We start from the raw sequence: 144,179 nt of genomic DNA on the forward strand, positions 1-144,179 counted from the left end.
TTCCACCAGGATGTCCACATTTCCAGGGCCTGTACTTTGAGAGAAGTCTGTGTCCATGTCCTCATCACTCTTGTCACCATGCTGCCGTTGCCTCCTCGCCTGCTTTTGCAGGTTCTGGTTCTGAACTTACTGCAGGATAATCCACACGGTGTTTACAATGCTCATAACTGCCATGGTGATCTGAGTGGGCTCCATGCTTTCCAGGGTATGGCATCTGCAGGAGAGCAGGAGAGCAGCGTTGCAGCGGAAGTGGTGGCTGACGATGGATGCTACGAGAATAGATATTTATAGAGATGCCACGAGAATAAATATTTATAGAGAACGACGAGAGGACCTGCAAGGTGGATCATGGAGAAATTCACTATCAATCGAGACAAGAGCAGGAGAGCAGAGTGGCAGTGGAAGCGGTGATTGGAAGACCAGGTTTGCAGACCTATTGCACCGTCTGCTGCCAGCAGCACCAGGACAACAGTGGCGGTGTCCATTTGCTGAGCTGAGCGGGATGCACACTTGCCGTGGTATGGAGAGACAAGAGCCGGAGAGCAGAGTTGCAGCGGAAGCGGTGGATGACGATAATCACATAGAGGACCTACGAGGTGGATTCATGGCACGAGGAGAGCAGGAGAGCAGAGTTGCAGCAGAAGTGGTCATTTGATGACGACAGTTAGCAGTCTTACTGCACCGTCTGCTGAAAGCAGTATGGCATCCGAACAGAAAAAAGGCGCGAAACGATTCTCTGCTGTTACTTTCACAGAGGGAGGGGTGACTGACGACATGTACCCAAAACCACTCGCGACAATGTTTTTGCCCCATCAGGCATGGGAGCTTAACCCCGAATTCGAATGGGCGGCGGAGACTGCGGGAACTGTGGGATAGCTTCCCACAGTGCAACGTTCCGTAAGCTGACTCTAGCCACGGTACTGTGGACGCACTCCACCGACTTAATGCACTTAGTGGGGATGCACACAATCGACTGTATAAAATCGCTTCCTAAAAAATCGACTTTTATAAATTCGACCTAATTTCGTAGTTTAGACACACCCTAGGTGTGCTAGAGCAGCATTCAATGCACCTGGGAAACTGGGACATTTAAAAGTGGCCCTGAGGGAGCAAGTACTGGTTTAGCTCCAGAGATAACTTAAAGTAGTACCAGGGCCCTGGTGCCTGGTGGCCATGCCCACTCCTGCACCCTCCCATCCCAGGCACACCCCAATGGTTGTATTTCATACAATTTTAGAATAGAAATATTTTGTGAAAGCTCTTGAACCATTTTATGATGGTTGGTGCTATCTTCTGATTAATACATGAGACTGGTTCAATCTGATTCTATATTATGTTAATCCATCAGCAGACTTTTGTCACTATAATGATGTTATTACTCAGTTAAACACCTACTGATATGACTGTTTTTGGCTGACTTAGACTTTCTTTTAAATAATAATATTAAATTACTATGGATAGTAACTGCATAATCTAGCTATGTGGGCAGAGATGTGAAAACAAACATTGTGCAAGTTTCCAGTGTCTTCTGATATATTGTAATTGAACATTCATTCCCCTCTGATCCCATGCTGCAATTATGGCAGAAACACAGGTTTCATCTTTCTACAATGTAAATTAGCTTTACAGGCAAAAAGTGCTTTTCAGCTGAAGGGAAAAATGGAGGAAATGCTAAATAGAGAAGATAGTTTATATCTTCTTTTTGCAGTAACCGTGAAAAGGCAAAATTTCACATTGGCACTTTGCATGCAGATCCTTTTGCACATGTTTCATGAAAACACTTTTTCTTATCCTTCCCATTCCCTGCTTTTTAAAATAAAACCTTAACGAGTGCCTTTCTTTACTAACTTTCATATGTTATTCTAGACATCCCAAAAGCAAACAAGACAATGTTTTTGAGTGGGGATGGTAGTAGAGATAGGGGTTCATTTTCATTCTTATCTTTGGTTAAAACAAGCTGAAAATATATCATAGATCTTAGATTAAATTTGTCCAAAAGTCATGAAATAGAAATTAAAATATCCCAAATCTGAGTTTATAAAATGTCACTGTGTATTCCACAGAACCCTGATCAACATATCGCTTACCCTTGTTACTACTTTTGCTGGAGTTCCTGAAGTCCAGGTGCTGAATATTGTGTCACCTGTCATTGGGCAGGATCCAATTCCCATTAAAGGGGAACATTCCCATTGACTTTACTGGAAGTTGGATCAAGCAACTGTCACACCCACAATGATGGTAATATAAAGTTTTTGTTATGACATTACACAATGGGGCTGTTAAATATAGTCTTCTGAGTTCTTTTTCTTAGCCTGTAAGCAAATACTCAGTTTGGGGACGACAAATAGTGATGGTGTAAGTTTTAGGCTATGCGAGGCTCCGTGTGAGCTAGCAGTCCCTCAAATGGGAACTGCATGAGCAGCAGGAGTGTTTGCTCTCTGCCTCAGCCCTGCTCTACACTACGAGTTTAGGTCAAATTTAGCAGCATTAGATTGATTTAACCCTGCACCCATCCACATGACAAAGCCATTTTTGTCAACTTAAAGGGCTCTTAAAATCGATTTCTGTACTCCTTCCTGATGAGGGAATTAGCGCTGAAATCGACCTTGCTGGATTGAATTTGGGGTAGCGTGGATGCAATTCGATGGTATTGGACTCCGGGAGCTATCCCAGAGTCCTCCATTGTGACCACTCTGGACAGCACCATGCAGAGCTCATCAGCACAGGTGACCATGGCGTCCCAGAATTGCAAAAGAGCTCCAGCATGGACTGAACGGGGGGTACTGGATCTGATTGCTGTATGGGGAGATGAATCCGTGCTATCAGAACTCCATTCCAAAGGACGAAATGCTGGAATATTTGAAAAAATCTCCAAGGGCATGAAGGACTGAGGCTATAACAGGAACCCACAGCAGTGCCGTGTGAAACTTAAGGAGCTCAGGCAAGGCTACCAAAGAACCAGAGAGGCAAACTGCCGCTCTGGGTCAGAGCCCTAGACATGCCACTTCTATGATGAGCTGCATATCATTCTAGGGGGTGACCCTACAACTACCCCACCCCTCTGCATGGACTCCGTCAATGGATTCTCACGCATCAGGGATGCGGATTTTGGGGACGAGGAAGATGAGGAGGAGGAGGACATTGAAGATAGTGCACAGCATGCAAGTGGAGAAAATGTTTTCCCCAACAGCCAGGAACTGTTTATCACCCTGGACCCAGTACCCTCCCAACCCACCCAAGGCAGGCTCACGGACCTTGAAGGCGGAGAAGGGACCTCTGGTGAGTGTACCTTTGTAAATATTGTACATGGTTTAAAAGCAAGCATGTTTAATGATTAATTTGCCCTGAAGACTTGGGATGCATTCTCGGCCAGTACAGCTACTGAAAAGTATGTTAACATGTATGGGGATAGAGCGTAAATCCTCCAGAGACATCTCAATGAAGCTCTCCTGGATGTACTCCCAAAGCCTTTGCAAAAGGTTTCTGGGGAGGGCACCCTTATTCTATCCTCCATGGTAGGACACTTTACCACACCAGCCCAGTAGCACGTAGTCTGGAATCATTGCATAACAAAGCATGGCAGCATATGGTCCCGGTGTTTGCTGGCATTCAAGCAACATCCCCTCTTTATCTCTCTGTGTTATCCTCAGGAGAGTGATATCATTCATGGTCACCTGGCTGAAATAGGGGAATTTTATTAAGGGGACATTCAGAGGTGGACGTCCCTGCTGGGCTGTTTGCCTGTGGCTGAACAGAAATCATCCCCTATGTGCGCCACTCAGTGGGGGGAGGAGTGAAGCGATCATCCCAGAGAATAGGGTGTGCGGGGGGGGAGGAGGGGGTTAGTTGGGTTTGTGCTGCACGTTAGCCCGAAATCCACAGCCCCTCCTCCTTTTAAATGGCCAACCCATTTTAAATGGCCAACCCAGTGGGTGCTTGGTATGGGAAATGAGGGTGCTGCTGTTTGAAACCATGTAATGTTAACAGCTTGGTTCATCGTGAAAGAGTCTACCCATTGTTCTCTAAAATGTGTCTTTTTAAATACTGCTCTCCCTTTTTTTCCTCCCGCAGCTGCAAATGTTTCAACGCTCCCCGTATCATCTGCATCCCAGGGGCTAGTGAAGATTAGAAGTCAAAAAAAAACACACTTGCGATGCTCATGCAGTCCTCCCTCACTGAAAGAGCCCAGCAGAATGCATGAAGGCAGACACTGTCAGAGTGCAGGAAAGCACTAAATGAACACAAGGACATGTGGCAAGATCAAGTTGATAGGTGGCATCAGCGTGATGAGAAGAGGCAGGTTATGATGCTGAGGCTACTAGAAGATCAAAAAGGAGAAACAAACACAACTTTCACACCATAGCCTGTCCAGTCATGAAACTGGTTTTCAAAGCTTCTCTGATGCTCAGCGCGCCCTGCTGTGCTCTTTTAACCGCCCAGGTGTCTGGCTGCATGTAATCAGCAGCCAGGCAATTTGCCTTGACCTCCCACCCCGCCATAAACATCTCCCCCTTACTCTCACAGATATTGTGGCACACACAGAAAGCAGTAATAACAATGGGAGTTTTGGTTAAGCTGAGGTCTAACCAAGTCCGTAAACTGCGCCAACGCACTTTTAAATGTCCAAAGGCACATTCTACCACCATTCTGCACTTGCTCAGCCTATAGTTGAACAGCTCCTGACTACTGTCTAGGGTGCCTGTGTATGGCTTCATGAGCCATGGCATTAAGGGGTTGGCTGGGTCTGCAAGGAAAACTATAGGCATTTCAACATCCCCAACGGTTATTTTCTGGTCTCGAAAGTAAGTCCCTTTCTGCAGCCGTTCAAACAGACCAGAGTTCCTGAAGATCATGTACCTTTCCTTGCCATCCCACGTTGATGTTGGTGAAACGTCCATTGTGATTCACCAGTGCTTGCAGCACCATTGAAAAATACCCCTTGCGGTTTATTTACTGGTGCTCCGGTCCCAAGATAGTTATATCCGTTCCATCTATCGCCTCACCACAGTTAGGGAATCCCATTGCAGCAAAGCCATCCACTATGACCTGCACATTTCCCAGAGTCACTACCCTTGATAGCAGCAGCTCAGTGATTGCACTGGCTACTTGGATCACAGCAGCCCCCACAGTAGATTTGCCCACTCCAAATTGATTCCTGACTGACCAGTATCTGTCTGGCGTTGCAAGCTTCCAGAGGGCTATCGCCACTCACTTGTGAACTGTGAGGGCTGCTCTCATCTTGGTATTCTTGCGCTTCAGGGCAAGGGAATGCAAGTCACAAGTTCCATGAAAGTGCCCTTATGCATGCGAAAGTTTTGCAGCCACTGTGAATCATCCCAGACCTGCAACACTATGCAGTCCCACCAGTCTGTGCTTGTTTCCTGGGCCCAGAATCGGCGTTCCACGGCATGAACCTGCCCCATTACCACCATGATGTCCAAATTGCCAGGGCCCGTGCTTTGAGAGAACTCTGTGTCCATGTCCTCATCACTCTTGTCACTGTGCTGCCGTCGCCTCATCACCTGCGTTTGCAGGTTCTGATGCTGCATATACTGCAGGATAATGCGTGTGGTGTTTACAGTGCTCATAATTGCCGCAGCGATCTGAGCGGGCTCCATGCTTGCCGTGGTATGGTGTCTGCATGGAAAAAAGCCGCAAAACAATTCTCAGCCACTGTTTTCACTGAGGGGGGGGGGGGCTGATGACATGTACCCAAAACCACCTGTGACAATGTTTTTGCCCCATCAGGCATTGGGAGCTTAACCCAGAATTCCAATGGGCGGTGGAGACTGCGGGAACTGAGGGATAGCTACCACCGTGCAATGCTCTGAAAGTCGACTCTAGCCACTCCAATGACTTAATGCGCTTAGTGGGGACACACACAATCGATTGTATCAGATTGGTTTCTAAAAGATCAACTGCTATTAAATCTACCTAATTTTGTAGTGTAGACATACCCTCAGTCTCTGCTTACTCAATTTCTGAGGCAGAGTTGCTCTCTGGGAACCAGGCATTAGTGTCTGACTGAGATTCCTGAAAGACAGGATTGCCTGTTTGCTGTTTGATCACTGCAGTTTCAGGACTGGTGCATGTGTGTAAATGAAACAAGTTACATTTAGAATATAGCCAGTCTCCATTTCACTGTTTTCTCCTCCACTGGGAAGCTGATCTGCAATATTGCAAGGCCCCAAACAGCTTCCACTGCACAGCATGGGACACCTGTATCACAAATCACTGCTGGATGTCCTTGTGTTGTCTAGTCACTCTACAGTCTCTCCCACTAAGGGAGTTTCTTGTTCTTCCTTTTCTTCTAAGCCTTTAAGTACTTTCCTTATTTCCAGCATAGTTAAATGACTGCTTCTGCATCTACCACAGACAGATTGTTAATTCAGAACCCTGTATAAAATTTTAAATTATACCTCCTCCCCCAACCCACAAAAAACCCACAAAAGGTCAAATTGTTATTAGGAGACTGACTACATCAAATGGACGTGTATTGCTAGTCTGGTTTGATTTTTAATTAGCAATTAGCCCCTTTGCAAGGCAGACTAGATTATGGCTGTCAATAAAAGAACATGGGTCAGGTTGAGTAAGTGGAAGGGAAATAGACATTTAAATCCAGATGAGACCATTGGCATTTCTGCAGTTTTCTCATACAATGAGGGGCATAGTGGACAGAGAACATAAGTATATGAGGTATTTATATACACTACCTCCATCAATACAAAATGGGAAACTCAGAGGTCTAGACTTATATGAACAAAGATAGACAAACCACTTTGCTTAATACAGTATTACCACTAGAAGTGGGTGTACAGAAATATTGCAAGTTTTGTTGTTGTGAGATTTGCAATCGATCTGGAATTTACAAGTAAAAGAAATCTCTTATGGCAATGTTCTTCTGAAGTTACCTGCCCTGTTTCTAGACAAAAGTGGTTTAGGTAAGTTTGGGCGAGCTTCAGTTGGAACTAGAATACTTAAATGCTTACCTGAATCAAACGGTTTAAGGTTCGTACATCAATTATCTGAGTCTGTCATCTTCTGATTGATCAGATTGTTGGACCATATCAGGGAATTTCTGTATTAGAACCATAAAGTGTTTGTGTATAACAAGTCTGAGGCCAAGAGAGACAAGGGGTAAGATTGAATTCCCCACAGCTTAAACTCCAAGATAATGGTAACAGAACAGGCCTCTTGCTTTTTCATTTCTGTGTCTCTCCCTCTCTGTGAGAAACATGCAAGGCCAAACTGCTAATTGAGTTGACACATACTAAGACAGAAAGTCTGTTCTGAAAGAGTGATAAGGCTTTGCAAAAACAACTGTAATTGTTCTTCAAAACAGAACACAGCTTCCCACCCTTCATAGCTTTTAACTTGTTTGTTACGTATGTTAAAGTTTAAGTAGATTTGCAACATCCTGAGCGTTGTTAGAAATTAAAAGAGATAGTAAAGTAATAATAGTGATAAATGTATGTTAACATAGAGGATGTATGTGGATGGATGCTTGATTTAGATAAAGGATGAATGGTCAGGGAAGTGCCAGCCTAAGAATTACAACTTCAGTCTCGATTGACCAAAGAATGCGCAGAGTGGAGATAACCGGATGACCCCTGGAGGGCAAACCGGAATCCACCCAACGATCCCAAGGATGAAAGAATTAAAGAACAAGATGAACACCTGACAGCCATCATGGAGCATCACTGCTGTGCCATCTGGATGATGGACTTATCATTTCAAATGTGAGAACAGTGAGTGTATTAACACTTCAAATGCAGTAAAAACATGATGAAGCAATTCCCATAGACTGGCATAGGAATAAAATCTTATAAAAAACAGACTCTAAAGACTGAAAACTTTCAGTCCGTTTCTGCAACCACCAGGAGCATCGGATGTGCATCTGACAAGGACTTGGCTCCACCCTCATGTGCAGGCTACCTGGCCAGTACTCTGCCACGAGCAATCTCTAGGCTGGTAACTACAACAACTCTGCAGAACTTGTATGAATGAGTGTGTGAATGAAAAAGGAATAGTAGTGAAATAATATTGAACTGCTTATCCTGATTTCTCTCTCTCTCTCTATCTCTGTATTTACAATAAACACGGAATTTTGTTGGTATTATTTCATTAGTGTAACAAGATGAGGTAAAAGTTTGGCAGGAATAAGACAGTCAGTCCCTTTTAGTAGTTAATGGGCAGAATTCTGGCCCTATTCAAGTCAATGCCAAAACTCCAATTGACTTCAATAGGGCATAAAACTTAGCATGTACCATCTCAGCAAACTTCCCTTATTTTCTTTCTTTTGTTTTGAAACACACCAGTTTTTGTCCATTTCACATTATGGCAGGGTAAAAATGCAACACAAAGGTTTATCTTACTGTGTTTCCAAATCAGTATTCATTTTGGTTTTTTTAAATGAAATGTTGAGGGTCATCATTCTGAAATATGAACCAGTGTTTCTATAGGGTAGGGAACATAAAGGGAGATAAGTTATTTAATCAGAAAAAGTGACTAGTTTTATGTGTGCACAGTAACTTTCAATAGGACTTTCATGGGGATACTCGGGAGGTGAATTCACAATAAATGCTGGGCACTGTCTGAAATAATCTGTTAACAGACCAATAGTTCCAACAGCAGACACATTTGAGAGCCATAATGGCATTCATATCAATGATCAGTGACCTAGGAAGGTTATAAATACACCATAATTGTCTATTGTCAAGAATCTGCTTACTAAAGGGTGTCCAAGAACCATAGACTGAGGCAAGGAAGTCCATAAATATGAATTTACGTGATGGACTGTGACTATTTAGAATGAACTGTTATCCCTTATTGGGTCAGCAATCTGGATTTTTAACATTCATGGGAGTCACCCAGCTAAATCCTCTTACATGCCATGTTGAGGATGTATTTCTAAAGCCTTTAACTTGTCCAGTTTCATTTTATGAAGTATTACTAATTTCCCATCATTTGAAAATTTACTGTGGCTTATGCAAATGTATGATATGAAATTTTTAAGTTACATAATCGGAACTGTTTTTCTTTTGCTTTTTAAAAAAATGCTATAAAGAAACAATTATCTATGGGACCGGCCACAAAGTCCAGGTGTTAATTTTGGATGTCTCTTTGCAGCTCACCTAAAATATTCAAGACTCTTAGATCTGCAAAATTGAGCTAGATATCTCCTGAGAATACATTTTAGTAGTTTCTCCTTCTGGTTAAGTAGGACATACTGCAAAAAAGTCTTTTCATGGTATTTTAATATTTCTGCTTTCAAACCCAGCCAGAACCAATACAGAGAAGTAAAAACCAATGAGAAACTCTTTTGTCGAACTGTATTAGCTAAACTTTGAGAACTTTCAACTTGACTAAAAACACATTCAACAATTTAGTATAGGAAACAATCTTGCATTAGAAGGGGATGGACCACGTGGCTTACTATATCTTGTCCATACAGAATTTCTATGATATAGTAATAGAACCTAGCCTTTTCTCTGTATGATTTCGATATTAAGTTTTATTAACACTGTGCTAGATTGTCCCCTCCTGTGGTAAAGCTCAGAGAGTGGGATCAGAGAGAAGAAATCTTTTTGCAAGTTTCCCCTTCTGGATATTCCTTCACATAGTTCCAATGAAGCAGTTGTGTTTGTCTGTGCATGAAACAGACCATGGGCCCTGCTTCCAACACCACAGCTCTCAGAAGATCATCAGGCAATCTTGGGATGCATGATCTATTCTTAGGAATCTTTGGGGATGAAAATCAAGAGTCACCTCAGCCTTCCCACAGCTGTCTCCTCCTCCTGCTCAGTCTCACACTGTGTTGTACCCGCTGTTGGATTGGCAGGGGGAGGAGGAAGTGATGAGAGGAATAGCTATTCCCCTGTCCTCCCAGTATGTTGTTTTAATTCAATATAGTAGGATTATTTTTTTTGAGAAGACAATATTTTAAAGGAAAATGCTTTTGAAAACACTTCCGTAGTGATCTTATGCTTGCCTATCACAGTTTCTCTCTCGCAGAGAGGGAGGAAGAATGTCTTTACAGGGTACCTGTGATTTATTTGTGTGACTAGGTTGGTGGTAACGTAACATTTTCATAATTTAACTCCTATCAATCCAGTATATTTTCACAAACAATTTCTGCCTTGAACTCTATGTAAAGCAAAAGAAAACAACCAGCAGAATAAAGGAGCTAAACTAAAGCTGTATAAAAGCCACTTCATATACTCAGAGTAATCCTCAACTTTAAGAGTATATAAATGTGATTTATGTCTTTATAGGGGGTACATTAAATAACTAACATATCAGCAGGAAATATGACCTTGAGCACCATTACACACTTCATTGATGAAATGAAGCATCCCTCTGTTGCCTTGCTGCTTCTAGCCATCTAATAAATGTCATTTTGACTAATCTTCCTTGATAAAATAATTTATGGAACTTACCTAATGTACTCACTGTGCAGGCCAAAATTAGAGGGTAAGAGCCACTCAACATCAACACTAGGCTTCCTATTTTCAGAGAAAGTTAGCAGAGCTGTGGGACAGATGACTTGAACTAAAATGCCAAGCTCACAGCACTCAGGACAAACATAAATCAGGACAGCTGGAGCTTTCACATGTTAAGAGGCTTTAGGAAAATGGATCTCTTAGTTAGCTGTGGTCATTCTTTCCTGTCCAATTTTTCAGTGTCAGGCATGACCTTTTTCTTCATTGTGAATCCAATAGGCAAACAGTACCAATCCTAAAAACTCAAAGAGGTTTGTTTGCTCATGCCTGAATCTCTAGTGAACATATTCCTGAAGGTCAGGACATGAGTATTTTTAATTTTTCATGAGACGGAAGAGGAATGTTATGCCAACAAGAAAGCAATTTCAAAGGAACTGCTATGGTATTTTCATCATGAAGCGAGTCACAACACTACAAATCTTTTTTTTCTCTCAAACTATCATTATATTCTTTATTCTTATTAGCATTTATTTTGTTCTATTGAATCAAAGGGGATTCAGTTGTGGATGGGCAGGAATGGAACTTGATGCAGCAATGGGTTTTCATTAAATTGAACTTACAGTGGCTTATGGTGACTGCCAACAGGGCAGAAAGGGAGAATTAACTGAGCCCATACTGTCATTGCCAAGTATTACTGGAACTCACTCAGGAGAAAACAAATAATATATTGGACTGATTTCATCCTAGCCTATCAAGCAGAAATAAGCATAGGCATTGAATCTCTGGGAGCCTTAGAGAAAATACAGAAGATAGTAACCTCTATCATAAAGTGTAAGTTTCAGAAAAATTATGGAAGCAGAAGTAATATACTTTAGAAATCAAGGCATGGTACAGTAGCACACTGCCCTTAATAAAGCCTCAGTAAAAGACACACTTGTACACTCAACAATTTAGGGCATTTAGATGAGGTCTAGATTCTTAGCCAATAGTCAGAGCTGCTGAATGTTATTCAAGTTCACATGGTCAACAAAGACCAGAATCTTTAATTTAATTTTTTAAGCTTCCAGGGCTGCACTGTTTTGTTTGTATGTTTGTTAAATGATTCAACTTTTTATATCTCATGTACTGTTCAGTTAGTCTCACTTGTCAATATGGACAGAATAAGTAGTAATTAGTTAAGTATAGGCTAAAAATGTAAAATATGGGAAGGAAGTAGGGGTGGAGGATGAAAATATAATTGAAATATAATTACTAAATTATATTACATTTTCTAGTAAAAGCTTTAATTTAAATATTCTCTGTCGCAAACCTAAGCAACTTGTTTCATGATAACCAGAAAGAGAAACTGATCAGCAGTAGATGTGAAACTGTTAGATTCAGTACCCTTGTTCAATCTGAACAATGAGTGAAATGCAAACAGCAAATAAATGGCTAAACTGGTGAAAAATAAATTCAGTTTAAAACAAATGCTTTCGGTTTAAATGCTTTATGGTGTTATAACTGAGACAGATAGAATACTGAAATATGAATGTTATGCTGATGCTGTCAATTTTAGGTTCAGATGACAAAATATAGGTCAAATGTTACAAAGCTTTGCCTCACTATGATAACAGTTAGGCAATGGAACAAACTGATAAGAGAAGTTGTGCACTCACCATCATTACAAATATGCAAAACTAGACTAGACACCAAATCATGAACTGAAAGGAGAATGGACTAAAAGACCTGACATATAAGAGGCATTCCCAACCAAAACAATTAATATTATTATTATTTATTTTTATTGTTTATTATGGTTGTGCCTAGGGATAAACCAGGAGGTCAGGGGTTCTCAAACTTCATTGCACTGTGACCCGCATCTGACAACAAAAATTACTACACAACCCCGGGGCGGGGGGGGTGAAAGGCCAAGACCAAGTCCCGCTGCCCCAGACATGGGAGTCAGAGCTTCAAACCTTCAGAATTAGAAGCATTACATTTTGTCAGTTCTTAATATGTATTTGTATGACAGCTAGCACAATGTCAAATATCAGAGGGGTAGCCGTGTTAGTCTGGTTCTGTAGAAGCAGCAAAGAATCCTGTGGCACCTTATAGACTAACAGACGTTTTGCAGCATGAGCTTTCGTGGGTGAATACCCACTTCTTTGGATGCAAGGGTTCTTTGCATCCGAAGAAGTGGGTATTCACCCACGAAAGCTCATGCTGCAAAACGTCTGTTAGTCTATAAGGTGCCACAGGATTCTTTGCAGCTAGCACAATGGAGACCCCAATCCTGATTGGGGCTTCTTGACACTATTGTAATACAATAATAAACAATAGTTATTTAAGAATTGAACTATGAAGCAAAAAGGCACACAATAAAATGTGTCAGGCAACATTTGTGCTCTGCTTAAATTATCTAACTGCAAGTGTTAGGTTTGAGAGGTGAAGAACACTTGAAAAGGATAAATTAACAACCCCCCTTCCCAGGGTTACCATATATCCTGGTTTTCTAGTCATAGCTCTTTTTTGAGCCACTGTCCTGGTATTTTTTTCAAGTAACAGGAAATGTTCTGGATTTTTGCAGAGCAGACACTGTAGCTCAGAAAGAGCCCTGATTGATCCTCTTCCCTACTAGTCCCTCCCCTGTATCTGCAGCTGATTGGTTCATTTCCCTGCAGCCACAGATGTTGGATCCCAGGCATCCAGGGCCACTGTGAAAGGGAGCAAAACTGCCCCCCACCTCCAGTGAATATCTCCACTGCAGGTACCATCTCCAGTACCCACAACTGTACCCCCCTCCAGATCCCCTTACCCCCTCCCAATTCCTCCCCCTGCAGTGTTCTCTCTTTGGGAACCTGAAATGTGGTAACCCTACCCAGGGCACCCACCCAGAGCTGTAATAATATTGCAGAGAATTGAAAAATATTTCAAAATGCTGTCTGAATATATTTAGCAGCAATTGGTGCAGAAAAGTGGAAGTGAAGTCATAAATTTTCTGCTTCTTGTAAAAGGCAGAATTAGATGGTTACAATAACTCTAATTTGGAGGAGAAAACGTAAACTTTATAATAATAAATATCTCGTATCCCACATCAAAATGAGATTTCAGTTTCTTCATATGCATTCACCAGGACAGGTAAATAATAGATCAACATGTGACAAAATGAAGAACAAGTAATAAAACCTACCCAGCACAACTATCTGACAGATTCACTAATAAAGGATAGACTCATCCATTGAATTGTAGTGTGTTGGGGTGTTCACACTAACCCCTGAAGGGGTTTAAAAGGCTCAGAAGGGGCTACTTGGCAAGATGGGCTGCACCTGGGTGAGGGGTAGGCAGGATATACAGCCCTAACTGAACCTGAAGGCCAGCTGGGTGGGAAGAGACTGAACTTGTATAAAGCCAGAGAGAGGAGAGCAGGGTTCTAGGCTCCCTGCACTGGAACCCAGTGAAGAGGGCAGGCCTGGGTTCCCCTACATCCTCTGGGGGAGTGGCACCAACAGGACAGTGGACTTTGAAGACTGCCTGAGGCAGTTTGTTTAGAGAGACTTTGATACACCGAAAGCAAGGAAGCTATACTGATCTGGCCGGAGGGCCAAGACACAAAGAGGAAATGCTGCAACACGTGGCATGCAAGAGAGGCCACAGAGTGAGATATTGGGACAAGGACTAAAAAACTCCAAGAGGAGGCATCACACCAGTGGTGGGCTAATCCCCAGATGAGCCACAAGGAGGCCACAGCAGTGACTGGAGCGGAACCCGTGCTATGTCAATAAGATGTTTAGGGAAGGGCTGCTTTATGTACAAGAGCTGACACTAGACAGCACAGTAGAAATTATTAAACATAACAAAAGATAGACACAGATGAAAAGGGGCTATTCTTTCAATAAATAAGGTGTAGAGAAATCATTAGAAAAAGGTAGGAAATTAAAAGAAATAAAAGAAAAAAGATGAGGTTTTATAGAATGCTTTACCCCTTGTGGAACTTCTGCCCACAGCAGGGTCCTATTCCACAGCTAGCATTATATCCCAAACTGACAGACTCGACATGGAAACCTAAGATAGACAGCAATTTTTTTTGTCTCTGATCTCAGTAAATCCTGCCTGTTAAGAGTACAGAGCAGGGAGCTACTTCAGCATTGCAAGTGCTAGGCAGATGCATTGAGAGTCTATAAGGGTTGTCACTCTGTGTGTCACTTGAAAGCCTAGAACGTCTGTAGAGTTGATATGAAGCAATGAAAACAGTTTCAAATATGGTAGATGGTTTTCTTGTCCACAATATCACCACATTAAATCATCATTGGATTTTTAAGCCTGTTTCAGTCCAGTTTGTAAGTTCTCAGACATTTTTGACTCTATGATTTACACCTGTGCATTGTACAGCTACAATAAGGCATGTATCAATGTCATACATTCCAAGGTCAAAAGGGACAACTGTGATAATCTAATCTGACCACCTATATAACACAGGCCATAGAACTTCCCCAAAATCATTCCTAGAGCATATCTTTTAGTAAAACATCTAATCAGGATGTAAAAATTGCTATTGATGGGGAATCCACCACAACCATTGGTAAATTGTCCCAGTGGTTAATTACCCTCACTGTTAAATTCCAGACTTATGTTCAGTCTGAATTTGGAAGCTTCAACTTCCAGCCATTTGATCGTGTAATACCTTTCTCTTTTAGATTGAAGAACCCATCAAATATTTGTTCCCCAGGTCAGTACTTGTACACTATAATCAAGTCACCCCTTACCTTCTCTTTGTTAAGTTAAATTTATTGAGCTCATGGAGTCTGTCACTATAAGGTATGTTATCTGATCCTTTAAGCATTCCCGTGGCTCTTCTCTGAACCCTCTCCTTTTTGAACTGTGGATGCCAGAACTGGACACAGTATTCCTGCAGCATTTGCGCCAGTGCCTAATATAAAGGTAAAATAACCTTGCTACTCCTACTTGAGATTCCCCTATGTATGCATCCAAGGATTGCATTAGCTCCCATTAGCTCCCATTGTGACTGCAGCACACTGTCACAATGGGAGTTTGGGTTTGATCCCAAATCTTTTTCAGAGTCATTGCTTCCCAGGATATATTCCCCTAGCCTGTAAGTATTGCCTACATTATTTATTCCTAGATGTATATTTTTACAGTTATCTGTAGTAAAAAACAACAACCTTGTTTGAACCCAGCTTACTAAATGATCCAGATTGTTCTGTATTAGCGACTTGTCCTTGTAACAGGGTGCTGGCTAGGAGAAACAAGCCAGGCCCCTGTTAGCCCTGTTCCAGAGGAAGAAAGGTATTAGTTAGGCTGGCTGAGGGGCCACGCCCTAATTACCAGAGTGGATCCACCTGCAGGCCTGGGTAGCCAGCCTGCCCTATAAAGCTGGCTAAGAGACAGGAAGCAGGGGGAGACAGGAAAAGGAGGAGTGTGGGCTCTGGATCCCTGCTGGCTGGAAAGTTAGTAGTCTCCCAGAGTGTTGGTCTCTGTAAATAATAGGTGGTGGGAATGGACACAAACAATAAAAGGACACGGGTGCTGCATTTCAGTTGGTCTCTGACTGTGTTTGTGGAGGGGCCGGGAGCAGGCACTGTTACAGTCCTCTATTATTAACCATCTCCCCCAGTTTTTGTGTCATTTGCAAAAATTATCAATTATTATTTTATGTTTTCTTCCAAATCATTGATAAAAATTAGACCTATCAGTTACAGAGTTTTTAATCCATTTAATGTATGCATTGTTAATTTTATATCAGTCTATATATTTGATATATTTATTTCAAAATGCTGTGCTGTATTGAGTGAAAAGTCTTATAGAAGTTAAGTATATTACATCAACACTCTTACTTTTATCAACAAAACTTGCAATCTCTTCAAAAATGTCAAGTTAGTTTGACTGGATCTGTTATTCATAATCCCATCTTGACTGGCATTAATTATATTTCTCTTCTTTAATTCTTTGTTAATTGAGTCCCATATCAATCACTCCATTATCTTGCATTGGGAAGAATGTCAGACTGACAGGCCTATAATTACCTGAGTCATCCCATTTGCCCTTTTTAAAAAATTAGCACAACATTATCTTTCTTCTGGTCTTCTGGAACTTCCCCGGTATTCCAAAACTTATTGAAAAATCAACATTAACGGTCCAACTCTTGGATGAAAGTTATCTGTAATTTAAAAATGTCTAACTTTAGTAGTTGCTGTTTCAATTTCATTAGTATCCTGGGAGGAAGTTAAGTACTTTTGTCATCATATGACATGACTACATCATCTGTCCTGTCCCCCCTCCTCCCCCCAAATATAGAAGGGAAATATTTATTGAACAGCTCTTCCTTTTCTGGTTTATTATTATTGATAATTCTACATTTCCTTCTAGTAATAGACTAATACCGTTGTTAGGATTCTTTTTGTTCCTAATATCCTTAAAAATTCTCCTTATTGTCCTTAACTCTGATGGCCACAGATTTCTCATTGCCAAGAGTCCTAGAGCATTCTGATATTAGAGGTAATTCAATCAGTCATCCCGCTTATGCTATAGCTAATTTGTGTGCAACAATTTCATTGGTTGCATGAGGCAGACTACATAGATGGGGCATTACTTGGCACAATTGTCACGGTTCTTCACCCAGACAACAACACAACAATCACATCTAATAACACCAAACACACACAGCCCCTAACTGCAGCACACATCCCTGATTTGCCACCTGCATAAACCAACACAAAATCTCTCAGTACAGACCCCCCAGACAAAAATCACCACCGCCAACTGTACCACAACACAGCAAGCACACACAAGAACCCTAAACAAAGGCCCTCACCACAGCACACACAGCCACTGTTTCATTCACAAAGAGTGAAGATGAGTGCAGGTTAAGCTGAACAAGTGGAATTTATTAATGTGGCTGAGTTGCTTCCAACCTAACTCCCCATGTTCCTTGTTCTACTCGTGTGCCGTCAACTACAAACCTTCCAGGGAACATGGGCCATCTAACTCCAGTTCCACAGATCATGATACATCTTCTCTAGAACATAAGAACGGCCATACTGGGCAGACCAAAGGTCCATCTAGCCCAGTATCCTGTCTTCTGACAGTGGCCAATGCCAGGTGCCACAGAGGAAATGAATAGAACAGGTAATCATCAAGTGATCCATCCCCTGCCTATTCCCAGCTTCTGGCAAATAGAGGCTAGGGACACCATCCCTGCCCATCCTGGCTAATAGCCATTGATGGACCTATCCTCCATGAATTTATCTAGTTCTTTTTTGAATCCTGTTATAGTCTTGGCCTTCACAACATTCTCTGGCAAAGAGTTGCACAGAGTGACTGTGTGTTGTGTGGAAAAATATTTCCTTTTGTTTGTTTTAAACCTGCTGCCTATTAATTTCATTTGGTGACCCCTAGTTCTTGTGTTATGAGAAGGAGTAAATAACACTTCCTTATTTACTTTCTCCACACCAGTCATAATTTTATAGACCTCAATCATATCCCCCCTTAATCATCTCTTTTCCAAGCTGAAAAGTCCCAGTCTTATTAATCTCTGCACATACGGAAGCCATTCCATATCCATAATCATTCTGTTGCCCTTTTCTGAACCTTTTCCAAGTCCAATATGTCTTTTCTGAGATGGAGCAATCACATCTGCACACAGTATTCAAGATGTGGGTATACCATGGATTTATATAGAGGCAAAATGATATTTTCTGTTTTATCTATCCTTTTCTTAATGATTCCCAACATTCTGTTTGCTTTTTTGACTGCTGCTACACATTGAGTGGATGTTTTCAGAGTACTATCCACAATGACTCCAAGATCTCTTTCTTGAGTGGTAAGAGCTAATTTAGATCCCGTTATTTTATATGTATAGTTAGGATTATGTTTTCCAATGTCAGGGCTGGCTCCAGGGGTTTTGCCGCCCCAAGCAGCCAAAAAAAAAGAAGCTGCAATCGCGATCTGCGGCAATTCAGCGGGAGGTCCTTCGCTTCAAGCGGGAGTGAGGGACCCTCTGCTGAATTGCCGCCGAATACCTGAAAGTGCCGCCCCACCCTGAAGTTGCCGCCCCAAGCACCTGCTTGATAAGCTGGTGCCTGGAGCTGGCCCTGTCCAATGTGCATTACTTTGCATTTATCAACATTGTATTTCGTCTGCCATTTTGTTGCCCAGTCATCCAGTTTTGTGAGATCCTTTTGTAGCTCTTCACAGTCTTCCTGGGACTTAACTATCATGAGTACTTTTGTATTATCTGCAAATTTTGTCACCTCACTGTTTACCCCTTTTTCCAGATCATTTATGAATATATTGAATAAGGCTGGTCCCTATACAGCCACTTGGGGGACACCATTATTTACATCTTTCCATTCTGAAAACTGAACATTTATTCCTATCCTTTGTTTCCTATATTTTAACCAGTTACTGATCCAGTAGAAGACCTTCCCTCTTATCTCTCTAGTTTACAAACACTTTAATATAAACATTAAAAAATATATTGATGCCCAGATTCCACTTTGAGTCCATTCAGCCAGAGCCAGCACACAGCCCATTTGAAATCTTGTCTTTACCTCCGATTCAGCTGGTTACATAATCTTTGAGATAGTTTGGTCTTCTCAACAGGTGACCATACCAGGAGTGACCTATCACTGACTCCCTGTGCCTTCTCTCTGAGAGCTTGGCTACACTTGCGAGTTACAGCGCAATAAAGGAGCCCCAGGCACACTAGCTCACTACCTGTCCACACTGGCAAGGCACGTAGAGAGCTGTGACTTCCTGGCTACAGCGCTGCTGGTACTCCACCTCGGCGAGAGGAATAACATTTGCTGTGCCTTGGCTACAACGCCCGGACGTCAGTGTGAACGAGGTGTTGCGTTACTGCGTTCTGATCGGCCTCCGGAAACGTCCCATAATCCCCTTAAGTCAAGTGGCCACTCTTGTCATTGTTTTGAACTCGTGTAGGAATGCGGAAATGCCCTTTCAAAGCTCCATTTCTGACAGCCGGCATGCAAGCCCTTACTGTGGAATGCTGTGTGAGAGAGAGAGAGGCGGGGCGGGAGAAAGTCTGCTGCTGTCTGAACTTACAAGACAGCATGCTGACATGCTTTCAGCCCCTCAAAAACCCACTCCCTCTCCCCCCACATACACACAACACACTCCCTGTCACACTCCACCCCACCCCCTGCCCATTTGAAAAGCTCGTTGCAGCCTCTTGCATGCTGGGATAGCTGCCCATAATGCACCACTCCCAATGCTGCTGCAAGTGCTGCAAATGTGGCCACGCCAATGCGCTTGAAGCTGGCAGTGTGGACAGATTGCAGCACATTCCCTACTGTGCTTTACAAAGGCTGGTTTAACTCAAAGTGCTCTACATCTGCAAGTGTAGCCATGCTCTGTGTCTAGCAACTCTTTCTCTATGGAGTCTCTTTGCCTCCCTGTGGGGTCAGCCTCTAGCTGTCTCTCTGTCTCTCTGTTCTGTGATGATCTGTGAAGGCTGTCTCTGGGTGTTGTCTACTGGCTCATATTTCCTGTTCCTTTGAATCACTCGTCACTCTTGTGTATTCACCTCATATGACCTGAGTGCCACTGCAATCTGCGTGAATCCTTTAGTCCACTCCTTCTAGTGTCTCTGTAATAGCTAGATCCTCATACGAATGCCTGTCTCCAGGGCTGGTAACATCTGTTACATGGTATATGTATATGGTAACATATGGTAACCTGCCATATGTTAGTGCCTGCTTTCGCTGATTGTTGGCCATCTCCCCTCGGTGGTATTTCCTTGCTGCTGGATGCAACAGGTCTCCCCTCATTGGTAGCAGGGTTTTGTTCCTTCATCCCATCAGTGCCTGCACTGGACTCTTGTGGTATCTCTGTGATGGGATATTCCTTTGTGCCAAAAATGCAAACAAGGGGTCTGAACCAGAAGATACAGCCTTGTGTAACAGTCCCTTACATTATGTCTGCACTATGAGCTATGGATGTGATTCCCAGCTCACATAGACATACTCATGCTAGCTCTCATCTGAGCTCATATGCTAAAACTAGTAGTGTAACCAGGGTAGCACAGGCAATGGCAACATGGGGCTGGCCTTGCTGAATACAAGGCCTCCTAAATCCCATGTGTATGTATTCAGCACAGCTAGCCCTTGATACTGCTGCCCATGCTACCCAGGCTACACTACTAGTTTTTAGCATGCCAGCTCAAGAGAGAGGTAGCATGAGCAAGTCTATATGAGCTGGGAATCACACCTCTAGTTCGAAGTGTGGATGTAGCCTTAGCAGTTTACCTAGCTGATTCCACCTTAACACTTGTCTTTGGGTATGCTGGGGAAGAGGTATGGTGGTCATACGCCTATTAGCATGGAAATTCCTTGAATTCCTCCAAGGCAAATGGGGGTCCCTTATCAGTGAATACAGCATGCGGAATGCCCCATCTCACAAAGAAGGCCTTCAGTTTGCCAATCTGGTATCAGGCAGGGCATCGACCACCCAGATATTTGAGTAGTAATCCACTGTAATCAAATACTGCTTTTCATTGAAGGTAAATAAATCTGCTCCCACCTTTTTCCCAAAGTCCAGTGAGTAGCTTACATGGTATCAGTCTCTTTCTGCTGCTGGTTATTACACAAGAAAAGGAGTTGTGTATTAATTCCTGGCCAGCAAATGCACTCTTAAGCCCATCTAAGGGTACATGTACACTTCAGCTGGCAGCGTGCTTCCCAGCAAGGGTAGACAGATATGCACTAGCTCTCCTTAAGCTAGCATGCTCAAAATAGCAGTGTAGTTGAAGGCAATACAGGTGGTGGCTCAGGCTAACTGCCCAAGTACATACTGTACCTGTGGGACCACGTGGGTTTGTACTCGGCAGTTATGTCCAACTGCTACTTGTGCTATCCCTGGCTACACTGCCAACTTTAGTGCACTGGCTCAAGCAGGGATCCCAGCTTGGGTAGCCACTCCCTAAGGCAGCTGTCAGTGCCCAGTGTGAGGCAACTTTTTTTTTATATGACATCCTTATATAATAAGGCAGGGACAACAGCTCTCTGTCCTTGAAAGAAGATTCCATCCTGCACACTCAGCTCATCTTTAATTTGGAAATATGGTTCTGCTCCTACTGGTACTTGGCTTTTATTTTCTGGCCATGCTGCTAGTATTGCTCTCTAGACTGTCTGTAGTTGGATGCCCTTTCTGTAGGCTCCTTGATTTCTATCATCTTTGCTATTGAAATTGGGGGATAGTGCCATATGTTAATGGATTCAATGTCCTGATCCTCTTCTCCCAGCTTGCTGATGCTGGGTATATATGCCCTGCTCTTGGTATTTGCTAACACTAGGAATCATCCTGGACAATATCTGTTCTCTCCCTGGCAGGCCTGGTGGTGCATTGACATGTGCTGCAATCCCTTCGGGGCTTTGCAATGATTATCTCTGAGGTTTTGTGGTTTCATTGCACTATTAATGAGTGTCCATAGGTGTACTGATGGAATCGCTCCATTCCAGATACTACACCAGGTAATACACTCTTTAGGTGTACCCTGTTCAGTCTCTATGGGGCACTCTTGGCATAAGCAACTGGCTGCTCCTGCAGAAGAGCTACACCCAATTGTTGCTCCAATACGTCCCATCAGAGTGTCAGTAGCTCTTGTGGCTGATAGTACCTCAGGACAGGGTCATCAGTTATCATTTGTTTCACCATGCCAAATGCTTGCTGTTGCGGAGCTGACCAATCCCATTCAACATGCCTCATGAGCCTGACATATGGGTTCCACTACTACAGCCAGGTGTGGACAGAAAATGTATCATTCCTGTGAAGCACTTTACCCCTTTCTGACCTACTGGATCTGGCCTGTCTCTAACTGACTTGTTAGGATCTGCTTTCAGTCCCTCTGCTGTAAGCAGATGTCACCTCAACTGTGTCTGAGCCACATTTTTTTCTGGGTTGTTGTCGTCACTGCATCACTGTAGAAAAGCTTGTAGTTTCCTGTCATGATCTCTTATGAAAAACCGATGTCACTCCACAGTTTTGTTCTGCTTTGGGGATCAACAGTTCCCCAGGAACTCCTAAAACTGCTGTGAGGCTTGAGGCAGTGGTGAGCTTCAGAGCGGTGCAGATCTCTCTGTCTTCTTCCCCAATAAGGTAAAATAATAGTTTTATTTTCTTGCTGTTGTCATCCTCCTGCATGGCCAAGTATGTGTACAGGTATGTGAGGTGGAGTGGCCTTCCTCCGAACTGGCAGTGTGAGGGACCACTACACTCCCCTGCCCCATTCACTGGAAGTACCAGGGCAAGACAGGAAGTAGAAAAGGAGAGACCTGGAGCTCAGTTGCCATTGAGCCACAGGAGAGAGTGGATATGTCTTCTATGGAGCAGATGCCTCTGCATGAGCCCAGACCACCCCTGGAGTGGACTAACCCCTTACCATCAGGGGAGGCAGACAAGGATCCTGAGGAGCTGCCAGTGGCTGAGTACCCCAAGGAGACAGAGGATCTTTGGATCAGGGGATCCTACACCCAGACTGTGGTGTGAAGTAGCCCAGGAGGGCCAGACTCTAGTCCAGTTCTGCTGCCAGAGTGTGAGTCAGTATGTTTTGGGAGGATCCCCACTGAGACCCATCTGCCACTCTTAGGGCCCTGTGCTGAGACCACATAGAATAGGGTGGGCAGGGTCCCCCTACCCCCTGCTGCCAACCCTACCCCTGAAGTGGTGGCCTATTCACCCCTAGGCCAGAAGGCCCATGTGCTGCTTGTAGTCTGCCCCAGCCAGGCAGCTGTGGCTAAAGACTGTTTGTGGCTCTGCTCCACCCAGGGGACTGGAGCTTTCCCCTATAAAACTGTTACTTGTGGTCTGCCAGTAGTGAGGCAGAATGGCCTTTCTCCCTATTTGAATGTGAGGGACTACTACAAGCACAAACTCCTCTTTACACCAAGTCTATTGCTGGAGTAGGTTTGTGTCTGCAAAATCCAGGGCTCCAAGGAGCTTCAGACTGAGCTCCATGGCTCATGCTGCCAGCTGTTGAAGAAGATCTCTGTGTAAGCTCAAAGCTTGTCTCTCTCACCAACAGAAACTGAAGAGATTACCTCACCCACCTTGTCACACCTGAATTTGTAATGTTAAACAGTGCTAGATTCGGCTTGCTTGAATGCAGTCAGTGAAGGGGATGTTATTCCGTCCCACTCCTGCTTGTTCTTCTGCTTCCAATTTTTTGTTTAACTGCTTTCTACAGAATATGACTCATGTAAATGATGCTAACATATGATACTGTGACTTCCAGTTGTTTATTGGATGGTTAAATATCTCCGTCTGTTTCAAGCACAAAACTATTTTTTAAATTTGTCTTTAAAGAAACAGGAGGCTGCTGTGCAGCTGTGAAGTAGCAGCTGGCAGAACACAGCAACAGGTGTCAAGGAGAGATGGAACCAAACAAAATCCTCAGATCTGAATACTCCCATCTTTGAGATACTGAAGTCCAAACCAGAACTTTTTAGAGCTTTAGCCTCATCTCAAAGTAACAAAGTTATATAGTTAATACATACAAACGTAGTATGGGACTAGTCCTGTGAGTTACTGAACATCCTTAGCTTCCATGGAAATATTATGGGCCTGATTCTGTTGTCCCATATATTGATGCAACTCTGTTGGCTTCAGTTGGCTTTAGTACTTATTTATATCAGTATAAATGAAAGCAGGGCCAGGCTAATGTGTCTATTTTGACATTTTTGGTTGTATGTTAACTCTGTTAATAAAAAATATATATATTTAAAAATCCAATTAAGAAATGGAAGTAAAATATAGAAGAGCATGTTAAAGCTGAAAAAAAACATTTTTTGCACCTCTTTGAAAAAGGATCAATAATTTTAAAGGTTAACACTCAACTCTTTGCATACCAACAAAAGCCAAAAGCATTGGCCAACTTTCAAAATCAATACACGTATTGGAAAACAGCTGAAACACATAGCTACAAGATATACAATTGAGGAAATGGCATAAAACCAATTATTACCACCAGGTTAAACTGCACAACATACGGAAAACATAACCACTGAATTTCAGAGTAGATCACTACCCTCTTAGAAAAAATATATCAATTTAATATTTTCCTTTGCTATTTTAAGATTTGTTTGCAATCCATTTTTTCACCACAGATTATCAAATCAGAGAAAAGATACAGATTATTGCTATTCGAATTATTAATAGTGCATAGAGGTCCCAGTCAGAAATGGGGCCCCAATGTTCTAAGCAATACACATAGTAAGGCTGTGTCTACACTACCACTTTTGTCAGTAAAGTTTATATTGCTGAGGGGTGTGAAAAAACACACCCCTGACTGACAAATTACACCAACAGAAGCGCCGGTGTGGACAGCATTATGTCGGCAGGAGACGCTCTCCTGCAGACACAGCTACCACCACTCGTTGGGAGAACTCTCTCCCATCAGCATAGAGCGGCTACATGGGAGATCTTACAGTGGCACAGTTGCATTGGTACAGCTGTGTCCCTGTAAACTCACTTGTGTAGACAAGCCCTAAGAGACAGTCTCTGCCCTGAAGAATTTACACTGTGAATAGTCCAGACATAACAAGGGTGGGAAAAGGACATATTATTATACCCATTTACAAATGGAGACATGAGGAGAGATCAAGACTTACCTAAGGTTGCACAGGAAGCCTGTAGCAGAGCTAGCCATTAAACCCAGATCCTCTAACTGCCAGTTCACTACCTTAGCTATAAGCCCATCTTCACTTATCAATAGGATATGGCCTCATGCAAAGTGGTTCCCAGGCCAGTCTTTAGTCCTTCACTAAAAATATGTACATTACATGGTGTACAGAGAGATGGCTCTGGGCACTTTGGAATTAAGACATGCCTATTGGTCCATTGTTTGGCTAAGGATCCTGGAAACTTCACTATGTAACCAATCATTTACATTTTGTACCAATCCTTTGAGGACAAAGGCCCAGATTCTCTTCAGTGCACAGCACCATTCAGTGCAAGAAAGTGATGGGAGACCTCAAGGAACCATTTCTGGCTCTTTGACTCTGAAGATCGCTCATGGCTCCAGCTTAATATAGAGCTTGCTAGGCTTCTTCTAATTAGTGCCACTGACATAGATTTGTGACTGGACGCTACACCAGTGGGTAACTGGTGTAGCTCAGCTCTCCCACACCTTCTATGTCAGAGGCTACCGACAGAAGCACGGTGCCTGGGCACATCAGACTTGGGTCAGCAGGGAGTTCCCCACCAACACACGGTTATCTGCTAGACATTTGTTCAGATTACAGCACCTTTGTGACACCTGAGTAATGTCAGGGGATCTTAACTGTGTAGAGAATCTGGCCCATGAAGTTCTCTATACCATCAATGCTTATTGTTATGATAATGAATTGGTGCTTCACCATCAAATTGCTTGGATCTTTCCCTTTAGATTTTAGTCTCCTTATATTTATTACACCAGTGTATTCATATCACATTCAATAATTAACCTCACTGCCTAATATTTTATTATTAAGTTTTCAGCATATGCTTGGAATGATTAATGTTTATTGCTGTATGCCCTTTGGGTGATCCACCAGGTGACAGATGCATTCCAGCAGAACATTTTCCATTTGGGTGCACAGTCAGTAAAGTGTATGAGTCTAACAATACATTTGCACTCTCCATGCACCTTGTTCGGTACTTCCCTTTCTAATGCATGGAAAATGACCTTATCAAAATGAATTCTCCCAGGATAGCCATTGTTTTTTGTATCTGTGGAAGAACTGTGCATAGATTTTCAGACTTCTACTGGACTGGATTCATCCAAGGGAAAATGGATAAACAGTTGCTGTGTTTTATGAATTTTGGTGAATAAACAGCATTTTGCAATATTAAAATTTGAAAATAGATGAATGATGCATAGTTCTGGTCATAATTACCAGTAGAAAAATAGCACTGCTCCCTTGTGTTTGTATAATAAACTGAGGGTTCTGTCTGTACCTCTTCAGAATTGTGGATGATTTTATGAAATTATACCATGAAATTAGTGTGTCATGGAAAACCTATACATATGTGGAAAACCTATTCATATGTTAGCAGGATTGTATCGGGTTTCTGCCAGGCCACAGACCATGGTAAGTGATCAGTATTCAACAATCATGTATTCCAGTGGTTTTCAACCTTTTTTTCATTTGTGGATCCCTACATAATTTCGAGTGGAGGTGCGGCCTCCTTTGGAAATCTTAGACATAGTCTGTGGACCTCCAGACATGGACCACAGGTTGAAAACCACAGGTTGAAAACCACTATTCTATGGTAACAACAACATTTTGTGGACCCCTTAGACATAGTCTGTGGACCACCAAGGATCCACAGACCACAGGTTGAAAATTACTGATCTATTGAAAGTAAAACATCTTGAGAAAATGGGTTTGCTCTAGCTGAGAAGAGACACTTCCTCCTCTTGTCTGAAGGGAGCAGGGGTTGAGAGAACTGGGAAGCGAGACAATTTGCTCCAGATTAAGATTAGGAAGGCTGCTGCTGAGAGTTAAATTAACCCAGAAGCTTCACACTTTTGGGTGGAATTCTAAGATGGCTGTGTTGTTTAGGTACTGGGGTGTCTGAAGGGTCCACACTGCATTCAAAGAAGCTACCTGGTTGGACAGTGAGTTCCAGCCCTCAAAGGGGGGTGCCAGATAGACAGTCTGTGCCCTGAAAGTGTGCCTAGGGACCCCAGATTGGGCAATGGCTGGATTCTATTCTGGCTCCAGAAGCTGGGAAAATCTCTGGGATCCAGAGCACAGAGGCTTGGCGTTCCTTCACAGCAGACATAGTGGGTGGCCAGGAAGGTGACTTGGTCTGTCAAATCCTAGATGAGGTAGAAGGGCAACTGATGCAGGAGAGAAATGAGGGTGATAAAGGATGTGGGGATGTCTGGTTGGGTGATGTGCTTGGAGTTGGGAAGAGGTAATGTGGGTGGTCATCTCTTTCTTGTTAAATTACTTTGTAAATTACTGCCGGTGCAGCTAACTTTGCACCAGCTCAGCTATGCTGGTCCATGCTTTGGGGAAACAAGGTTCTACCTCCTCTCTGCCAACATGCTCACAAAGGGAGTAGTGGCTCTGCGGAGACTGCTATACCCTCATATCTGGAGTCTCAATCTGGATAAATCCTGCCTGACTGCACAGACAGAATCTACATCCTCTTACTCCTCTGTGTGGCTGCCTAAAGCTAAGTTACAATCTAGCCATAAAGCTCTTAGTTCTCAAAAATCTCAGGCTTCAGAAAAAGTTTAAGTGTAGGCATTTAATAGCCTATTTCTAAATCTGTGTGCCAACATCTGCCCTTAGTCACTACAGTGCAGCCACACACAAATCAACAGAATTTGCCCATTGCTTTTTTATTTTAAACAGTTCAATACTGACTTTAACTAGTCATAGGAAACAGCTACTCTCTCAAACACTGCAACTGGCAATTAACTGTCCACTTCTGAAGTGCCCTGTTTCCATTTATACAAGGCTAGAAGTTTCAGGAAGAGAATAAGACATCTGCATAGCAGATTACACAGCAAATTATACACATACCTGCAGGATTTGTTCATAACTATTCCCAGAAATGATCAGCTGCTCAGCCTGGAGGCTAAACTGATTAGCAAGTCCATCCATTGCTACCAAACTCTCTTCTCAATGACATTTTTCAGACATATGATCATATTTTGAATGTACCATATCTTAAAACTAAATTAGTTTTTTCATTAAACTCATCTGGAAAAACAAGGTTGGGGTTTTTTTACTATTTGGATTCCGGAGAAAATTACTACCAGAAAAAGTAGAACATGCTCTAAATAGAGTGCTTAGAGAGGGACATGAATGTCGATGGGTCTAAAGGTGAATAAGCAGAACAGGGTTGACATAGGGTGCCTGCAATGGCTGCCCTGAACCTGGGAAGTGCACTTTATATACCCTTTCCAATCAGCAACCACCACATATGGATCCAATCACCCAGCTCCACACCACCATCCAAAGTTGGATGTGGTGAGAGGGAAACATACCAGAACTGAGATGTGACATGTGACCATCTTCTTCTCCCCCTGTCTCCCACACATTCAGCAAAAGGGGGAGGAGGAAAGCTAAAGGGGAGTGGGAGATGAAGAAGTAGCCCTCACACACTGGAGGAGCAGGTGGGGAAAAGAGAGAGCATGTGCACCAATTCCTGAACCACTTCTAGCTGAGATTCCCCCTTCCCCTGGTATCTTTTTTGTTCCCAGCCCCACTAAAGCCCCACTTTGGGTAGCAGTGGGAATGTTTTCAAGACAGCAGCACTGAATGATGGTTGCTTTGTGAGTATCTTCCAGCGGCCTTGAATTACCACTCACCACTATCCTGCTCTCAGTGTAGTACAAGTAAAGAGGACTGTCAACTTTATAGTAACCTATATAAGAGATTGACCCTGGGTTAGCATAAAATTAACTTCCATCCTCCTCAACATGCTGGAATGTTTTGAACTCTCTCCTCTGAAATGAGTACTGACTTCCATTGAACTTTGCTTCTGACTCACACTAGAAAGCATCTGTTTTTCTAACCAGATAAATGTTCTCCATTTTCCTTAACAAATCATAATCACAATTACAGAAAAGGTAAAGATAATTTGGAACTGCCGATGATTGCTCTCATTAAAGACAACAACATAATTTGAGCTTTCATTGCTTCCATTAAAAGAGTATTTCACAGACTTCACCCTGAGGACAACTTTCCCAATATTCATTGAACATTTCCTTTGCTCAGTGCCATCCATGTGTATTAAAGACAGACAGACCACTTGGTAACACAAGAATCAGATCAAACTTTTTGCCTTTCTGCAAACCAAACCAGATTTTGGGGCTGTCTTTTTAAAAAAAGCTTGAAGATCTCATGAAGTCTTTATGCTACCTCGCAGAGTATTCATAACAAACCATCCATTTGCCAATGGCTCCGTGTCTAGTTTACATTTAACCTCAGCTTTATTTCCCCAAATCCCCTCTGTTTCCCAGATTGTAAGATCAGGAGTCTGCCACACAGAGCTTCAGTTTCTCTTGGCCTCCATCTTTCTGTTGCTTATAATTATGGACTACCTGGACTACCTGGACTCTGATACTACAAATCTTCACACACTGTGAATCTTGATGCACTCCAGAATACAATGAACAACCAGGCATGATTGAACTGAAGAGTGAGGTACAAGAACCCACAAGAGATACAGCTGAAATCTGCATTCTATTTGCAAAGACAAGGGAGTCTGCAGGAGTTTGGATGTTTGTTTTGAGGGTGTGGATCTGGAAGTTGGAACAAGGCAGATCCATTGACTGCAGAAGTTCTATTGAAATTTTGATAACACAATTTTGGATGCTTATCTCAAACAAATCAAGGGGTGACCCTGGGATTTGCTAAAGTTCTTCCTGAGAAGAGCTGAGCACCTTCCAACCTCAGTGAAGTCAACAAGTACATTAAAAGCAGTGACACAGTTTTAAGGTGGTCCAAAATTTAAAGAAACTCATTAAAGGCATTCTTGAAAACTTTGGCAAAAACATTCCCCAGAAGGAAACGTCTAATGTCTTACATTTCATCAGGTGTGTAACAGAAAAGGACAAACTATGTTAGTATAGCAATCTAGTTAATAGCTTTCTGATTCTGCAGGAGCAAGGTGCTATATGTTTCCACAATCAAGTTCCATTAAATCCTTACAATGCTGCAAAGAAATAAAAGCACATAACACACTATTAGATCTGTTAGTATTTTTTATTTATGCTAATATATTCTACCATATGAAACACTGTGGAGGGGTGGAAAAATCAATAGTTCTCAGCACTGGGCCCCACATTTCTGAATTATTTGAGGTTTACTATCACTAGAAGGTGTTTTGCCTCCATAACATTTCATTCTGTAACAGATGATAAAATCATAATACTAAATACTGTGACTGTTGATTTTATCTTTGCTAAATTTTGCCACAGAATTCTAAGGACTAGACTGTGACTTGAATTTTGTTCACACACAGGGACATAACAGAGTTAAAAACCCCTTTACATCCCTCCTCTGGCTGTATTATATGTGGCAGGAAAGAGTGAGTGGACAGTATACAGTGAGTGATCTGTGGGTGTGACGTTGCACTCCATATGTTTTATGAAAATATGCTTATGAATGTGAATATGATGTAACTGGAATATGCTTTATGCAAAAGGTCTCTTGTAATGTATAATTACAAAGCTTATAATCTACTGAGTGTGGTCATCCTATTTATTTGCATGTATTATTTCCATGTCTGGAGTTAAGATAATAAGATATAAACTTGTATTACTGATGTACACATATTAAGTGGAAGGCATTAAGGGTGCTTCAGAATCAGTGAACTGTAAATGGCTCTGTTTACTTGCAAACCTTCCTGTGTATATGTGGGCAAGCCCATGGGAAATGGAGTCTAGAGGTTTTACAGTGACATGTGACCATGTCACCTGATAATGAAGTTCATCTTAATTCTGGTACTTTTCCATTCAGAAGGAGGGGTGGGGACCCAGAGAGACAAAAGATTCTCGCCTTGTGCCAAAGCTATAAAGGGGGTGGAGTAGGACAAAGGGGCTGCCAGTCATAAGAAAGCCCCTGCTTACCACCTGAGATGTCTGCTGGAACTAACAAGAACTGTACTGGGGGAAAGGATTGGGCCCAGACTAGGAAGGAGTCTAGTCTGTGAAAGAAGCTTATTGGAACATCTCTGAGGGTGAGCTATTACCTGTAATCAGTTTCTTAATGTGTTAGGCTTAGACTTGAGTGTTTTTGTTTTATTTTGCTTGGTGACTTACTTTGTTCTGTCTGTTATTACTTGGAACCATTTAAATCCTACATTTTATACTTAATAAAATCACTTTTTTGTTTATTAATGAACCCAGAGTAAGTGATTAATACCTGGGGGGAGCAAACAGCTGTGCATATCTCTCTACCAGTGTTATAGACAATTTATGTGTTTACCCTGTATAAGCTCTATACAGAGTAAAATGGATTTATTTGGAGTTTGATCCAATTGGGAACTGGGTGTCTGAGTGCTGGAGAGGTAACCTGCTGAGCTGTTTTTGTTTAAAGTCTGCAGCTTTGGGGGCATGGCCCAGACCCTGAATCTGTGTTGCATCAGGCTAGCATGTCTGGCTCAACAAGGCAGGGTTCTGGAGTCCCAAGCTGGCAGGGAAAATGGGCTCAGGGGTAATTTCAGCACATCAGGTGACAGTCACAAGGGGGTCCCTGTGACTCAACTCATCACAGCAGGCATCTGTGCTGCTGTGAGAGCTGTTGCAATTTGTTGCTGCCACAGGCCAGTGCCACGTTGGTCCCAGTCTGGAAGCAGGGCCTGCAATGGAGCGAGTCTCCAGGCAACCTAATGAGCACAGCTGGCCTGTAGCTGGCTGCCTAAGTGGCTATAGCCCCTGAGTAGTTGGAAGAGACAGTAAACCAGCTCTTACACCCAGCAGCAGCAACAGTTCAGCAGCTGTTCAAAGCATTTGCCATGGGGTAATATCAGCAGGTGATAGTGCCTATTTGTTCCCAGCCTTGTCTCAGTTCAAGTAATTGCGTTCAGACACTTGGCTCTGAGTCCTGATTTCTAACTTTGGCTCTGTCCTCTGGACTCTGACTCTTGCTCAGATCACTAGGCCTGGTCACTGAACTCCCCTCTCTATCCCCAAGGCAAGGAGGAAGTGGGGAAGGAGGGAATTGTGCTTCTGTGGACTAGTCAATACACAAAGTTCCCTCAGTTCAATTAAACTGATCTAGTTAAACCAGCACAAACCCCTATGGAAAACCCTCAGTCTAAGTGTCTTATTTCAGGGTAGACTAAACCTAGTCCTATTGACTTAAACTAAACTGAAATCAATCTGGTTTAAACTGAAATAAGGGAGTGTCCACACAGCCTTTTGCACTGGTTTAACCAAATCAATTTTTAATCACACCTAAACTTAATCTAAGGCAACTCTACACATAGAAAAGCCTTCTGGGGCACAGATCCTCCCCTGTGCTGCTCCCAGATTGGTGTTGCTATACGTTGCCTATAGCGGAGCATCGCCTTCTGCTGGTCGGCCTGGGAATTAACTCTTTTTCAGCTCCGGCGCACCGTCTGCTGGCCAGTGGCTCATCTGCCTCAAGCCTCATATCTCTCCTGGACACAGTTGTCCCTTTACCTTGGGGTTCTGCCCCAGCAGGAACCCCACTCTCTGGGTCTCCCCTCCCAGGAGCCCCAATGCTCTAAACCCAGAGGCTTGCCTCAGTGGCTACTGCCAGTCATCATCTAGCCCCCTCTCACTGGGGCAAAGTCTGTAAAGGCCACTCATCATTGGCAAGGGGATCGGACCTGCTACCTTTGCCTATCCCCGGGCTGCCCCTCTGCAACCCCAGTACTTTTTGTAGGCCTTCAACAAGGCCTGCAACCTGAGCGTTTATCAGGATGGATCTCCCCAGCTCCCTTTGCCCTTCCCCAGCACTGCTCCGCTTCAGGTACCTTGCTCCCAGGCAGCTAGTCCTTCCCACTCAAGGGCTAGAGTGAGTCTCTCTCAGCTCCTGGCCCAGAGCCCTCTTATCAGGGCTCGCTACTCGCTCAGCTGCTTTCACTGCTTTTCCCAGCTGCAGCCCTCTCCATGGCTGCTTTTAACTCCTGCCTACTGGAGTGTGGCAGCTGCCCCACTACATTGCCCCATACACATGACCTGTGGAAACCCCAGTCCCCGCAAGCCCTCACACTCTTTATCCCTAAGGATTTAATGCAACATTGTAGGAGTACAGTGCTGTAATCTTTCATGACAGTGTCAGCAGGCTAGTAGCTAGATTTCCACACTAACAATTTTTTCCTTTTTCATTACAGTCCTGATGAGGTGTAAGTTATTAGTGCCCTTTAGAAGGATGTTTTAGCCAAAGTTTTAAAGAATTACTTGAATGAGTTTCTTTGAACTTTGGAACATCTTAAAAATGTGTCACTTAGCTTTAATTTACTTGTTGTAACCACTAGCAAAATCCTTTCAGTACTTCTAGATCCCCTTTCAAATTTCTGTATTTGTATCCTTTATTTTAGCACGTCCCTGGAATTAAAAATGATTTCTTTCACTGTTTTTCCTAACAGAAAACAAAATATACCTTTAAATTACAAATAAAACCCTAAAAGTCACAATTTCATAAAGTGAACAAGAAACACATGAAAATATCCATAGTAAGGCAGGTTGATATTTCATTTCAGATTTTCTTTCATCAGTGTTTGCTTATTATGTTATGTATTTGTTTCAGTAAGTCTCTTTTTCAACACACTCAAAAATAGACATGCCCACATAATACACAAGTGATTCCAAACTTAATTCAATCAACTACACTCTAATATAGTTGATTTAAATTTTTCTATTCTGGCCTTGTTCCTTTTGTACCTATTCCATGTAGTTAAACAGTCAAAAGAAATACTGTGGGTATAATTTGTTTTACTCTCAATGGTGCACATTGGACCTGAAGTCATTTCCGTGCCACATAAATTCTACCAAGTATAACAGAATGGCAGTAGGTCACTATCCTCTTAAAAGAAATTTCAGAGAAAATGAGGGGGATCATAACATGGAATGGGAAACCGGTAAATCTCTCAGTAATATTACCAATATCCAAGTTACAATGTTACACATCAGGGCATGTCTACCACAGAGGCGAAAAAGCGGTTTCAGCACTGGTTAGGTGCCTTGCAATACTTGTAAATTACTTCATGACCACACACAAATATGTTCCCCAGGTTACACACATGTTGCTAGAATTGTTGTGATTGCACTTCCTCTGGAAATCTATTGACTAGAGATGGTTATGAATTTTTCGCCTCCATATTTTTTCCATTGGAAAATGCAGCTTCCTTAAACTGTCCACAGGAAAATGTCAGTTTTGACAAATATCCCATTTTGAATTAAAAAAAAAAAAAAGACAGCCTTTAAAAATTGCTGAAACATCTTGTTTCAACATTTTCTAAATGAATAAGTTTGGTATTTCAGTTTGAAATGACTTTTTGTTTACAAATTTAAGTTAATTTATAGTAAAAACAAAAAAAAGTAGCTAAAAAGTCAAAATCGAAAGGAACTGTTTCAAAATTATTAAAATGTGGTGTTTCGACTGACCCGATTCAAAAAATGTTTTGGAATTTCAGTTTGGGACATTTTTTTATTTTTTGACTCTTTGTTCCAATTTGTGATGTGAAAAAAATTAAAATCAATTTCCTGCCCAGCCCTATTATTGACAACACGTCTCTTTACACTAGTTCAATATGCACTGTTGGAACATGAATATGCACAGAACATATAGGCGTTTCAGCCAGCCCATCCAACCCATTACTAATAATAGGTAAGGTAATAATTGGAGATATACTAATCTCCTAGAACTGGAAGGGACCTTGAAAGGTTATTGAATCCAGCCCCCTGCCTTCACTAGCAGGACCAATTTTTGCCCCAGATCCCTAAGTGGCCTCCTGAAGGATTGAACTCACAACCCTGGGTTTAGCAGGCCAATGCTCAAACCACTGAGCTATCCCTCCCCCCCATTATGTACTGTTGTCCCATTATGCACTGACAACAGTATTCTCTGCGTTGTTGTCAGCTCTGCTATAGAAACTTTTTTAAAAATATGCACAATACTAAATTAAAATAGATACCTGCATTTATTTCTAAGATGAAGAGGACAGTAGATGCATTTTTACATTTGATTTTTAATGCTTCAGTTCCTGAAAGAAATAAAGTTACTAAACAATTGGACAAAAACCAATAGTGACAAGAAAAATAGTAAGGGCAAAAAGTGTTACTTATACTCTTCACACCCAGGATTTACATGTTCTTCTGGGAGGTGCCCAAGAAGCTGCTCACAGATCTCTGTGATTTGAACGGTGATAAGACAGAAAAGAGACATTAGAATGAAATTACACCTACATTACAGCTACTCTGTACTGAGCAAAGCCAGCAGCCAACACACGCGTTATGTATTGTTAACCTCGGGCATTCAAAAATAATCAGTCATAAACAAAAAATCGTAACATTGATTTAAAAATCATGATGTTTGTTTAAAAATGGGGGGTTTATTATTTGCTTTCTGGTTTCTGAACCTTTAAGATATACTCATGTTGCAGCTTTTGTCTGCAACCATGAGGGCTAGAAACCTACTGCTTTTTCTAAAATGAATGCTGAGATACTCATCTAATCACATCCCTTCAATATCTGGGGCTTTAGAAAAAAACAACAAACACTACATATAGTGAGAGTTAGCAACACTGTCCATATGAAATATTAGACTTACCATATTGTAGCACTGTTGCCACCAGTGGCACCCTCCCCAACACTGGGCACAGCCAGGGCAGGGGGAATGGAGTCAAAGTTAACTAGAGGTCTTTTATCTAGCTGGATTCTGGAATTGAAGAGATAGAAATCATTAATATTTCTGGAAAATGGAGCCCAGTGGTATTACTTGGACAGGAGTAGCAGTGGCAGGATTGTGCCTCAAACAAGCCAGGAAAAAAATAAACCTTAAAAAAATCTCTTCAAGCACTGCCAACCAGATGTGGAGGTGCTTGTCATAGTATATAGCAAGCTTCCAGCACCTCAGTTTGTTGGGAATCCCTCTCCCATAGCATCTTTAGCAGCATGAGGCCATAGAGACTCAGGATATGTGCATAGGTCTTCAGGCAAGGCCAAGCCAACTTTGGAGAAGATTATTGACTTTTTTCTGGAATATGGTCCTATTGCCACTAACATCTGCATGCCCCCCAAAGTGGCAGCCATTCAAAGTTTCCATTCTCTGGTGAATCCTGGAGGGAGAGCAGTGGAAAAAAACATTCCTTCCCTCCCCTGTGATGATAATAATGGTCCCTTCTGGCCTTCAAGTCTATGAGTTAATCCATCAAGGCACAACCCAGCTTGCTGGTGCAATTCGCATTTCATTGCACCAAAGGGGTGAAATAAGCCCAATATTTTTCTAAGAAATTGGACAACAATTATGTGGGAAAAACATGGTAGGTCTAAATGCACTGATGTTCAGAAGTTAAGCAGAGACAACTATGTACATGAGAATATCCTAAGAAGGGAAATTGGTAAATGAAAGCACTAATAAAAGAGAAAATTATCTGTATTTTAAAAATGTTTTTAGACTGTACCCTATGTACATAAAGGCAACAGTTACAAATGGCATTGGTATAGTATATGGCTAGTCTAATCATCATCTATCTATTCCCTATAACTTACTGTGCAGTCCTAATAGCTACTCTCTAATGACTCACAAGAATTTTATAACTGGCTACTATCCATTCATCTGCTCTCTTACCCACAGATGGACAAAATCCAGAGATTTTTTTAAAAACCAGGAAATAATGGCATTAATAATTTAACAGTTTGACAAATATTAATCCACGTGAATCATCATTTGATCCAGAAATTGGTCACAAAGAAACAACTTGCTTAGCATCAATAAAATTGGGGATTAGATACTTTGAAAAAACAAGGATAAGTTTGTTCTATGAATTAAGTTTCTGCAGGATATGCAAATATGTCATCTCCATTTGCATGCTGTAAAACATTGCTAAAATGCATAGTAAAGAGAAGAAATATTCTGCAGATTAGAAAGTATAAATTTTCATATTTACCTCATTTTATGTAACAATTCCCTGTTTTATTACTTTTATGGTGACATGATTTACAGTATATGGCCCCTTATTCATAGTGCATCCACCTATTTCTTTTTTAATATAATTTAATCACATTGTATAGAAGATATTATAGCCATTATGTCAAAGCGTTAATATCATGGGGCAGAATAATGTCAGTTTTTATTAAAGAGTTATTAATATCCATTCATTTAATGTCTTTGAGGCAAGAATTCCAGAATATTAATGGCTCTTCTCTTATCTGCACACTGCCTACTCTGTACTGTAGACTGTTAAAGATATGAATCAGAGGTGAAGCCGATCATCTAATATCAGAAATAGTTTGTGACTCAAAACACAGAAGACTTGTGACATCTAGGTATCTTTAATATTCTGTGTTAAATGGCATCAACTAAAGTGTGACAGACACTCAATAAAACTGAATCAACACTTAAAATTAGGATGACAAGGACAACAAAATGCAGAGTAAAACAGGTTAATTTTCCAACTCCCACAAGGAAAGCACATGGTTAAATCTTGTTCCTTGTACAGAGAGATTAGTCACCGTTGCACTTGCCACGCATGACGTTCTTATATTTATCACACATCTAGACAGAGTACATGTAATCAATGGGGTGGCCAAGGATTGTATTTTAACGAGAGCATGTAAATAATTCATAATGAATAATTTATTCAATGCATTTTTCATCCTGCATTTTCACAGAAAAAGTTGTAAATTTTTTTAATGTTTTTGTTACTTGAAGTGGGTAAGAATGTCTTCAGTGAATAACTGTTGGTCATTTGGGAACAGTTCAGTGCAAATACTTGACAGTCAAAATATTTGTTTTATTGATTTATAAAAGCAATGTGGTTTTGTTTCTTTTCCTCGACTGAATGACCTAGATTAACTGTGGTGCTCATTGCTTAAGTTACTTGCAAGAGATCTGCTATATTCCATGTCTGAGTTTTAACTGATCAGAATTGAAAAACCATGAACCTCTGCATAACAAAAGAACAATTTCTAACAGGCTCATTCCAGTCTCTTAAAGGTACAGTTCCCCACACTAACCAAAACCATCCCTAGTTTTGAATGGAATAGAGGAGCATAAAATCTTACTTCTTATTGTTGCTACTTAGTTAAGCATTCTCAAATTGTCTTGTGAATATTCAGGAATCCAAGCATAACCTGTGATTTTTCCAAATATTCAGCTAGAACTAACAGGGATCAAAAAAGAACTAGATAAATTCATGGAGGATAGGTCTGTCAATGGCTATTAGCCAAGATGGGCAGGGATGGTGTCCTTAGCCTCTGTTTGCCAGAATCTGGGAATGGGTGACAGGAAATGGATCATTTGATGATTACCTGTCTGTTCATTCCCTCTGAAGCACCTGGAATTGACCACTATCAGAAAACAGGATACTGGGCTAGATGGACCTTTGTGGCCCAGTATGGCCGTTCTCATGCAGAAAAAATCATTTGCTAAAATAATTGTGCAAAGCAAACACAAAAGAAGAAGCATGATTGAAGAAAATGTCTTTTAAAATTTGAATGAGTATTCATGGAGGTTTTTTTGTAGTTTTAGTTTTAAACTCTAGCTATAGTTTTATCTATAAGTTTATGTATACAGCATGTCTGGTTTGTCCAGGTACATTAATGCACTATATTCAAACCATGGATCAGATGAAAAGTGACTATGAAAAAATTCTTTTTTTAATAGAAAAATGGGAAACAGAAAATGTCACTTCATAATTCATTTGCATACTAACTAGGCCCCAAGGCAGGCCACAAAATAGTACCCTATTAATTATATCATTGTCTAAAATGACATGAAAACTCAAGTTTTCCTACTGTATCCAATATTTGCTAAATACTTTTTTCATTATAATAGGTATTCTTAATAATACAGAGCTGAGTTAGAACCACAATATCACTAACTTAGATAGGTGTGTACTATTCATGTCTTAAAAGATTGTATTAGAAGATATAATTTACTCAATATATTAGTAAAAAAATAAATTGCTTGAAAAAGCATTCTGCTATAATATCCCTGCATGCCTATCTTATTTGACTATAGCATATTAAGGCCTAAACCTATATTTATTATCTCCTATATATACAAGTATTAATAACCTGTTAAAATAATTTCACTGGTAACCCATCATGACCTGGTGGACAACAGAAAATTAATTTTTCTTTTATCATAACAGAAAAGAAACTAATTCCATTTTTTATAAAGGGAAATATTGGAAATGAAAGTATAGAGCTTAAAATAAAATGTGGTCGCCTTATCATCCTTTTATTTCTTCTTCCTCTGAAGACTGTAAAAAGACCATTCAGCAATATCCATTAATAATATTCCCAATCAATACTTTTAGACAGAACAGAATGCAATGAATTATAAGCAGTCAACTACTATTATCTATGTGACTGATAGTGTAATGGCAAAAATTAATAGTTTCCTTTTATTGAAGGCAAAAGGGCATAAAAACACAAGACCTGAATGGTTTCCCTGTTTAGTTGTCCTTGTCTAGTAACAAAAAGCAATGAAACTCAAGAGACCAAGAAGCCCACTGTAGATCTAATGTATTCTATCTTTGTTGTACCATTTTGAGTATTATAGCTGATGATATAGCTTACATAGTCACTTCCAATGTAGATGCTTAACATAACTATTTGTGCTTATTTCTTCCATCTCTATTGATTAACAAAGTAATCACCAAGTAAAGGCTATATGATATATAGCAAGAAGGCTATCCAACACATACTTCAGTATATCCATGCTGTAAAGTTCCCTTATGTTGGCCAATAGTAAATTAGAATCTCGTTACCCTTATTAGCCCCAAGTCCTATCTCCTTCACAATGGAAACAAATCTAGATTCACAATGATTTTAGTGGCATTTCTTAGAAATTAATCTGAGTATTGGGGTTTTACAAGGAGCAGGAAATAACATGGGCCATTCTAAAGGTGTATAAGTACTTACCTATCACACAGAGTAATGTGGAGATAAACTCATTGTCTATAAAGTGCTTTGAGATCCTTCGATTGAAGGTGTTAAGTAAATGCAATTAGTGCTGTTAAAATGGAGGGGCGCATTTACTTTTTGTATCATAGCAATGCATCTATACAGATTGAGAGGAGTTTTGCAGCATCTTCCTTAGTATCCAATATGACTGAGGAGGCTTTAGAATAAATGGATTTTCTGGGTACAAGGCATGGGTTGAAGTTTTATACAGAACTAGTAGATGAAAGCCTCTGTGGTCGCACAGGTGTGACCGTTCAGCACAGTCATACACTATCTGGACTTTGTACCTGATTCATTTTCCCTTCATGTTCTTCTTTTAGCCTTTCTCTGGCCTATTGGGATAGTTTTCTTTCTTGGCACAGTGTATGGTCAAAGCTTAGAGTGGTACTGGTACCACCATATACCAGAACATGTGGTAGCTGTTTTCATTTGTGCCCAATTCTGTACCTCTTGGAATCGGATGATGTCAGTACTTCAGGAAATCGTCACACCAGTATGACTACGTACTATTTGACCAAACAGGAAACACTAACAGAACACAAAGCGGGGTGTATTTGTCAACAGGAACTTATACAGAACAGCAGAAAAGCCACATGGTCAGGTATTTTGGGTTCTTGTTTCCATGCACTGTGTTTTAGTGAGTAGTGTGGATGTGTTCCCTAAAGTTTGTGCACAGAGCTGCCCTCTGGCTAGAGGCACAACTACTTCTCTGTTACCCCACGTAGCTGTTACTCCCACCTCCTCTGATCAATTGCTATGGAATCTTTGGACTCCAAAATTCCATCTGCTTCTTGCAGGGCCTGGTGATGACTTAAGCTGGTGATAGTCTAACCAAAAAGAGCCCTCAACCATGCTTATAGCTGTTTCCACTATTCCCACTGACTCAAACATTCTCGGCTTCAGAGTGACACACACACAGAGGCATAATCCTGGAAGATTTGTGTTGATTTGTGCAGGTGGCTATATCATGATCAATGGAACTGTATTCAGAGGGCCCATATTCCCTGGGGATAGGGGCAGTTATTGACAGGACACCAGTGGAACAGAAAATGTGGAAGTAACTCAGCTACGTGGACTGGACACAGCAGAAGGTTTAATACATTTCCACTTGTTCAGCTTAATCTGCATTCAGCTTCACTCTTTGCAAATGAAACATAATGGTAGTGTCTGAGCTGTGAGTTCTCTCACTAGCAAAAGTTGATCCAATTAAAAATATTACCTCACCCACCTTGTCTCTCTAATATCCTGGGATGGACACGACTACAACACTGAATACACTCAGGTGTGTCAGATTTACTGTAATATTGTTACATGTCCTTATACAGTTAATATTCTAGGAATCCTGACCCTAGATTGTGTTATATGGCAGGAAATAGTAGCTGGTACAAGTAGCTAAGCAAAAAAAAGAGCATCCTGTAAGTTGGAAGCCTGGCTGCAGAGCATGGAAGGAAGGAGACATTCTACCATAAGAAGAATATGCAACAGTGAATAAGGTTTCATAGGCTATACTTTATTCTGTTCTGTTCAAGCAGGAATAAAGTTGTAGACATGCATACAAAAAAGACTAGAATCTCCAATATAAACCCCTTAAAATTATGGATGGGATATTATTTGAATACCTAGTTCATAACCTATCCATATGGTCATGGTTGGCGGGTATCATAGGCACAGGAAGGCTTTGCTTTCCCAAACAGCCTGACATCCCCCCACCCATGCTCCACCCCCAACCCCCATCCTGCCTGCTGTTCTCTGGGGCAGGCAGGCTGGGGGGTCGTGATGCACTCCTGGGGCTGCGCCATTCTGCCCGTCCTCCTGGTGCTGGGGCCACACCGTCTACTCAGTGCCGGGGCTGGAGGTGCTCTGGCCATGCCGCCTTGCCCAGCGCTGGGGCTGGGGGTGCTCCAGCAGTGCTGCCTGCACAGCTTTGGGGCTGGGAGCACCCTGGCAACACCACCTGCCCAGCACTGGGACTGGTAGCTCAGCCAGGGCGCACCTTCAAGGGTAGGGGGGCTGGCCAGCCGGGAGTCAGGCACGGCCTGGGAGACTGGTGTTCTGGGGCCGGAGGGGTGGGGGGGCTGGGGTCGCACTACCAGGCTCTCCGGGGTTGGGGGTGCTAGCCTGGGGCAGGGGCCATCAGTGACAGTGGAGGGGGGCTGGGCAGGAGCCTGTGGCCACATTGGGGGCTGAGCTCCAGTGGGCGTGAAAGGGACAGGGACTCGGGTGAAAGGGGAAGGCCTGGGGCCTAGCCTTACGGTGGTTCATTCTGGGTTGGATCCAAAACTGGAAGGGGCCTACTTCTTGAATGAAGCCAAAATCTTGCAAAATAGCTCATAGGGGATATTACCATTGAACCCAAACTATAGTCCTGTTTGTCCTCAAACAGAATCTTAGCCTAAGCAGGATCGAAATACCACCTTGCTGACTTATGTCTAATGAAATACTTGTACTTAGCCAATATCAGCTAAGTATATGGCTGAGTGAACCTTTTCCCATTACTCAGTACTTTAAGGACATCTAATAGAGGATAATTATATAAGGTCTGATGTTCAGTTGGGTTAAGTCAGTGGATCTTTGCCAATTTCCATCATTATAGGATCTGGCCCATAGGCTGAAGGGTGATGAAGTGATGATGCTATGTGCTAATGTTAAATATTTGTTTTATTAGGTTTTTACATCCTGTAACTTAATACAATGTTTTAATTAATTTTTATGTTTTAAATGGTAGTGTAATTTGCATTGATAACAGGCTATTATCTTGAGAATATAACAAACTCAAAACCTTGCACTGAAAGCCATCATCTTGACATATTATTGGATTTCCATAGGCTTTAACTGACATCCTTTTACCAATGTCTTGACATACTTATGTCTACTAACAGACGTGCATTGAAATAATTTGTCTATCAACTTGACACGGCATTGTCTCCATGGACTTGTACAGGCATTTAATGTGAATGGAGAATTAGCATTGCCATTTGGCCATATATATTGCTACAGTCAAAAAGAATTTTGTATTCACCATAAAATAGTCCAATTTAATCATTTTAATTTTAAGTGGTTTATTCTGTTTTTTGCCAGTGCTTCCTTATTAAAAAAAAAAATACCAGAGCTGAACACTCTCCAATACCAGAGCTGAATTTTACCTCTACATATCTAAAATGGTTTAATATATTGAAATGGATTTGGTTTAAAATAAAAACAAAGTGTGAAAAAATTCACCCAATTACAGCAGAGATGAGTGAACCAGTTCATATAAAATAAGAAGTAACCAAATCCTTCACTCAGACTGATCCACATATTGGTTCACAGCTGAAAAAGTTTACATATACATCAAAAACTAAGAATTATTTTATATATTAATTATTCTCATATTCTCCATATCTTGTATTCATGACAAAAATTAAGTTTGAATTTATACATGTTGTGGCAAACCCAGGACAAACAGCTACAAAGGGGAGGCCGGGAGGTAGTAATTAGTCCCAGGGGGTTAAAAGGCCTCTCCCAATTAACTGAGGAGAGATAACCATGAGGAAATAAGGGAACTAATTAGGTTCAGCTGGCTCCAACTGCTTGAGACCTTTTTAAACCCTCCCCAGCATGGAAGTGGGGGGGGGGGTGAGAGAAGCAGGGAAGCTGCTAGTAAGCTAGGTGTAGCAAGGCTCTGAACCCTTCCAGCAAGGAAGGCTGCACTCTGTCCCCAGAAGAGAAGAAAAACAAGCACAAGGGACTGACTGAGGGAAGGAATAGCCAGACCCTGTGCTACCTAGAAGGATTTGCTTTGCCCAAGCCTGTGTCTCCAAGGCTAAAAGGGACTGAGTCTGCTGAGGAGAAGAAAGTACTTTGCCACAATGTCTTGATGCAGAAGTGTTAAAATGCAGTAATAAAGTATGTTGTTGTGGCATTTTCATCCTGTCCCGAAACAGTGTTCAGCAATTCCAACAAGAACCTTGTCTTAAGAAATGTTGACATCAATCTTGTAGTGTCAGAAGGTTTGGATGTTCAGATGAGCATTCAGATGTTTGGTCACTTATCTGACCTAAACCCAGCCATCTGAGTTTCAGTCCTCACAGATTCACATGACTGGCACTTCCCTGTCACTAGAGCTGGTCACACAGGAAGGTGAGAGGTCCAGGATAGAATTTCCAGTCAAAATGAGAGAGAAAAAGAGAGTAAGCCCAGAACAGCCATTTAGGACATTCTCCTGGGATGTCGGAGACCCAGGTTGAAATTAGTATTTGGCCTCATTTGGAGCAGAGAACTGAACCTGTAAAGGGTTAATGGAGCCCTTGGGAGGCTGTGCAGTAAGCAGTCAATAGGAGAAGGGTGGTGAGGAGCAGCCAATCAGGGCTAGGCAAGCCCATACAAGAAGACCTGCAGGGCAGAGCAGGTTCAAATGCTCCCTAGTGCTCAAGGAGGGAGAACTTGCAGGCAGAAGAGAGACAGAACCCTGGACAGAGCAATGCGGCTAGCAGGGACCAGGGGAACTAAGGAAGAGCTCCTAGTTGGTGGCTGAAGTTACAGGCTGAGGCCCTAATGCAAGGGCAAAGAAGGTGCAGGGAAGTGGCCCAGGGAAATAGACTGAGAGGTTGGAGGGGATGCAGCATGTGGCTGCCATCTACAGGGTCCCTGGGCCAGGACCTGGAGTAGTGGGCTGGCCTGGGTCCCGTCCCCCACCCACTTGCCACTAAGGAAGTGGCTGGATAATTGAACTGTGGTACTTTTTGCCCCAAAAGGGAGAGCACAGAGTGTGACACAGCCAGAGGGCTGTGTCCTGAAGTGGGCAACACAGGTCCAGGAGCAGAAGTGACAGCAGGTGAGATGCCACCATGAATTGGTGTACTGACCCATGGAGCTGATCCACAAGAGGACCAGCAGGAGGTGCTAATGTGGTAGTCCTACTCACTCCCAGGAGCTCAATGGTTAATCCATTTAAGCCAGTGGTTCCCAAACTTGGTTTGTGGCTTGTTCAGGGTAAGCCCCTGGCGGGCCATGAGACGCTTTGTTTACCTGAGCATCTGCAGGTATGGAATCAGGGGCCTGGCCTGCGCCACTTCCCGCAACTCCCATGGGCCAGAAACGGTGAACCACGGTCACTGGGAACTGCAAGCAGCCATACCTGCAACACTCAGGTAAACAAAGCGTCTCGTGGCCCACCAGGGGCTTACCCTGAACAAGCTGTGAACCAAGTTTGGGAACCCCTGATTTAAGCTGAAATTCTCATTTTCAAAAAGAGGTTCAGGCATTTGGGAGTCCAAATCCCATTGATGGTCAATGAGATTTTGACTCCTAAGTTCATTTTGAAAATTCATTTTAGGTTCCTAAATCAGACAGGCATCACAATACTGAGAACAGCAACACCTAAAAAGCTTTTAAGAATTGGGCCTAAGAGACTAGATTTTTATCAATCAAAATCTTATTCTGCAAATCACCCAGAAGTGCAATTGTCCTTTAAAGGAGGCTGAATAAATTCAAAACAATGGAGACCCCGAGCACAGCTGGTGTGACATAAGTCCTCTAACATCAGTAGAGTTTTGCCAATTTACTTTATCTGAGGATCTGGCCTAAAATTAATGTTCAGCCTGAATGTTCAATAGCCATATTGTTGGATATTACTATAACATCTTTTCACCACAAAAAAAAAAAAAAAAAAAAAGCCCTGAAAATGCAGGACATCCTCATGATAATGTATTGTTCTCATTTTGTACCATTGTGTCCTGATTTGTTATATTCCATATGACACACCATACAAGTTCAGGGTTAGACCATGACGCTAAGGCTCAGTTCATATTTTGAGATGATATTGAGCTACATTGCTCTAGGGGAAATAATGAGGGCTTTCTTCCTTAAGGAGACTTCCCAAGGTCTGCATCTGGGCTGGAAGCAGGCCTCCTGTTCTGCACACCTCAGGGAAGCTTTTGATGCAGGTGACCATGAGCTGTTCCTGGTGTGTCTAAGACAGCTCTTGAGTTGTTCCAGTCATTTATAAGAATAAAGGATTAAGTTGGTGGTGGGCAAGTGTTACCACTGAGAGATTTGAAATTTAATATAATTCAAAGACATGATACAGAAAGTGGAAACTAGGTCAAATTACAAAGTATGAATATAAACAAATAACACATGCATGTACGGACAAAATTAGAAAGGCCGAGGCACAAAATGAGATTAAACTAGCTAGAGACATAAAGAGTAACAAAACATCTTACAAATACATTAAAAGCAAGAGAAAGACCAAGGAAAGGGTAGTGGGGAAAACAGTAACAGAAAATGTTAACACTGTTGCAAAAAAACCAAACAACATTCTGGGATGTATTAGCAGGGGTGTTGTAAGCAAAACACAAGAAGTAATTCATGTGCTCTACTCTGCACTGATTAGGCCTCAACTGGAGTATTGTGTCCAGTTCTGGGTGCCACATTTCAGGAAAGATATGGAGAGTTGGAGAAAGTCAAGAGAAGAGCAAGAAAAATGATTAAAGGTCTAGAAAACATGACCTGTATGAGAAGATAAAGATTAGGGGGATGGAACACATGACTTATGAGGCGAGGATGAGGGAACTAAATTATTTAGTCCGCAGAAGAGAAAAGTGAGAAGGGATTTGATAGCTGCTTTCAACTACCTAAAAGGAGGTTCCAAAGAGGATGGATCTAGACTGTTCTCAGTAGTAGGAGATGACAGAGCAAGGAGTAATGGTCTCAAGTTGCATTGGGGGAGGTTTAGGTTGGATATTAGGAAAAACTTTTTTACTAGGAGGGTGGTGAAGCACTGGAATTGGTTACCTAGGGAGGTGATGGAATCTCCTTCCTTACAGGTTTTTAAGGTCAGGCTTGACAAAGCCCTGTCTGGGATGATTTAGTTGGAGATTGATCTTGCTTTGAATAGGGGGTTGGACTAGATGACCTCCTGAGGTCCCTTCCAACCATGATATTCTATGATTCTATGAAGATTGAAAAAATGGATTTATTTAGTCTGGAGAAGAGAAGAGAAGACTGAGAGGGGACATGATAACAGTTTTCAAGTACATAAAAGCTGTTACAAGGAGGAGGGAGAAAAATGGTCTCTTTATCTCTGAGGATAGGACAAGAAGCAATGGGCTTATACTGCAGGAAGGGCAGTTTAGGTTGGACATTATGAAAAACTTCCTAATTGTCGGGGTAGTTAAGAACTGGAATTAATTGCTGAGAGAAGTTGTGGAATCTCCAACATTGGAGATTTTTAAGAGCAGGTTAGACAAACACCTGTCAGGGATGGTCTAGATAATATTTAGTCCTACCTCGAGTGCAGGGGATTGGACTAGAAGGCCTCTTGAGGACCTTTTCAATCCTACCATTCTACAATTCTTTGTATTAAGCATCTAAGGGTATATCTACACTGCAGTTAAAAACCTGTGGCTGGTCTGTGCCAGGTGATTTGGGCTTGGGGCTAAGGGGATGTTTAATTCTGGTGTAGACTTTCAGGCTCAGGTTGGAGTCCAGGCTCTAGGACCCTGCAAGGTGTGAGGGCCCCAGAGTTTGGGCTGAAGCCAAACCCGAATGTCTATTCTGCAATTAAACACTCAGCCTTGCAGCCCGAACCCCGTGAGGCCAGCTGCAGATGTCTAGCTGCAGTGTAGACATACCCTAAGAGAGAGAATTTTAAAATAGAGGGAGAGTATAAGATATTTACATAGATGGTACATCTGTAGATTTCTCACCTCATAGATCCCACAAGTATAATCTGTGTTCACGAGAAATGTTTGAATGATTGTCAGACACAAAACCTGAGACTGGACAACAGGGGATGGATCACTCTATAATTACTCTCTTCTGTTCTGTTCATTTCCCCTAGAGCATTTGGCACCAGCCACTGTCAGAACACAGGATACTGGTCTGTGTGGACTTGTCTGACCCAGCATGGCCATTCTTATGTTCTAGTGCCAGGCAATTGATTTGTTTTCTACACTTTCAGCTATCTGCTTCTGTTGACAAAACCCACAGTGCTGCGTATTACACAAAAAGAAATCCAGAACTATTTTTAGACAATATAAATTTAATCTTAACCAGCTCGGCTAAGATGACAGCTGACAAAATGTAAATACTTGTCATTGTCCCAGGTAAAGTACACAGTGGAATGTTTCTAGAATTTATAAATAGCACTTTAAGCTGCCAAGCCACAAAGGAGAAATGTGAATATTTAAAGGCATTCCCTAAAACCTGCACAACTATGTGCTTTGAAGACATTATTCGAGTCTCCTTGAACTTGATGTTTTAACTGATGGAGTAGCCTGAAAACTTTAAAATGAAGTGAGCTGTCACATCAGGTTAAAGATGATTTAACACATATTGGCCTGTATGAACTATTACTGAACATCATAAAATGACAGTATGTTATATATCATTGAAGGAGGGTTATCATAAAGGTAATTTCACCAAAAAGTAAACCCAATTCGCCTTTAGTATTTTGACTCAGATTTTCCTGCTTTCCTCAGTATAGTGCCTCCTCTCCAGAGTTTATAGTTATTTTTAGTCACCGTCTCATTAACAGTATAATTAGACATACTAAATTAAGTCTCGGGTAAAGCTACTGATGTACAAGAAACACAAGTCTTCCTAGGAAAATGGTTGGAAACTATTAAGAGTTGATTAACACCCATGATTTTTGTGAGAGCTGTGATAATTTAAACAGATCAGTTTATTAGAGGTAATTTTAAATGGAGACAGAAGACATTTGATTTGGTGAAGCAGAGCAGAATCTGTGCATGTGTGCTCATTGTCAGAGCATGCATAGATGGAAGGATAGAAACAATAGATGATCACAGGTATTAAAAAGGAGTTTAGGAAGGGGAAAGTGGCTGTAATCTCCCATTGAGATCAGGAAACTACAAGAGGGAACAGGAGGCTACAGACTGCAATAAGAATGTGGAAATTACAGAGAACAGAAGGGAACAAAATATAGAAAATATAATGTAGGTTATAATATATGCAGGGGGGTAATTAAAAAAATTGCTGGTTTGATTTTTCTGACCAATTCTGCAAATATTGTCCATTGTTTGCAAGATAAATATCTCCCTAGCTGTTAAAAGCTTTCAAAGGATTAGAAACAAATTAAGTGCACTGCATATTTAAAGAAATGACGCAATTATTGCAAAACATACATTTACACAAAGAACTAACAACCTTCATGGCATAATATTAATGCATTAGAAAAATAGGATTTGTTGTTTGGAAATTATAGACTGTCAATTATAGATGAGAAAAATATTTCCAATCCTAGACAGCTCTTTAAGCAAGAAGAAAATGACATTGCAAGATCCAGTGGCTGGAAGTTGAAGTTAGACAAATTCAGACTAGAAATAAGGTACATATTTTTAACAGCTAGGGTAATTGACCATTGGAATAACTTACCAAGGGATGTGGTGGAATTTCCGTCAGCCATAATCTTTAAATCAAGACTGTATGTCTTTGTAAAAGTTGTATTCTAATTCAAACAGAAGTTAAGGGCTTGATACAGAAACTACTGGGTGAGGTTCTTTGTGTTATGCAGGAGGTCAGATGAGATGATCCCTTCAAGCCTTAACATCTATGAATATGAAATAAACAGTTTAAAGAACACATCAGCTGCAGTTTGGTAACAAAACTCTCATAAATAGACCAAGACTTAAAAAGATCCTAACACATAATTTAAGGTAGAATGTTAAGATGGACTACTGATTGCATGAATAGCTGCACAGGATATTTGTAAACAACGAACAGTACACAGTATTTTGCAATATACTTCCTCTTAATGGAAGCAGCAAAGAATACGTGACCGTCTCTGCAGTATTTAGGCTATCTACAGGAGCGCTCTCTGCCTGACAGTCACAGCGACAGCCATATAGGCACTGGACATTTGTACCATTTAAAAACATCTGATTGCAAGGTTTTATAATTGAGACCCTGATTCTTCACATACATGCAAACATAGGAGTTGTAATAGTTAACCTCTGCAGTTGCTGGACATCCACCCCTGTCTTTTGGAATCTTGATCCATATTATGTGACTGGGACGAGGAAATAACATTTGTTGTTCCCTTGCACTATTTATCCACTTTTTGAAAATATGGTCCTTATTTAAATGAAAGAAGAGAAGGCAATTTAGATTTTTGAGACATTTTGGTCACATACTCTTATCATGTCAGTACAATGTAATCTGCTAGTAACCATAATCAGGTATTGTAGGTTAAATGTAGGTGTTGAAACCATTGTTTTTTATTCAAGATATAATGTATGAGTTCTTCGACAGTTTTCACAAGAGCTATTATTATCTATCTACTGTCTATTTCTACCCAGTGAGTCTTTATTGGGAATCCTGGTGACTAGAAATTGATGTTAACAGATTATGTTTCTAAACTAATGAACGAACTGCTGGACAAATTTGCAGACCTTGCTGAAAATGCCTTTTTGTCTTACAGAATGTTTACAAGTTAACCAATGAGAAGATGGGCATGAAGGCCAAGGGGAATTAATTGATTACAATGTCAGAGTGAGCAGGTTAATGCTCACATTGCAGTAGATTTGGTCTGACACTGTAAATGAGGAAGGAGAGAGGAACAAAGTATGCAGCACGGTACAACAGAATAACATTGGGAAACAGGGTAGTTCATTAGAGAAAAGGATTCTCAGAATTGTTATCATTTCAAATGTATTAATTATATAAAAGGGTTTTTTTGTTTTTGTTTTTTTGTTATCATGCCTCTTTTCAGCACAAACTTTATAGACTTGCTAGAGAATAGCTGCTGTCTGGCTTTACCCAGTGTAGTGCAAGCTGGGTATTGAGGCATAAGGAATGTAATGATATCCAGGGTTTGTTCACCTGTTTGAACTTCCTTTGTCTTTCCTTCTTGCTTGATGACTCTGTTGATTGCTTAAAAGCAAGTTAATGCAAGCACACATTCCATTGTCTAGGACAGACCTAAACTTCTCTTTGCCAACTTCTGTTTGGGGTTTGGAACCTGTGTTAACACCATACAGGGCAATCTTAACTTCTAGGGTGACCAGATGTCCAGATTTTATAGGGATAGTCTGATTTGGGGGGCTTTTTCTTATATAGGCATCTATTCCCCTCCCAGTTTTTTACAACTGCTATCTGGTCACCCTAATAACTTCACATACTGTGTTGCCATACATATTTTACCAGGACAATACTGACCAGCAAATTATGAGTTTTTAAATATCTCACAAGACATGCCTTGTACAAAAATTATTACAATAGGGTGTGAACACAGGGATATATTCTGTCACACTCTCTCAACTCTTTCAAAGCTCCTCTCCTGGCCTGAGCCATCCTGTTCTGGCAGGAAGGATCTAGTGCCAGACATTTTGCTGGCACTATTTCTCTCCATCATCCTTGCCACACATCAGTTAATGGCAGGATTTCACTCCTAAATTGGATTTGAGATGGTGACTTTGAGATGGAAGGCTGTAAATCGCATTATTAAATCCCCTGAGCTGTCAAATACTGTGCCTCTCTGTCCTTTCAAACAACAAATTGTTTCTTTTAAAAATAAAAGAAAAAAGCTAATATTGGTAGCCCTTGCCCTTATTATCAATAGCTTTCTGAATAAAAGGGTGAAACATTCATATTCCAATCAAGATTACCATGGTGTTTAAGAGAAAATGTTATCTTGGATTACTTAAAACTGGAAGATTTCAATTAGATCTGTACCTTCTTGTAGCTGTAATCCTTCTGCCGGGTGACGGCAGCAAAAAGGGCTGGGTTTGATTTTTCCAGCAGTTCCTTCTGAAAACATAACTGACAACGACTCAAGTTCCCACCCAGAACCTGGGAAACTATATATGGGCCCTTGGTTTATATTTCTTTTCTGTTGAACAGGCTGGTAGGGGGCAGTGTGTTCTGAAGGCAGCAGAGTCTTTGATCACAGCAGAGCCCTGATGGGTGGGTCTTCCATGATTAGGGGCCCTATAAAGGCAGCCAAGCAGCCAGCCAGTGGCACAGGAGCCAGCAAACAAAACTGAAAACAGGGAAGTTTCAGTGGAGATCTGCTGGAGGAGAAGGGAGACAAGCAATTGTTACCTCTGTTCCTAAGAAGCAAAGACTGAGTTTGTTTGCTTGCTGTTTTTTTCCAATTTGCAGAGGCTGTTAGGGGGCAGGGTGTTGTAAGATGCTGAGTCTTTGATCACAGTGAAACCCTGACTAGCAGGAGGGGCTTCACTGATTAGGGGGCCTATAAAGGTGTCCGGCCGTCCAGCCATTAGTACAGGAGGAGCGGCACAGGAGCCAGCAAACTGCTGAAAACAGTGGAGCTTGTAAGGGGAATTTGGGAGAAGGAGCATGTGTGTGTGTGTGCTTGTTTTTCTTGACAGGTGCTTAGGATGGAAGGCTATAAGTGTTACACAGGAAGCAGTGGTAGAGACCCGAGGAATAAAAGACAATAAAGATGACTGTATATGGAAGCTGCAGGATGTACATTATCCTGGAGTGGATACAAATGAAGCACCTCCTGAGGGATCTGATGGAAGAGAAGATCCAAGGTTTGGAGATGCAGGTGGAAACTATGGTTGAGTTTCAAAGGAGATGGAAGGAGAGAGGAGGCTGAAGGGAAAATTTGAGACTTCCAGATGCAAATTGGACTGAAGACCTGTGAGGGTAGACTGCTGGATGAGGCAAATGGAAGCATGTGAGCAAGATGAAAAGGACTGGCTAGTGAAGGAGAAATAGAGCTGAGGAACAGGTTTGCTGAGTTGGTAAATGAAGGGGCATGGCAGGCGGTAACCAAGGTAGGAGGGCAAGGAATAAGAAAAGAGCCTCTAGCCCTACAAGAAAAGGGGAAGAGTCAATGGGGCTGGATGCAATAGGATCCTTGCTATAGAAGTCCATCATGCAAGCTCTAATGTATGCATTTCCAAAACATGGAGTATAATTACAATTATATAATTTTGGCAAAGGAATCCTAATGTCAACCAACCACTGGATGATTTTTTTAGCTAATCATTTGTAAATAGGAGTTAAACAAAATATGCTGTCCTGGCTGGTCTTGTGACCATTCTCCTCCATCCCACAAAATGAAAATATTTTTGCAATCAGCCAATCAGCTATATCAAGAATATATATCTGCTCACTTCCCCCATTTCCCGCAGAACAGAATAACACTTTAGGCCAACAGTCTCTTCTGAAATCCATGTAGCAGAGGTCCACAGAACAGATTTCTACATTGGTAGTCCACTGTCCATCCTGTCATGTAGGAAGAATGGGCTACTGGAATCAAGATCTATGTGGATTTTAGAGGACAATTTTGACCTAAATTTCCACTCAGTTTTGAACAGATGGAGGGAACTGTCTGCCAGCATCTGTTGAAGAGCAAGAGGAAATGACCATCAGTAAATAGTGCCAGAACCTTTTATAGTATTGAATAAATTTCTTGACAGACATAGCTATTCAGACCACAGATATCCCAGTAATGACTTTTTTAAATGGTAGCTGTTTTAGAATTCTAGAGCACAATTTCCATCTCAGTTCACCTGGTGCTACTTGCATATGTTTGCCATGATTATACAGTACAGTGGCTATATCATTCTTTTGTTCTTAAAACCATATCTGCTGGCTAGAATTACTTTAATGATATTGGATGTTCTGGAAATTGAAAGGTACATTTTTTGGATAAATAGATTTTGTAGCCAAAATATAATTTTATTTCATTTTTTTTAACCAGAAGGTGATTCTGATTTTCATTTTCAGGGTTGGCTGACCGAGTCTTTTCCTATATTCACTTTGGTATGGGAGAGATTCAATATGGACGTGAAGCCACAATTATTACTGGATGGTGTTTTGGACTACACCATCTGCATTATAAAATCTATTGATAAATCTGAAAGCTAGTTACATTACAGACCTCCTTAATGTGTTTACAATTTTTATTTCATGTAAACTTATAGTTTGGCAATCAAAGGAAAACTGACAGCAGACATCCGGGAAACATCGTTTACCGTGCCAGAAAAACAGATACATTAATAACTGAACCATCTTTAGACCAATTCAAATTATAGAAGTAATTTCCTATTTTTTCCATATCTCTTTCTTTCTACACATTTGGAATAAACAACTGCATGAATGCTAGCTTTTTCTGAGATTCATAAAGATTATTACTTTCTCTTTACCTTCACATTTTTATTTTTTCAGTGCTGCCTAAGACCAAGAGTTCCTTCAGAATCCAAGGGATGCTTTTTTCTTCCAAAAGATCCTAAGTGAATTAGTCTCACATCACTCAACTAGAATTGCCTATCAATGAATAAGAGTCTAATTGTTGTTTGTGCTGTTATTGTAACCTTGTTGGTCCAAGGATATTAGAGATACAAGGTAGGTGAGGTAATATCGTGACAGAATTTGGTACAATAAAAGATATTACCTCTACAGGATTAGGCCAATGAAAGCTGCCTTGCATCGAACTAGCTGTGGAAGTGTCTTCACTTAAATTTGGCTCCAGCCGATGTAAGTGCCTCTCTATGCCAATTTAGTAACACCACCTCCCTGAGGTGTATAGTGTGACAGTCAATGCAATTAGGTCGACACAATGTCAGTGTAGACACTGTGTTGCTTTCTTCGACTGTTACTGGCTTTCATGAGCCATCCCACAATGCCCCACACTGACAATACAATCAATACAAGTGCTCCTGGTGAGGAAGCGTACCACTGACTAAGTGTGTGCACACACAAGTGATTTAATAACTGCAGTTGCTGTATCCTGATATATGTTAGGTAGACATAATTTTGTATTGTAGGCCTACAACAGTGTATAAATTAGCTTGATTTACATATCAAAGAGACAGAATAAGAAGACTGCTTTAATATACCATATCCTGATAGTTACTTTTCTTGTAACATTCCTTTCTTCTGGATTAGATTGAGTGTAAATTTAACATCCCTTATATTTTGAGTAATAGGGCCGAATTCAGTAGTGATGTGTTTGTTCAAGGCTACAAGTGACATGTAGGTAAATAAATCTAAAGGAGTCTGAAAATGATGTTGCATACACATTGGGACAATTTAAAAATTCTTTCTGATCCATCATTCTAGTCCCCAGTCCAGCACTTAACCATACATAGTTTCATTTACTTCAGTAGGACTACATTTGTGCTTAAAGTTATGCACTTACCTAAATGTTTTTGCTGGATCAGGGCCTTAGATATTTAGGGCTTGATTTGCAAAAGAGCTCAGCTCCCATTTAGGGAGAAAAATAAGTGGCCAGATTTTCAAGAGCTTAGTACTTTAGATGAATGTAGTGTGCAAAGCTCTCTTGAAAATCTAGCCATTAGAGCCAAATCCTAGTCCACTAGAAGTTAGTGGGAGTTTTGCTATAGATTTCAACAGGACCAGAGTTTTGGTCCTTAAGATTGGATTTTTCCATTGCTTTGCACATTGTTTCATTAAAACCTTTGAAAGTCAGTGTAAAGTGTGTGTAAAATGCTACTAAATTACTATCTCTGAATGTCCCTCTAATGTATCGTTTTCAGCCAGCAGATTTCTTGAATTTCTTTTCTTTTGGTTCAGCTAAGGACATGTGGATTACAGAAAGAGTACCATCTAAAGAAATTACTTTAGGGCACAAAAATCACCAATCCATTCTAACATTTACAAGCAGAATCTTAAACAGCCTAGCAGGACTGAAAATCAGAAAAATCCAGGTCTGCATAGAGGAAGACTGATGTTTAACATAATGTCACTCAGCATTAACAAAAATAGTAAAGCATAACATACAATTAAAATAGCTTTAAGAAACACAACCTGGTGTTTCCATTGTGATTCAATTGTGGAATATTTATGGTATGGTCGTCCTATTGAAAAAGAAAAATGCATGTGTCCTGGGGAAAAAAAATCTCTATCTAGCCTCTTCTTTCAAACACGCAGAGAACACAATAAAGGACCAGTTTGACTAAACCTGAGCATGCTATTCAGAGATAAATTGCTGCTGATGGTACTAGAAAATTGATTCAAACCCTTGCCTGGGTGTAGAACATAAGAATTCTTTGAATAATTTGGGTATTTGATTTATCTCTTTTCTTCCTTGCAAATAAAAACACCTAGATAGGAGAACTGATAATCACAACAGAAATGAAAGAACTATAACTTTTGCTTAGTTGTACAATCTTGGCCAAATCCAGTCCTGTGGTAATAGAACCAGAGAGGTTATGCTGGTCAAATGGCCATGGTTGCATATGGGGAGCTGCGAAAAGTTCTGTTTGTGTAGCAAGGAGTCTAGCTGTACAGAGGTTCCCTGAACTGTAGAGTGCAGGGGATGTCTGGGCCTGATGCCAAATTGGAGATGGGAAAATAGAAGACGCTGGAAGCTCAGCTGACATATGTATCCTCTGATCTTCATTTCCCCCACACCTGCTCTGGGGGTGCATTTAAACTATGGAGACCATTGGGGTACAGCAGTCTCTTTTGAAAGTGACTTGAACGGCTTGGAAGGGGGAAGGATTCCTTCCCTTCAACTGCCTTGGTGATACCCAGTGAATGGCCCAGGCAGGGATGCCTGCATCCTGGAAATGAATGCATTGGTGGGCATATTGTGTCGATGGGAGGACTTTGGCTTCCTCGACTGTGGAGTGCTGTTCTGGGAAGAAGGTCTTTTGGGAAAAGATGGGGTCTACCTGACCTAGAAGGGGAAGATCATCTTCACCCACTGACTCTCCAACTTAGTGAGGAGGACTTTAAACTAGGCTCAAAGGGGACAGGTGACAAAAGCCCAGAGGTAAGTATAAAAGAAGATGACCTCAACAGAGGACTGGATGTTGGGGGTGGGGAATGAGACATGGAAAATTACAGTAGGAGCAACAAAAGGGAAGTCAGGAGAACCTATTCAACATCTCAGATGCCTATACACAAAGGCAAGGAGTAGGGGGAATAAACAGGAAGAACTGGAAATATTAGTACATAAGCTAAATTATTACTTAATTGGTTTCACAGAGATTAGGCGGGATTAATCTTATGATTGGAGTATTTGTATGGAGGGATATAGCTTGTTCAGGGAGGACAGGCAGGATAAAAAGAGAGCAGGGGTTGCTTTATACATCAAGAATGTATACACTTGTTCTGAAGTCCAGAAGGAGGTTAGAGACAGACCAGTTAAAAGTCTCTGGATAAAGATAAAAGGGGTAAACATATGAGAGATGTCATGGTAGGGGGTCAATAGACCACCAACTCAAGAAGAGGAGTAGATGAGGCAATTCTAGAACAAATAACAAAAATATTTAAAAAAAAAACAACCAAGATCCAGTAGTGATAGGAGACTTTAACTACTCAGAAATCTGTTGGAAGGAAAACAAAACATTTCCAATAAGTTCTTGGAATGTAATGGGACAACTTTTTGTTTCAGTGTTGAAGGAAGTAACTGGGGGACAACCTTTTTAGACTTGATTCTGACCATCAGGGAGCAAGAAGTAACAAATCTGAAGGTTGATGGCAATTTGGGTAAAAGTGACTATGAAATGATAGATTTCATGATTCTAAGAAAAGGAAGGAGTGAGACTGGCAGAAAAAGAAAATGGACTTCAAAAAAGCAGACTTTAACAAACTCAGAGAACTGGCAGGTAAGGTTCCATAGGAAGAAAATCTAAGGGAAAAAAGAGTTCAGAAGAACTGGACGTTTTCAAAGAGACAGTATTAAAGACATAACTGCAAACTATCCCAATATGAAGGAAAGATAGGAAGAGACCTATATGGCTCCATCTTGAGTTCTGTAATGACCTGAAAATCAAAAAGGAAACCTGCAAAAAGTGGAAACATAGACAAATTGCTAAGGAGGAGTACAAAAAATAGCACCAGCATGTACGGACAAAATCAGAAAGGCTAAGGGACAAAATGAGTTACACCTAGCCAGGGACATAAAGGACAATAAAAAAAGGTTCTACAAATACATTAGAAGCAAGAGAAAGATGAAGGTAAGTATAGATCCTCTACTTAGCAGGAAAGGAAAGCTAATAACTAATTACATCAAAATGGCTGAGGTGTTTAATGTCTATTTTGCTTCAGTTTTCACTAAATAAGTTAATGGTGACCAGATATTTAACACAATTAGATGTATTAAAGTCAGCTGAACCTGATGAAAACTCAATCTTGAGTATTTAGGAACCAGCTGAAGCAAACTTGGACCCATTAGAAAATATCTTTGAGAACTCATGGAGGACAGGTGAGGTCCCAGAGCCCTGGAGAAGGGGAAACATATTCTTCACACAAAGGTATAGATCAGCGTTTCCAAAACTTTTTTGGCCACAAAACACTTTTTAGCCTATTACGGAACACTTATAATATTATTTTGTAGTCATTTGGTTTTCAAGTAAAAAATTGTGTTATTTATGCTCAGATATATTTTATTTTATAAAAATAAAAGCAAAAATACAAATTTAAAATAACTTGAACTAACAATTTCTAACTGGAAAGCGCGTATAAAGTAGTACAAAAATCAAGTGCAAGAGTCTTTCACGGAACACCAATTCACATTGTGCAGAACACCAGTGTTCCGCGGAACACAGTTTGGGAAACGCTGGTATAGATTATTTATAAATTTCAAACAGTTGCAATATCTGTTTTGCTTTGGGTAAACACACAAAAGCTTTGGTGCTTGTTAGAGGGCTTTCCCTTCACCCCCTCCCCTGATTCTTGTCACACAGACAGAAAGCAGAAGACCAGAAGTCCGAAGTGCAGGCAATGCAATGTTTATTGGGGTTAGTTTCAAGCAAGCGTGTCTATAACTCCGACAACGCAGATCCTTGTTTCCCAGTGTCCTGTTCTCCCCTGCCTTTAGCAAGCATAATTATACTTGAAATGCACACCCTTGATCCCACCCCTTACAATTTATGGTCATCTTCCATTTCGGAAGGTCATGCATCTTCCATTTCGGAAGGTCTTTGTTCAACCTCTTTTGTATCCCATGTGAGGGATAAGGAGTGAGGTTGTGCTATGGTCAGGGACAGGCATTTCTTTGTCCGTTTAGAGTTTTATATCTTCCCTCAAATCCTCCCTTTTCCCTCCCAACTGGTTGCTTGACCTTGCCTTGAGATAGGAGTTGAGGCAGTCTTAAAGTGTGCATTCGTATATTATACTCCCACCATGCCCAGTAACACTTTCACTGTTCTTATCTGTTCCCATTATACTAACAAACCCATCTGGCTAGGCAGAAGCAACATACACCGTGTCTTTGTCCTTTGTTCACACATATTAGTAAGAATACAAATATATCAAGAATCAAACAGGCAAACAAGACCTAAAATTCTATCTCAGGTGAAAATACAGGCCTAAATCCTACATTATCACTAGCACTCCTAACAGTGCTATTCAGATCAAATATCTTTTTTGGTTTGGAAATTTCACAAGATCACTTTCCAGTAATCCCTGGTTTGAGTCTAGGTAGAAACATTACCAGAACAATCCATTATGTAGTTTTTGTTTGTTTGTTTTTGTTTTGCCGGGACCATGATGCACAATCACATTATATTTTTAATTAATTAACCATTCTTTTTCATGAATTCAAAAATATTTAAATTCAGTTTGTTCTGAGTTTTGAGAAAAGAAATCAAGCAAATCAAATTTCTTTCCTTTTCTAGTTGAGATCACTGGCACAAGGAGCTGCAGGTCTTAGATGTCCACATCACACTGGTATGTCATCATTTTGGAAAGAGTTGTTTGAAAATATACTGCTGGCCATCTGTTGCATTGACTGAAAAGCAGGCATTCCTGTTTTCCTTTACCAGACTTTAATTATTCATTGGCTCTTTTAAGCCTGCTTGTTACAATATACAGAACACTTGAAGTGAATGTTGAGTAGCTGGATAAAAAGGCTGCTTTGTGTATCCACAAAATCTATTTCTGTGTCCATCCCAGTCAACCGTAATAGGCTTGTTTGGTTTTGAAATACATGTTTCTGTATTGCAAAATTGGAGTTTGAATTGTAGCATTTCATTTACCCTGTCATCTCTGCTTTGATTTAAAAGAAGACAGATACTTACATATCTGGATTCCTGAGTGATTTTTTTTGTTGGCTACTTGAATTGATTTGTTTCTGTGTAGAAAATGGATATAGTAATGGTAACACCTGTTTGTTTGTTTGTTTGTTTGTTTGTTTGTTTGTTTGTTTGTTTGTTTGAGGAGGCTTCTCCTATTTTGTTTACCACTTTTTTGTTGAACAGAATTATGCGTTCATCTGTTTGGGAAATGTTTGAAATGCAACTTTCTCCTTTAACAGGTGCTGGAATATTTTAAATTATTTCCCCCCAAAAGCTGTAACTCTGAAGCAGACAGGTTGTTGTCAAAATATTTAGGTTTGTATCTTTTTTTTCCTCTCTTTTTTTTTAAAGGAACATTGACTTCTAGTATAGTACGTAAGTCAGTCATTTAAAACGTGACAAGGTTCTTCATTGATAAAGTGTCCTCATAAAATGTCTTTTCAAACTTTGATCTTGTTAACTATTAAGTTTGCTGTTGAGTGTGCTGAAATAGAGATGAACAAAAAGCAGGATGTAGACTTTTGAATCCCACTGAATTTTGGTGGAACTTGTAGTCTAATAACCGGATTCAAACACATTTCTATCATCTTGGTTCGAAAACTAGAAACCAGGGGCGGCTCCAGGCACCAGCGCATCAACCAGGCACCAAACTCCAGGATCAGGTAAAATGTTCAAAAGCGTGTAAAGCTACATCTACACTATGAGCTAAAGGTATGATTCCCCTGCTCACATACACCTATTTGCACTACCTGTCATTGAGATCACTGCATTCTCTTGTTACAAGGGTTAAGGGGGAAAGGGGAAACCAGTGCTGATGCTTTGCTGCAGACATTAGGATCCCCAAACTCATTCCCTACTTTATTTAGGAGCTGCCTTCTCCTACTCTGCTTCTAAGTCTGGGCTTATCAGGGAACTATTAATGATCAGTTACCTGCGCTGATCACTTTCTACCAGGAAACACCAGAAATTTCACAAATTAATAAAATCATAGCTTAATAAGCAAGAAGAGATTACTATCATCTTCTAGTCTGATCTTCTGGTCCTGCATAATACAGGCACAGAGATCCCCTGAAATAATTCCTGTTTGAACTAGAGAACATTGTTTAGAAAAAAAATCTAATATTCCAATGTTTAATCACCCAGGTCACCTAGTCCAGTTCCCCACACTAAGGCAGAACCAAGTATACCTAGATCATCCCTTATGTCCTATTTCCAGTCTGAATTTGTTTAGTTTTAACTTCCCACCATTGGATCTTGTTATACCTATGGGTACGTGTATAGTATGAAATTAATTCAAAATTATTCTATTTGAATTTTCGGAAGCAATTTTATACATTCGGTGTTGTGTGTCCCCACTAAAGTGCGTGGATTTGGTGAAGTGCATCCACAGTACCAAGACTAGCATTGAATGTCAGAGTGGTGCACTGTGGGTAGCTATCCCACATTCCTGCAGTCCCCACCACCCATTGGAATTCTGGGTTAAGCTCCCAGTGCATGATGGGGCAAAAACATTCTCGCAGGTGTTTCTGGGTGTGTGTCGTCACTCATTCCTCCCTCCATGAAAGCTATGGCAGATGCCATACGACCAGCAGATGGTGCAGTATGGTGCACCGCCTGTCTTCTGGTACTATGACTCCACCTTGCATGTTCTCTTGTCTTTCTATCTACTCTTTTATCTAACCATTTCCTGCCTTTTTTCAGCCACCATGAACCAAGCAGCACAACTTCTGCCACAAACTCTGCTCTCCTGCTCTTGCAGCACTAGCAAATTTATCTATGTTGTTGGCCTGGGCTCCCAGGGAAGCTACAGAAGAAAACTATTTCCCGCCATTTTTCAGCCATCGCAAACTGAACTGCACAGCTTCCGCTACAAACTCTGCTCTCCTGCTCTTGCATCTCTAGCAAGCTTCCCACCTCCGTGAAAGCTACAGAAGACAACCATTTCCCTCCTTTTATCGGCCATATTGAACCGAATAGCTCTCTTACATTTCGTGCCCTTTTTCCAGGATTACCCATGCAGGCGCCATAGTGTGGCAAGCATGGAGCCCGCTCAGATCTCTGCTTCAGTTTTGACCATTGTAAATACCTCGTGCATTATCCAGCAGTATGTGCAGTACCTACAAAACCAGGCAAGGAAGTGATGACAGCGCGATTACTATACTGATGAGGACATGGATACAGACGTTCCTAGAAGCACAGCATGTGGCGATTGGGAGATCATGGTGGCGTTGGGCCAGGTTCATGCCATGGAACACCGATTCTGGGCCCGGGAAACAAGCACAGACTGGTAGGACCGCATAGTGTTGCAGGTCTGGGATGATTCCCAGTGTCTGCACAACTTTCATATGCATAAAGCCACTTCCATGGAACTTTGGGACTTGCTGTCCCCTACCCTGAAGTGCAGAGACACCAAAATGAGAGCAGCTCTCACAGCTGAGAAGCGAGTGGCCATAGCACTGTGGAAGCTTTCAACACCTGACAGCTACTGGTCAGTCGGGAATCTTTTTGGAGTGGGCAAATCTACTGTGGGGGCTGCTGTGCTGCAAGTAGCCAACACAATCATTGACCAGCTGCTATCAAGGGTAGTGACTTTGGGAAATGTGCAGACCACTGTGGATGGCTTTAATGTGCTGGGGTTCCCTAACTGCGGCGGGGCGATAGACAGAATGCATATCCCTATCTTGGCCCCAGCACACCGGGGCAGCCAGTACGTAAACCGCAAGGGGTACTTTTCCATGGTGCTGCAAGCACTGGTGGATCACAAGGGCCGTTTCACTGATGTCAACATGGGATGGACGGGAAAGGTGCATGACGCTCACATCTTCAGGAACTCTGAACAGCTGCAGGAAGGGACTTACTTTCCAGACCAGAAAATAACCGTTGGGGATGTGGAAATGCCTATAGTTATCCTCGGGGACCCAGCCTATCCCTTAATGCCATGGCTCATGAAGCCATACTCAGGCATCCTGGACAGTAGTAAGGAGCAGTTCAACTATAGGGTGAGCAAGTGCAGAATGATGGTAGAATGTGCATTTGGACGTTTGAAAGCTCACTGGCGCAGTTTACTGACTCGGTTAGATCTCAGCGCAACCAATATTCCAATTGTAATTGCTGCTTGTTGAGTGCTCCACAATATCTGTGAGAGTAAGGGGGATGGGAGGTTGACGCAACTCGCCCGGTGACCAATTTTGCACAACCAAACAACAGGATGATTAGAAGAGTGCAGCAGGGCACGCTGCACATCAGAGAAGCTTTGAAAGCCCGTTTCATGACTGGCCAGGGTACAGTGTGACAATTGTGTTTGTTTCTCTTGAAGTTACCCACCCCTTATATATATGAAAGGAAATAAAGTCACACTTGTTTAAAAAACATTCTTTATTATTTGTTGCACAACACATTGAGAGAAATCAGAAGGTAGGCCGGGGGAGGGGAGGGGTATTGGGTTAGGGGGGTGAAGGAGGAGGGAAGGACAAGTCCAGAAACCAAATCAAAAGTTCTCATATGCCAGCTTTCTGGTGCTTGGGCGATCCTCTGGGTTTGAATATGTGGGTCCCCATAGCCTCCCCCCTCGTGTTCTTGGGCGTCTGGGTGAGGAGGCTATGGAACTTGGGGAGGAGGGAGGGCGGTTTTACAGGGGCTGCAGCAGCAGTCTGTGGTCTTGCTGCCTTTTCTGCATTATATCCACCATACAGCAGAGCATGTCAGTTTGCTCCCCCATAAGCTTAACCATAGCGTCCCACCAGCTCTCATTGCACGCATCCCTCCTCTCTTCGAGTTCCTGTAATGCTTTATGGGACTCCGCAATTGTTTGCCTCTACACATTCAGCTGGGCCCTATCAATGCAGAAGGACTGAATGAGCTCGTCAAACATGTTGTCCCGAGTATGTTTTTTCCGCCTTCTAATCTGGACCAGCCTCTGGAACGGAGTAGATAGGGGCTCCGTTGAACTATTTGCACCTGTGGGAGGAGGAAAGGGGAGAGTAGTATTTTAAAAGATACATTTCAGAGAACAAAGGGGACACTCTTTCTCAGTGATGCAGGCAACTCATAGTGCACAGCACATGTTCTTTCTGTACAAGTTACCATTTTGCCTCTTATACTGAAGTGCCTGCCACTTTGGTGTGTGTAAGCCATCACACACGGCCGGGCAAAAGAACTCAGCTTGCAGGCAGCCATGGTAAGTCCTAGGGGCATGAGGGGTTCTGCTTCTTCCGCATTCATTTCCAAGCTTTCAAACTGCCAGGCCCCCTTTCCCAATACAAGCAATGTCTGGTGGGTTTGCCATATAAAAGGAGGGCCTGCAGGCTCTCTGGGATGATCACTTCCCACAACACCCCCCCCCCCCACACACACACACAACGCGTGGCTCCAATGAGGCTCTGAGCAGGGATGAGCTCTTTAAACCAAACGCGAACAGTCCAGCATGGCTGGGTTTCCCCCCGCTCCCCATTGCGTCGCTCCGATCAGGCTCTCACTCACCAGAAGTACCTTCTCCAGGGTCATGAAACAGGAGCCTGCCTTGGGAGTGGGGGGAGGCTATTGGCTCCAGCATTAAGAATAGTTCCTGGCTGGGGGCGGAAATGGATTCCCCACTTGCTGCCTGTGCACTGTCCTACTCCTCCTCCTCCTTCTCCACCTCTTCATCCTCCAATAACTCATCCTCCTCGCTCTGTGCAACTCCCCCCTTGCAGGTGTCCACGGACAGCGGTGGGGTAGTGGTGGCATCACCCCCCCCCCCCATAATTGCATGCAGCTCATGGTAGAAGCGGACTGTATGGGGCTGTGACCCAAAGCGCCCGTTCACCTCTCTGGCTTTTTGATACGCTTGCCTGAGCTCCTTGATTTTTGTACGACACTGCTCTGTGTCCCTGGAATAGCCTCTTTCCGTCATGGCCCTGGAGACTTTAGTGTACATATTTGTGTTCCTTTTTTTGGAACGTAGTTCTGCCATAACAGATTCATCTCCCCAACATGCGATGAGATCCAGTACCTCCCGTTCGGACCATGCTGGAGCTCGTCTGTGAATCCAGGACTGCGTGATCTCTTGTGATGGTGGACTCTGCATGGTCACCTGTGCTGATGGTGACCAAACAGGAAATGAAATTCAAAAGTTCCCAGGGCTTTTCCTGCCCACCTGGCTAGTGCATTGGAGTTGAGAGTGTTGTACAGAGCAGTGACAAGGGAGCATTCTTACCCTGACCCTTAGCTTGGCTATTAGTTCCTGGTCTTGGGCCCTGACCTTTGGATTCAATCCACTTCCTGGCTCCTGCTTCAACCACTAGGCTTGACTACCCACAGCCCAATCTCTAACAAACTCTCCAATGTAACATCTCAGGTCAGGTCACAATTACCCTCAGGAGAACTACCCTGGCTCCATCCCTACTCTTTCTTTGCCCTAATGATTAACTCCACCTGTTTACTAAATCCCCAGATCATTTCCCACCATGAGCATACTAATCCATTGATGTAGCCCTGGCCAATGGATGTAAGAGGGGCATCCATTAACCCCAAAGGATGCCTCTCCATCCATGCAAACTCACACCTGCTTCACAACTTAGGCCCAACTGTGAACTTCAAGGCAAACTCGCCACCCCATCTGTGGGCTGAACACACAATATGGTTACCACACATCCAGATACCAGCTCTGTGACATGTTCTCTTGATTCTGAAAGAAGGGCTAAACAGGAAGCATTTAGCACAGTGGTCCCCAACCTTTTTGTCTGGCGGGCGCCAGACAAAGGACAGTGGTGGCGGTCGAGCATCTGCCGAAATGCTGCCGAATTTCGGCAGCATTTCGGCAGTGACGCCTCTCGATGACGTCACTTGTCGGGGATTACAGTGGACGAGAATCTGGATATGAGTCAGCAGTGTACCCTTGTTGCCAAGAAGGCCAATGACATATTGTGCTGTATTAGTAGGAGCATTGCCAGCAGATTGAGGGAAGTGATTATTCCCTCTATTTGGCACTGGTGAGGCCACACCGGGAGTATTGCATCCAGTTTTGTCCCCCCACTACAGAAGGGAAGTGGACAAATTGGAGAGAGTTCAATGGAGGGCAACGAAAATGATTAGGGGGTTGGGGCACATGACTTATGAGGCAAGGCTGAGGGAAGTGGGGTTATTTAGTCTTCAGAAGAGAAGAGTGAGGGGGGATTTGATAGCAGCCTTCAATTACCTGAAGGGGGGTTCCAAAGAGGATGGAGCTAGGCTGTTCTCAGTGGTGGCAGATGACAGAACAAGAAACAATGATCTCAAGTTGCAGTGGGGGAGGTCTAGGATGGATATTAGGAAACACTATTTCACTTGGAGGGTGGTGAAGCACTGGAATGGGTTACCTAGGGAGGGGGTGGAATCTCCGTCCTTAGGGGTTTTTAAGGCCCAGCTCGTCAAAGCCTTGGCTGGGATGATTTAGTTGGTGTTGGTCCTGCTTTGAGCAGGAGATTGGACTAGATGACCTCCTGAGGTCTCCTCTTCCAAACTGTAATATTCTATGATTCTACGAGTTGTCTCAGAACTGCACTTTGGGAATGTGTCTACAGATTTCAGCTCCTAATTGTTTTATTGTAGATGTGATGGCCACCAAGGGTTCCATTCTGCTTCTGTTGTAATCAGTGGGAGTGCTATCTCTCAGCTGAAGCACATTTGGGTCTTGTATATTTTATATCTTGGATTTCCCACTCAGTGGGATCTATTAGATAATATGTCTACTTCCTTTGGAAGCTCCTTTGTCCTACATCTCTTAAAGGAGAGGATTTGTGAAAGCCTATTCTCGCTTTACCTAAATTCAGAGCAATAATGTCTCATGAATGGTAGGAAATCTGGACTAAGATTTATTCATTTTCTAGTTGTACCACTTATTATATTCTGAAAACTCACTTAAAATGCAGAATAGTGATTATACAATCCAGAGACAGACACAACAAGCCCAGGGATGGTGACCTATCCTACATGAAGATGAGAAACTGCACCCCCAAGCCCTCTATCATGCATTCCTGCAGGTACTCTAATTTCCATGGACTTAACTACATCTTTTCCAGAATCATAGGGTTAGACAGGACCTATTCAATTACAGTATTTACAGATGGGCTATGATTATAGCATCTACTAGTGCATGAAACTAAACCATGTTTCAGGCTGTAGAAGCCTAGGAACATGAGATACTATTTGCCTGGGTTAAGAAATAATTGAAATTGTGTTGCTATTGGAAAAGTTCTATAGATAGAATTGTGTATTGTTTACTCTCCCCTTTTCTAAGATTGACAATCCCTACTGAAGCTGAAGATTGCCTTTATGCATTCAACAGATAACTTGATTCATATACACTTAGGACTCAGTTCTGAGATACACATTTGGTAACAGAAAGCAGAATTGAGGCCTTAATGTGTATTACAGATTGGAACATTTTTCTTTGTGCTGTCTTTATGTGTCTGCAGTTACTTTCTTCATCTGGCTTTATGGTTTCATTTCCCCTGTGACTGTGCACCTAAGCAAATGTTTAAAGTTAAGAACATGGTCAAAAGCTACCTTGAATAAGAATGGACTTAAGCACGTGATTAAGCCCTTTCCTAATTCCAGGGCTAAGGGTTTGATCTTGAACCAGTGAATTCAATGAAAGCTTTCTCTTTTACTTCAATGTGAGAAGAGTCAGGGCCTAAGTGTCTGTTGGGGATGTTGCCATGGTAATAGACCCTAGGAAGGAAAGATGCCTGTCTGTGTCTTAATGACAAGTGATTTTGATTTGTCTTTTATGCATACTCTTTACTAGTTACCACTTACTACATCTTGAAGTTACTATATAACAAATGAGGCAGGGCTGATTGCTGCTTGGACACAAACATTTCCTTACATGATCAAGTATATTGATTCCAATCAGGACCATCTGTTCTTTCTGGGTTCTGTCTGGAAGGCACAAAGGTGACTGAAGCAGAAACGCAACACATATATTTTTAATAACTAGTTAAAGCAGAAGTGCTAAGGAAGGCTGCACATGGTATAATTGCTATCTGTGCATTGAGCCTATAACATAATTATTATTTTTTGTTAATACTAAACTAGTTCAATGAAATGATTGTTTAAATAATATTTTAAAATTAGATGTATTAAAAGGTAATATACAAATAATTGTTTATAAATATTGATGTTTTTGGCTTCACTGTGGGCCTGATACAAGAGTGCCCTTCTGCCTCATCCTCTGCACACAATCCAATCTGTGAGCTGAGTGATAACTAGCCATGCACCAGTCACTGTGCAGAATCAATAGGATATAGGAAGGAGTAAGCAATTTTGCCTCATTCACTAGGCACCTCTCTACACCATCCGACGAGTGAGCAGAGGGCCAAATTTTGCTCAGAGCTATTCTGGTATAAATTCTGAGTAACTCCAGTCCCTTCAATATGGATACAGTAGATGCACTCTGTAATTCCAAGTAGAATTAGGCCCAGAATAAAGCACGAATCTTCAGAAACTCTGGCTCATTTGCTTCAGACCCTAGTCATATTACTCATTCAGAGCCTGATCTATATTCCACTGAGGTCAACGGAAGATTCCTATTGTCTTCAGTGGGCTTTGGATTAGTCCGTCACTGTGCACTGCCCAGTTTGGCTAGGAAATAAGTCTGCCTAGACCAGTTATCCAGTTGTTCCAGCTACCAGGACACATCTGGAATAACTGGTTATCCCAAAGTTCTTTTATATCCTTCTCATTTTGGGGCAGGTGAAGGGATGTGTATCTTTGCTTTCATTAGTGCTGGCTTTGCTGAAGCTAGCTGTAAATGACAAGGGAGACACCACACCCATTTCTGAGAATATAAACTCTTCATTCTATCTCATCTGTAGGCAAAGAACACACCATGTTACACAGCTGGTCAAAACTCTTTTGTCAAAACATTTTTGCATGAAAAATAGCTTTCTGACCAAAATGATTTTTTTAGTAGAAAATTTTCATTTTCATCATTTTTCCTGGGGGGGGTTCAGTTTAAAAAATTAAAAAACAAAATGTGGGGGTTCCAGAAAAACTTTCTGTCCTCAGTTTTGAATTTAGTACAATAGAATCCCAGAGTTATGAACACCTCAGGAATGGAGGTAGTTCATAACTCTGAAATGTTTGTAACTCTGAACAAAACATTTTGGCTGTTCTTTCAAAAGTTTACAACTGAACATTGATTTAATACAGCTTTCAAACTTTACTATGCAGAAGAAAAAATGCTATTTTCAACCATTGTAATTTAAATGAAATAAGCACAGAAACAGGTTTTTTTAGTAGTTACAGTATTGTGCTGTATTTTATTTTTTTGTCTCTGCTGCTGCCTGATTGTGTACTTCCAGTTCCAAATGAGGTGTGTTGTCGACTGGTCAGTTCATAACTCTGATGTTTGTAACTCTGAGGTTCTACTGTATATATTTTTTTCAGGAAAAAAAAATAAGTTGTGGTAAATTAAAAAAAAAATGTTTGAAGTTTCCCATTAAAAAAGATTTTCATTTTTCTACCTGATGTACTAAATAGCACTCCATGCTGTCAATGTTTTTGTGGATTATTCTGAGCAAGATATCCAAGAAATAGTAACTTCTTATAAATATCTAAAGAAATCTTTGCTCTTAATGTCAGTAAAAAAATGTACACTCTTTTCTATTTTCCACCCTAACACCTATATGCTAATCTTAAAGTCTGTATATGTGGTAATAAACTTCCAGCAAAACCATGCTGATCACCTGGGAGTACTTTGCTAAATTATGCTGCCCGTGATTTTGAAATCATCACTCACAAAACTAGTGTCGCCTTTGGAAGGTTCGATAAATGTGCTTGGAAAAATTACTGTATTTATGAAATCCATTACCATAGAATATATTAGGAGGCTGTAATGTTCTCAGGCATGGACCCTGTATACAGGAACCAAATCACAAAGTGTGATGCTTTCCATATGTGCTGCACTGGAAAGCTCAGCTTTAAATGATATTGCTGAATGTTGGTGTTCGTGATTAAACCAAAGCTTACAGAAGGGGACTGAGGAGGGTGGGATGCTCCAGGAAATTCAACTGATTTGGATTTGTTTAAATACCCTCTGATGACTTCTTGAAGGAAGTATCTGCTGCCAGTTATATGGCATCGGTTCACGTCTGTATTGGGATTAGTGTTTCCATTTTAAACACCTTCTCTCAAATCTAGGCAGCTGACTGCAGTGACTGCACATTAGCAAGAATCAAAGAAGAGACAAGCCTGCTTGTGAGACCAGAAAGTTAGCTGTTTTCTCTTTTCATCCACCAGTACCTTCCTTGAGATTAAGGGGCTTTGATGACACACTGTACTGCATGTTGCATCTTCTCAATATAGCAGGTGTATTCAACAATGAAATTAGGTTCATACCCATCATAATTTTTCATTATGCTTAGGAAGATTATGGTTCTCTTAACTGAATTATGTCACCTAGCTATGAATTTAATAGTTACTTGCAGTACATGATTCATTATATCAAGCAATGTGACATCTTGATTTATGTTGAATGTTAAATGAATACGGATTGTTCAGCATAGTCTATAACTAATATTATTGGTATCTTTCTGGTCACTCGAGATTAAGGAGAGTAGAGAATATCATTTGCTATCATAAAGGTATTACTTCTGAAATATCATAGCCTGTAGAATTTAAGTAAAGACTCTTCTGATATTCATGCATGAATGTTGCCATCCTTGCATATATTTTAGGATGCATAATAGTGTCCAATCTGAACCTTTGTTTTCAGTCATTCCTAAATTTTCTGTTGACATTTTCCATGCCTGATTTCTGCTGATAACTGACCTTTCATGAAAGTTTTCAGAGCTATTATGGATTAGGAAGACTGTGTGTGTTGTGGGAGGCAGAGGAGAGAAAATGGCCTATTATGGAAATAGCCTATAGACTTTAATAGGGATAAAAACCCTGAGATACTATATGTATGTGTATGTGATATGATTCTATGGAAATTACTCTAAAAACCTATAGAATTTAATAATGAAGGATATCCTTTCAATAGGTTGTTTGAACCATACCCTAGCAGGAACATCATTCTCTATTAAATTATATAAAAGTGTTCATAAAGCATCTGGAAAAGTTATTTTTAGCTATGAAATAAGGTAGAACTTTCCATAAGAGGCTTTAATGCTAAAAGTGGGCAGAAACTACAAGAACATCAGTCATCAACTGTCCTTTCATCAGTCTGATAAAGACTAGTGCCTTCAATGGAGCCAGGATTTCACCCATTGTGAAAAGAGAGGACACGTTTATTGATCTTGTCAAATTTCTTAGCTAAGTAGAGAGAAATATTTTACTACCCATAGTTTTGCCTTTGGCTATAAAAGCATCTCTCTTCTTCTTTTTTTTCACTGTTCAATTTTCTGTGGATGTTGATCAGAAAAAAAATATATTTTTGATTTTATTTGACTATATTGTCTCTTATAACAACCTGCCTGCAAAAAGAGGGTGATTTGATCAGAGATTCTTTGGATGGTTCTGAAGATTTGCTTTCATGTTCTGGTCTTCCTGAATTTCTTTAAGCTTTTGGGGATCATATCTGCAATAATCCCATATTATAGTTCAATTTTATATGGCTTCATGCAGTATTTGATTTATACTTTTATGTTGAGTTAATTCAGTTGAGTGTATAAGATGATTGTGGAGTAGGTATTTATACCAAAATACTTCGTAGTTGATTTTAAAGTTTGACATTATAAAATTAAGAAAAAATAAATCAATTTTAGGGTATTAGGATGGGAAGGGGAGGTTGAAGAAGCCCTGCAAGAAAACATAAATCAAGAACTTCAAAAGCCACCACAGTATTTTAAAGTCTTACAGAAAACAAATAGTTGAGAATTTTAAAGAAGAGTAATATGCAGGTATATACCATTTTACACTGTCCAGAACTTTGGCACATTCCATTCCTCCTGTCTAGTCACTTTATTTCTACCTCAACTTTTCTCTTTTTATTGCCATAATCAACAGTGATCGACATGTTCAAATATTCTTAAAGTAACAAATAAAAGAAACACACTGTCATAGCAGAAAAACTGTACCCTGCTACAAGTGCCTAAGGTTGTCTGCTAGAAAATGTCAGCAAACATGGTTCAGCCATTGCTGAGAATGAGATTAGAGAAAAATACATTGTTTCCTCCATATTAACAAACAGGTTGCAAACATTCTTTATTGGAAGCTTTAACTACTCCATGCTCTGGAGCAGGAGTCAATATTTGGAATGGGGGTTGTCCTGTTGTCAGATGTGCCTTTTTGCCATCCCCATGAAAATTCACCCAAAATTGGCCAAGTTATAAGCCTTTGAAAAACTCAGCTAAATGTGATGCATTCTGTTAAGGGTTAAGACATTTTCTTTAACCATAAAACAGTGGAATATGTAAACACTGGCTATTCTGACACCTATTTATTGAATTATAACTACCTTAGAATCGATCTATTTGCAAGTTTATCTAAAATATTGTACTTTAGATATTATACCTACTATATTATCTTTACAACATGTTGAAGTTCTTCCACTGATTATATTACCTAAAACCATGCAAGACAGAGCTTTTTTTCTGATTGTAGTTTGGCTTTCTTAAGTTTTATAGTTCTTTGGCTTGGACTCTTTACCAGGTATACTGAGTTAGCAGCTGCCAGTGCATTGCACAATCTATCACTTGCTTTAATATATCATATTACAATTTAGCCTCAGTTTTGTTAGCTTTGCAACAGAATTTTGAATTTCACTGGAGAATGTTATATCTCAGAACAATTCAATACATTTGAAAGCTATCTTTCCACTTTAAAAATGTCAGGAAAAATATTATTTTGGAAAGTTGATCTGAAATTATGTTGCTGCAAATCTTTGCAACAAAGCTAAAATAAATTGATTTTCCCAGATCTAAGAGTATTGCAGAGAAGCATAGGTAGCAACTTTGAAAATGTTTTTGATGGTAGAATGACATTCAAATGCAGTACATGCATTATTTATTATCATGCCAAACATCTAAGAATAAATATAAAATATATATTCATTGACAGGGAAGGAAACATAACAGCTTAAGATAATAAGGCTATGTCTCACAGAGCTTATACTACTATATTACCATACTGTTTCATCATTCCTGTGGGGGGGGAAACACAGCCAATGCTATCTGTTGATTTTTACATTATTTATCAAACAGATTTATGAGGCCAACCCTAAAGTCATTATGCAGTCATTATCCCACTGAGATCAATAGCGTTCTTCCTGCATAAGGATGGCTCCTCTGCATTGGAATCTCAGTTAAAGATGAACAAACCACTTCAAATATACAGGACTGACTGAACTGTCAACTGAACTTAAAACCTAAATTGAATCCCAGTGTTTCTGGAGATATGATGAAGTTCAGTTAGTAAGTTTAATTTTGCTTACGTCTGCATTTTCTGACTCACTGAAAATGTAAGTAATCTAATATCAGCAGTGGGGTGGTGTTCATGGTGAACTGGAAAGTACTAGAAGTTATATGAAGTACGAGAAGTTTACAATTTCCAACCAACTTTCCATACCAAAGAGGTTTGGGTAAGTTTCAATAACCTTCAGAGTCTGGCTGCTTATCTATAACAACTTAACCTCCCAACTTGTTGAGATTTCTCCATCACCAATTTAATTATGAAATACAATCCATAGATAATACAATAGCTATGAGAATCTATTGTGAGATATAGTGGGGTGATTGAGAAATAATATGTAGTTATGATTTAGCAGGAAAATCTTCTATGATTTTATTATCCCATTGTTAATTACCTCTCTCTTGTATACTGTACATACATTATCTGAAAAAAAGTAACTTTATTAAGAAGGGAGGTAAAAATCCTGTATACAACGCAGCTCTAGAAACAGACACTGCAATAAGAAGTTCATCTCCCTGCCAGTGTAGCATTGTTCCTTTGTGCTTTGTCCATTGTAGTTCTGGAACTCCCAAGCAATGACCTATCCACCATTTCCATAGGAAGACTCTTACAAAGCTTAATAAATGTCATTGTGATGAAGTAAATCCTGATATGAAATCTATTTTTTCCATTTTGGTTTCATCTTTCCCTTCACTCCTAAATAATTCTATTGATCACTAGTATTCACTTCCTTCATATGTTTATAAACATTTATGATGCCTTCTCTTAGCAGTCTTTTTTGTATTGCACCCCTTGTAGAATTGTAGCCACTGAAACGTAAAACAGCTAGTGTCAAACTACAGCCCTTTGAATGCTCTACTTGTCATATAAACCTAATGGTGTTTTATGATGACATAATTGGGATTTCTCACCTGTTATTAATTAGGGGGAGGTCCCATTTAAATAACTTTTCTCCCTAGTCAGTCACATTGACATTTCTTCTCCTCTTGCTATAAAGTACTGAGGCTATTCATGACTTGATTGAGGGTTATTTTATAGTCATGACATATATGACTAAATTTCAGATCAATACAATTGATGCAGCCCATTCTGAATAGTTTACTTTGTTCATAACATCCTAACTTGCCAGCCTTCACAGCTCTTCTGCTATTTTATCTTCCAGAGCATGTCTTGAAAATACCCACTATATGACCAAATGTATTGTCAAGTAGCTGGTATTTGGATAGCACTTTTTTCAAGGTCAGTTTTCTCAAGATACAGTTTGTGTAACCTTCTGCAAATTTAGTTGAAGGAAAGAGAGTCAATTTCTATCTAATAAGGCTGATCCAAACCTCTGCATTATAGATCAGCAACTTTGTCCTTTGACTTGTACAGGTTACTGATATCACCATCACAATTTTCCAGTCATAGGCACCATTTGACCTGGAAAATTTTTAGCTTGACACTTAGGTTCTTGAAGTGCTTATTCCTCAATCTTTTTCTTACATTATTTTTCAAGGTAGTGAGGAAACTGATGCACTCAAGTCCACTTCCAAAACCATGGCTCTCTATTTCAATCTACTTCTATCATAATTTCAGGGTTCTTCTGACTTCCCACTTTTTATGGCACAAGACACTCCTTTGTTCTGAATCAATTTCTTCAGCAGGTTTTTCCTGATTTGTTGAAGACTACTGTAATTTTGGATGCTTTGCGAGTTTCATAAACTTTTTTCTTTCCTCCCTAGCTGATGTACAGTCATTTTTAGTGTTATATTTGTTCCTTTATGTCCTGCTAATGTTCCCAGTCTCCTGGCATTCAAGACATTTTACTGTTTTGGAATAAATATCAACTGACTAGATTTGTTTACTGCAGTGAAAACATTCTGCTTCTTCTTAGTTTATCTTGTGAACTGGGACAGTGCATATTTTTACTTATTTGCCTGTTTCTTTGCAGTCACATGCCTCACAGCTATTCTTACGTAAAGGTCTAGTTTTGCTAGTATCTTCCTTTGTGTTTTGTTTGTATTTAGCCCACACACAAATCTGTCCCATAAATCATCCACTACAAATTGTTGAAAATGAAAAGGCTCTGCCATCTTCAGTTCTGCTGGAAAGGAACTTTTTGTTTCTTTTGAGAAAATGTAATTATTTCAACAATTATAAGTGGCTTTTGGAGTCAAGTGTTTTTGTAACCAGTGGTTCATATCTTGTGCTTGTTGGCACATCTGGGGACACAAGTGTCTTAATCAGACTACGGGATGGATTGTAATTTGGACTACATGGCCACAGAGAGGAATGAGTAAGAACCCTCTATTGAGCCTCTCTGCACAGACTGAGGATCAAGCCCAGGCACATAGGAATAAGCAGCCACTACTCCCTAGGCCTGGTCTACACTGGGGGGGTGGGATCTATCTAAGATATGCAACTTCAGCTATGAGAATAGCTGAAGTCGATGTATCTTAGATTGAATTAAAATGACTTACTTTGCATCCTTGTGATGCTGGATTGATGGCCACAGCTCCCCCGTCAACTTTGCTTCCGCCTCTCGCACTGCAGGAGTTCAGCAGTCGACAGGAGAGCGATCGGGGATCGATTTATCACGACTACACTACATGCGATAAATTGATCTCTGATAGATCGATTGCTACCTGCCAATCTGGCGGGTAGCGTAGAGGTACCCCTAGAATGATGGGCAGGAAGTGAAAGCAGAATGGTGGGGAACAGGTAAAGCTGTGCCTTAGCCCTTCCAACACACTGACCTGTGTAGCTGAGCCTAGAGGGGAATCAAAGAAGAAATTGTGACTCAGAGAATTCCTTCTGAGGCACAATATGTTTTGTTACTCCTGGAGTTGTGCAGTTTACACACCACCCCTAGCTAGAGACTCCAGCTAAAGGCCCTATACATTTCATCTCCACTTGCAATCAAAAGAATTGTTTCTTACCCATTTATTTTATATCATTTGCTTTAAAAACTTGCCTTTCTACATTCTGTCCAATCTTGTCTTTGGATAGTACCATATCTTCTACTGTACACATGCACAAATTACCAAATAAGCTGTGATAAATAAAGTGGGGGGATAGCTCCCTTTGATGGACACCAAGGCAGCCAGTTAACTGTAAAATCCCTCTTGGTAGCTGTTCTTTACTTGCTTTACCTGTAAAGGGTTAAAAAGTCCCAAAGGTAAAGGAGAAAAAAAAAGTGGACACCTGAACAAAAGAGCCAATGGGAAGGCTAGAACTTTTTAAAATGGGGAAAGAAACTTTCCCTTTGTCTGTTGTTCTTTCTGGGCTGGAGGGACAGAGCAGCCATGCTATAAGCAGCTTTAAGCAAGGTTTGATCATGCCTAGAACTCCTTATCTGAACTCCAAATGTGTAAGTAGATCAGAATGTTTAGCTAGACACAATGAGGTTTATTTCTGTTTATTTTTTAAGGCTTGTGGATCTCCTCTGTGCTAACCCCTGATGCTTTTGTTTGTGTCATAAACAGATAGTTAAGGATTAATGCCTCTTTTACCTGTAAAGGGTTAAGAAGTTAACCTAGCCTAGCTGACACCTGACCAGAGGAACCAATGGGGAACAAGATGTTTCAAAAGGAAGGAGGGAAGTTTCCTTTGTTTAGTCAGTTTCACTTTGACTGGAGTGGGAAAGCTCCAGAATTCAGCCTCTTATTAAGTAGTGAGTATTAGTGAAGGAAATAAATAGGTTTATGTTTATTTTCTTTGTAACTTGTCTTGTGCAATTAGAGGAATAGTCAAATTGGGTATTTGGGTATTTTTTTGTGTAACTAAGTTTTTGCCCAGGGGAACATCCTCTGTGTTTGGAATCTGTTGTCTGTGGGAGTAGCTGGTATGTTAATCTCTCCCAGAGGTTTTTTCTTTTACCTTTCTTTTCTTTAATTAAAAGCCTTTTTTTATACCTGATCTGATTTTTCCTTGTTTTAAGATCCAAGGGAGTTGGATCTGGATCCACCAGGAGTTGGTGGGAGAAAGGAGGGGGGGGATGGTTAATTTCTCCTTGTTTTAAGATCCAAGGGGTTTGGATCTGTGTTCACCAGGACATTGGTGAAGTCTCTCCAGGCTACCCACGAAAGGAAAGTAGTGCTTGCAAGTGGTGGCAGCCAGACCAGATCTAAGCTGGTAATTGAGCTTAGAGCTTCTCGTGCAGGTCCCCCACATCTGTACCCTAAAGTTCAGAGTGGGGAAGGAACCTTGACAGTTTGCTTGTAACCTTTAAGCTGAACCCCCAAGAAAGCTGTTTTGGGTGCTTAAATTTTGTAATTATTTCTTTTAAGATCTAGCAAAAAGCCTAAGTTCCGGACGTATTTTTTCCCTTTTTGTTTTTACCTTTTTTAAGAACAGGATTGGCTATTTGGTGTTCGAACAGGTTTGAGCATGTTTGATTAGCTGATAAAAAACAAAGGAAATCAGCTGTGGCTTTCTCAGCTCTTCCCCGGAGCGGGAGTCCAAGGGCTTGAGGGTACCCCACCGGAACGAATTCCCAAGTGCGCCTTCCTGGGTTCATAGAGTGTTGGGGTTTTTTTTGCATTTGAGTGGTGGCAGCATTTACCAAGCCAAGGCCAGAGAAAAGCTGTAACCCTGGGAGTGGCCAGTATTAATTTTTAAAATCCTTGTGAGCTCCCACCTTCTGCACTCGAAGTGCCAGAGTGGGGAATCAGCCTTGACATAAGCAACTTCACTGTTTGTTTGTGGCTCCATAATAGAGACTCTGTCAGACTGTGTTCTTGAATTACTTCTTTCTAAAGAAACACAAATGAGTCACTTAATGACTCTTGAACTCACACCAAGTACCTAATTTCCCTGTCAGTTGCATGCATACAGCTCCCATTGACTTCAATGTCAGATGAACAAGCACAAATGATGGCATAATCAGGCACAAGTTGTTCAAAGTTATTTGATACATTCAGCTTCCTGAATGTCAAGCTGTGCAAGACATCTCTTTGCCAATATAGTAATGCTTTCTTCACTCAAAAATTATCACCATTATTCGGACAAAAGACACAGAGGACACTGTGTTCAGCAATTGCAACACTTATTCAATAATCCTGCTGCATTTTTACTAATGCAGAATAGTTTTGTCTGGTACATTGTATTTGTTGTTACCAGAATACCAGTGTGAGAAACTGCTTCAGCATTAAGTATGGGGCAGAACTACAGGTGGTGTAAATCAATGTAGCTCCACTGATTTCAATGTAGTTATGACAATTGTGTTATTTATAACACCAGAATGTATAATACATATTTGTCTCTTAATCTTTCTTCCTAAATCTTTTTCTGCCACTGGTCATTTTTATTGTTCTTCCATGAGCTCATTCCAGTTTATACATCTAATCTCTCTGAGCTCTTTGAATTACTTCTCTGTCTTTACTGGTATTCCCAACTCCCCTACTTTAGTATCATCCATTAATTTTATGAACATGCTGTTTTCTCCATCTTGACTAATGGTAGTGTTCACTCATTTAGAAAGTAAGATAAGAAGGACTACTCACCAATAGTGAAACTACTCCCTGGCCAGGAATTTGTCCTTTTTTACCCCCAATATGTTGCTTGGTCAACTTGTGTTTCATGATACATTTACTACCATGGCAGAGAAGAAAGATGAGGCTCAGAGATATTTAGAGGAAAGAGTTTATTTAATACAAAGCACCATTCAATTGTGGTTTGTTTTAAAATTATAGCTATTCTTAAAAGACATGAATGCAGACACTGCATATATAAGCGTAACAACTACTTCTTCTTATACTATGGACCATTATAATGGGTTTATAAAGGTTTTACAAAATACTTTATGAAAGTCTCATGCATCACTGATTTACTTATCTACATTGTCTCATTTTAGCTCTTTTTTGAGCTATTGGTCCCTAGTTATGTAGCTCGAAAAATCCTGGGCTCATCGAAGTGAATGGGAGTTTTGCCATTGACTTCTGTGGGGCGAAATTTTCACTCCAAAACTTTTCCCCTTTACCTATCATACCAAAATGAAAAATTATGTGGACATAGTTAAACTTTTTAGCCTATAGAAAAAAGTGGGGTTTGTGGCAAAGGTTGCTGGAGCTTCATTTTGTCTAAATCTGTCCGTTCCTTTTATGAAACCCACTTAAGGTAATTTCTCTTATTGCAGGGATAGAACAGTTTTATAGTTAAAGCACTCAGCTGGGATTCAGAAGGACTGTATTCTGTTCCTGGCTCTGCCACAGACTTCCTGCGTGATCTTAGCCTGAGATTAAGTGATTTACTAATGCCTACATGGATCTGCAGATCAGACTACGGGGGTGTGAACTGCAGTGCACAGTAGCATGCTGTATTTTCATGCCTCGTGTGGACACAGCAGGTGCGAACTAAATGGTGCGTTATCATAGTCCCCTTTAAATAAGACTAAATTAATGTGAAGTAGGTGAACTAGTTCGCACCTGCAGCATCCACGTGGGGGAGTTACAGTGCAGCAGGCTAGTGTGCACTAGTCTGATTTGGGGGCTGTGTACACAACCCTTCATTTCCTCATCAGGGTGTTGCAAAACCACAAGAAAATCAAACTATAAACTAAAGCAGACAGGCTGAATTGAATGTACAGTACTTATTTGTGCCACTGGCCCTGACTCCTGTGAATAGTATCTCCACTCATGCCAATGAACATAGGCACCAATTCCGTGGATGCTCCAGGGCTGAAGCATCAAAGAAAAAAAATTAGCGGGTGTTTAGCGCCCACTGGTAATAGAGCTGCGGCCCCAGCCAGGGATCAGTAGTTCCTGGGCAGCCCCGCCCCCACCGATCAGCTGGTAGACGGCTGTGTTAATTGCCTATGATGAGCTGGTCAACTTTTCTAGCCCCTGGGCTTGCTGCAGCAGAGGCTGACCTGCTTCAGCCCTCGGTGGAGGGTGGGGCCTGTCCTCCAGCAGCATCAGGGAGCTGCTTCACTGCTCCAGCCAGGGTTAGGGGTGAGCCGGGAGGGAGCACAGGGCTCCCTCTGCTCTGCAGAAGACCAGCCTGATCAGCAGTGGTGAGACCCTGCTCACCTGAGTCACCCAGCCTCCTACGCAGATCTCCTGGGCAAGTCCAGATCCCAGCCAGCTCCAACTGAAGATGGCACTAAGTGTGGGAGAGGGAGCCTGGGGACCCCACTGCAGTGTCAGGAGAGTGGGAGGGGAGTCCACCGTGGTGCACTTTGCGGGTGGGGGAACAGTGTGGAGCTGCTCTGCTCTGTCTAGGTGGGGAAGTGTCTGTCCTCAGGGGTGCCATTTAGGGGAGGAAAGAAGGGTGTGGTGGACTGTCCTGTCCCCCCAGGATAGTAAAAATCTGGGGGAAAATTTGTCCTTGCATCCCTCCCTTGCACCTGTGCATCCTTTATCCAAAATACTCATTTGTCACTGAAGTTAAATAGGTGTTAACAAAATCCCTTCCCCTCTCCATTACTCAATTTTCTGCCTCTTGACTCTTGTGATATCATTTAACTAGTTCTCCTGTTATCATAGGCTTTGTCTGGACTAGCATTTGTCCTCCTGTTGTACTTGATTGCCAACTGCTTGTTAAGTGACTGTAATGCTAATCTAGACTCAAACATTTGCAAAGTATCAGGACATGGTGGCTCAGCCTCTGGCAAACCACAAAACTTTTGTGCCCCAGAACAAACATTTGTGGAGAGCCACAGTTATCAACACAATTAGCATTTATGATCAATTAGCTCAAATTATAACAGGACCACCAACTCTGGTCTAGACAAAGCCAAAGCATGAGTCCCGCAGGCTAGACAGGACCTGGATTTTTAATATAAAAGGAGGCAACATAAATGTACCTTCCCTCCCCAAAACAAACAAAAATAAACAGTCAAACAAAAACCCACCTAGGCCCCCAAATCGTCATGCCGCCTTTACACATCAGAAGAAAATCAAACAAAGGTACAGTCTAATTTATTGCCCCTTTACAGATCACCTTTAAAAATGAAATTATCCTTTATATTCCTAATCCCCCCAAATCATGGTGACTGATGACTTTGTGGTACTGAAAGACTGGATCTTGGTATGAAAATTTGTCCCTTTCCACCATTGCACGTACAACAGAGTCCTGGGAGCACAACAGAATAGATTAGGGGAAAGAGGGCCTCAAAAAAATCTTGTTTTGAAAATAGCCACAGGGCTGGTTTAGTAGTCAAGATTTTTTAGGCCGTTTAAGTGAGATACAGTCCCACTAAAATCATGTAACATCCAAATTTTACACTTCTTATAACTTTTTTCTTACATATACTTGGGGCTCAAACTATGGCTCTGATCCTGATATTACTCTCTCGGGGTCTATCGTGGATAATTTCCACCACCCACTTCCTTTTTGGGGAAGCAATACTTAAAAAGCTATTCAGGGACTGGGGTAGAATTTATGGTGCAAATTTAGGTCATTTGATCAAGAGGTTCGTAATACATGTCCTCCATCTGCATTATGAGCTTCTTTTAATCTTCAAAGTACTCGAAAAGCCACAGATTTCAGAGTAGCAGCCGTGTTCGTCTGTATCCACAAAAAGAACAGGAGTACTTGTGGCACCTTAGAGACTCAAATGTTTGTTAGGCTCTAAGGTGCCACAAGTACTTCTGTTCTTCTTTCTAAAATCCACATGCATAATGAGATTATCTAGGATACCAATATGCCACAGCAGGGGCAATGGTGCAAATTCTGAATAATTTGGTTCAGGCGTTCCTCAGATACTGTCCCCCCCAGTAAGAAGAAGAAAAAAATATTCCAGTTGCTCTAAAACTGACATGCATAGTGAGATTGCCTTGAACAGTGATATTCCACAACTGAAATTGAGGTAGAGGGGAACTCCCATTGAGATGAATGGGTCATTTCATACCACCCAGAGTCATTCTGTTAGACTATTTATCTCTTTGGGGCATCCTAATTCATCTGAGCACACCCCAGTGAGGTGAATGGGTCATTCCACACATCAACAGTTCTCCTGTACTGCAGAGGCCTGTGCAGAGCCCCTTCCTTTACACTAGCTCCCTGAAGTAGATACAAAGTCTGGGGCTCCCTGCTATTCCTCTTGCTGCCTCCAGCTGGTAGATGTGCTCCTCACAGCCCATCAGTTACCATCCTCCTATCTTCCCATGGCCCTTCTAGCCCTACTGGGGGCATGGTGGGGCCAGGAGGAGGGCAGAGCTGGGAGCTAAAGTGGCAGATCATTCCCCTCCCACAGGTGCCCTCTAATCATGCCCCCTCACTAACACCTCTTCCTCAAGAAACATGGGAAATTAACTGCACAAAAACATGGTTAATGCAGGGCTTGTTTACACTACAGCACCTTTTGCCAGTATAGCTATGCCAGCTAGACTCACCCCTGCTTAGTACCCTCCTCAACTCAAGAAGTCTGTTTCAGATTCTTGCTGGCACTGCCAGTCTGACTTGTCTCTGGCTTGTAGATCGGGTTTACATCTGCTGGCGAACTACAGTGCCACTCATTAGACTGCTTCCCAGGCTGGTAAACCACCTGTGGTTCATTAATTTTATACCAGTGTAACTCTACTGATTTCACTGGGCTTGCTCCTGATTTACACTGCTACAAGTGAGGAGAGAATCAGGCATAGGCACCGACTCTGGGGGTGCTGCAGGGCTCAAGCACCAATGGAAAAAAATAGTGGGGATGGTCAACACCAACAAACCACAGCTGTTCAGCTGGGCTGCTGTTCAGCTGTTCAGCAGTTGGCATGGGGCCTCGGAGATGAGGGCGGAGAGGGGTCAGGAAGAGGTGGCGGGAGGGCAAGACCTCAAGGGCAGGGGTGGAGTGTGGCGGAGCCTTGGGGCAAAGTGGGGGTGGAGCACCCACCGGGAAAAATAAAAGTCAGTGTCTATGCCAATGGATTCACACTGACGTAAAACCAACATATGTGAGATTGAGATTACATCCATTGTCTGTATATAGAGCCAGAGTACCATGGATTTTCCAGATAAATAAAATGATGAATTTTTCAAGGCTGCAGTTATGACCTGTAATACAGAAGATACCAAAATTTGATTGTAATAGCTGTAACAGCAATATTTCTAAATTTACTTATCCTAGTAAATGCTGGCGAGTGAGTTACTGTACTGCCTCCCATCAACTAAATATTTCAGTACTTTATCCTTCACTCTGAAAGAGATGAGACACTGAGAAGATTGTATAAATTAGTAGAACATAATTCTGACTCAGCCTGAAAACACTTACATACCTGGATAAGATCAATGGGAGTCATGTGAATAAGGTTAGTCATATACATACTTGTTTGCAGAACCTTAAAAGCTGTAAATAAACTAACTGCAAAATAAGTTTCTCATACGCTTATCGTATTTTTCAGAAATTGCTTCAAAGAGTTTGTAAACATTGTAATCATGCCAAAGGAGAAAAAATCTAGATGTTGTGTCTTTGGTTTGCCTAACAAAAAACGGAGCTTTATTTTGCAGCTTTGATCATCAAAGAATGGCAGTCGTTATAGACTACAGTGATTTACATTTTTCTCCTTGCAAAGTGAAAAAGTAGAGATCAAATTGAATTTAATTAGGAGGGGAGGGAGGGAAGATGAGCCAATACTCCAAACTTTATTTTAGGGCTAAACTCTGCAAATCTTACTCATGTGAGTCAGCATCTACCCAAGTAGTCCCATTGACTACTTACATGTATAAGTGTTCACCTACATAAGGTTTTATAATCAGCAGGGCTGGGTAGGAAATGGCTTAATTATCCCATGAGTGTCTTCAAGATTTCAAAATGTTTTCCTGTCCTGAATCAGGAAGAGAAATTGAAATGATCTGTTTGTGAAAAAAAAATGAAATCTGGAAAAAATTGACTCTGGTCATTCATAACATTTCATTTTGCTAATTTCAAAACATTTCATTTTAGTTTTGTCTTTTTTCTTTATTTTTTCCCCTTCTTATGCTTTTAGTATAAATTGACTTAAATTTCAAAATGAAAAGTCATGTTGAACTAGAAAATTGAAATTTTTAATTCTGAAAATGTCAAAATGGAAGTTTCAAAATTAAAAACCTTTCCCCCCATTTTTTTTTCATTGGGAGATTCATTGAAACCAACCCCTTTTTCATGAACAGCTTCAATTTCGAGGAACAGGCATTTCTATCAAAAGTAGTTGTGTCAGAAAATTCCTGACCATCTCTAATAATAAAGCACTTTGATTAAAAAGAAAGAATGAGAATGAATAAAACGTATACATTCATTCTTACTACTTTGTATACCAAGAATATATAGTGTGTAAAGATTAAATCATTGGATTTAATGGCAGTTTTAGGTGAATAAGGAATGCAGGATTGACCCTTTAAATATCTAATAATTAGAACTGTTAACAAAATGCATTGAGACAAATTTACTTGTACTGAGAGTATCATTCCACAAACAGATCCTCACTCTCATGATTATGTAACTCATGTTAACCTATCAAGGGAAGACTAGAATCCCAAAGTGGCAGTGCAATCATTTAAATATTATTTGCTAATAGAATTCTCATAAAACATGAGCAGGGAGCAAATGTGTCAGAATCATCGAATCTGACTCACGAAATAGAATGCTTTTATCTGCAAGAGAATGTTAAACTTCTTCCTATACAACAGACAATAACTGTATAGTCTCAAATATGTTTTCACAACAAACAAATTCAAGGTATTGTTCCTATGTCATAAAACCCCTTCTTAAAATACTTCTTCAGCCTGGTCATTATATAATACCTATCAAGAAGTGAATTTAAAAACAAAAACAAAAATACCAACTGCAAGAACTTCAGCTTTCAACATATATATCATGTGCTTTTTATATATGTTTAGTATGTATGTTTAAAATTTGTTTGGGCTACACTGTCAGGGCCTGCCTTTCAGAGTAACTGAATACCAAGACCATGTGAATTGTAGTTGCTCAGCAAATAAGGACATCTCTGTCTTATTAAGGATCAGGAAAAGGCTACAGGCTCAAATTCTCATATCCTCGCTCATAATAAGGAACATCATATTCAGTGATTACTTGCATTGAAATGAATGGGACCACACATGGAGAGGAGCACCATTCAATGTATATGGCCTTCAGATTATAACCTCTTTTGGGAGGTACTGTATCTTTCTGGGGTTATGTATCCTGGAGAACATATTATTACCCACACTAAATAACTATATTTGCTTAAACTATGCTGTGACTGACAGCTCATACATTCATTAATGTAAAAAGATACAATGCCACTGCATTGTCTTTCAATAATCCTATGGACCTTTTAATTTGAAACTGTAAAGAAACTGCTACCTTTTAATGAAGAAAAATAAAGATGACTTTAAATTATTAAAAAGTGTCTCTCTTTACACATTTTCAAATGTAATTTGGGTTCAGACAAGGGTCATTTTAGTCAAACACTACCTCCCATACAAACCTGAAAAGACAATTTTGTAATCCCCTTAGCAATTTAAAGTATGATGGTTAAGTTTAATTAAGGAAAAGTAAATGGCTTTCTGTTAACAAAATTAATATGTATCTCTGAGCCATGACCCTTTTCTTTCATTTATTACTCAGAATGATAGTCCTTTTCAAACTGTTTGTACCAAAAAGAAAATGAATTTCATCATACTGATCCAAGGCAGGACACAAACTATATCATTCCTTCTATTATTCCTACAATAAATTATCTATGAAAGGATAAAACATTTGTAAATTATGATCACTCCAATTTCATTCTTTTCATTAGTCACTTGAGTACATTTACACATGCAAATGTCAGATCCTCAGCCGGTGCAAATTGGTGTAGTAAGGTTGAGTTAAAGGGAACTGTGCTAATTTACCAACATTGAAGATCTGGCCCACAACCATAGCTCTCATATAGTGATATAAATTCCATTTTAAACAATGGAAACCTCACAGGACACATTCCAGCCTTTTTTGTTTGAACTTAGCTTCAACAGTGAATATAATCTCCCTCCACAAAACCAGATATATAAATAGAAATTTAGAACAGGAGAATGATTTTTTGATTATTCCAATCTACAGTTATAGCATGGGGTTTTCAAAAGTGCATAATGGTATGTCCACAGTGTATTCTTCAGTGTATTCTTCAGCGTATTCTAACTGGGGTTAGTTAACCCATGTTAGCTAACTCAGTATAAAATATCAATGAAGACATAGCAACTCGACTTTTAACAAAGGTTAGCAGCTCAAATTCAATCCCTGGCACCCCCTTCAGCCTTGATCTCAAATTGCTAAACTGATTTGAAAACCGAGTTAGCTAACTTGAGTTAAGAACGTGCTTTCTTTTTTAACAGTGTAGACATTCCTTAAATCACATAGGTGTTTCTGGAAATCTTACCTGTAATCATAACTGGTTTGAGTAGCATCGCACTGTAGAAATATCAATGGAGTAAGGTCTTATTCAATGTGAGATGGCTGATGTGATTCTGATAGACCAGGTGCAAGCTCATGTCAAAATCTTTAGGCCCCAAGTGAACACTATCAAATGCATAGCTGGAAAGCAGTTTGACTCACCTGTGTGTTGGTATCGCTAAAATAGGTATTAGACTTGTAACAATGTGTTTAGTGTTCAGACTTTATTAAATGCTTGTGAGCTGCTGCACACATAAATATCATTTATAATATCTATAACCCAAGCTATAAGGTCATACTTAAGTGTTTGTTCTGTAACTGTAAAAATGTTTGCTCTGAAACTGTAAATCCAATCAGGAAAGAAACTATGCCAAGTGTGAAATACTGGTATGAATCCACGAAGAGGGGTTATCTCCAGCCCATCAGGAATGCCTATTGAATCCAAATGGGCAATTGTAAGCCATCAAAGCACAAGGACGTTGTTGCTTGCTCCCAGCACACCCATAAAGAGGGGGATCTGCAGATGTGATGGGATCTGATCATCCCATCAGCTTGGACTCTAGGGAGATGTGGCTAAAAATTCCTGACCAGAAGGAATTAGAGTCTTTTTATGCTGTTTGGACTCTAAGGGGCAAAGATTCCTAAACATAACCAAAAAATCTCCAAGATTAATTTGGGTTAGCTCTTAAGGAGTTAGAGAGCTGGCATATTTCAGCTGCTCTATCACCATCTGAAACCTAAACCTTCAATTCATTTATGTGTGTATGTGTATGTTTACCTGTTTTAACCTTGTAAATAATTATCTTATTTCTTCTTATTAATTAATAAATCCTTAGCTAGTTTAGTATAGGATTGGCTATAAGCGTTGTCTTTGATGTGAGATCTAAGGTTATAATTGACCTGGGGTAAGTGACTGGTCCATTGGAACTGGTAGTAACCTGAATATTTTGTGATCTTTGGTGTAAAGTTACCATCTATCAGGAGTCAAGCTTGCCTAGGTGGCAAGATAGATTGGAATGCCCCAGGGGACTGTCTGTGACTCCATGTTAAGGCTATATAGTCCCTGAGGTGTTTACACTTGTTACTTGGTTGGTGAAGTTAAGTACTGGGATTTGTGCCCAGCCCAGTTGGGGTTTGTGCCCTGCTTCTTAACAGTGTGACCTGAGGTTGGTATTCTTGCTCATGAGCTACTCCAGACAGCATGACAGTTGATCTTCTCAAATCACAATAAAATAAGGATATAAGGGGTTTAGGGAGGAGTTAAAATCACTGAGACAAGGGTAAAACTACTAAACTCTTCTTCTAAAACTATGAATTATTCCAAATTAAAACATAAAAAATGTAGTTTACGCCTTGGCTGCTCATTTAATGCCAGTCCATAACCTAGTCTACATACAATACAGTTAAAAATAGCAATGAAACCAGAATGCTACTAAATTTATCAGAGGCACATCTGGCCTGAGCTTCTTGTGCACCGCTGTTTGGCTAAGTCTCTCATACATGACAACCATCCCTAACTCTTGTGGAGTAGCTCCTTGAAATTTGGCTATTACTGGATTTCTGTCAGATTCTGGGTGTCCAAAAACTGGCAACTGTTTCTTGAGGATAAACTATTATGCATCGTAAACCAATACTTTTGACCATCAATGTGCATCGAACTGATGTGTTCATATACTGTACCTGGATGTGTCCACAATGACACATCCAGGTACAGTATATTTCCTTAGTATATACTCCTCTCACTATTGTGTGAGTCAGGAATAGCACTATTGAAATCAGTGGAGTTACTTCAGTGTAAAAATATGGAGATGAGAAGAGAATCAGGCTCATCTTCTTCAGTGAAGACTGATACAAAGAAATCATTTAGCTACTTTGAAATCTTCTTAGCCTCCTTCATTGCTACCATTACTTTCTTCTTGTTCGGCAGATCCACCAACTCCCATGCAGGCTTTCTGCTTCTGATTCACTTTAAAATTTTCTTGTAACTTGTTATTTCTTTGGCTATTTGCCCCTCTAATTTCCATCTTTAAAAACTTGATCTATAATTATATCCTAGCAACAACTATCCTATAGACCAAGAACAAATTGCTTCTTTTACAGAAATAAAGAAGGACTGGATTAAAGCATAGACACTATAGCCATATTCCTCTGACACCAGCTCCTGAAGCCACATGAAGATATCAGAATCTCAGATTTGTTTAAAAAAATGCTTCTAGCCCTCATAGTTGTGAAGAAACCCTTGCCCCAAGTGGAAACTGACTAAATGATGTCCGCCCAAATCTGTGGACAACCTAAGACAATAGTGCTAAGAGGAGGAGGATGAACTATTCCATCCTTTCTAATGGATGGTTAACTCTTAAATCTGCTGCACTGGGTCATGATGGCCTCACTTAGGTGATGTCTTCAGGGCCTCCACTACACACACAGATACAGGACTCTGCTCAAGTGGCTAGTAGTTGAGTCCTCCCTCCTCTGGGACAGACCTCAGACCGCCAGGGGGAAGCACCAGTCTGCCCAAAGAAAAGTAGTGTTGGGCCACCCAGCAGATGACCCCTATATGGGTAGTCCCTACTACTACTGCAGCAAGCAGGAGCTGGGACATGGAACTGGGGTAGCTCCAAGGGGGCCTCCTGTAGAGGTGTGCTAGGGGCCTTGGACTGTCCTATTCTGATCACACAAGACAGCATACCATTTCAAAGGTGCTCCTACAAACAAATCTGCTGTGCATGTTGTCCTTGGATTTGTTGTCCCTGGGCTAATTAAGGAAACAATACTATTTCCTGCAGCTGCTCCTTTATTTCTTTGAATTTTAAAATGTTCGTGTTGATCTTCCCTCCCAAACTCCAGGCTGTCATTTTGAGGCTTATTTCTTTCAGTACCAGACTCCCATTCCAATGTATATTTATCAAGCATTTTATTAAATTATTAGATTATCTGGGATATTGAACTACCCTGGTATGAGGGTATCAAAATCAGCTCTTCTCTAATTAAACCATACTGAAAAGTGCAATAATGATTTTGCCACTGGACATTTTCATGAAAGTTTAGTTGTACGGGGATTATTATTGATTTTGTTATTTTAAACACATGAAAACACATTTTATTTTTCTTTAGTCTCATAAAGAAATACAGTAAAACAACGAGGAGTTAATGTCAGTGCCCCTCAGAGCTGTATCTATCTTTGGGTGTAATATAGCTACCCGTCACCATAGTGTCTATGGCCTAGGATCAACTCTTCCTACTGTCTTTGATTTATATCAAGAGACCTTTTGACTTGTAGAAAAAAAACTGGAATATTGACAGGACGGGGTGAGAGGAATAAAGAGACGCCATTGAGATTTTGTCTCCCCTGTCACTCTGAGTTGTCACATTTTATTCCTCTGTAATCCAATTCTTCCATTTTCTTGATAGCAGTCAATGTAATGGTTTACCTAAATCTAAGAATAAAATCAACTAGCCAATGCTGAGGCTGAGGAAACAAAATCCCATCAAAGAATGTTGTTTAAGCAGTGACAAGTGATGCATAAATTTCAAAAGATTTAAGTCTTTGATAAGTACTTTTGTATGGCACCAAAAATGTGCTAAGCATTTTACAAAATAAATGTGCAAGGCTGTTAACCTGAGGCATATACAATCTAACATTGATAATGGATGGAAGAAGGATCAATAAAGAGACAAAAGCAAATGACTTACTGATGAAGTGTATCATACATCTCAGTATTTCCATGTTCTGTTTTGTTCCAAGTGTTCTTTTGTTAAACTTTTCAGTGGGAGGAGAAGAGTTCTAAACCTGCTATCCAGTCCTCTTAGATCTGCAGATTAGACTATCTCATGAGATTTCTGGTTCTGCTTATGTCTTCACTTTGGGGTGACTGGAGAGCTGGTCAAAAAATATTAGATGAAACTTGTTTTCCATTGAAAAAGCTGTTCCATTGAAAACAAAATGTTTCATGGAACTGTATCACTTTTGATTAAAAATTCACTTGAAATACTTTTCAGAATGGGAGAGAAGCCAGAACAACCAATAACTGATTTGTTAGGTTAGTCACCTGGGAGGCAGAGGTGAATCAGGCAGAGCTAGAACTTGAACCCAGGTCAGTGGCTAAATACTGGACTATTGTAGGAGAGACTAGTTCCTGCTCTATTTTTTTTTCATGAAAAATGTCAAAATGGTATTCTGGATCAGAATGAAAACACATTTTGAAACCTCAAATTTTGTCATGATACGGAATTGTTGTTTTCTGGCCAGCCCTAACAAAAACAAACTTCAATTTCTGATCAGAATCTTGAAATTCAGAGGCACTGATTTTTTTTCCCCTTAAGCAATGTGTTTGCATGTTAGGGAATTAACCTCAAAAGTAGTATGACTTGGGAGAAGTTCTTCACAGCTCTACCTACTTATACACCCTTCTCTCTTACTAAGACACCTCCACTCCCTTTACTCCATCACTGAAGTGTGCCTTGACCATCCACTGGCCTTCTTCTCCCATAACTCTCTCTTCACCTTCTTCTATGCTTTCCTTATGTATGGATCATCTTTCCTGACATGATACTAAGGCTGTTCTCTTCCCTTCCTTCAAATTCCTCTTCCAACATCCACTTCGTCCATGATGCCTACAAAAACTGGGAAACCAGTTATGGAAAGGGTGATTGGCAGTTGGATATAATGGATATGTATTTATACATTTTATTTAAAAAATGTATTTAATAATTGTAAAATGTATTGCATCCCTCACTACTCTCATGATGCTTCATTTCCTAAATAGCAAGCTTGTCAGGGTAGGGTCTATGTCTTTTCATATGTGTTGTGAGTGCTACCAGAATACAAATAAATAAAAATAATGGTTAGTGTTTCAAAGTTAGAACAAGGTTTAGAGGTTACTTTAACTTCACTGGGTTCATCCATTTCTAAGAGGAACCCAGTTCCATTCCTTCCCCTCTCCATCATTACCCTTGGGAGATCGAATCTGACACATTTACATTGCCCTCAATTTAAACTAGCTCAGAAACGTCTATTTCAGAACCCAAGTCTTGGTTTCTTGCATGGCAGCGTTCTTCAGCTTTGCAGCTGTTTTGCTAAAATCTTTAAACAAACAGAACAGTTTTCACCTAACATAAAGGCGGAGGATTTCTGAGTGAAAATATATTACCCTGTTTCCTCGAGCAACTCTGTAATTACATTTTTGAAGGCATGCTTGTTTAAAAATTCATAATCAATTTCTCATTCCATGGGCTGAAAAAATATAACTTTTTGTACATAACATCTGTGCCTTGGCACTAACAGTGGGATGGGTTTTTTAATGTAATAAGAGTAACAGATATGCAGCCAAGTAAAGCAAGGATATAATTCTATTAAGAGATCCTAGCAGCATCATAAACTATGAGCATTCAGCTTAAGCATCCTGTCACCAGAACCCTAGGATTTTTTGTTTCTTGTTGCATATTCTTGCACACTGTATTTTGTCTATGTAGTGCTCTATATGTTTAAAATGTTTTTTTTGAAGTGATTTTGACTAGATTCCATACCAACCTGTAATCTCTCTCATAGTTTAAACTCACTGGGGCAAACTGATACCTAAGATGGTGTAAATTAGATCCCCTTACACCAAATTAAACCCCTTACACTCATTTAGGTTAATTTAGGGTATCGCTACACGTCAAGATGGAGCTGTAATTTCCAGCTTAAGGAGACATACCCACACTAGCTTGGATCAAGCTAGTATGCTAAAAAGAGAGTGTAGCTGCAGCGGAACAAATGGCAGGAGAGGATAGCCCCCCTGCGTAAGTGCCTAGTGTCTTGGACAGGTACCTACTCATGGCAGCTTGCACCTCTGCAGCTACATTATTTTTAGCACACTGGCTTGATCAGAGCTAGCACAGGTATGTCTCCTTGAGCTGGAAATTACACCTCTAGCTCAAAATTTAGACAAATCCTTAGATGCAATCTACCCCTGACACTGGCCCCACCAACAAAGTCCACCTCAATATGCCATTCATTTCCTTCTCCCATTCTCATCTGTGTGCCTTTCCCCCTGAAGCCCTATATTTATCATATGCCCTTCCAGTCCTGGTACATCAATCCACCACTCACATTCAAACCCCTACTAAAGACTCATTTTGTCCATGATGCCCATAAAGAGTTAAAAAAATCATCATTTTAAAAAGAAAATCCATCTAAAGTGATTCCCTCCTCTTCAATGTATCCTATTTTTCTCTCTCTTTGTCATTTAAGCTCCAGTTCTGCAAAGCATACCACCCATGCAGAGCACATGTGGAAACAGGGATCCCATGCTGTTCTCTTTAGAGGAGCAAGGACTTAAACTGTAATCTCTTTGTGGGCGTGGATCCTTATTTTTATGTCCAGTGCAATGTTGAGCACCCTGAGTGCTCCATAAGGAAAAATAAATAACAATAATCTAAAAAGAATCATCTTAGTGTAATACTAAACCCTCATATGTGCTTGCTTTACATAATTACTGGAAGATTTGGATGTTCTTTCAAACTTTAACCAAACTTTCTAATCTTTTCTGAATACCCTCTTCCACCCTCCAGCAGAAGGAGCAGCCGGTGCTGCTTTGCTTTGTGACATATTTATCCATGTGAGGTTGTAACTTTTGGATGGAGGACTCTCTGTGGAGGTGTGATCAGAGTCCCAGGGGAGCCAACTGAGGTCATTCAATTAGGGTGAACTGCAAAGAATGGGGCAGACAATCCCCCAAAGCTGGTGGATATTCTAATTCTTAGATTTACCAAACCAGTACAAAACAGCTTCTATAATATCTCACTGGTTATCCAGAAGCCAACAACACAGTTCCCTAAAGCAGCCCAGCCTTAAGCCTCCACCCAGACACCCAAGTCAAATATGATGAGGATAAATGAAAATCTTATTCATCATATAAAAAAGTTCTACCACTCCCAAAGGACACATTACCTCCCAGGTTAAGGAATATTCCAGATCTTACCCAAATGCACGCTTACAGCCAATTCCTATTAACTAAACTAAAATTTATTAAAAAAGAAGAGAGAGAATTGGTTAAAAGATCAGTATGCATACAGATATGAGTACAGTTCTTGAGATTCTGATTCATAGCAGAGATGTAGTTGCAAAGAGTTCTTTCAGAATTAGTTCATAGGTTATAGTCCAATGTTTATATTGAGGGTGAATCCAGGTTTAGGACTGGAGATCTCAATCTTCGGTTTAAGGTTCCCCTACATGAAGCATCAAGCAGATCTGAGACAAAAAGGCATCTTTATACAATTTCAGCCCTTCTTTGACAGGCTGGAGTCCTTCAGCTAACAATAGGAAATTATGGAGACTTTTTTTCCTAAGCATCACTGGTAATTAGTTACCCAAATTAACACATGGCAATTTATCCATTAGGCAGTCTATCACAAACTTTAAAGAGACATATAGACAATCATATTACTTCACCCAAGATTCATCTAATGTTAATATTTCCTTTGGATCTCTGAATCAATATCTATAGTGACAGACAGGAACTGTCTGTTTACATGGCTAACATTCAACAAGATATGAGTACATACATACAATTAGATTCACCTCTAATTTCTAACAATATACGTTTGCATTTCAAAGTTCTAGCCTATCTACCATGGAATGGCCCTAATTACTATATACATACCTTTCTAACATGTCTCTAAAGGTTGAATCCGGCCATGCGTCACACTTTGTATAAGATTCATTGCAATTATATAACAATGGTAACAATCATGATTTTGCATGGTCATATTTTAATCAGATAACATTACAGGAGGGGAACAGCTTATTCAAACCAGAAGAAATGTTGGGGACAGGTATGAGAAATGGGCTTTGCTACTACAATAGAATCAGGATGGCCTCATAGTAAGACGTTCTGTCAGACAAGCAGTAGTCTAGTTTATTTTTCACAGCGCACTTCAATTTTGTAAGAAGTTGTCCAATTCTAACTGATGAAAACACCTCCTGTTTCCCAAATTTAGGAGTAGCTTTTGCTTGAGCCATGTGGTCTGACAAATTAGACTGGTATGTAAATTGAGTTAGCTATGGAAGAAGGTGTCCTCCAACTAAACCCTGCTTAACCAACACAACACTTCCTTTCACTTGATGACCATTGCCACAAACCAATCATCCCAGTTAGACCTAAACTCTAGATGCACATAGCTAACATTCAGCACTTCAGATTGCACAGCCTGAAGTTAGCATGGCCAAAATTGCCTCAAAGCCAATTACTTTATACTTGGTGTCAACTCATGACAAGTTGATATTTCAAGGTGTTGGAGACTTTGCTCACAGCACCTGCTCACACAGACAGTATCAAATGCATTAAAAACTATGATAGGTTTTGTTTTGTCTCTCTGTCTCACAGTTTCTGTAAAAATCAGAACATATTCAACAAAAACAGAGATCTGTTCAAATGTCTAATGTCCACATATGAAGTATTCTCTACTTACTAATGTTAGCATACTATTTAAGATGTCATTAACTTTTGAATTATATATTCTGGTAGAGATTATCCTTACATTCATTTGGGCCAGAGTATCTTCCTTACCCAAAGTCCTTACCCAAAGCTCTATCCTGCAAATAAATTCAGCAGCCACAGATGAGTCTTCTGCATGGCCCCCTACATGGGCTGGCCACATCCTACTTCTATCATCCAATGACATGCAGCCAAACTGCTTCTACTGTCTTTTGCATAGTAAATGCCTGCAGAAATGACTGAAATGTATTTGCCCATTCAAATGTTTAACTTCCTGTGTCTGCACTTCTTTTGAAGGTAGTGATAAAACTACATGGTATAATTGCTAATGTTTGCCTCATAAGACCCATGATCTGTCTAGCCCAGAATTCTGTCTTCCAACACTGAGTGATCCTTGGGCCTTGTGTTATGTGAAGGGATAAATAACACATCCTTATTCACCTTCTTCAAGCCATTCATGATTTTAAAGACATCTATCATATCCCCCCTTGTACATCTCTTTTCTAAGAGGAAGAGTTCCAATGTTTTTAATCTCTCCTTATATGAAAGCTCTTCCATACCCCTAATAATGTTTGTTGCCCTTCTCTGTATCTCTTCCAACTCTAATATACCTTTTTTTAGATCAAGTATCAGAGGGGTAGCCATGTTAGTCTGGATTTGTAAAAGCAGCAAAGAGTCCTGTGGCACCTTATAGACTAACAGACATATTGGAGAATGAGCTTTCGTGGGTGACTACCCACTTCGTCGGATGCGTGTCATGTTTTTTTATATCGGGCACCAGAGCAGCACACAGTAGTCAAGGTGAGGGCACACCAGGGATTTATACAGTGGCATTATGATATTTTCTGTCTTATTACCTAGTGGCTCCTAACATTGTTAAATGTTTGACAGCTAGGGCACATTCAGCAGATGTTCTCAGAGAACTATCCATGATGACAGCAAACACTCTTTCTTGATAGGTAACAGCTAAATTTATACATATAATTGGGATCATTTTGTATGTATAGCTGGGATTATGTTTTCTAATGTACATTACTCTGCTTTTATTAAAATTGAATTTCACCTGCTATTTTGTTGCCCAATCACCCAGTTTTATGAGATCCCTTTGTAACTCTTCACCATCAGTTTTAGAGTTAATTATTTTGAATGAGTTTGTATCATCTACAAACTTTGCCACCGCATTGTTTACCTCTTTTTCTAGATCATTTATGAATGTGTCGAACAGCACTGGTCCCAGTACAGATTCTTGGTAATCCTGCTATTTACCTTTCTCCATTGTGAAAACTAACCATTTGTTCCAACCCTTTGTTTCCTATCTTTTAAGCAATTACTTATCCGCGAACGAACATTCCCTCTTATCCCATGATTGCTTATTTTACTTAAGAGCCTTTGGTGTGCGACTTTGTCAAAGGCTTTCTAAAAGTCCAAGTACCCTATAGGCACTGAATCACCATTTGTTTACCTCCTCAAAGAATTCTAATATATTGGTGAGGCACGATTTCCCTTTACAACAGCTGTGTTGACTCTTCCCCAACATTGTGTCCATCGATGTGTCTAATAATTCTGTTCTGTACTAAAGTTTCAATCAATTTTCCTGGTACTGAAGTTAGGTTTACCAATCTGTAATTGCCAGGATCACCCCTGGAACCCTTTATTAAAAAATCAGCATTACATTAGCTATCTGCCACTCAGCTGGCACAAAGGCTGATTTAAGCAAAAGTTTACATACCACAATTAGTATTTCTTCAATTTTATATTTGCATTCCTTCAGAACTCGGTTTGGTTTGTTTGTTTTTCTTTTCTATTTATGTAGATCCCCATTCTCCAGAGACAATACTAAGGAAAAATGATACATTAGAATTTTATTCTTTCTATTTGCATGACCTGGAGCCCCAGGCACAACAGCATAAGATTTTCCTTGCCCCATCAGTCCCCAATAACCCCTGCCTCCCTGATCTAGTCGCTGCAGCTATTTGTCAGTCTATTTGGGATTCCGAAAGTTTCACCTTAAATTCTGGCCCATCTTTTACCATAAAATCCATCCTCTTTTTCCTAGCCATCATTAGGTGCTGTGGAAGTTAAAACAATGAGACTGCAATGCTACTTTAACTTATGGTGTGAAAACACAATGCATGGGGAGGCTGAGAACATCAGCTCTCAAATGCTTCAATCTCCAAAGATCAAGAATAGATTTCTCCTGAACATAGCATCACCTGAATGGCAGGGAATTGAGCTATTCACTGAACCATTGGGATGATACTTATTGTTTATATCTTGAACTTACTCCTGAATGAATTATTGTTTTACTTAACGGGCCAGATGTATGCTGATTTACACATCTGTGACTCTGATCCAATGTCTCTGCAGCTCCACAGAGGTATGTGCAGAATAACTTTCAGTTTCATGATTAGGGTGGTTTAGCAAAGCAGTGTTAGAAAAATTGAATTCATAGCTAATGTAGATGTCATCATCATTCTGCTGCTGACTTCTGATTTTTTCCATAGTTTACTCCTTGCATTCAGATAAATGGGTAATGTGAAATGCCAAATTCTTATTCTTTCAGTTATCAAATCTGTGTTGACACTGTCCCTCATTCTAGCATGTGAGAAATTTCCATGTTTCCTGAAGAGCTGTTTCATGCCAGAAATACTCAGTATGTTCACTGGAAATTGTAGGGGAAACAAAAAGGGTAACAGGATAAAAAAAAGTTCTAGTTAGGAAACACTGGGAAGCTTATCGTCAAAATATTCATGTGACCGATTTGTGAAGGTCATTTCATTCCAGATCATATCATCATGCCCTTCAGTGCATGCTGCCCTCAGCTACAAGACTATTACTTATCACTTTACCTATTTTTAAAACTTCAGATAAAATTATGCATTTTAAATTGATAGCTTTGTCATTTCCCATGCTCATGACTGCATGAATAAAAATGAGGTATACATACCGAGTGTGTTTTATTTAATTGATGACTTTATTTAACGGATCTCATTTTTGGTGTGACAAGACACATTCTTATATGAGCGAGGCAAAAATAGCACCTTTCCTAATATTTGAGGTAAATCTGTCTGTGTGTGTGAATATAATAATTTTAACAAAAGTAAATGTTTGCATAAGTTGTTGAGAATATGGCTTCTTTGCATCACGTTGTTAAGGGGAATGTGTTTGCCAGTATAGCTTGTATGTGACCAAGCAACCTTGACATGGACACAAAAGGCATTTCAGAGACTTGAAACCAAATATTAAATCCAATCTTGATATTGATTTCAAAATTAGAAAGCAGTAAAGTCAGTTAGGCAAACAGAAAACTACTGAAAACAAAACATCTTTTTTTTTTGTTTCTCTAAAGCAGACATGGCTATAATTACAGTAATTGCACTAGCAGCAGAAGCCTTGCTTTTATGTAGTATTATATCTCAGTTACACTGCATAAAAAGTAGGATCTGCTTCAGTAGAACGACTAGTGTTTCAGGAGGATATTTTTTGTTGTTGCTTGTTTAATATGTAACCATAGCTCACTCTGAAATTTTGTTTTGCATGAATATTAAGAACATTAGCACAAAAGAAAGAGGGAACAATTTTTAAAAACAGTGAGCCTGCTTATTAAAAGACTAAAAAATATTATGTGGAGCTCATTCAATTCTAATATGGGCTAAAATAGAGGTTCCTAATATCCTGGTTTTACTGTAACCCTTTAGAGGTCTTCTACTCACTAATATATATTATAGCCGCAGGGGTATCTGAATGAATGGGATGAGGCCCTATAGGATGTCTTCACTGCAAAGAAAAACCTGTGGTCACTGAGTTTCAGCGCCTAGGTCAAATGACTCGGACCCAGGCTCTGGGGCTAAAAATAGCAGTGTAGACATTCCTGCTCAATATGACTCTGAAACCCAGTAGGGGGGAAGAGTTTCAGAGCCTGAGCTGCAGCCCAAACCCGAATGCCTACAATGTTATCTTTATCCCAAGAACCCGAGCCCCATAAGCCCTAGTCAGTTGACCTGGTCTCTGACACTTGGTGCTGTGGGATGTATTTATTTATTTATTGGTCAGTGTAGACATATCCTAGAGCTCTCACACAGAAGTATCTATTGTCCTGGAATCTGGCTACTGGCAGCAGCATACCCAAGCATGCTTTCTTTCTCACTATCCATTCCCTCAGTCTTCTCAAAACCCCACCTTCATGCAACGTGGCTGGTGCAGGAGAGAAAACCTACTACAATATTTTCTCATTTCATTCCTTAGTTAACAGAGTAATGAGAGAGGTCATCAATGTCAAGATCTGGTTTTCATTAAGACATCATCCTACCCTTTTTCCTATTTATTGTCACCTCATATATATATATGCTATACTGCTCAGTGAAGCTCTGAGTGCTGTAAGGATGAAATATCATGGGGTTCTAGCTTCCACTGAGCTGGATTCATAATGCTAATTGTGAATCGTGACATTCCATTAATATATGGAATACCAGTCAAACTGATGGACCAGTTACAAGACAGTCACAGTTTACAAAGACTTGTAATCCGAAGAAGTGGGTATTCACCCACGAAAGCTCATGCTGCAAAACGTCTGTTAGTCTATTAGTCTGTTAGTCTTTGCTGCAGTTTACAAAGAGAACTCCTGTTATTTCAGTGACATTTGTATGTTCAGTTTCATATAGCCACCAGGCCACCATCAAGCCACCAATGCTTATGCCTCCTCCACATGCCATTAAATCTACCCTAGATGCAGTAGAGGCAAAGCAGATGTTCAAGTAAGAGAAGATTTTCTGCTCATCAATAAATAAGGAGGTCAGCTCATGCATTATTGAGCCCCTAACTTATGTCTAATAATATACAATACAGTTCATTCTGCTGTTGGTTCCAGGCTTCTATGAAGGTTCATGTGAGTAGCCCTCTTGAAAATGCATTTCTAGTGCCTAAAAATACTGGAGGAAGACAATGCATTTATGACTGGGCATGGGAAAACTTGTTCATTCAAAAGAAGAACCTTTGCCCATCTCCTCAATCTTTGCCCAGTCCCAGAAATAAAAGTTTATTTCATGTACTACAAACCCTGCTCTCCAGATGTTGTAGCGTAGAGACACTTCATGAGGGGATGCTTGCAGAACTTTCCTCAGCTGGAATCACAGGAAGGGGGTGAACCAGCCCAGCACTCTAGTGCACCAGTTGAGTATTGACTCAGGGGAGAAAGAAACACCTACTCAGTCACCAACACTACTGTAGGAATAAGCAGGAAAAAAAATTTAATCTTCATGACTGAGATTTTCAAAGCTACCTAGTAGCTCTGGATGCCAATTCAGACTCAAAGGCAGATAGATACACAACTTCAATTGAAAGCCAATGGGAGTTAGGTACTTAATTCCCACTTGTGTCTTTGAAAATCTCCCCATAGATATCCTATGCAGCTTTAAAAATATCAGCATATGGCTTTTTCATGACTGTGAAAACTTGGTGTTAAAACAGAATGAAAAAAGGCACTTTTAATAGATGGGGATGTTTCTAAGTTATAGCATGAATTTGATGACAGTTCTGTGTTTATAATGTATTCATCCTAAAGTGAACTATGCATGCAAAGTGAACTATGCATAAAAAGTATAGCCTTTTTTAAATTGACAGCTTTAAAAATATGGAAAAATCAAACTGGCTTTATTTAAGATGCCATAAAAGGAGGATGTAGGTGCTGAATGGTCATGTGAGGGGAGTTGTGCTTCCCATGAGTAAAAGTGCAGAGCCTTTGGTGATATACATAAATAATCAGTAACACATTTCAGGAGGTCTCTATCTAATAAATCTCAGCTTAAAGTACTTAATTAAAATATTTCATCTAAAGCCTCTATATAACGGCACAGCTAACTTATAATTAAAAAATTAAATTAATTTCAATACATTTAGAAAGGCCATTGAGACATTGCTTGCTACTGGCAGCTAAGGAAAGAGCATTACAGTGTAAAAAAATTAAAATACAAACTAAATTTCTTGGACCAGATTTTTGTATCCAGTTTATCTACATAGAAGGCCAGGCCCAAAGCCTACTGAAGCCACTAGGAGTCTTTCGGTTCATTTCATTGGGCTTTGGATCAGGCCCAGACTGCAGGTCCACTAGTATGGCCAACCTCAAGAGATCAAAAATCAGGAGTCAGAATCCAAAAAGTCATGAGATTTAAAAAATCATCAAATCATTCTCCTCCCGCTACTCCTCTGCCAGTGTCTGTGTGGTAATTTCAGGTTGAAAAGTCAATCTTTAGTGCACACACAAATGCACATATCTCCGTGGATGATCAGATGGAGACTTCACTTACCTTCTTCTTATCTCTGAGACAGAGAAATTGCCATCCTTTTCCTATTACTGTCTTGACTATTTCCTCATATAGTTTATTTCCTTTGATAAGAGAAGGGCTGGTTGTTAAATAGTTTGAGAACCACCAACTTAGTGAATGCATCATGAGTCAAACTTGCATATAGAACTTATATGGTTAATGAGTTACAGATACACATATTAAAAACTTTAAATTTATATAAAATCATTCATATAAGTGATAACGTCACAGTAAAAACAATATGGGATTAGTTTAGCCTTTTGAAAGAAGGAGAACTTCCCTTACTCTCCCCTCACCCTGCCAACTTCTCTGGCCTATACTGGACAGCACTCCTCCACCTGCCACCACTCCCTCATTCTCCCTCCTACCCCTCACTCCATTCTTTGGCAACCCTTAAATCTGCCTCTTGCTCCCCCCCGTGCCTGACCCATTCATTCTCTCCACCCAACTTTTACCTAGTCTCTGCTGCTCCTCACAGTCCCTGTGTCCTGTCCATCCTCCTGAACCATAGAGTAGCAGTCATTTTGCCTGTGCGCATGGCTTCAAAGTCACTGAAAATTGTGAGAGGTGACAGCCAACTTTATTAAGGGCCGCCTCATCCACTCAAGCAGGTAAACTATAGGGAAATGATGGCCATTTTGCTGGCTTCAGCTTCATTGGTTGTAACAGAAGACAGTGGCCATTTTGAATAAGGGAAAACTTGTGAGTGAGCAGCCTTTCACCATGTTTTCATAAGACAGATAAAAACACCCCAAAACTACTACAGTCTCAATAAAATCACAAGAGTTGGCAATGCTGCCCCAGACTTAAAGCCCATCACTGCACTTCCCTGGAGGTGGTGCTGCTTATATCCAAGGGCAGTGCCCCTGCAGTGAACTCAAGCAGTCCATGGACTTCTTCAACGCACTTTGGCTGCAAATGCAGCTGAAAGGATAAGTGTGGCCCAGGGGCATCCCAGGCATTCCTTATTTTCCCTATCATGCTGAGATGGAGTTACATATGAATCCCTATTCTGGTTCTGTACCTACAGGGGATCACCCTAACACTTAGGCACTTCTTCCTGTGCCAGTTACAGTGGTTTTCAGACCAGTGTATGTAGCAGTGTAGTACTAAGTGGCTGCATTTATTTTAACAAGCACTGGAAACAACTTTATTGGTATGGTATTTTTTAAAATGCATAGTAACAATACTTAGCATTTATCTAGTGCCTTACAAATGAGTTACATTTCAAGGCACTTTACAAACTTTGAATAATTAATATTTCTGACAGAAAGCATTTTACAATTTTTTCTGGCAAGACATTTACAAATCAGCTGGAGATTTCATGTGTCACAAAAGCATGAATCCATAGCCTGCCTTTCAGAATGTTGAGTTGCCTGACAGTATGAATCAAAACAAGTATTATTGTAAGATTCATTTACCCTATTAAAATGTTTACTTCTATATCACATTAGCAGCTAGTTTTTAAACGGTTGCGATTTTTTTAAAAAAGACAATCTCTTTTTACAACAAATACAATATATAGATCCTGATTCAACAAAATATTTCAGTATGTATATAATTTTAAGCATGTGGGAAGTGCTTTGCTGGCTTAAGGCCATAATAGTTGCACAATGTAAATCCAGATGTGGATTTCCACAATTACCACGCTCTATTTATTACAATTAGAAAATGGATAGCAAGATGGTTTTACAATAATGTTATTAGTATCAGAACTTCCAGCCACTAAAACCTTTAAGAACCTTCTCAAACTATAACCCAGGAGCACTAATATCAACATCATGACGATGCACAATGTAAGTAGCTTGTGATAGAAGAGTTGACAAGTCTCAGGTCCATAATATACTCAGCCCAAAGTGTAGTGTGGCATACCCTTATAAAGAAAAAGTATAAGAATTTAATAGTGAAGAAATAAATAGTGTTATACAGGAGCTACTATAAAGACCTATAGAATGTAATAGAGAATTATGTCCTTCCTACAGAAATTTGCTCATTTGATTATGACTGTCTTATCAGACTTATAGCAAAGATATAATTCCCAATTATATTCTACAGGATGATCAAAATGTACAGAAAGGTTACCATTCTCTGTTATTAAATTATGTAAGACTTCTCCACATTATGCTAAATTTGACGAACAATAATAGCACCCAGCTCTTGTATAGCACTTTTAATTAGTAGATCTAGAAGCATTTTACAAAGTGAATAAGTATCATAATTTTGGAGAAATATCAGCAGGTGTGCAGCTTTCACAGTTAAAAGCAATGTGAAATAAACTAACTTGTGTGCTAGTTCACTTGGCATGTGGGTGAAGCAAAGTGCACATTGGTTTCTTCCTTTCATATCAGTTTGACCTGTCAGTGTTTCAGTTATTTAAAGGCCTCTGAATACTCACATATTGTAAACAAGGATTTAAGGCTGAGTGTAGGGGTTGAGGCAATGCCTCAGAGCCTTAACTCTGCTGATCACTATGCACCAGGCAATGTCCAAGCCTGAAGTCATTATTGCTCAAACAAAGTTAATTACTGAACTTGTTTCTGTATTTACATAGGGCCTAGAGAAGGCAGATGCACATCCTGAGCAGGGATGGAAAAATAGCCTGTTGCTGTTGCGTCCTTTGAAGTCTGAAGCCACCCCACCTGTTAGAAACAAAGAGCTAGATATACCAACATTAACATGATATCCTATTTTGCAGCTTCTGATGTGTGACCACAACATATGTTTCTTGCTCAGCAAGATAAGTAAATGGTGTTCTGCTCAAAAGGAATCTGTGGAACTACCCATGGTGCTGAAAATCAAGTAAGTGAGTGGCCTGAGAATTTATAGGCTGGATCTGAAATGAGTAACCTTGTGTCTGTCCTCATGTGTGAAATAGCAGTGAAAGTAGGGCTTATATAGATCCCTGTAAATGGGACATGGAAAATGTATATAATATATTTTTCCCTTACAATGTTTGTTTCTCTTTTTCTTCAGAGGATCAACCCACACTGAAACTGTTTCTTAGACATGACATCCCAATCCCCTCACTTTCAAATTCAGGCATTTGCTTCCTAGTATAAATATTACTGAGTGAAAATGTTATTTTTAAATACAACTTCTGTTTGGATTTCATATTTGTTTCTGTTACTTTTGCTTTTAACCCATGAAATAAAAATATGTAAACACTATAAAAATTAAAGCAGGTCAACAATTTGGTATTCATTGTTTCAGTCAAATCTTTGTTTAAGCTTTACTCATGAAGTCATAGATGGAGTATAGTCATTAATTAGGATTCTTTCTACTACCTCATAGCCAAAAGGCACAAAATGAAGTTTGTATTTCAGTAGGATCTACACAAACAAACTGGCTGATTGAGAAATGGGAAGATGTCACCCACAAGTCTGCAACCACTGCCAAACCTCCATGCCAAACAGACTGGATAGTGCTCATTCCCACAAGGTTGTGAAAAAGACAGTCAAAAGTCTATTACTATTGTCTCTTTTTCATTTAAATTAATGTTTTGTGATTCTACTTCTGAATATGATATTAAGCAGTAATGACCTGAATTATACTTGACAGCTGTTTTCTATTCATGGGAATTTTCACAAAAAGTTAATTTATACAGTTCCAGTAAAGTGACAGCAAGTTAACTTTCTGTTAGGGAGCATATACTGTACAAGAACATTTCTGGTGGACTAAGTTTAAAGAGCAAACAAATGTCTCAGATTTTGAAAAGTATGCATACAAAACTCAGCACACCCAAGAACTGGAATTTGTATATTCACTAAATGTACACGAGTATGTATGCTTGTGCAGATCACGATTTGCATGCATGCATTAGAGTTTGATGGTCTCATTGAAATAAGTTGGACTTCTGACTGAGTGGATTCTACTTATTGTGAGTAAGGGTGCCAAAACTGGGACCCAAGGCTAGATTCTGACTTGAACTAGTCACACAGGCAAGGCACTGACAGAAAGTAAGAATCACTCTTACCACCATGGTAAGGCTACCTGACTTTGGATACAAGTACATAGGAGTAAGCAAGATTACTGGAGCACTTACAATCTCCCAGGACCTGTGGGTGGGGAGTGAGAAGAGGGTGGAGAATGGATGGAGCTTTGCTATTCACTGGTCAGAATAGCTAATCAGAAGGGGATTAGAGAAAACTGGAATTTACTGCTGGTATAGGCCACAAGCAAGAAGAAAGACAGGAATTTGTGTCTCAGACATGTCTCGCTGGGTCACAGTGCCACCTGGGATGAGTTCTGGGGTAGTACTGTTTACCCATTATCCCTTGCTCAAGGCAATGCCTAAAGTCACAATCTACCCCCAAGTGGCTAGCTTTCAGTTTTCCTTTACCTACAATACAATTGTCTAGGCAAACTGTCTTGCACCATTCAGTTGGGTTTAATTATCACTGTAGCTCAGTACCCAAGACTCCGAATTTAGACAGGATACGGACAAAGTTACAAAGTGAATCCAGGATAAAGTTTTGAATGGAATGAAGCAGTTTTGCCAGCATATTTCTTCAGAGGTTTGTCAACTCCCTTTCCACTACCATGATAATAAGCAGGACAGTTCTGTACTGAGAAACATGGTTGTCCCTTCAATTCTCTGAGCTGTGATGCTCTAACCTGCAGCCTTTCCTGCCAATCATAAGTCTATTTTCCCCTATTATGGTTGGTGCTGCTGCAAGCCTGTGGCTTACTGCAGAAAAAAATGTGGAGCATCATTTCCCACAGTAGCATGTGTGCATTTGATCAGCCACCATCCACTCACTCATCAGTGTAAAATAATGTCTGTTGAAAAAGTATTAACACTTTGGCTTCCTTGACACAGTTAGCATTGCTAACTTTTGGCTGGCATACTGATTAGGATAATTAGATCGGCTACATATATTAATTATGCCATCCTGCAAATGATCCATCACAGTTCTCATCTGAATGCTCTCCCCGATGAAGCTATTAACCATCAGCACCTTCCAGCAAAGTTGTACAATGATGTCAATCTGCATCTTGAGTTGACTGTAAGAAGCAAAATTATTAATAAACCATGGGGAAGAAAAGAAGTAAAGACACAAAGGAAGCAACATTTTAAAAAGACAGATATTGTTCTTTTATTATTCCGAGGCATCTCTGGTTTTCTGTTCCTCAGCAATGATTAACACTGCTAGTGAAGAGAAAGTCTGCATCACTAAGGCCTGGTCTACACTGCGGGGGGGTCGAACTAAGGTACGCGACTTCAGCTACGTGAATAGCGTAGCTGAAGTCGAACTACCTTAGTTCGACTGACTTACCCGTCCTGACGCTGCGGGATCGAAGTCCGCGGCTCCCCTGTCGACTCCACCACCACCGTTCGCGGTGGTGGAGTTCCGGAGTCGACGGGAGCGCATCCGGAGTTCGAACTATCGCATCTAGATTAGACGCGATAGTTCGAACTCCGAGAAGTCGAACTCTACGCGTCGACCCGGCGGGTAAGTATGGACCTACCCTAAGGGATATTCAACCCATTTGCAGAAAATCAGAAGAGAGTTCTAGTCCTTCAGTGGAAAATATATATGGAATGAAAATGAGATATTGATCTTTAAGGGGCAAATCCTGTCTGTCTTTCTCTCGGAGGCTGTGAAAGCTGTGATGGGTCTGCTAAACAAAAATGGAAAGGATTCTGGATGCGTAAGGTGCATGTCCCTCATTTAACAACAACTTCAACTCTACAGGAAACCTCTGTGCTGCAGGCTATGGCTTGAGGCCAGGGAATGAATAGGCATGAGTAGGCTGGGAACAGGGTGGGGCCTACAGATTTGCTTCTGTGCAGGTCCTGCCTCCCGGGAGAAGGTTATTAGATACAAAGCCTGCTGCACCTTCTGGAGCTTTCACTGTGGAGGGGTCAGGCATCATTTCCCTTGTCTACTTCATCCCTGCAAGGAGCATGGCCTGGCTACTTAGGCCAGAAAATGGGCAGAGAATTTGCCCTTCACATTGGGCCAAATTCATTGCTAATGTTACTTCACTGATGTGGCTGGAGTTACAGCCGGGATGAATTTGGTCCAATGTGGTCTTTCATTTGTTTTAATCTCTCTCCACCATGGCAGACTGATGCAGGTTACTGTAAAGGATTGTGAGCCAGCCTCAGTAATTCAGATATTTGTCTTTCCCAGCATGTTTTTTAATTCCTTTCATCAATCCTTGTTTTTAACAGAGGAAATGATCAGTTTCCTGAGTTCCTTGGCACCCCACAGCAGCACTCCTGTAAAACTTTCTAGATAATGATCAGAATTTGGGGCTTGCTTTCAATATTTCATTGTTGGCCTTTTTCTGGTTATTCTGCTTTCCTGTCTTGACCCAGTTTCTCTGCTCTCAGCAGCCTGTTAGTGAGGCTGTAAAGTCTTTCAGTAAAGAACTAAGCTAGATATTTAAACTGGCTGGACGCTTGGTTCTTTATGTGGTCTGACTCAAACCAGTCTTTCTAATACTATCTCAGCAAAAAAGAACCTATTTACCCTATTTTAAATATCCTTCACAGCTGCTCTTACCATTTCTCTGCCTGTCTGGTTCCTGAATGGGCATTGCCTATAGCAGAAATTTGTGAATCTCTGACAGGGAGTTATGTCTCCAGAGCAGCCGTCACACACTACAAGGGATATGAGACGCACCAGCTTAAACTTTTTTTTTTTAAATAAATGGGAAGAGTTGGTGTGCCAGGCAAGAGTGAAGGGATAGAAACAGAAGAGATTAGGAAACAGAAGTGTGGGAAAGGTATAATTAGGGATGGGGGTTTCCAACCTACTCAAAATAAATCATGAAATTAATATTTTAAAGGAATAAAAAACTTTTAATCTTCAAGATCCATTTCTTTGGCAAAATGAAAATTCTGACTGCTACATGGTTTTCTTTTGTTTTTAACATGATTTTGAGATGATTTGAACCAAATACTAAATGTAAACTGCTTTACTTTGCCAAACTTCATATCTGGATCTACCTCCAAATGTTGTGGCACAGGTAATCCCAGAAGCAGAATAAGGCTTGCTTTGAAACAAGAGACTTTATTGTTTTCATAGCACAGGATTCCATTTAGTCAGCAAAACCTCAGCCAAGATTTACCAAAGTGACTAGTGGTTTTGGGTACCCATCTTGAGATCCCTTAAAGAGTTTTGATTTGCAGAGTGCAGGTGCACAGAACTTTCCTAAAATCTGATCCCTTCACAGTATTTCAAGTTGAGCATTCAAAGTTACTTGTCACTTTGCAAAAAATTTGGCCACGTTTTTTAAATAACACTTCTCATGGAAATTAAGGAGAAAATGGAGAAAATGTTTTGTGACAATCCAATAACATTCAAGAAGCTAAAAACATTTTTAAATGAATCTTGAGAAGTTTCACAGCCCCTCAAAAACTGTTGGGGTCTCCTTTCTGTAGTTACAATCTTTAAAAAGAATTATGACCAGAGTGAGAGGAAGATTATAAAATCTTTAAAAGAAAGACCTTGGGTTTGCTGATGTACATCTGGTGACAGATGAGGGATGTGAGTTCAAATGGAACTTAGTCCTTCATTCCCTGGGTTGGAATTATTTGGGAGCACAATCAATGAGATGTACAAAAGCTGCTGAGAAAAGGAAGCATTTCTGCTGCTGTTCCATTTGCACCTACTGCTTCCATCAGAATGAGGATCCTGGTCTACTTCCTCAAGGAGTGGCTAAAAGGCAGAAACTGGGGATGCTGCGGCTAAAGGACTGGCTGAAACTAGAGGTTAAAGTAATGGGAACTGCAGGTCCCCTTCCTCTGATTAAAATCGAGGGACTTTTGAAGCACTGCTCCTCCAGAGCTCTCCTCCTTGGCTGGTGGGAGGTTTGAGGGTTTGACAGTATCAGTGCTATGTTAAAATACTTTGATGACAACATAAAGAACATATATAACTTTGGGCAAATGATGACCAAGAATATCTGTTATTTTACTGGATGAATTCAAAGATTTCATAGATATTAAGTTCAGAAGGGACCTTTATGGTCTTCTTGTCTGACCTTCTGCATAACAAAGGCCTTAGAATTTCAACTAGTTATTCAGTGCATTTAAAACAACAATTCGTGGTTGAAATAGAGCATATCTTTAGCACACATTAAATCTGGATTTAATACTCCAGTTGATGGCGAATCCACCACATCCTTAGGTGCTCTGTTCAAATGGTTTATTACTTTCACTGGTACAAATAAAAAGTCTGAACTTGGTTGATTTCAGCAACAAGCCATTGGGTCTTGCCTTTGTCTGCACCTCTATTTTCTCTTCAATAAATCAAATACATTGAGCTTCTTTAGTTTCTCATTATAAAGCATATCTTCCAGATCATACATCATTCTTGTAACTCATCTCGGAACCTTACCCAATTGTTCAGCATCCTTTTTAAAATATAGGCACCAATATTGGACACGGCATGTCAAGGGCAATTTCAACAATGTTATATACAGTGATAACAACACTGTCCTGCTGCTGTTTGATATTCCTCTGCTAGAGTCATGTTCAATTCAGTATCAACAATGACCCCTGGGTCTTTTGTAAGAGGTAATAAGAAAAATCACAAATCTCGACTATTTCTAGTCATTTTAAATGCTGCAGTTGGTAGCAGAGCCAAGTTTTGAGCAACGGCAGAGCCAGGAGGGGCGATGGGTCATTGTTGCTGCCACCTTCAATTATACCTATTGGCTTGAAAAGACACCACACATACACTTAAAGCCCAGTGGTGGAGAAGTCCCTCCCTCTGCCCCATATTAGTTCCACCCCTGACTGTAATAAAAATTTGAGCTGATGGCATGCAATGCCCACTGTTCTAGTCTTTATAATAAGGACCCTAAAGTACTTAACCTTTAGATAGTAAAGTACATTTCCTTGTTTTTTGTATGCATTTTTCCAGTAACAGAAGCAAAACCAGAAGGTTTGTGGCATGTATTGCTTTATAAAGATGCTATCACTTGCCACTCACAAATAAATTACATTCTATTGACTATCAATGGCCCCATAAACTCTCTGAGCATATATACTCTACCAGAGCTTCTCTTGATGGAACATTTAGTGATCACTTTGAAACATTTTTCTTTCAAAATATAAAGTTCACATTTATAAACATATTTAGCATGGAAACTTACTTTCCATTTTAAATATGTGACAGCATTAGGGGAGTTTTGCTATTATCTGGCAAATTTCACACAAAAATATAATTCTCTTGGTGAAGTTTTGCTGCCTTTTGCTTTCTGATAACAGCTCACAAAATGCATCGTTTCCTTTCTGAGATACAAATCTTCCAAGTAAACCAATCTTGTCGAATGTGTGACTTTCCTTGAAATATAAACAATGTGCTAGTTTTACTTACCTTTATTTTATCTGAAAGTTAAATGTATATATCTATTAGGACTGAATAAAGTGCTAGAATTCATGAAAGCCAATGAATTCTGAATTCCAGTAGTTTGTTCTATTTTATAATATTTAGCGATAGCTGTTTTGGGGTGTTGGGATCAGTTTATCATGAAAACAAGAGTCATTTGTGAAATGTAGATCTAGATCTGGAGTGGGATTTTAAAAGATCCCCAAATTTGGGGATTTTTGGTATCATATTTTTGACCCATCTCTAGTGTTCAACTTGTTATTCTATCCAAAATAAAATCACATTCCCCTCTCCCTACAACAGCTTCTTCTTCCTTTCCCTTTCTTCTGAATTGTAATTTTATTGACTTGTTTAAATTGGTTTACAGAGGTGCACAACAATGCATTTGCAAAAAGCTCCTTTTCATTATTGAGATACAAACTGTCTTCATAATGTATATTTACCCAGGGCAGTTGATTGTATTCCATTTTCATCTGAACTGGACATTACAACATTTGCCAGTGTAGGCAGCCCTGATTTTTATACTTGCCTGACTTTTCCATTTTTGGCTGTGCTTTTAAATTATCTTTGTACACTAGATAAGGGCATTTGGAAATAGACCTGGACAATATACTCTTATGAGTGCTCTGCTTAATGTTGCATCTAACTACTTTTTGTCATCACTTTTGCAATATTAAATAGAAACATTTGAAAAAATAAAATAATTCTCTCAATAAAATGTTTAAGCAGTCTGTGCTGTAGAAAGTATTATGGCTACTTTTTCAGATCATATCGACTACATTTTCTTTTGTCAAAGCAAATTAAGTAGCTGAAAACTATTAATCAAATGGGCATGACATGCTCAATATCACAATGTTTGCTAGAATAATCCTATCATTAATACATTGTAGTTCTTTGTAAAATTGGTCAGGTCCTAAAAACACATTTTTGTATAATCTTAATGTTCAAAAGAATCCTAGTTTCTTTTATTTAAATGTAGAAGCTATTTTTTTTAATTTCCTGCAAATTCACTTTTGAAGTAGACCATAAAATGCATCTTAGATATATTTACTACTACCCAAACTGGCTTATAAACACATAAAGGTGCTAACGATATAAGTAAATTGTAGCTATAAGTGATTTACAGTGAAATCCTGGCCCCAGTAGCAACACTCCCATTTGACTTCAATGGACTCAGGATTTCACCCTCAGTTTGCAAGAGCAGATTGCTGTATATCTACAAGACTATTATTAAAAAAACGCAGATTTGTATTGTAACCAAGACGTACCATGAAATTTTCCACTGTGATGGATTTCTGTTGCTTACTTGTTCAAAAGAGATTGTATTACATCAGTAATATTCTGCCATATCAATTTGAACCCATAAAGAATGATACTCAGGACATATGACAGAAAAGATGGACTAGAGACCATACTTCACCTTCTTGACTATATCTTGCCAACAATTGTTATGTGGTATCTTTTTATTTTATCATCATTTTAATTTTTCTTGCCTATAATTTGAAATATGTTATTGGAAATAATATAGAGCATCAGTGATGTGCTTGAGATGCCAGATGTACGCCTGACTTTCAAGATATATTTTTGTGCAGTGTGTGTTTGTGTGGGGTGAGTGAGGAGACGTGATTTTATGTTATACTTACAGCCATTTATCTTTTGCTCTTCTTCATAAATATATTTGTATTTTTTTCTAACTGTGAATGTTTCTATCTATGAAATAGGAGATTAATCTCTAGCAGCCTATTTTTCTCCTCTGTACTTGATCTAACAATGAAGTTGTACGTGTTATCACTGTAGGATCAGGCAGAAGGTTAATTTATCTGCAGAAGAAACAGAACACAAAAATGTGTTTAATAATTAGCAGTAATGGGAAAGGAAACAAAGTCAGCAGAACAAAAGCTTCATTATTCTTCCTTGTCTGCAAAGTTCCTGTGGCATGAATGCCTTTCCTTTCAACAAACAGCTATATTAAGCCTTGGGATATTGTTAAAGTCTTTATTAATTTTATTCTAGGTCTCAAATCCAGAAAGAACAATGGGTGAAATTCTGCTTTCAGTGACACTGAAGCCATTGTAGTTATTTTGGATTCACAAAGGTAGAACCAGGGCCATAACTTAACTCTAAAATTCATGATCTACCCGTAAATAGTCTCATCAGAAGATGATTTCTTAGGCCTGATTCTGACTACAGTTACAACTGATGTCAGACAGGAGTAACTCCGTAATGGAGTTACAGCAGCCTAAAACCAGTGGAAAGCAAGAGGAGAAACATGCTCATTGATTTTCCAGAGGTCTCTCTCAAATCTCTTAAACCCCAATTAAGGAGCAAACATCAGAGAATGTATCATTTTACATAATACTAGATTTTTGCCCACACACACTGTATATACATCTCTGTTGCCCTATGAACCTCAAAAGTAAGTACTATATTCTGTTTCCTTTCCAATTCGACCTTTAACTGTGATAATTATTTTCAATAGTTGCAGTGAACTGCAGCTGCCAGATCACATTTTTACTTATCTGCTCCAAATGACAATTTATTTTTAATTGACTTCATACACCTGTGAAATTATTCCTTTTTCTAACTTCTAACAGCCAGCTTGTAAATTGTAGCCTTTATTTTAAATTGCATTGATTGATAGTTCTTTGTTATTTCACTGTGAGTTCAGCTTCCACACCACACCAGGTTTTCAGATTAATAGGGCGAAAGCTATCCTTTATGATTCTCTTAGATTGAGAGACTCTTAGGAGCACATGAAGAATGAATACAGTGACAACAAACACAGTTACAAGTAAACAGTCTTGTTTGTATTATAACGTATAATTATATGTTACACTCACATACAAATCTGCACAACCTGCGAGATCGCAAGCAATAGCCAATGCCGTATTCATTTTCACATCCCCAAATATATTATAGAGTCTGGTGGATCTCTCAATGCGTGATCATCAAGAAAGGGGTGGCTCCTACTGGGGTCTTCCCACTTTTACCCAACCAGGGAACCTCTTTTATACTGTTGTTCTCACCACACTTTCCTTTGGGGCCATCTGCCTGTCCCAAGTCAGGGTAAAGGAGGAGGGTTGGGCGTGGGGCTAGCAACCCCACCCCGTAAAAAATCAATTTGCTGCAGAAACGCCAACAATAGAGATAACAGAAGCTTTTATCCTGGAAAAAGAAGGGTCTTCAACTCGAAGACGCATGACGCTGGGTAGTGAAAGCCGTGAGGAAGCCACTAAGCCAATCACCCTTCTTGCAACCAAAGGATTACCATCGGTACATGGAACGTGAGGACCATGTACGAGTCAGGAAAGACGGCGCAGGTTGCAGTAGAGATGAGGAGTTGATTGCACAAAAATGGGCTATACCTGGAACCAGTTTGAGCAAATGGCCCAGGATAGAGGACTCTGGAGATCTGTGGTTGGCAGCCCATACCCCATCTGGGGTGACGGGCATGAATGAATGAAAATCTCACCACACTTACACCTTCTCCATATGCCTGAGTGTTCCAACCTCTTTTTCCTTATCTGTACTTCCACACCCCATAAATTTTGGGGTGCCCCATTTTCCATAGGTTGTTCTATTACAGAGGTGGGCAAACTATGGCCTCAGGGCTGCATCAGGCCCTCCAGACGTTTTAATTTGGCCCTTGAGCTCCCACCAGGGAGTGGTGTCTGGGGCTTCCCCCATTCCAGCGCTACAGCCGGGAAGTGGAGTCGGGGGCTTGCCCCACTGTGAGCAGCTCCTGGAAGCAGCAGCATGTCCCCCTCTGGTTCCTACATGTAGGGGCAGCCAGGGGGCGCCACACGCTGCCCCCCGCCAAGTGCTGCCCCTGCAGCTCCCACTGGCCGGGAACCACAGCCAATGGGAGCTGCAGGGGTGGCACCTGTGGACAGGGCAGTGCGCAGAGCTGCCTGGCCATGCCTCCATGTAGGAGCCAGAGGGGGGACATATCGCTACTTCTGGGAGCTGCTTGAGGTAAGTGCCGCCCAGAGCCTGCACACTTGCCCCCTTCCCACACCCCAACTCCCTGCCCCAGCCCTGATCCCCCTCCCACCCTCTAAACCCCTCGGTCCCAGCCCAGAGCACCCTCCTGCCCTCCCAACTCCTCATCCCCAGCCCCACTCTAGAGCCTGCAGCTCCAGCTGGAGCCCTCATCCCCTCCCCCCAACACACACATCCCAACCCACCATCACAGCCTGGAGCCCCTTCCCACACCCTGAACTCTTCATTTCTGGCCACACTCCAGAGCCTGCACCCCCAGCCAGAACCCGCACCCCAACCCCAATTTCGTGAGCATTCACAGCCTGCCATACAATTTCCATACCCAGATGTGGCCCTCGGACCAAAAAGTTTGCCCACCTCTGTTCTCTTAGTTCCTGTTTTCCTTATTAGTATCGATTAACCTTTATGTCAACCTGTTTCCAGGGTAACCTGAAGGTCAGAACAGAACTTTCTGTGGTATTTCAATCAGGTGTCTTGTGATCTATTTTCTGTAACATCACCTACTGGCACATCTTTTACAATAATCATGTGGTCTTATTAGCAAAGGGTTAGTCTTAGATCACCCACTTGCATCAAGTCTACTTAAGCCTGTGGCCTAGTGTTAGTAAACTGAAATCCTACAGGCCTTAGCCTATGGCCCATGTATTATTGCCTTACATTACTAATACACACTCAAGACAACCAAATACCTGTCAATCTTATAATTCTACAAGGTATATTTATTTATCATACATTGATTATATAAGTGGGTGGGGCATTGTTTGGCTTGTTGGAGGAGGGGGTATGTCACTTTAAGGTGCAGGGGAGAGAGGCACTGATGCTGCTGAAAACTCAGAGTGGGTCAATGTGTTAATGCTGACACATCCCCAAGGGACCTGAAGGGCTAGGGAGTTAATAATAATAGGAGATATACCAATCTCCTAGAACTGGAAGGGACCTTGAAAGGTCATTGAGTCCAGCCCCCTGCTGTCACTAGCAGGACCAATTTTTGCCCCAGATCCCTAAGTGGCCCCCTCAAGGATTGAACTCACAACCCTGGGTGTAGCAGGCCAATGCTCAAACCACTGAGCTATCCCTCCCCCATAAAGGGCAAGCCCAGTGGGGTTGCCCTCTTCCTCTGGCCAGGTGAAGCAGCAACCACCCTCCCACCCTTGGAAGCGGCAAAATACCAGGTTTGGTCAGGATCCACTGTGGGCATCTGGTCTGGGAAGGATTTTTTCCCTCACTACCAGATTGGCCTAGGTGGAGTGGGGTTTTTTTCATCTACCCTACAGTGTGTTCTGTGGGGGAGGTAGAGGGACTTTGTTATGGTGAGTAGGGAAGGGAGTTAGGCTATGATGTTGTAACTCATTATGTAAGTGTGGGGCAGATGCCTCATGCAGGTACTCCATAGGGAAGGGATACAGTGAGCAGATAAATGGCTTGGAAGGAGGTGTTTGTTAAAGGAGCAGGGGCAGGGGCAGTTCAGGGTGCCTATGACTGGCAGGGCATGGATCCACCCCAACACCTCACCTCATTTATAGCACACCTTAACTCTCGTTAGAGGAGGATGGTAAGGTCCAAGCAATGAGATGACTGGGGACCAGGATGGAAAAAGGGGTGGGGGACTGGCAGAAGTTCCCAAGTAGATATTGAAATGATCTTGGAGTTACCTGCACTGTACACTTTTATCTGCTAGTAGTCCCAGACATTTAATAATAAGTTGTGGCCTGATTAAACCATATCCAGAGTCTTCTGTCCTTCTGGTATAGCCAGACAATAATCACAGCTATGTTAAAGTCAATGGAAATATGCTGATTTACACAAGCTCCAAATCTGGCCCTTTGTTTTATCATCTGCTATGGAAAAAATAAAAATAGCAACTCTGCTGAGTGCCATTGTTCAGTCCTGAAATGTAGTAGGGTGTTTGGGGATCAATCAGCTAAATAAGAAAGAAATGAATAAATCTATATTTCAGCATCACCACCTATTGCAACTGTTTGTCCCAAAAAGTAAAGATGAGACCATACAATTTTCCTGTGGCAACTTTCCCTTTCATGCCCATGTTATGTTTTTTTTTAAACCATCCATGGAGACCCTATTGTCATTGCTAAAATGCTGATGAGCAGAAATTATGGTGCCTCTTGCGTATGGTGCCTGAAAACCAGTACTTTGGCAAGTACATATCTCTTCCTTTCTTCTTCCTCCTCAGAAGGAACCATGGAGTAGTTTATGATAAATGTCAAGGATTGTCTGGCTTGGCAAGGAAACCATTTATGATGTTTACCACAGGAAACAGTTTCAGAGACAGTATGAGCAAAAGAAGGAAGAAAGATGAAATTTGCATTCAATTATTTCAATAGGAATACCCTGAACCCTTGATTCAGAGAATTTTCTCTATCATGTTAAATGCATTCACAAGACTTCATCTCTGCAGGTTGGACTGTAACCCACCTGATATTTGGTGTGGTTTATTAAACATAGTTTTCCAATATATGTTTAGTGTGTATTCTTCCCTCAGTCACTTCAGAATCCTATGAGGTAATTGTGCTGGTTACAATGTTGAAGAGTTCTTTGTACTTAGGCCATTTATGACCTATTTAATGTTGTTTTTCCAGAGCTCTGTTAAATAAACTAAACAGATTTTACCTGTGTTAAGACTAAGAGTAAAACTGAGCATAAAGTAAATGGAAATTAGCTGGGTGGACTTGTAGCTAATAGCAACCTGGTTCTGTGTTCATCTTGCCATTATCACAGTGGAAGTTGCTTAAAGAAAGACTTAGCAAGTACAACTTGATTCTACCCCCTAACCCCGATTTGATGCTCCTTTTAAAAAATGGGTCAGTTATTTTCCCCTCACTTGTTTCAGAGTGGAATCAGGAATTGCAGAGGTGCATGATAATTAAAAAATAACAAAAGATTAACTGCATTTCCCTTAAGCCTCAGATTACAGTGTGGACAAAGGGGCATTTCAATTTGTTTTGTATTTTTATCCTGAACTGCTTCATCTGTGCTCAATTTAATTCCTCTGATCCGGCTAAGGAACTGAAAAAAGCCTCTGCTGTCTTTTTCTGACTTTTAGAATTTATATTTTCAAAATCCAAGAGGGTTTCAAGGAGAAGGAGCATAGGTTATAGGGATAGTCACAAATAATTTTCTGTCAAAATTATGTTTGGTGGAAAATTAGATTTTCAGTTGTATGAAATATTTCACAAAAGTGTCTGCTTTCCTTGGAAAATGAAAAGCTTTTGTCAAAAACTGTTCAGCTGAAAACTGAAAAAATATGTTTTTTCCATTTTCATCAGAATTTTCAATAGAAGAAAAAACTGTTTTCCTATCAGCTCTGATTGGTTGCCCGATTATGCTGGGTGTTGCAAACAACCATACAGTGCTCTGATATAGAAGACTCTGTAAATATTTACAATATGTTCATTTACATGCTTTTAGTTGGTTGACAGAGATGAAAGCCAACAAATTTCCTTTCTTATTACTTTATTTGTCATAAAAACGTCATGTTAGTCTGTGCTCATAAACAGTTCTCTTTTGTGATGGATTCTGTTGCATCAAGTAAGTTCATGCCATTTTCTATCAATTCAAAGTCCACCCTGACATAACACAGCATAAGACAGCCCATGCAGCCAGACTGCATATTTGTGGGGAGTATTTTTTTGAGAATCTTTTACCCAATCCATGCTGTCCAAGATTAATTTAGAAGTGGCTTTTTTTTCTCCGTACGCATCTATGACACATTGAGTAGCTCAGAACAGCAGAGACCAGGGTACCATATACCTCATTAAGGTATCTTTTCTCTCTCTCACTGCAAACATGACAGTTATAGGAGACCATTATATATCCGACATAGATAATTGGTACAAGGTTCTAAGCCACCTTGATCTTGTACAGACTTGGAGCTTGTCAACACACTGTCAGTGCATTGCAGTAGAGCTCTTATTAGTTAAATATACTTGACAGCACCTCAGAAATTGTATGTTTTAAGTCTGAAAGGCTTAAAGAGTTTGACATGTTAAAGGTTATCACTTTCTTTTCCTGGATAATTACTGTCAGTGTTAATAAACACATTTCTTTTACAGTCAGTCTGTTGAGTGATAGGAATAAGTTAAGAACCTGTATTTTATTTACTTATTTTAATTTTAATGTCCTTGTCATTTTAAAGAATAATTTATAAAGTTATAATCAGCGGGTGATATTATAATTATAGGCCTATACTCTTTTGCCCATTTAATTATCACTCTGCTCTTACGTTTCCAGAGTACATGCTAAAACAGATAGAGCTAATGTAAAAGGAAAGGGAGCTGCAAGGACCAACATTAAAAGTCTCTGACTTCTATAATTTCACAGGATTTGGAAGGTTTTTGTACATCTTAAACTCAAGTTTCAGGGTTATTTACTCTTTGGAAACAATCGGGTTCCTATAGGAATTTGCCCCTTCAATGACTTTAGTGTGGGACAGAAGGGACAATTATTTTCCTGGTGCCAGATTCTGATACCCTTATTTTGTGAAGTCCCATTGATTTCAGTGACTCTACTGGAGTAGGCACTCACTGTAAGTAGCACTATCAGAATCAGATTCTAGTCAGTAGAACAACGGGAACTAGTATAAGCTTCCCAGTACTAAAATAATCTAAAGAATCAGCTAAAGTTTTCCAGGCTGTTGTTGAGGGCATATGGGTGATGGGGGGGGGCGGGATCCTTTAAAGTGCCATGTGGAAAGGTATAACACTGATTCAAACAAATATAATATCTATAGTAGCTATAATGCTATCTCTCTACCTCTCTACCTCTATCATGGCTTATTCTCCACCTTTTCCAGGTAGCATCATTACCCTGGGGGAAGGAGGGTGCAGGATGTCCTTTAAGATGTTTCCATCCAGCTGCCGTCTACAGCTTGATAGAGGACCAGTGACTTTGGCAGGCAGGTGATAGAAGGCTAGGAGGAATTATGTAATTTTTATGTGATTATTTAGGGATTCAGATCTACATTTTCAAAAAGGACTAGTGATGTTGGGTATCTCAGTTTTGGGTGGCCAACTGGAGACATTGATGTTCAGAAAATGCTGAGCACTGACCGTCTGAAAATCAGGCCCCTTAATGGTGTCTCCAATTAGGCATCCAAAAATTGAGGCACCATAATATCACTACACACTATTAAATTTCGACTTTGGAGGAAGGGGCTGCCTAGTGGGAGGAATAAGTTGCCAATAGTGGGAGAAGGGGAAGTTTTGTTTGTTTTTACAAAGGGAGAGGTCAGACGAGGCTGCTGAAAAAGAGGACTGTGCTTGTGAAGGGAGATGATTAAATGACTCATTGAGAGGGGAGAGCTATCTTGTGGGGTGGGGCGGGGCAGGAGAGGGACTGAGAAACTGAAGAAAGTGAAGGGCTAGTCATATTTTCTTAAAATATTGCTGAAGGGAGGGTGGATTGTTTCTCTATACCCCTCTTGACTCTTGATGAATGGCCATGGTCTGTCTGTCTGTCCTCCTAGGCATGCAGGGACAAAGTGAAGGCTATGGGTGTACAGTGGTGGCATATGTCACTTATGTGAAACATCACTCAAAACTGGGAACTGCTAGGCAGGGTAAAAGAACTGGATAATTTGTGGAGGTCAGAGATGTACCGGGGGTGAAGGACTCACTGGGATTGGAGAGGGCATTAGGAAGGTGAATTATTTCCTCTGGCATTAGAGAGGGGAGGATTTTATGGCTGTCCTGTTTTGTTTAAAAGTGTTAATGGTGGGGTAGATTGCCATTTGAGCCTGCTCTGGAGAGCTCTATTCATTTGCCAACCTCTATCATGTATGCCACTTTGATAGTCACTTTATGGTGTCCAAGAGAATGGAGCAAGGCTGCTGACAAATGAGATTATGGAGGTCAAGATGCATGAGGGAATCCATAATAGAGACTGCTTGGGTCCTTCACTTTCTACTCTAGTGCTGGATAAGAGATGAATATGTTGAAAGAGACGACATAAGATGTAGAACAGGTATGTTTTCAATATCATTCTCCTGGTCTTAATTTAGGGCCCCAGGATATAATTTGATAAAGAGTCTACCCTATGTTTTCAAACTGCTTAATGCAAGGCTAATTACATTACAATAATTCAAAATATCTTAGATGGATTAAATTTAATTATTCAGATGATCATGGATAAAGCCCTCCAATTTCCATGTGTTACTACAACATAGCTGGATGATACCGCAAAACTATTATTAGCCCAGATATTTTCCGTTAGGTACTCAGTTCACCACAAAGCTGGAAAAGATCAAGAAGGAGGAAGTATCAATGCATTTAACCTGAAAAACAGTAATTCCATTTCAAAACTGGATTTGTTTTTCTGTCCACTTTGGATGGCTATTTATTTGAGTTTTTACACCTTTGCTTAAAGGCTGCTTCCAAATCCAAGTCAGTTATAGTTGTAGCTTAAAGTGCTGTTTTTGCAATATTTAACTTTTTATTATTTGTCTGCCTAGAGACTGCCTCTTTCTACATGCTTTGACCTGAAAGTTATGAACTGGATGCCCTACCTAATAAGCCCCAGATATGGATACCTGGGAGCAGAAGACAAGGCTTTCTCAGTGGGAAACCCTCTCTTCTGGAATTTGTTTTCGCATAGGCACAAAGATCGGTTCAGAAGCATGAATTTGTTAATCTTCAGAGCATTCTACTAGGTATAATTATTCATTTAGGATTTTTCTGATGAAGTTGCTGGAATACAGTTGCACTGTAATACAATGTGCCTATGAATCAAACCACTAAGCCTTAAAGAAAAAAGCTCTTGGTTTATAATGTAGCAGATTTCTTTCAAAGCAACACAGACTACTAAGAACACATTGTCCAGTGCTCTGCTCTCTTCACTGGCTTCCTATAGAATAGAGAGGTCAATTGCAGGGTTTTAGCTCTCCTCTTCAAAACCTTATATAGGACTGGCCCAGGCTACATCATCACAGGCTCCACTGGATCAATAGAACTGTCAACCTCAAAAGTAAAACTTGTGTTCAGGAGACAGCTTTCTCAGCAACTAGTCCATGACTATAGAATTGCCAGAAGAGATTGGAATAACCAGGAGCCTCAAAAGCTTCACATTAAAACTGAAAACTTACTTCTTTGATGTAGCCTCAATAACTGCCTAAAGTCACATTTAAAAACACATAAATATGCCTACAGAAGGAAATAAAAATAGAGAGACAGATCTTCTTGAATCCATTCTAATAAAAAAAGGGTGAGATACTCAGATGTCATGGTGATGGGCAGGGTTTAAGACCTTACTGTGATATGGAGAGTGGGTTTAGTTTTCAGACTTCTGCTAGCACTTTGGAAACTTCTTTAATATCACTTTTTTTTTAAATAACCATTGTGTTTTAAATGTTATTGTACAATCACCTTAATTTATGATAAAAGCTTTTCTATTGAGAAATAAGAGCTCTTAACTATACTGTTGAGCACTTATTCAAGTTGTGACTACTTGGTTGTATAAGGTTTGCAGAATTCAAACCTAAATAACTCTACAGGTTACAAGGCACAAACTCTAATTTTAAGGACATGATTATTTAAAAAAAAATCATTCTAAGGGTGACACATGAAACAAAACAAATTTATGAAACTAAAACAACCATTGAAATGAGCAACCTTTTAAATATTTATATTGCAACATAATCTAATATTTGCTGTATTTACACAGTAAAAGCTGGAATAGGAAATTCTGATCTATTGTTCAGAAATGCTCTCCACTATCACAGAGAAATAAAGAAAGAATATTGAGAGTGGAATCTGTTGCCTGTAGATAGCAAAATTCATGGGGAGGTGCACATATTAAATATTTCAGAGCATACTAAATATTTCTTTTTCCAGTACAGAGAAGCTTGTTCATGGCACATTTGACTTTGAAGAAGGCCAAATGAAGTGCCATCACTAGCCTCCTGAGGGGATCCTTCCATAAAACTGGCTGGATTCATAAAAAGCTTAAAATCCAGAGACCATAACACAAATAATCTAGTAAAAATAATTTAACCAATTCATTGCTCTGCAGACATACATGATCCTAAGGCTTTTTGATCAAGTAATCTGAATATCTTGTAAAGCAGCTGGCTATGCATTCTAACAACTAGAAGACTCATTTCTCTGATAGTGTACTTAATATAATGAGTAATGGGAACTGAAATAAGCTTCACACCATCCAGTGTTTGGTAACTGTTTAACTCTTGGCTTTTACATTTGGGTGAAGGGGGTGTAATTGCATTGCTGGGGCAGCACCCCTTGTGGCCCTTCAGAGCACAACTCACCCAGCTGTGGGTCTCCGAGGGTATGTCCCTGTCTGTGTTACGTTGAGTGCAGTGGTGTTTTGGCCAAAGCACTCTTCAGTCCTGCCCCTTTGGGGCAATCAGGAAAAAAAATATCTCAAAACAGGGCTGTCCCACAAAACATGGCTTGTCCTCAGACAATCTGTACTTCTGCAGATTCCCCTCGGGGTCTGGTTGTCCCTTCTAGGAGGGCTGATCTGGCTGGCAAATGAATTCTGCCTCTGGGCTGCAAGCAGATATCTCTCCCATCAAGAGAAGCAGAGCCCTATCCTCCATCCTGGTGAACCCCAAATTGATCTAGTTCTCCTCCTTTTAGCTGTCCTCTCTGACATTAGCTGCAGGTGTAGCAGGGCAGGGTCACCTGGGTCCACAGGCTTTCCTTAGCCCTATCCTTGCCAGTGGCGAGCCGGTCAAACTCTTTAACCCCACTTGTTACCAGTGTGAAGCCTCTCTGCCCCAGCAAAGGCATTAAGCTGGAGTATTTAAAACGTGCATCTTATAACAATAATAAAATCCATAGAGTCCGTGCTAAAGGTCTGATAGCTGAAAAACCATGAATGTTCAATCTGAGTCATCAACAGACCCTAACATTGGAGTGATAAATCCTTTTTTAAATTTTCCACACAGCCCTTTTAGTGTATTTGTTTTCTACCACAGAATCAGAGTATGCACTGAATTTATTTTCTGGATTTACTCAAAGGCTGTTTTTTGAGGATGGGGAAGTCTTACATGGGAATTTTTCATTTACTCCTTCCATCTTCTCTCTTTTACTCCTTTTTTAAACACCCTGCCCCCCTTTTTTTTTTACTTATATTATTTCATATGACAGATATTGCACAGGAATAATACAAGGGGTGAAAGCCTTTCCCTTAGATATCAGAGGGGTAGCCGTGTTAGTCTGGTTCTGTAGAAGCAGCAAAGAATCCTGTGGCACCTTATAGACTAACAGACGTTTTGCAGCATGAGCTTTCGTGGGTGAATACCCACTTCTTCGGATGCAAGCAGTGGAAATGTCCAGGGGCAGGTGTGTATATATAAGCAAGCAAGAAGCAAGCTAGAGATAACGAGGTTAGATCAATCAGGGAGGATGAGGCCCTGTTCCAGCAGCTGAGGTGTGAAAACCAAGGGAGGAGAAACTGGTTCTGTAATTGGCAAGCCATTCACAGTCTTTGTTTAGTCCTAAACTGATGGTGTTAAATTTGCAGATGAACTGGAGCTCAGCAGTTTCTCTTTGAAGTCTGGTCCTAAAGTTTTTTTGCTGTAGGATGGCCACCTTAAAATCTGCTATTGTGTGGCCAGGGAGGTTGAAGTGTTCTCCTACAGGTTTTTGTATATTGCCATTCCTAATGTCTGATTTGTGTCCATTTATCCTTTTCCTTAGAGACTGTCCAGTTTGGCCGATGTACATAGCAGAGGGGCATTGCTGGCATATGATGGCATATATTACATTGGTGGACGTGCAGGTGAATGAACCGGTGATGGTGTGGCTGATCTGGTTAGGTCCTGTGATGGTGTTGCTGGTGTAGATATGTGGGCAGAGTTGGCATCGAGGTTTGTTGCATGGGTTGGTTCCTGAGCTAGAGTTACTATGGTGCGGTGTGCAGTTGTTGGTGAGACTATGCTTCAGGTTGGCAGGTTGTCTGTGGGCGAGGACTGGCCTGCCACCCAAGGCCTGTGAAAGTGTGGGATCATTGTCCAGGATGGGTTGTAGATCCCTGATGATGCATTGGAGGGGTTTTAGCTGGGGACTGTATGTGATGGCCAGTGGAATCCTGTTGGTTTCTTTCTTGGGTTTGTCTTGCAGTAGGAGGCTTCTGGGTACACGTCTGGCTCTGTTGATCTGTTTCCTTATTTCCTCATGCGGGTACTGTAGTTTTGAGAATGCTTGGTGGAGATTTTCTAGGTGTTGGTATCTGTCTGCGGGGTTAGAGCAGATACGGTTGTACCTCAGTGCTTGGCTGTAGACAATGGATCTTGTGGTGTGCCCGGGATGGAAGCTGGAGGCATGAAGGTAGGCATAGCGGTCGGTAGGTTTTCGGTATAGGGTGGTGTTGATGTGACCACCACTTATTTGCACCGTGGTGTCTAGGAAGTGGACCTCCCGTGTAGATAGGTCCAGGCTGAGGTTGATGGAGGGGTGGAAGCTGTTGAAATCATGGTGGAATTTTTCCAGAGTCTCCTTCCCATGGGTCCAGATGATGAAGATGTCATCAATGTAGCGTAGGTGAGTGGACGGGAGCTGAGGAAGCGTTGTTCCAGGTCGGCCATAAAAATATTGGCATATTGTGGGGCCATGCGGGTGCCCATAGCGGTGCCACTGATCTGGAGATATATATTGTCATTAAATTTGAAATAGTTGTGTGTGAGGATAAAGGCACAGAGCTCAGCAACCAGTTGTGCTGTGGCATCATCAGGGATACTGTTCCTGACAGCTTGGATTCCATCAGTGTGTGGGATGTTTGTGTAGAGAGCCTCTACATCCATGGTGGCTAGGATGGTGTTTTCTGGAAGGTCACCAATGCATTGTAGTTTCCTCAGGAAATCAGTGGTGTCACGGAGATAGCTGGGAGTGCTGGTGGCATAGGGTCTGAGTAGAGAGTCCACATATCCAGACAGTCCTTCAGTGAGAGTTCCAATGCCAGAGATGATGGGGCGTCCAGGATTTCCGGGTTTGTGGATCTTGGGTAGTAGATAGAATAACCCTGGTCGGGGCTCTAAGGGTATGTTGATTAGTTCTGGTGTTAGTGTAGGGAGTGTCCTGAGTAGATGGTGCAGTTTCTTAGTGTATTCCTCAGTGGGATCTGAGGGAAGTAGCCTGTAAAATTTGGTATTGGAGAGTTGTCTGGCGGCCTCCTTTTGGTAGTCAGACCTGTTCATGATGACAACAGCATCTCCTTTATCAGCCTCTTTGATTATAATGTCAGGATGGTTTCTGAGGCTGTGGATGGCATTGCGTTCTGCACGACTTAGGTTGTGAGGCAAGCGATGTTGTTTTTCCACAATTTCTGCCTGTGCACGTCGGTGGAAGCATTCAATGTATAGGTCCAGACTGTCATTTCGACCCTCAGGAGGAGTCCATGTGGAGTTCTTCTTCTTGTGCTGTTGGTGGGAGGGTAACTGTGTATCAGTGCGCTGTTCAGTGTTGTCCTGGAAGTATTCTTTGAGTCAGAGACGGCGAAAGTAGGCTTCCAGATCGCCGCAGAACTGTATCATGTTGGTGGGGGTGGCAGGGCAGAAAGAGAGTCCCGGAGATAGGACAGACTGTTCTTCTGGGCTGAGTGTGTGGCTGGATAGATTGACGATATTGCTGGGTGGGTTAGGGTTATCACGGTTGTGGCCCCATGTGGCAGGTAGGAGTTTAGACAGCTTACAGTCCTTTTTCCTTTTTAGAGAGGTGAAGTGGGTAATGTAGATCTCCTGTCTTATTTTAGTGAAGTCCTTTAGTGAATGGCTTGCCAATTACAGAACCAGTTTCTCCTCCCTTGGTTTTCACACCTCAGCTGCTGGAACAGGGCCTCATCCTCCCTGATTGATCTAACCTCGTTATCTCTAGCTTGCTTCTTGCTTGCTTATATATACACACCTGCCCCTGGACATTTCCACTGCTTGCATCCGAAGAAGTGGGTATTCACCCACGAAAGCTCATGCTGCAAAACGTCTGTTAGTCTATAAGGTGCACAGGATTCTTTGCTGCTTTCCCTTAGATGTCAGTCAATGGCAAAACTCCCACTGACTTCAATGGGACCAGGATTTCATCCAAGGTTACTAAGGTTCTAATCCTGCACTAGTGACACGAGTAGTACACACACATGCGATTACTAAGGGCTAGACTGTGATGCTTGTATTCACACTGGTGAACAGTTACTCAGTCAAGTAGTTCCATTCATTCCAGTGGAACTACTCAGGTGAGTGATTGTTCTGTAATGTGAATTATGGCTTCATGGTCTGGCCCTAAAAAGGGAAGATTAAAGAAAGACTAATAAAGCAATCTTATTTACAATAATAGTTTAAGGAAAGAGTCAACAATCATGACTAGTGAGTGACATTAACAGTACAAATTAGAAGAACTGGCATGGGAGAGCAAACTCACAATAATATATACCTCACTGGGCTATTTCCAGGATTAAGTCATTCACATTAGTAAAGTGGCTTGAGATCCCATGACAGAGACTATCCCAGAAGTATAAAGTATGGTTTGGGGATGGAACTGTGACATTTCACTCCATATTCTTTATGAAAATATGCTTATGATATGAATGTGACATAGGTGAGATGTACTTTATGCAAGATGGGTCTTGTAAGGTATCATTGGAAAGGTTATAATTTACTGAATGTGATTACCCAATTTGTATGCCTGCATCATTTGTGTATCTGAAGTTAGGAATATTGACTATGTATCTGTATTTCAACTATGCTACTTTGGGTGACACCTACTGCTAACACTTCAGGTACAACAATGCAAAAGCCAGACAGGGCGGATGGCCCATCAGCGAGGACAATGGACTGTGAAAAGGCTTGGCCTTCCTGTGGACGCTCCATACTGCCACTGACTCATGGACGTGGTGATGCTACAGAGTCAGGTGGTCTTGTCACCTGATACTAAATATTACCTGGGACTTCTTGTAACTTTCCACTGAAAGGGGGTGTGTGTGTCAAGTTTGGGGAAAAAGGGATTCCCGCTTTATGTAAATCCTATTTAAGGGTGGGGAGGAAGGCAAACAGTACTCCTCCTCTCCATGGCCTGTCTGCCCAAGAAGAAAGACTGTTAAAGCCACTTGAAGGGAAGGCGGGGGGTAAGGGAGGGGGAGAGACCAGGCTGAGACAAGGGTCCAGTCTGAAAAGAAATATAACTGGAACTCTGAATCACAGAAACTTTGCAGCCTGCCTAAAATAACATTTAGGCTAAGAAATTACATTTTGTAACCTGTTTCTTAAGTATACTGAGCTTAGCTTACATACTCTTTTTATTTGCTCAGTAATCTGCTTTGTTCTGTCTTGTTATCTCTTATATTTACTTCAAATTCAGCTTTTGTGATTAATAAATGTATCACTTGTTTATAATATAACCCAGTTTATATCATTTCTAACTGGGAGGGAGGAAGAAGTTGTGCATATCTCCCTCCATACTGAGGGAGGGGGCAAATGTCATAAAACCTTTGGGTTTGTACCCCTTAAAAGGAGTGGGCACATGAGTGCTGGGGGAGTTCTCTCACACAGAGCCGACTTCAGTCTGTCTGCAGCGGGCTGTGGCCCTACCTGTGTGTATGTGCTGCAAGAGGCCAGAGAGCCTAATCCTGCAAAGCAGTAAAAGGGACCCAGGCTGATTGAGCAGGGGAGGCTCAGTTAAAGCCCAGCACCTCAGGTGACACCCCAAAGGGCACAAACTCATCACAGGAATGTGTTACATAGATGTCACAGGAGCCATTACAAGTCCCATTTCTTCCTTTCCTCTCAGTTACAAACACAGCCAAAGAAAGAACTGATTTCCTCCAGGGTGCAACACAATCCCAAAATAAATCCAAGATTTCCTGCTCTGGGCATCTGAACAACCCAGTCTACTTTTTCCAGTATTCAGGGCCCCATTTTCTTCCTTTCTCTGCTTTCTTGGTCTATATAGCAACTGGGCCTGATTTGCTGGTGAGCTCCAGCTACCTCGACAGCACTGGATAGGGAAGTGGTTTTGAGTCTGGCCCTTCTTGAATGGTCCTAGTCTGAATGCCTAGGGGCCTTCTCAGGACCCTAACAGCTAGTGCACTTCATCACAGAAAGCAACATATGGATATGTCTACACTCCAATCAAACACCCGTGCCTGGCCCATATCAGCTGACTCAGACTCACAGGAATATAAAATCACAGTATAGACATCCGGGCTCCAGTCGGAGGGAGCGTCTCAGAGCCCAGGGTCCAGCTAGAGCCCCAATGTCTACACTGCAATTCTATAGCCCCGCAGCCTGAGTCCTGCAAGCCTGATTCAGCTTACCTGGGTCAGTTGTGGGTTTTTGATTGCAATATAGACATACTCTGTCTGTGTCTTTAAAAAAGCTCAATGATATTGAATTCTGGACCCGCCAAATAGTTGATGGAGCGATACTATCACGTATTCCAAATGGAACTTCTAATTTGCTATCCTGCCAAGTACTGTTTAAAAAAAGAAGAAGAGACTCAAACGAGAAACATGTGGGATTCTTTACGATTGCCAATTTTCTATAGTCTCTTATATCTCCATAGTATGGCCATGCTTTATCATTAAAGACTGCAGGACTTTTATCTGTCATCTGTAGCTCACTCACCAGAAGTACTTTTCCTGTTTCTAAGATAAATAAAATAAATTTGATGCGAAACATCCAGCTTATCCACAATTTGGCCAATGGCATAATGCAAACTCATTTTTTCCCAGTGCTATCCTATTGTCTCCTGGCAAAGTCTTGACATTTGTTACTTTTCTCCTCTCTTATGGGCAGTTTGCTATTAGTAATTAATTCAATTACATCATCTAAACAGACACTAGAGAATTTTGTGTCAACATTTTAAAATATAACGGGTAATGTCATGTATGACATTGCCTGGCAGGAAAAGTTTTTCAAGGGCGTTGAATACTCCAAAGACACCTTCAGCATCGATACAAACTAAATTTAGGAATCAGGAAAAAATGAAAGATGAGGGTTTGAAGATGCAAAAGGAAAGTTGTTTGAGAAGTCAACGTGTCAGAAGCAGATGCTCTGAATGGTTTATTAATATTTTCTGATAAACCTGGAAAAGATTCAAGGTAACACACCTCAACAAACTCTGAGGCCCTCTCTCCTCCATCATTTTCATTTACTCTTCTTGTTCTTTTTCTTTAGGTCTTGTCATACTTCTTCCTCCCCCTCTCCCTCCAACTAAACATATTTTATTTCCAGCATATTTTCTCCTCTCTCTTCCTACCCATCTCTATTTCTCTTCTTCTTTCATTATTATTTTTTGTATTATCATAGTACCTAGAAGCCCTCAGCGTGGACCAGGATCACATTGTGCTAATCGCTGTACAAAGACAACAAAACAACAGTCTTTTCCCTGAAGAGCTTCTCTTTCTAATTTCTTCCATGTTCTTTTCCCCTGTTTTCCACCCTTCTTCCCCCTAAGCCCATTTCTTTTCCTCCCCTCCCCATTTTCTGTGTTGTTCTTGCTGTATTGTGGTGTTCTGTGATTTCCTGCCTTTTCCCTAACATATTCCTTCTCTTCTACTTCTTCTAAGCCTAGGATTCATTACACTTTGCTGCCCACCTAGCCCCTTGATTTCCCACCTTGTACTGCCCCCTCATCAGGCCAATTATGACTCAAACTTATGTAGCGCTAGTTGTGTCAGCGTATGTGCCTGCATCAAGGACTAAGAACCCCGCTGCAGCCTACCCAGATGATGGGTCTGGGTATACAAGAGTAAGCAGAGCTACATGCTTGCTTACTGTTCCCCAGAAGCAGCTGGACAGGAGGTGGGCAAAGCCAGTGAAGTTGAGCTGGTATGAGGTGGAAGTGAAATTTACTGCTGATATAGGCTAACAGAAAATTACCACTTGTTGCCTGGAGCAAGGAGGCTGAAGGGGAGGATTTGTGACTCCAAAGCACGTCTCTGAGGCACAGCACCTCCCAGCGCTATGCCTGCGTGGTGTATTTTTACATACTTCACTGTGCTAAAGAATGTGCCTAAAGTCACAATCTAGCCCTTAAACATTAGACATTTCAGTAATGTGATATATAGGTAGTTTCATACATTTGGTGATAACCATGTTCATAAGCTAAACAAACACCTCAACTGGGGAGCTTATTTAACCAGTATGCAATTATCATCTCCTACACATTTATTTTTTAATGTGCTCATATGGGATTGGCCTTTTGCCAGTTACAAAGGGGACAATAATTTTTAAATCTCTTGAAATAAGTTTTGATTAAATTACCAAGTATTGTGGACTAAAGAAAAAAGAATCCATATTTCAGAGGTGATATAATGACCAGGAGCTGAACATCTAAGGGATCAAAGTCATGTATCTGTGGGCAGCTCATACTTTATTGCTACTTGTCTTTATGCAAATCCCAGGACTGTTTCCTGTCTTTATATCTTTATGATCACGACCTGCATTTTGACAGCATGTCACATGATACAAGATCAGTAGGTCATCCCGTTGTTATTGGCTTGCCAGCGAAGGGTTGATATAAAATAGGCTGTTGAAAGCTTGTAGCACATGCTATATCCAAGAGCACCCCATGTGACATAAAAGACTATATTAATATCTACACTTTTCTCACTTGAGACATAAAAGTAATATGTAAATACTACAACAGGAAAAAGGAAATGAATGGGTTTTGCACATTCGTCTTTCAATTCAGTGCAGTTTCTTTGTGCATTGGCACACTGCAGCTTTCTTCAGTAATCTGTTTTACCATAGAGCACTCTTAACTTCTTGCTTCTGTGCTTCTCAAAATATCCAGGTTTGTTGGAAGCATTGAAATAGTGTATTAAAAGATTCACAGATGTGCCGGTTCTGCCATTTCTCATTATCCACTTTGAAATCTAGGTAGGATTTTGAATTTGGGCTGTAGGGATTTCCTCTCCAATTCATTTTGCCCTTGCCTACCTTCCCTCCCCACCCAGCCCTCTCATGTATGTGTTCACAAGGAAAGCAAAACTAGAAGGACCTATCCCAAAGTACTTGCTAACCTCACTCAGACTACTCACATGAATAAAGACCGCAGGACGGGGCCTTATGGTGGGTTTGTTCTTAGCGTTTTCACCCATATTGTTTCTGGTTGAGAAACACCCACATTCCACTAGGAAAAGAAATGTAGTGTAACTTACTATGCTTTAATTTAACATTAGTGAGCTGATTAAGTCCTGTAATGCATGGGATAGTTTGGAAGTTGACCATTCATTCCATATTCACTGTCTTTAAATCCAAGATATTTTCATATTATTATAACTTTGGCCCTGGCTAATTTACAAGTTTTGTCTCAAAAGCTCAGTGTCCTGATTCAGGAAAGTACACAAGACTTCAAGGGATGCTGAATATAGTCTCCACATTAAATTTAAACTACAGCCTTAGTTGTTGTTTAAACATACATGTTCAGAGGAAACACATATGCAGCATACTTGTTGAGAGTAAAGTATTTGTAAACTCTATTTGTAAAAGACATCTTTCTTTCTTTCTTTCCCCAGAGGCTCTCCTATTGGGTGAAAAACAACCCTCTTTAAGCCTCCCTGGATATACAACAAAATGATATTCCTGTTACAACCTTTACTTTCACATTTCCTAACCCTTCGTGATTTTTAACTGCAGCCTTTCCATTGTGGTAATGTATTGAGCATTCTACCGTATTCTGAAAATGGAATTCTTTAAAAGGTTTTAAACTCCTGTGATAAAATATTGCCTAAGTGATCTGTCAATCTACCCTTTTGGGGTATATATTTTTGAAGCTTATTTGTAAAAAGAGATTGAGTTCAGTTCTTTGGAAAGCTCTTTGCTTACAGCATATTTACTAAATCCTGTTTTCTGCATGTAGTTTATCGCTAATGGAGTTTTTCTTTTCTGAGTACTTTAGGCCAGTGAAATAGCTACTATGTGTGCGATTGCTGGGGTAGATGCATGTTCTTAGATAAAACCTGAGGAAATTTAATCTATAGTAATAAGCTGCCTAAAATTTGGCTTTTCAAGTGTGTGTGTGTGTGGGGGGGAGCTCATAATTCCAGACTCTTCTTCCAAATCATACCTGATACAATGAGGACACTGACATACGAGATGTAAGGCATCCAGCCTAAAGTTTTTGCAGTATCTTGAGCCACAAAGGATCTGGTTGGCATAGATGACAACTTCAGGACAGATGGACTGCCTGGTCACTTCTTGAACCAGCCAACCAGAATGCAACAATTTTCCTCTCAGCCAAACAACATGCTTTCAAATGAGATAACCAGGGGGTCATGCATTTGAGCAGGAAGAGGAAAGGAATTAGATAGTACTATGGACCAGGAGGTGAGAGGAAACTCCGGGGATTTAGCCAGGGACAAGGCATAGCCTAGCCTTTTTGGTGCCTGGGTTTAGAAAGCAGTGTTGAATGCTAGTATGGTGAATTCTTAACTTGCACTGAAGTGTTCAGAAAGGTATGAGGACTGGGCCAGCAATGTCATGTTGAATCATGGTTTAAAGTGAGGAATAGCAGTGCAGTTGTCATGTGATACCCTGTGTGATGATGTGGTCAAGCTGTTCCTGAGAAATGGTGAGCGTATACATGTTCCAGTTCCAGAAAGGAGTGGAAGAGACAGATGAGCAGCCAGTGAAGCATAACTCAGAGGACTGAGGCTTGTGAAAGAGGGCTTGAATCAAGATATCAGGAGGTCCTGCCCAGATAACTAATGGGCTCATGACCATAAAAGGAAAAGGAAAAGTCTCCTCAGAAAAGAAAAACATTCTGAAAGAGTTCCAGAGGAATTGATTATTTGAATACTTTTGAGATTTAATTTACTTGTATAATTAATTATATTAGGGGACCTAGAGCCTTGGATAACTGCCTTTATTTTTTTAAATATAACTAAATAAAATAAATGTAAGAGTTTTGTTAAAAATCCATTGAGATTTAATTAAGAAAAATCTTAGAATTTGACTACACTGGGAAAAATTGTGCTGTTTTAAAATGTAAATAAAAGCTAAAAGATGGGATCTGCAAAGGACCCAGGGGTGTTTGGTGTTCTAATTCATCCCAATTAGGGAATTGGACACCTAACTCTTAGGCTTCTTTGAAAAACTCAGATATTTCTGCTCTAAATTCCTATTTACACCCCAGCTTGTCTTCTAGAACAGATAAACAAAATAACCATTAAAATTACAGCGGCAGGATTCTTGTACCCTTACACAAGTGGAATACTTCGTTCTGTGAGTGGCCCCATTTAAGTTAATATGCAACCTGAGCAAAGGTAACAATCTGGTCCTAAATAAACTTTTACTGTAGTGCTAGTCCTGACTGCTGAGGAGTATCAGCACCTACAAGGATAGGACCAATCAGCAGTGTCTGTTTGCATCCTCCAGGATCTTGCCAATATCAATGCACTCTACTCAAAAGCACAAACAGTGTTGAAAATGAAAACAGGGCCTGGATAGTGATTAATGCTGCAGCAGGAATCTAATAAAGAGGCACAAATTCCATTGCCAAATTCAATGCAGATATTCAGAAATACTAACAGCCAGCTAAACCCTTACCAGTTCACATCAGAGGTAGAAAGACTCTGATCTGTCTTCTCTGCACCCCATTCTTAATTAGTGGAGACACTAATCGACATTTTTTGAGGCTTTGGTGACTTTCAGAATTAGGCCTCTTAAATGAAGAATATTAAGTGCAAGAAATGATTGATAATAAAATAATGAAAGGTACAAAGAACGTAGATTTAAAAAGCTTCTGTTTTCTCTATCTCAAACACAAGAACAATTCAATGAAATTAAATGGCAGCAAATTCAAAACGAGTAAAAGAAAATATTTTTCCTCAGTGTGGAATTACACTGTGGAACTCACTGCTTCAAGATTTCATTGAGGCCAAGAAATTAGCAAGATTCAGAAAGGGATTGGACGCTTCCATGGATAACAAGAATATCCAGAGTTATATAAGTTAATGCTAATAAATGTTGGAAAGGATATTAAACCGCATGCTTCAGGGTTTTAACCAATCTCTACTAGCAATTAGGTGGATTAGTGCACCTTTCTCTGAAGCCTCTAATGATGGCCACTCTTGGAAATAAGATACTGGACTAAACAGATCTTGGGTCTGATTCAGTCTGTCAATTCCTATAGCCTCTGATACATTTATGTTTGAATAATTTAGCTATCCCCCTCATACACATAAGATCTCCTTCTAGATGAGCTTGTATCTGCACTCTTGCCAAAGAAATAACATTTTAAACTTCCAAGTTCCAGTTAACCTTGTTAAAGAGTATTAGAGCTGCTGTTTTATTGTTCTCTTATTCAAGATGTGTCAAGCGATTAAAAAAATCGTGATTAATCGCACAATTAATTGTGCTGTTAAATAATAGAATACCATTTATTTAAATATTTTTGGATATTTTCTACATTTTCAAATATATTGAGTTCAATTACAACATAGAATTCTAAGTGTAGAGTGCTCACTTTATATTACTTTTGTTTACAAATATTTTCAGTATAAAACAAAAGAAATAGTATTTTTCAATTCCTCATACTAGCACTCATTATCATGAAAGTGCAATTTACAAATCTAGATATTTTTTTTTTGGTAAATAACTGAACTCCATAACAAAACAATGTAAAATATCCTACTTCTTGGTCAGCCAATCGCTCAAACAAACAAGTTTGTTTACATTTGCAGGAGATAATGCTGTCTGCTTCTTGTTTACAATGTCACCTGAAAGTGAGAACAGGCATTTGCATGGCATTTTTGCACTCAGTGTCACAAGATATTTACATGCCAGATGCGCTAAAGATTCATATGTCCCTTCATGCTTCATCCACCATTACAGAGGATGTGTGTCCATGCTGATGATGGATTCTGCTCAACAACAATCCAAAGCAATGCAGACCGACACATGTTCATTTTCATCATCTGAGTCAGATGCCACCAACAGAAGGTTGATTTTCTATTTTGATGGTTCAGGTTCTGTAGTTTTTGCCTCAGAGTGTTGCTATTTTAAGACTTCTGAAAGCATGCTCTACACCTCGTCCCTCTCAGATTTTGGAAGGTACTTCAGATTCTTAAACCTTGAACTGAGTGCTGTAGCTATTGTCGGAAATCAGATATTGGAACCTACTTTTTGTTTTGTCAAATCTGCAGTGAAAGTATTTTTAAATCAAATAACATATGCTGGGTCATCTGAGACTACTGTAACACAAAATATATGCAAAAAGAACAGGAGTATTTGTGGCACCTTAAAGACTAACAAATTTATTTTAGCATGAGCTTTCGTGAGCTGCAGCTCACTTCTTCGGATGCATAGAATGGAACACACAGACAGGGGATATTTATACATACAGAGAACATGAAAAGGTGGAAGTATGCATACCAACAGGCAGAGTCTAATCAATTGAGATGAGCTATCGTCAGCAGGAGGAAAAAAAACTTTTTGAAGTGATAATTAAGATGGCCCATAGAAGGTGTGAGGAGAACTTAACATAGGGAAATAGATTCAATTGGTGTAATGACCCAACCATTCCCAGTCTTTGTTTAGGCCACAGTTAAAAGTATTTAGTTTGCATATTAATTCAAGTTCAGCAGTTTCTCTTTGGAGTCTGTTTTTGAAGTTTTTTTGTTGCAAAATTGCCACCTTCAAGTCTGTCACTGAGTGGTTAGAGAGGTTGCAGTGTTCTCCCACTGGTTTTTGACTGTTATGATTCCTGATGTCAGATTTGTGTCCATTTATTCTTTTGTGTAGAGACTGTCCGGTTTGGCCAATGTACATGGCAGAGGGGCATTGCTGGCACATGATGGCATATATCACGTTGGTAGATGTGCAGGTGTACGAGCCCCTGATGGTGTGTCTGATGTGATTAGGTCCTATGATGGTGTCACTTGAATGGATATGTGGACAGAGCTGGCATCGGGCTTTGTTGCAAGGATAGGTTCCTGGGTTAGTGTTTATGTTGTATGGTGTGCGGTTGCTGGTGAGTATTTGCTTCAGGTTGGGAGGCTGTCTATAAGTGAGGACTGGCCTGTCTCCCAAGATCTGTGAGAGTGAGGGATCATCTTTAAGGATAGGTTGTAAATCTTTGATGATGCGCTGGAGAGGTTTTAGTTGGGGGCTGTAGGTGATGGCTAGTGGTGTTCTGTTATTTTCTTTTTTAGGCCTGTCCTGTAGTAGGTGGCTTCTGGGTACTCTTCTGGCTCTGTCAATCTGTTTTTTCACTTCAGCAGGTGGGTATTGTAGGTTTAAGAATGTTTGATAGAGATCTTGTAGGTGTTTATCTCTGTCTGAGGGATTGGAGCAAATACGGTTGTATCTTAGGGCTTGGCTGTAGACAATGGATCGTGTGGTGTGTCCGGGATGGAAGCTGGAGGCATGTAAGTAAGTATAGCAGTTGATATTCCAATACTTAGATTTACCAAGCCAGCATAAAACAGCTTCTTTATTACCTTACTGGTTACTCAGAAGTCCAAAAAATACAGTTCCCTTAAAGTGATCCAGCCTCAGGTCTCCATCCAGGCACCCATGTCAAATATGATGAAAAATTCTGTAAATCTTATTTCATCATATGAAAGAAAAGTAATCCCAAAGGATCAGATATATTACCTTCCAGGTTAACAAATGTTTCAGATCTTACCTAATACACGCTACAGCCAATTTTTATTAACTAAATTCTAAAGGTTTATCTATATAAAGAAAAAAAGCTGAGAGTTAAAATTGGTTAAAGGAATCAATTACACCTCTACCCTGTTATAATACCACCTGACATAACATGAATTCAGATATAAAGTGGTAAAGCAGCGCTCCGGGGGGTGGGGGGTGAGGCTGCACATTCTGGCCGATCAAATCAAGTTCGATATAATGCGGTTTCGCCTATAATGCGGTAAGATTTTTTGGCTCCTGAGGACAACGTTATATCGAGGTAGAGGTGTACATACAGTAATGGCACAGTTCTTGGCTCAAGCTTATAGCAGTGATGGGATAAACTGATGGCTTAAGCCAAGTCTCTGGAGTACATCCACAGCCTGGATGGGTCATTCAGTCCATTGTTCAGAGCTTCAGTTTGTAGCAAAGTTCCTCCAGAGGTAAGAAGCAGGACTGAAGACAAAATGGAGAAGCTGCCTTTTATAGTCTCTTGACATGCGGCCTGTGCTTCCTTTGTTTCAAACACAAGCTGCTCAGCACATGGCTTGGAAGTCTTAGAGTTCTCTCCATAGGCATTTCCCTGCATGCTTTGCTGAGTCATAAGGTGTATCTGCCTTCTCTCAATGGGTCAGTTGTATGGCTGATGGTCCTTAATGGGCCATCAAGCAGGCTAGGCAGTGCTGATGCCAAACTGTCTGCGGGTGTCACCCAGAAGCATAGCACAAGTTTGAAATACAGACATACAAATCTATAGTTCATAATACAAAGGCGATACAAACATATAAACAAGGTAATATCTGGCAAATTATAACTTTTTTGCAGATATCTTACATGGCATAACTGGCTGATTACTTCGTGGGCATTACCCCAGGAGCCAACATTTGAAATCTAGGTATAGAGCCAATGCTTATAAACTTTAAATACAAACATGATACATGCATACAGATAGCATAATCATAACCTTTTTATAGACATCCTACTCAACAGCCTTTGTGCAATATTTGCTGCAAATATATAAGTGGTTGCAACAATGATCTATATGGTCATATTTTAATCAGATAACATCACAACTGCTGTTACCAAAACTGAGGCCTGGGGGCCAGACCTCCTCTGGCTGCTGAGCAGTGAGAGGAAAAGGAGATGTGTATATAAGGGCTTGTCTATACTGCAAAGTTGTTGGCAAAACTTGTGTCTTTCGCGGGTACTTAAAAAAAAAAACTGTGAAAGACAAAAGGTTTGCTGACAAGTGGCAGTGTGAATGCAGCTTTGTCAGCGGGAGCGCTCTCCTGATGACAAAGCTAACACCGCTTGTGGGGTTGGAAGCATTTTGTTGGCAAAAGTGCCGAAAAAGAGAGTTTGCACACACTGACTTTAGCAACAAGGCTGTGTCGACGCAGCCTTGTCGCTAAAAACTGCATGGTGTAGACAAGCCCTAAGACCTGCTGCCTCTAAAACTATTAGCCCTATTCATCATACCAAAGAACATTCAGAGATAGGGTTGCCAGGTGTCTGGTTTTTGACCAGAATGCCCCGTTGAAAAGGGACCCTAGCGGCTCCGGTCGGCACCACCAAGCAGGCCATTAAAAGTTTGGTGGGCAGCGCAGGAGGGGCCTGGGGCTAAGGCAGGCTTTCTGCCTGCCCTGGCTCCATGCGGCTCCCAGAAGCAGTCTCCAGGTCTCTGCAGCACCTAGGTGCTGGGGTGGCCAGGGACTGGGAAGCTCCACATGCTGCCCTCACCCCCAAGTACCGGTTCTGCAGCTCCCATTGGCCTGGAACCACAACCAATGGGAGCTGCAGGGAGCGGTACCTTCAGAGAGGTGGTGCAGGAGGTGGTACACCATGCAGAGCTGCCTGGCTACCCATGTCACTAGATGCTGCAGGGACCTGGTGGCCACTTCCTCAGAGCTGCAGAAGCATGGCCAGGACTCCACACCCCAATCCGCTGGCCCAGTCTGGAGCCCCCTTGCACACCCTAAACCTCTCATTCCCAGCCCCAACTACAGCTGGAGCCCTCGCCCCCTGTACCCCAGCCCAGCTTCCCCTCCTGCATCTCCAATCCCTCATTCCCAGCCCCACTCCATGCCCTTCACTCCCACCCTTCCCCCCCCACCCACACCCCAACCCAACCCCTTGCCCCAGCCTGGTGAAAGTGAGTGAGGATGGGGAAGAGTGTGATTAGAAAGTTGTCAACCTGTCAAGGTTTCCTCCCCCACTTTGAACTTTAGCGTCCAAAAGGTGGGGACCTGCATGTACCCTTCTAAGCTTAATTTCTAGCTTAGATCTGATAGCGCTGCCACCAACCAAAAAGATAGTGTTTTGGTACACTTTCCATTCCCCCCCAAACCTTCCCTGGGAAACCCAAGACCCAAACCCCTTGGGTCTTAACACAAGGGGAAATAAACCATTCCCCCACCTTTCCCCTCCCAGACTTTCCCTTCCTTGGTTACCCTGAGATGCTACACTGATCCAAACTCCTTGGATCTTAAAAAAACAAAGAGGAATTTACCATCCCCCTCCTTTTTCCCCCCACCAATCCCTGGTGAGTCCAGACCCAATTTCCTGGATCTTAAAACAAAGAAAAATCAATCAGGTTCTTAAAAAGAAAGCTTTTAATTAAAGAAAAAGAAAAGGTAAAAGTTCTCTGTAAAATCAGGATGGAAAATGCTTACAGGGTATTTAAATTTATATAGCCAGAGAAATCCCCTCTAGCCTCAGGTTCAAAGTTACAGCAAACAGAGGTAAAAATCCTTCCAGCAAAAGAAACATTTACAGGTTGAGAAAACAAACATAAGACTACCATGCTTTCCTGACTAGGTACTTACAAATTTGAAACATGAGACTAATTCAGAGAGATTTGGAGAGCTTGGATTGACGTCTGGTCCCTCTCAGTCCCCGAGAGTGAACAACCCCCAAACAAAAAAACACAAAGACTTCCCTCCAACAAGATTTGAAAGTATCTTGTCCCTTCATTGGTCCTCTGGTCAGGTGTCAGCCAGGTTTACTGAGCTTCTTAACCCTTTACAGGTAAAAGAGACATTAACCCTTAACTATCTGTTTATGAGACAACCCTATTAAGATAATGTAGGAAATAAACCCCTGTCTAAGTTGTGATATTAGATCTGCTGAGCCATTTACTTTTGAACTTTTTCTTTTTTCTGTAATCATTTTTTAAAAAATATTCTGTTTTTTTAACTATATTAGCTTCCAAAGTTACTATCATATCTGGATGTATACATCTCTCTAACTTGTTCATGAACAGTCCATCTTGGGACTTGTATTTTACCACTTTGTTTGATTTTGAACATCTAACTAAATTATTTTCTTATTGGTTTATGTGCTTAGGTGCCCTGCTGAATCATAGAATCATAGAATATCAGGGTTGGAAGGGACCTCAGGAGGTCATCTAGTCCAACCCCCTGCTCAAAGCAGGACCAATTCCCAATTAAATCATCCGAGCCAAGGCTTTGTCAAGCCTGACCTTAAAAACCTCTAAGGAAGGATATTCCACCACTTTCCTAGGTAACCCATTCCAGTGCTTCACCAACCTCCTAGTGAAAAAGTTTTTCCTAATATCCAACCTAAACCTTCCCCACTGCAACTTGAGACCATTACTCCTTGTTCTGTCATCTGGTACCACTGAGAACAGTCTAGATCCATCCTCTTTGAAACCCCCTTTCAGGTAGTTGAAAGCAGCTATCAAATCCCCCCTCATTCTTCTCTTCTGCAGACTAAACAATCCCAGTTCCCTCAGTCACGATGCCTCCAAAGCAAAGGCAAATGTACACTCCTTCAATCAATTCATGACAGAAACTGCCACAGCAGCTAGAAAAAGTACTAGCTGATCATACATTGCCCTACAGTGCCTGCCCTAATCCCTGTTTGTTGTTAAGATGTAAAGGCCCCAGTTCAGCAACACATGCTTAGGTTCATCCCTATTCAGTACAACACTTAAGCCCCATTAACTTTAAACTAAACATGTGTGTAAGTACTTTTCTGAATCGGTATCTAGAAGGTGTTTGGTTACCAGGATAAGATTTCTACATCAAATAAAAGAAACTGCTAGGTCTATAGTTTCTAGAGACCTAGAACAAAACAGACGACTGAAAGAATTTCATTTGAAATAGGAAAAAATAATGATCTTGGAATTAGGAGAGCCATATATCAAAATGGTTACTGAAGACATAAGAAAATCTTTAACATACAAAATTAATGAAAGATAAGAATGTTTCACAATGCCTCAGACATCCATAATATCTGTAGTGGATGAATTTGCTGATACTCCTACTTTATCGTTAAACTCTCTGAAAGATTTTCACTCTCCCCTTTGGATACCAAAGGGTTTTTTTAAGTGTACTGAGGAAAGGGATGATAAATCATGATATATTTCTTTCTCTCTCTGGCACAGATTGTTGCATTAACATCCCTTGGCTTGGTTGGAACTTTACAGTTTCCCTTATGTAAGGGGTGGCTTGCAGGTGCTCTGCCCCTGGTCATACCAAAGAACTGACACTGATGAGAACTAGTTAAAACAGGACAATGTTGTCTCTTTGGGGGTAAAAACTTTCTAATTTTGAAAATTTTCAACCTGCTCTAATTGCGACTCGATTTATTCCCTGCTCTGAAGGCAGACAAAGTCCCTCTCTTTGCCCCTTTTGTGAACCGTTCCTTCCACACTATGCTACCCTCTAGCCCAGTGGTCCCCAAAATGGTGCCCACGGGCACCATGGCGCCTGCCAGGACCTTTATGTGCACCCGCCTAGTGCCCAGCAGGGGAGAGAAGCTGCAGCCTCACGCCTGCCAGGGACAGAGAACTCCTGGGCTGCAGGCTGCGGGCGCCGGTGTTCTCTGTCCTCCCAGCTTCTCTCCAGCTTCTCTCTGCACTGCCCAGAACTGGTGCCAAAAAAACCCAAAAAACAAAAACAAAGCAAAAAACAAAAAAAAATGCTCTGACTCTGCAGAATGCCACCCCGTAGCATGTGCTGCCCCAGGCACGTGCTTGCTCCACTGGTGCCTGGAGCCGGCCCTGTATGTGAGTAACTGTTGGCGCCCACCAAACTCTTCTGAAAACATGAATGTGCTAGTGGCCACAAAAAGGTTGGGGACCACTGCTCTAGCCCCTCATCTGCCCTCCTGCTTGCATCTGGGAGTACTTTGCTCTCCCCAGCACTCTGCAGCTACAGCCATAATCTGATTGGGGAGTACAAGAGGGCCTTACTCCCCGCTTACTCCTCCACACAGCTGAGTGAAGTCTGAGACAGTCTCTAGCCCTTTGTGTTCGGGAACATGTAATGTGGTTCATGCATGAGAGAGGAAAGGAAACCTTTATTTAATAACAGGAAAATTCTTACATTCCTCAAGGGCCACTGAAGTCAGACAGAAGAAATTATTTTGCTCAGCGCTGAGTTTTGTTGCCTGAGGTTTTTCTGCTTCAGTCTTCTTCCCAGCAAAGCTAAGGCTATGCAAAGATCAGAAGCAATATTTTCTTTTACTCTGATGACTGTCAACTGAGTTTCTTTTGTCTTTCAAATTAATATAGATTCATAGATTTTAAAGCCAAAAGGAACTGTTGTGGTAATCTAGTGTGAGCTCCTATAGAACACAGGACATAGGATTTATGTATAGAAATATAGAATGTTATATATATATATATATATATATATATATATATATATATACATATACACACACACACACATATACACACACACACTATATATATAATTTTACTACATAATCATATATAAGACTTTATATTACACACACACACCTACCACAATTTGAGAATTGTACATCTGAGATTATTACATTCTTATTTTTCCACCCAAGATGTTTTAGGATATTTTTCCATTAAAAAAATTTAAAAGATTCCCTCCTGATATGACTATTCAGGTGTCTTGTTTCTTCACTGATTACATTGATGTAATATTTTAAAATTATACAAAATATTTTAAAATGCTGAATCAACATTTTTGTTTAAAAAAAAAAATCTCACCTCTTAGACAATTATCCCCTCTTGCTTTATAATAATATGAATGTACCAGTATTTTCTTGCTATGTTTTCCCACATAAGAAGAATTCAAAACTGAAACCCAAAGAGCAATAACCTTCAAACAGAGACTTAATACCTACAGTGTATTTCCCAGACCTGTAATAGCTCATCATACAGTTTAAGGGAATTTGAGAAAACATTCAAAGATAACTGTAAAATTATACAGAATTAACAAAAAAGGAACAGAAAAGCTCCTGTGAAAAATCAGAAATTGTGCTGAATTTGACAAAACACAACAATGTGTGTCAGTAATGAGTTAATGTCAATAGCATGTTCTGCTCTGTTGGCTGAAAACCAACAACTTATGCTGATACTTAAAAACAGGAGAAAAATCATGAAAAACAAGACAAAAATTCCCAATTCTCCATAATGATCACAACACTACAATTCACAATACGGTTACTGTTGGCTAAGATTTTCAACAGTGCTTAGCAATTGTGGAGGCCTTGATTTTGAATTCTTAACTTGAGACCCTCTGAATGGGGAATGATTTTTGGAGGATAAGTGCTCAGCATTTTCTGAAAACTGGGTCCTTTCATATGTCAAGGTGATCATTTAAAAACTGAGCCCCCACCCCACCCCCAGACCAGTCTTTAGCTATGAAAATCTTGGCGCATGATTTTGGACCATTGCCGTAGAGCATCACTGTGGTTT

Source organism: Mauremys mutica, chromosome 2 (genome assembly GCF_020497125.1).
Source record: "Mauremys mutica isolate MM-2020 ecotype Southern chromosome 2, ASM2049712v1, whole genome shotgun sequence".
In the NCBI taxonomy this organism is placed as follows: Eukaryota; Metazoa; Chordata; order Testudines; family Geoemydidae; genus Mauremys; species Mauremys mutica.